Genomic DNA, 133,604 nt, shown 5'->3' with positions numbered 1-133,604 from the left:
CCCTTAACCTTCCAATACCTTAAACAATATGTAATGCTCATGAAACTTACCTTGGATGATGGTTGAACAAGCCTTGAGTGGAGTTTCCCCTTCTAGCACCAAAACCCTATCTCCTCTTTTTTGGGTTTTCTTGAATTAGATGCACTTGGGTTAGGTTTCATACACTTGGGTTCATGGATTTGGTGTTATTGATCATGGATTTCCCTTGAGTTCTCTTGTGGGTGAGTGTTAGAGAAGGTTCTAGAGGTTTCCTTGGCCAAAAATGAAGAAAAAAATAATTTTGGACGAGTTGGGTATATTTAAAGTGGTCCAGAAAATTCTGGACCGACACAACATGCGGCACGCTTTGCGAAATGCAAAGCATGTTATGCGGAACGCATCTTGGGTCGCAAATCTTGCCAGCTGACCAACTCTCACTGGCACACTTTGCGGTGGAACTGCGGAGCCGCATGTCGTACATGCGAGCCGCATGTTGTGTCGCAAAGTGTGTCAGAAAGTGAAATTTCGCCCCAAAACAGTCTGTCGTAGAATGGCCATAACTTTTGATCAGAATATGCTGTGAGGGACCACGACCTATGGTTGGAAATCTCTTTCAATTATATACAACTTTAATGATGTGGTGTTTTTCCCAAATTCCAACTTTATAATAGCGTTTTGGCCCCTTCAAACCAGATCATCCGAAAATGTTTCCTTGACTCGCCCCTTTTGGATGGCCTATGCCCATACTTGGCTTATGGGTCCTTCTTGAAACTTACTTAACACTTCATTACCAATATAAGGGACTTTATAATTCTTCTCCAAAATGTCATTGAGACATCATTAATTCGATACTCGTACATTCCCTTCGTCAGTCAATTCACTGTGCACGAACGAAAAATTTTCGAGGTGTAACATTTTTCCCCCCTTGGGAACATTCGTCCTCGAAATCTATTCGGGATTCTACGAAAATTTCACCAAAGTTTCCCCTGTAATATGGCACTACTAACCTGTCACAACAACCGATAATATCATCGCCTCACAGGGCTACATAACAATGGCAACATATCTATGGCCACACACGACCAAAAACATAAAAATTAAAGTATACGTACCTTATCTCATTGGCGTTTCGTCTTGGATTTATCCTGGGGGTTGGAATAAGTGCGGATACTTAGAATTCATACTCTCTTCCGCTTCCCAAGTCATCTCTTCCCGATTGTTGTTCCGCCACAGGACCTTAACTGAAGCTACCTCTTTGTTTCGAAGCTTTCGCACTTACCTATCTAAGATGGCAATAGGCACCTCTTCATAAGTTAGATTTTCCGTTATTTGCACATCATCTATCAGGACAATCTTCGTGGGATCTCCAACATACTTACGGAGTATCGAAACATGAAAAACTGGATGGACTGATTCAAGCTCCGAAGGTAACTCCAATTCATAGGCTACCTGTCCCACCTTGCGGATGATTTTGTAGGGCCGGATGTATCTAGGGCTTAGTTTCCTTTTCTTACCAAATCTCATCACCCCTTTCATTGGCGACACTTTCAAGAACACCCAATCATTAATTTGAAACTCCAAGTCTCGTCGGCGGTTGTCCGCATAGGACTTTTGGCGACCTTGGGCTGTCAACAACCGATCTCGAATCACCTTGACCTTTTCTATTGCTTGTTGGATCAATTCAGGGCCCACTAATTGTGCTTCTCCTATTTCGAACCATTCGATTGGAGATCTACATTTCCTTCCATATAGCGCTTCATACGGAGCCATTTGTATACTAGAATGGTAGCTATTGTTATATGCGAACTCAATGAGGGGTAAGTGATCATCCCAGCTACCACCAAAATCCAACACACTCGCCCGTAGCATATCTTCTAAGGTTTGAATGGTACGCTCGGCCTGCCCATCAGTCTGCGGATGAAATGTTGTGCTAAATTTCACTTGCGTGCCCAAACCTTCTTGAAAAGACTTCCAGAACTTAGCTGTGAATTGTGCTCCCCTGTTTGTGATAATAGACAATGGAATGCCATGGAGTCGCACAATTTCTTTAAGATATAGCCTTGCATAGTCCTCTGCTGCGTACGTGGTTTTGACTGGGAGAAAATGGTCTGCTTTCGTCAACCTATCCACGATCACCCATATCGAATCATATTTACCACGAGAACGAGGTAGTCCCACAATGAAATCCATGTTGATCACGTCCCATTTCCAGGTAGGTATCTCTATCGCTTGCAATAAGCCTCCCGACTTCTGATGCTCAACTTTTACTTGTTGGCAATTTGGGCATTGTGCTATGAATTCTGCTATATCTCTTTACATGCCATCCCAATAATACATCATTTTGAGATCATGGTATATTTAGTTGAACCCGGGTGAATAGAATACCGGGAACAATGCGCTTCTTCTAAAATTCGTCGGCGTAGACCCGCCACATTCGGCACACATAATCTTCCTCGGTATCTGAGAATCCCATCAATAGAAACTTCAAACGGGGACTTTTCTTTCCCATGCGATGCGTCTCTATAACGACATAACTGAGAGTCTTCATATTGCCGCTCCTTCACTTCCATGTCCAAGGATGAAATTGCGGAATCTTTGATACTAATATCTGCATCGCCTGAATCAATTACACGCACTCCAAGATTAGCTAATCGATGGAGTTCTTGAACCATCTCTTTTCTTTCCGGAGGGACTTCACATAAACTGCCCATTGATCGGCGGCTAAGTGCATCGGCTACTACATTGGCTTTCCCGAGGTGGTACAAAATGTTAACATCGTAATCTTTTAATAATTCTAACCACTGCCTCTGTTGCAGGTTCAACTCCCTTTGCTTGAAAATGTATTGGAGGCTCTTGTGATCCGTATAGATATCAACGTGCACACCGTACAAATAATGTCTCTATATCTTTAAGGCATGAATAACCGCAGCCAATTCGAGATCATGAGTTGAATAATTCTTTTCATGTTTCCGCAATTGTCTCGAAGCATACGCAATAACCTTACCATGCTGCATCAATACACATCCTAATCCGACACCCGAAGCGTCGCAGTACACCACATTGCCATCTGGCCCTTCTGGAAGTGTTAAAACTGGAGCTGAGGTCAACCTGTCTTTCAACTCTTGGAAACTACGCTCACAAGCGTCGTTCCATTGGAATTTAGCTGATTTCTGGGTTAGTTTCGTCAATGGGGCTGAGATAGATGAAAAGCCCTCTACAAATCTTCTATAATATCCGGCCAAACCCAGGAAACTACGAACTTCTGTCGGCGTCGTAGGCCTTGACCAAGTCTTCACAACTTCGATTTTCTGAGTGTCGACTCGGATGCCATCACCTGAAATAACATGGCCCAGAAATATTACCGAATTCAGCCAGAACTCACACTTTGAAAATTTCGCATATAATTCCCGATCTCGAAGAATGCCAAGAACAATTCTCAAATGATCTGCATGTTCCGATTCCGTGCGAGAATACACCAGAATATCATCGATAAATACAATCACAAACAGATCCAAGAGAGGCCTAAATATGTTGTTCATCAAATTCATAAATACAGCCGGAGCATTAGTCAACCCGAATGACATCACTCGGAATATCCGCCTCTCTAACTCTCACTTGATGGTAGCCCGACCTCAAATCTATTTTTGAAAACCACTTGGGGCCTTGCAATTGGTCGAATAGGTCATCAATCCTTGGAAGAGGATATCTATTCTTTATCGTCACCTTGTTCAATTGCCTATAGTCAATACACATTCGTAGAGAGCCGTCTTTATTTCTCACAAACAAGATCGGTGATCCCCACGGTGATGAACTAGGTCTAATGAATCCCTTCTCGAGCAAGTCCTTCAACTGTTCCTTTAGCTCTTTCAATTCTGCCGGAGCCATTCGATAAGGAGAAATAGAAATAGGCTTTGTGTACGGCAACACATCAATAGCGAAATCAATTTCTCTTTCTGGTGGAAGACCTGGAAGTTCATCTGGGAATACGTCTAGAAATTCATTCACCACTGGAACTGATTGAAAAGTTGGTGGTTCTGCCGCGGTGTCATGAACCCGAACTAAATGATAAATATAGCCCTTGGCAATCATCTTCCTCGCCTTGAGGTAGGAAATAAACCTACCCTTTGGCGATGCTGCATTACCCTTCCATTCAAGCACGGGCTCTCCCGGAAATTGGAATCGAACCACCTTTGTCCGGCAATCAACATTTGCATAGCACGAAGCCAACCAATCCATACCCATGATTACATCGAAATCTACCATTTCCAGCTCAATCAAATCGGCTTGGGTCTGACGATCACATATAATAATGACACAATTTCTGTATACTTGTCTTGCTATCACGGGTTCACTAATCGGAGTAAGCACCTCAAAGGGTTTAATTGACTCGGGTTTCACCCCAATACAACCGGCAACATATGGAGTAATATAAGAAAATGTAGAACCCGGATCTATCAACGCATACATATCACGAGAGAATATAGACAATATACCTGTGACTACATCCGGAGAGGACTCGAGATCCTGTCGTCCCGCTAAAGCATATACACGGGGCTGAGTGGCACCTGAAGTAGATGCTGCCCCTCGGCCTCTACCCCGGCCTGCTGTCATCTGAAGAGTCTTCCCTGCGGGGCGTGCTGATGAGGAACCCGTTGCTGAGCCTGTGGGCTGAACCCCACCTCTACCATATCGCGAGGGACAATCTCGCATCAAATGTCCAGTCTGCCCACAAACATAACAACCATCAGTGTCCTGACGACACGACCTTGAATGTAATTTGTGGCACCGACTGCATCATGGAACTGGTGGTCGCCTCTGGCTGTGATCACCCCCAAACTGAGAATCCGACGCTCTCGAACTCTGACCCCGTCCCGATGGAAAAGAACGATCAAATCCCTTATCTGCGAATCGGGGAGGTGCACTAGTCGCTGACTGTCCTGAATGTCGGGAATAAGCCTGCCTCGATCCCCCTCTATAATCGCTGCCTGTGCCCATAGATCTAGCCCTTTTGCTTGGCCTCCTATCACTGTCGCGATCACCCCTTTATTGTTGTTTTCGCCCCTTCAAATTCTGAGCATGATCCTGTATCCGGGAAATGTCCATCCCGTCTTACAAAGAAGCTGTCAAACAATCTCTAAATAAATGTGGTCCCAAACCACTCACGAATCTATGTACCCGATCTCCCATGTCGGCCACCATGGTCGGAGCATATCTAGCCAAGGAATTTAATTGCATGCTATACTCCTGGGCACTCATGTTTTCTTGCCTCAAATTCAGAAATCTATCCGCTCTAGCTCGGCGGACCTCGGGTGGCAAATAGTGACAAATAAAAACATCCATGAACTTTTGCCAAACCGGAGGAGGCGCGTTCTATTGGAATTTAGCTGATTTCTGGGTTAGTTTCGTCAATGGGGCTGAGATAGATGAAAAGCCCTCTACAAATCTTCTATAATATCCGGCCAAACCCAGGAAACTACGAACTTCTGTCGGCGTCGTAGGCCTTGACCAAGTCTTCACAGCTTCGATTTTCTGAGTGTCGACTCGGATGCCATCACCTGAAATAACATGGCCCAGAAATATTACCGAATTCAGCCAGAACTCACACTTTGAAAATTTCGCATATAATTCCCGATCTCGAAGAATGCCAAGAACAATTCTCAAATGATCTGCATGTTCCGATTCCGTGCGAGAATACACCAGAATATCATCGATAAATACAATCACAAACAGATCCAAGAGAGGCCTAAATATGTTGTTCATCAAATTCATAAATACAGCCGGAGCATTAGTCAACCCGAATGACATCACTCGGAATATCCGCCTCTCTAACTCTCACTTGATGGTAGCCCGACCTCAAATCTATTTTTGAAAACCACTTAGGGCCTTGCAATTGGTCGAATAGGTCATCAATCCTTGGAAGAGGATATCTATTCTTTATCGTCACCTTGTTCAATTGCCTATAGTCAATACACATTCGTAGAGAGCCGTCTTTATTTCTCACAAACAAGATCGATGATCCCCACGGTGATGAACTAGGTCTAATGAATCCCTTCTCGAGCAAGTCCTTCAACTGTGCCTTTAGCTCTTTCAATTCTGCCGGAGCCATTCGATAAGGAGAAATAGAAATAGGCTTTGTGTACGGCAACACATCAATAGCGAAATCAATTTCTCTTTCTGGTGGAAGACCTGGAAGTTCATCTGGGAATACGTCTAGAAATTCATTCACCACTGGAACTGATTGAAAAGATGGTGGTTCTGCCGCGGTGTCATGAACCCGAACTAAATGATAAATATAGCCCTTGGCTATCATCTTCCTCGCCTTGAGGTAGGAAATAAACCTACCCTTTGGCGATGCTGCATTACCCTTCCATTCAAGCACGGGCTCTCCCGGAAATTGGAATCGAACCACTTTTGTCCGGCAATCAACATTTGCATAGCACGAAGCCAACCAATCCATACCCATGATTACATCGAAATCTACCATTTCCAGCTCAATCAAATCGGCTTGGGTCTGACGATCACATATAATAATGACACAATTTCTGTATACTTGTCTTGCTATCACGGGTTCACTAATCGGAGTAAGCACCTCAAAGGGTTTAATTGACTCGGGTTTCACCCCAATACAACCGGCAACATATGGAGTAATATAAGAAAATGTAGAACCCGGATCTATCAACGCATACATATCACGAGAGAATATAGACAATATACCTGTGACTACATCCGGAGAGGACTCGAGATCCTGTCGTCCCGCTAAAGCATATACACGGGGCTGAGTGGCACCTGAAGTAGATGCTGCCCCTCGGCCTCTACCCCGGCCTGCTGTCATCTGAAGAGTCTTCCCTGCGGGGCGTGCTGATGAGGAACCCGTTGCTGAGCCTGTGGGCTGAACCCCACCTCTACCATATCGCGAGGTACAATCTCGCATCAAATGTCCAGTCTGCCCACAAACATAACAACCATCAGTGTCCTGACGACACGACCTTGAATGTAATTTGTGGCACCGACTGCATCATGGAACTGGTGGTCGCCTCTGGCTGTGATCACCCCCAAACTGAGAACCCGACGCTCTCGAACTCTGACCCCGTCCCGATGGAAAAGAACGATCAAATCCCTTATCTGCGAATCGGGGAGGTGCACTAGTCGCTGACTGTCCTGAATGTCGGGAATAAGCCTGCCTCGATCCCCCTCTATAATCGCTGCCTGTGCCCATAGATCTAGCCCTTTTGCTTGGCCTCCTATCACTGTCGCGATCACCCCTTTATTGTTGTTTTCGCCCCTTCAAATTCTGAGCATGATCCTGTATCCGGGAAATGTCCATCCCGTCTTACAAAGAAGCTGTCAAACAATCTCTAAATAAATGTGGTCCCAAACCACTCACGAATCTATGTACCCGATCTCCCATGTCGGCCACCATGGTCGGAGCATATCTAGCCAAGGAATTTAATTGCATGCTATACTCCTGGGCACTCATGTTTTCTTGCCTCAAATTCAGAAATCTATCCGCTCTAGCTCGGCGGACCTCGGGTGGCAAATAGTGACAAATAAAAACATCCATGAACTTTTGCCAAACCGGAGGAGGCGCGTTCTCTCCTCTTGATAATACCCAATTATTGTACCATAACACCGCCACATCCCGGAGTCTATAGGATGCCAACTCCACGGATTCGGTTTCGGAGGCATGGACAATCTTCAATGTCCTCAATATTTCATCAATAAAACCTTGGGGGTCTTCCTCCGGCTTTGACCCAAAGAACTCCGGAGGGTTTAGACTCATAAAATCACAGGCCTTAGTACTTGCTCTTCCATATTAGGCGAGGTAGAAGAAGAAGTGGGAGTGGCATGCGAGGAAGTAGCACCCTGAGCCTCGCTATGTCCCAACTCAACTGGAGGTTCTCGGCTGGTGCCTTCACCGGTGGCATTTAATATTGCGCGAATTTGCTTCTTCTTTAGCGGCATCCCTGAAATCATAACACACAATTAGAATAAAGGGGATCTTACATTATGGCTCTATCGCACGATCTCATAGAAAAAAGATGGTCATTTTTCCTAAATGCCCTGTAGCCTCTTGTTTATTGATGTGGCGCGCAACACACCATAAATAAGACTCTACTAGACACGGCTCGTAGACACTTCCTAAGATCGAACTGCTCTGATACCACTTTTGTCACGACCCGACTAGGGGCCGCGACGGGTACCCGGGGCTAACCACCGAGCACCACTCGTATTATTACTTCTTGGGATTATTAACAATCAATTATCCAATTCATGCTCAATTTATAAAAAGAAACCGTTTCATTTAGAACAAAATACTTTTATACACATGAGCTCTTCGGCTAGCAAAACAATTCATATATACATATGCATGCATAAAGACCCTGCCATAAAACCATATGACCCACATCGAGTATCTACGAGCCTCTATGAGATGACATCTACAATTGTACACAAAAGGATCATCATAGGCACCTCCGGGACAATAGAGGGCTTTCAATCAACTAGCAGCCTCTAAGAATCCGGAGCGAGATCTCCTCTTTGTCTACCTGTGGGCATGAACACAGCGTCCAAAGAAAAAAGGACGTCAGTACGAACATTGTACTGAGTATGTAAGGCAGGAATGAAATGAACAACGTAATGGAAAGATCATGAGTCAAGAGACAAGGATATAACCTGCACAAATGTCATAGGCAATTACAATACTTATATCACATTTTACATAATTATAGCACACATGTTAGTACATCCCATACATCATCGCACACATCGTCATATACATTATCGCATCATCATCTGTATCGTCACCCGCGTCCGGGTAACCCTCATATGCCGCCCACTAGTGGTGATCATGCCCGTCCCTCTAGGCTCGGTGTAAACATAGCAGCCCGCATTCGCGGTGACATGCTCGGCCATATAGGCGCGGTGGAAATCATAGCAGCCCGCATTAGCGGTGACATGCCCGGCCATATAGCCGCGGTGGAAATCGTATCATCACAACCTCAATCATACACATTATCATTATACATCTCTTGCCATAGCATCATATTATCATTTCTTAGTATTCCATAGTCGTATTACAAGTTAGTGTCATTGATCATTTTACTATCATAGCATACGTTAAGCTTTAAGGAAACCACACTATGTCGGGGTGACATGAGGTCGTGAACCCCCGATGGTATTATGGACATTTGCGATTATCATGCCTCTCCTTGAAGGAAATAAACCATAAGGCGAGTGTTAACAATAATAACACCATTATCATGCTCATATGTGATTTCATACATAGAAGGACTCATAAGCTTCATCTTATCGGAGGATTGTGGAACTTGAAGGATTCATGCCTTTTTGAAAGAAGAGTTAAGCCTCACATACCTTTCGCGTTTAATCGATATTGCGTTTGCTTATTCTCCTTCAATGTCGCGTCTCTACCTTCAAAAGAGGTGTCATACTAACATTAGTCAATTAGCCATAAGAACGCACTACTATTCTAGAGAAAATTGGGCAGCACTTCCGTTGCTTGTACTACTTTTCCCGTATTTTATATCAACTCCCAACATCTACAACACAACTCACAATATCGCAAGCAACAATCATCATTTATATACTTTAGGCAAAATCCACCATTTCTTTCCAATTTCTTCACATTTATGGTTATAGGTTCGCTATCGTATTTTACACGTATCACACTTACATCATGGTCTACAAGTCATTTATAACGTATTCATACTCACAACACCCTAACATTCATGATTCAATTCAACTATCATCCAAACATGACACTATTCACTCTTGAATGACCCATTTGCTATGCTTCTCTACAAGTCGGGTACCTTAACCTTCCAATACCTTAAACAATATGTAATGCTCATGAAACTTACCTTGGATGATGGTTGAACAAGCCTTGAGTGGAGTTTCCCCTTCTAGCACCAAAACCCTATCTCCTCTCTTTTGGGTTTTCTTGAATTAGATGCACTTGGGTTAGGTTTCATACACTTGGGTTCATGGATTTGGTGTTATTGATCATGGATTTCCCTTGAGTTCTCTTGTGGATGAGTGTTAGAGAAGGTTCTAGAGGTTTTCTTGGCCAAAAATGAAGAAAAAAATGATTTTGGACGAGTTGGGTATATTTAAAGTGGTCCAGAAAATTCTGGACCGACACAACATGCGGCACGCTTTGCGAAACGCAAAGCATGCTATGCGGAACGCATCTTGGGTCGCAAAGCTTGCCAGCTGACCAACTCTCACTGGCACACTTTGCGGTGGAACTGCGGAGCCGCATGTCGTACATGCGAGCCGCATGTTGTGTCGCAAAGTGTGTCAGAAAGTGATATTTCGCCCCAAAACAGTCTGTCGTAGAATGGCCATAACTTTTGATCCCGATATGCTGTGAGGGACCACGACCTATGGTTGGAAATCTATTTCAATTATCTACAACTTTCATTCTGTGGTGTTTTTCCCAAATTCCAACTTTATAATAGCGGTTTGGCCCCTTCAAACCAGATCATCCGAAAATGTTTTCTTAATTCGCCCCTTTTGGATGGCCTATGCCTATACTTGGCTTATGGGTCCTTCTTGAAACTTACTTAACACTTCATTACCAATATAAGGGACTTTATAATTCTTCTCCAAAATGTCATTGAGACATCATTAATTCGATACTCGTACTTTCCCATCGTCAGTCAATTCACTGTGCACGAACGAAAATTTTCCAAGGTGTAACAAACTTATTATGTTCTGCGTTGCCCTTAGTCACGGGCGGCTCCTTCCAAAACCCAGAGAGAAGCTTTGGAAAATTTCCTTATATTTAGCACATGCCATTCATTGCGTATATAAGTATAATAACACCCTGTGCTTCAAAGTTCCCATTTTGGACTGGCGTTAAGTTGATCAACTTTGGGAAAATTTTATAAGCAGGAGATTAGAGCCCTTTTTTACAAACAGAATAACGATATGTCTTTTTCTAAACATAGCAATATATATATATATATATATATATATATATATATATATATATATATATATATATATATATATATATATATATATATTTTTTTATTTTTTTTTTTTTTTTTTTAAAACGTAGCATTATGCATATACATTGTATGAGGGCGCATAGAGTATCAATGTATACAATGCATATACAGTATGTGCGCGCACACAAGAATTGTACCTACAATTTAGGGATATGTCTATCAATGTATATCTGCTATAAAATGTAATATGTAGCTATGTTTTGTAATTCTTTAAAAGTACCTCTATAAAGTGTAATTATAGAGGATGAATAAGTTACATTAAGTAATTATTTTTCCATCAACTAATTTCCATTATTACTATTTTACATTTTTTTAACTACATCTTTCTTTTTATTAGGAGTTTCAATTAATTAATATACGATATAATCATGGTGGAAAGGGATTAGGGGTGTGTTTGTTATGGAGGAAAACATTTTCCAATTTTCTATGTTTGATTTGTCAAAATATTTTGGAAAACATTTTCTCTAGCAAAACAAATTCCTTAAAAATGAGGAAAATGACTTCCCTAATGGAAGTGCGGAAAGCAAATTCCATAAGTGGCATTTCAAGTTTACTGTCCCCTCCGCAGCCACCCAACTTCCCCAATCCCCACCGCTTGACCATCCCACCCACCCGCCCGCCCCCTCCACCCCCGAACCCCCACTCCCCACCCATGCCATCCCCATTTTGTTTTGTTAGATATACAATGATATATATATATTTTTTTTTTGCTTGGTTACGAAACACTAGAAAGCATTTTTCAAGAAAAAATTTCTTGGAAATTATTTTCCCTCGAAAACGTTTTCAATCCATACCAAACACACTCTAGATTTCGATATCTTAATAAGGAAAGTCATTTAAGAGAATATATTATCTCTAATTCCGAAATCACCTCCTTAATTGCTTTTTTTTTCCTTTTGCAAAATAGACAAAGAGAGGTGACCAAGTGGAGTATTATGTAAAACCCTTAAGAACAAGAAGAAAAGATCTCTGAAGAAGAGCCAATTAAGAAGAAAAATGCTCCGTATATTCAGTTTTCAGAAATTGAATTATTTATAATCACTATGATGGTGTTAAGTGACCTTTGATAAATTAGTTTTTTATTATTCAACCTAGAGGAGTGCAGATCGAGTTCGATTCTTGCTGCCTCTAGTAGGCTTAAGAAAAAATGTATGTAAAGAGATAGTTTAAACCCGCATAACATTTTACAGAAAGCATTGTGTCATTTAATTTATAAATACTACTTATCTCACATGATTATTTTAATAAATTAAAGCAAGACGATCTAAGATTTTCCCAACATCTATTATTTCACATATATAGAGAACTACAAGGGAACTGCGACATGCGTAGGTTCCTGATCGCCGGCCATGATGACCATGACTGCCGGAGACATCTCCACCATTGTGTTGGCGGGCGGCGCCACTGGACGTGGTGGTTCCTCCCCCACCTCCTCGGTAGACGAGGAACGACGCCGTTTACACAAGCAGTTACAAGCGATTGTGATGATTGCCATAGCAAAGACTATCAGCATTACCACCACACGTATAAGTAAAAGGTCCATTGTGTTTTTTCTCTCTAGTTCAAACACTGAAAGTTACTATGTACTTCACTCTTACTCCTCTCTCTCTCGCTGCAAATATCGCTACAAGGCAGCCAAGCTAAGTATGGCTATGGCGGACAAGGCAGTCAGTATTCGGACCCGCAAGTTCATGACCAACAGGCTTCTCGCCAGGAAGCAATTCATTATTGATGTACTTCATCCTGGAAGAGCCAACGTCTCAAAGGCTGAGCTGAAGGAGAAGTTGGCTAGGATAAACGAGGTGAAGGACCCAAATGCTTTTTTCTGTTTTCAAGTAGTTCCGCACACACTTTGGAGGTGGGAAATCAACAGGATTTGGTTTGATTTATGATTCTGTTGAAAATGCCAAGAAGTACGAGCCAAAATATAGGCTCATCAGGAATGGGCTTGACACTGAGATAAAGAAGTCTAGGAAACAAATGAAGGAAAGGAAGAACAGGGCCAAGAAGGTTCGCGGTGTAAAGAAGACCAAGGCTGGTGATGCAAAGAAGAAATGAGTTCCTATGCAAACAAAAAAAATCTTATTTTCGGGTTCTTCAAGCGGCCTAGTATTTATCTTTTGGTGTTGTTTGAGCCATTATTTACTGTTGATTCTGTCTGACTTTTGGAACAATTCAGTTTTGTCTTTCCTTAGAAATATTTTATGGAGGTCTTAGAGTACTTGAGATTTCACAAGAGTTACTGTTACTATTGTTCTAGTAGAGCTCTTATCTGCACTAGAAGTTTGTTTTGATCAACTTTTGAAGGGGTAAAGGGTTGGTGTGTAATGAGAGTTTTGGTGAATACAATTACTTGGTATCTGTGTTGATCGGATATAAGTGAAAATTTACACGTATTTTACATAATAGGGATAAATACATGACATGTTTGACATACGATTCTTATCACTTAGTTCGTACTTTTACTTGTCCACAAAATTAAAAATGTATTTTTATTTTTATTGTCCACTTTAGCATATCAAAGAAAGATAAACTTTTTTTTATTGTTTTATCACAGATATTAATTATTCATACATACTTCATTTAGTAATTCTTAAAGGGCGTGCAAAGTCAAAAGTGAACAGAGAGAATAATTACGGCTAATTAATACAAATCTATTTTCCCTTCGGTTCAGAGTAAGTGTCCTCTTAGTCCTTAACATGTCTCTTAAGAAAATACTGGCTCCTAAAATACATATTGCCCTTAATTTAGGACACCCCTAAAAAAAATATTAACTCCTAAAATATATATATATAGCCCTTAATTAAAATTTACAGTAATTATTAACTTGATACATTGAGTCTGTCACTTGGAATGATAGTCAAACTTAGAATGTTTAAAAGGAATAGGTAGGCTTTACAAGTTGCAACTAAGTAAGTAGTATTACTTTAGAAGCTATTTATAGTAAGCCATGGATCGATTACGATTGATCATTCTTTTTTAACTCTCAGGTGCAACATGATGAAGTTCATATATAGCCAATAGGCTTAGTACTATTTTTTATGTACTAAAGTTGTAATCTTTTGGCTCTTCATAATCCTTAAATCAAATCACCAGCGCTTACTTGGAACTTTTCATTTCATTTTTAGTTCCTTAATTTCAACTCCAACTCTTTCCCTGTAGTACTTCATTCCACTTTTATTGATGTTCTTTTATTTAATTAACTTGATCAATTAAGGAGTATCATGACTTGTTCTACTGACTGTGAGCTCGTATTTGGATTTTGGCCTGGTAGATGCTTGGCTTAATATCATTTTATTAATCAATAATTTAAGTACCTTTCTTTCCGATTCGGTTGGTGAGTCAGCCAAACAAGATGTGATAGTGTGATACTATAAGTAGATGCAACCTTGCCTCTGTGTCGTACAGAGAAAGTCCTAATCATCTTGAAAATCCATAAGAGAAACGGACAAACAGGCCTAACTATTATTCTTTCTTCCTAATTTGCAACAACTATTAAAGATTGTCGGGGTCCCTTTGCCGTCAATTCAAATGGAAAACGTACAATAGGCGAGATTAAACTACTTGTGTCTGTGTTTTGTGGGGGGGGGGGGGGGGTGGTTTCTATTTTGGACAAAATGGTATCCCCTTTCAATTTTACTAGATTTGTTTGACTAGATACAGAGTTTAATTATTATTTTTTTAAAATTAGAGATCTAAAAAAATCTTAGATATTTGTGTGATTATAAATTAAAGAATTAAAAAGTTATGCAATTTTTTATTAATGAAAAGTGATATTTTTTGTGATAAACTAAAAAAAATGTGTCATATAAATTGAGATGGAGAAAATACTCCATATCATTTTTAGTTTTGCGTTCTTCTGTATTTTAAAATAAAAAATTGCATGGTTGCACTCTGCCCTGTTGCTTGGGAGCTAATCTCTTTAGTTAAGTCTAAATACACTGTCCGTGGAGGATAATAGAAATTGAAGGAAAATATCTGTTTGCTATTAAAGTTTCCCTTTTCTTCTTGATTAAATGTCCGAGAAGATAAACTTAAATTATATGAGAGGAAATATATTTAATATTTTGTGGTTTGCAACTCAATGTTGAGGAAATACCTCGTGACCTGCTACTCAAGATGATATAACTAATTTCAGTTTCAATATAATAATAAGACAATAAATTTGGGATTTGATAGTTTAGGTGGAATTACTTTACTTGTAGTTGTTTCCATCACACGAAAATTTATTGATCCAATACTTTGTTATTTTAAAATTTAATATATAAAGCATATCTTATATACATATGTGTTTTCTATTTGTTTTTACAAAATTTAATAATTATTCTAGTTATTTGATACAGTTATACATTTATATAAACTTATAAACTCATTTTGGAAAAACTATAGAAACAATTAGTATGAAATGAAGGATAAAATTACTTAATAAGGTAACTTCTAAAAAAAACAATTCTGAGCTGCACATGGAACTCAGGCACTCAGCATCGTTTTAATTTGCATTTCATGGCCTTCGTGTGTGGACAACACTGTGAAATATGTAAATAGATCGCTATTTCGCATGATTGCTTTCTATGTGCATGTGCTAAATAATGAGACTTCTATTTTTGCTTGCTTTCTCTTTCCAGGTGCCAAAGCTCTTTTTCCTTAAATGTTTGAGGTTGAGCTTTCGATGTGCATTGTACTAAATAATGAGACTTCTATTTTTGTTTGCCTGCTCTTTCCAGATGACAAAGCCCTTTTTCCTTAAAGGTTTGAGGTTGATCTTTTTTTTTTTTTTTTTTTTAACTTTGTGGTTGTTATTCTTCTGTTATCCAAACTTTGGCTGCAAAAAGAACCTGTCATCCCATGTTATTGAAAAGTTAGGCTGAAGACACATATCAAAGTTAGAAAAAAAAAAAAAACACAAACCAACAGCAGTAAATATTATGACAGAGCAACACATGTGATCATCGAGACAATGTCAAAGGCTGAATAAGTTGGGAACAACCCAATGATTTCATGATGTATGCTAAGTACTTACTACAAATGCCGCATTTTTTTATTATTATTATAAAATTTAAATACACGTCTTAAGATGCACATTAAGATTTCCAAATATGAATACACATTTAAATATTAAAATATTATATTAAGATAAAAATATTAAATTAACCTAAAATATTTTAGAAACTTATATGACGATTGGTGTGGTGATGGCTATGAATGGTGGAGAATGGGATGAACGATCAATGTTGAATGCAACTTATGAATTTCGTTTTCCTTATTATTATTTTTTTCTAAAAAAGCCCTTTCTCATATTTTTTTTGTGGATTTTATTCATTTGTATGGAATGCTGCCTGCGTGTTCTTTTTTGGTCAAATAATGGAACCACATCAGTTTTTACATTTTCTTAAATTAAAAATTGCATGAATGTAGTATAAGTAGAAGTTGAAGAAAAATATCTCTTTGCCTATATATTTCCCCTTTCCTTCTAGATAAATATATACATCAAAAAAATTATCTTTTTCCTGTTTCAATTTGATATAAAATTTTGCAAAAATATTTTGATATTCATGAAACATGGACATAGTTTTAGAAGTTACAATATTTCATTAAATATAATACTCTATCTGATAGCAAATCAAGTTAATACATCAGAAAAAAGAAAATTTAACTAAAGAGTAAAAATATACGGTGAGATTAAAATGCGCTGCAGAATTCAGAATGCTCTAATACATAAAAAGCATTTAGAAAATAGTATTTACTAAACAATATTGCGTTTGAATTCTTGACCAGCAAATGACTCCGTTCATTCTGTTTGAGATAACATACTCCATTCATTATGTTTGAAATTACCAAAACCAGTAATCATGTATGTATTAAAAATAGAATACTAAAGTCGTAACTTACAGAAATTGAAATGGAACTAATAAAACATAAAGGCAAAAAGAGGTGATTTTTCCATATCTTTAAGTCTCGGTGGATAAAGTCATCTGGTATGGGCTGGTAAGAGGAATAAATACATGACATGTGTGTATATACACTTTTATCACTTAAGATGATTAAATAATGCATATTCTTACTATATTAAATTATTAACTACTATAATAAATTGAGTTTGTTTGGCATAAAATTCCAGTGCAGAGAAGTAATTAATTACCTAAGAGATGCTACACTTTGTAAAATAGATCCAGGTGTAGTAACGGATCATTAAAAAAGCAATCCTAACCTATTCATTAAAAAAAGCAATCCTAACCTATTCATTAAAAAAAAAAAAATCAAGTATGAGCTGCACATAAAATTGGTAAAAGGAAACAGGGGCTGCATATAAAACTGAACATTTTGTTTTTCTTTTGCATTTTGTAGACTTCCATGTGGAACAGAAGTGTGAGTTAAGAAGTGCTCTTCACAACATGCTTGTTTTTTAAAAGAATTACATTGAGGTTGTTGATCCTTTATCATCCAACTTTGGCTGCAAAAGATAATAGTTCTTCCTACATTTTGAAAAAGTTAGGAGGTGAAAACATATGGGAAAGTTAGAAAAAAAAAAAAAAAGACACAAACTAGAGCCAATCAAAGAAAACGTCAGAGAAGTTAGGTGATTAGCAGTTCACGTACAAACATATTATTAAGTTGTCGAAATTTTTCTAGCCAGAAAGGAAACACATCACTTGGTTCCAATATAAGTTTGACATTCAAAGTTAAAGATTTACTCTCAAAGTGAAAAGCAAAAAGAATCCCCTGTGTGTGAGCATGTATGCATCAAATTATTCTTGAAAATTTTGTCATTCAAAACATGTCATGTAAGATATTAGAATCAATGAATTACTAAATATAAAATGTTTATTTTGAACAGACCAAAAAAAAAAAAAAGTACGATGTCACACCCCATTTTAACCGCGGAGATTAAAATTAAAAGTATGACGTATTGGAGATTCCTGTTATTTTGTTTGTTATTAAGGAGTCGCCACCTAATTATTTATGGTGAATTAGGACACCTAAAGTTTATTAAAACTACGTTTAAAGTTAACTTTGTTTAAGGTCTGCGAAACTTAAGATTCTGGGTAAGGGTTCAATTAGTCTAAAGGGAAGGTATTAGGCATCCTTTAAGACCCATTAACAATGGTTAACCGACCGAACTAAAATTTAATTAGGGTAAGTGTAAATGTAATGTTTTTGAAAAAAAATAATTTTGTAAATATGACAAAAATGATAAATAGCCATGTAAGAATGTTATTTAGAATAAGACTTGAAAGAAAAATAATAATATGTATAAGGAGTATCTCTAATGTTATTTTGTAAACGTGGCTTATAAACGTCGTCAAAGTGTTTAAATGGAAGTGTAATAATGTTGTTTAAAATAGGATGTATATAGAAAAAATGAATGTATGTATTATTCTTGGAAAAGGATTCATTATTATTAGAGATAGTCATTTATTGACTTTAAATAGAATTACCATGAAACTAAAAATAAAGTTTTATAAAATGATATTAAGTTTAAAGTAAATGGATGGTCTTTAGTAGGACACTTATTATAAACCATAGCCAGGCAAATATGAATTTGGAAGGCCAAATTTATGATGTGGTAAACTAATCACTTATTCGATTCCATATGTCTAAATGTCGCGTTTTATGTCAGAGGAAGTACTCTATTACCATATAGAGTGAAACCTTAAAGGGAAACTTAGCCTTAAATTATAGTAACTTAAATCTTAATAATTAGTCCTACAAATGTAAATAAAAGGTCAGGCACGCCAAACATATAAACAAGCGTCATCAACAAATACGTTAGCCAAAATAAACTCCTGACACAAAGATTGGATTATTTCGTAATTTCTTTTTGAGCGATGTAAGACTTGAAATGATTCGAGGACGCATAGCTCCATGTAATAGCGGCGTCGTTGAGTCTCAAAGTTGGACTCTTCGGCTCCGATGTTCATGCAATAAAGTAAGAACAAAATGAAGAGATTAGTAACGGGATAAAATCATTAACAGGCATGGGAATGAAACAAATAAAGCTGAAAATCGCATGAAAGTAATGTTAGATATAGGCTGAGAATTAGGTGTAGTTTCCTCACCATATCTTGGGTCAAAAGAATTTTAAATTAAGAAGTGAATCTAAAAAAAGAAACTTTCTGTTGATACTTTCTGTTTTCAAAAAAAAAAAAATTAAGTTTAGCAGCGACAGGCGCAGGAAGGGGAGGCAACATGCAGTTGAATCTTAGTTAGACAAAGTAGTTCAGCATTTCTATCTTTTAAGTATAGTAGAGAAACAAAACACAAAGTCACAGATGGGAGAAACAGCAACCCAATGTTATTGGAGAGATAACGAACACGGACTCAATAAAACAATCCATAGAGTAATAGAATTAGAACAATTTCCAACGGTTTAGGTGATGTGAGACAAAAGGAAAAGGTATGTATTCCCAAGAGTTCAAATTTCCGGATTAAGATAGCATGCAATGTACAACACGATATCAATATCTGGTCCATGAGAGTTGTATCTCATTCAAGCCACAGAGGAACAGATGAGAAAAACTCTCATGGTTGCTACATTAACTAGAGTGACATTCAGATATGATATCACAACAAGAAAAGCATGGGACAGTGGCAAATATGGCAAATGAAACATCTGACACACTCTGTAGCAAACAGAAAAAATGTCAAAGCATTATTGACCTATTCAAACACAATTGCATGCTTAAAATTTTGTACATAAATCATGATAAAGCTCAGCCAGTGCACAAAAGTTTTAGAATTTGAGTAAGATTAACATGCTCTGGTATCAAACTAATCATGAAAACAGCATAGAGATACAAAAACACACTCTGAGCTACAGACTTAAGTATAGATAAAGTATGTTCACACTCGGGTTCAACTGCAAGTCAAGAGAAAGAATGTAATGTTTCCCTTAAGAGAAAGAGAGAGCCTTCAGAATGAACCATATCTCTACATATCTATTCATCAAACCCCTACCCTTCCCAGAATTTTCATGCATTCTTACAGGCCTAAAGGATATATTTCAAGAGACAGGAGATAATGCATAGAAGGAGACAGGGAAGGTATGATAAAAATAATAACAAATAGAGGAGGTTCAAGAGGGGATCAAGGCATGTTAACTCAGTATTAAGAAACTCCCAAACAATTACCATGTTTACTAGGCATAACACAAACTTGAACAGCCATGTTGAAGTCCTAAAATGCTACTTCAAGTTCATTTTTTACAGGTGAGACTCTTTATAGTCGATAAAAAAAACATATTGAACACCTTTTTCTGAATTTAAAACTCTCATGAGCTCATTAATAAGGCAGACAATTGTATACTTATAAATCATGATCAGATATTCTTCTAAAACATGCCAATGATGAGATTAGGCAAATAAGACTGAACATGGACAAACTGCGTAACAGAATATTTTTGTTGTCGAATTCTGCATATGACATCTAAACCCCAAACGAAGCCTGAATATAGCCACATTAAGCTATTAACACATAACAGAGACCATTAGGGCTAATATAGGTATTGACATATTTATTTCATGATTCCTCTTTTTTTTAAAAAAAAAAACAAAACTCACGGATATGACTAGTATCGTGGTCTAAGATACGTTTATCTTCATATAAGCATACTAATCAAACTAGAAATAGAATTAAATCTATACATGATTGCTAATGGAAATGAGCATAAAACACAGATTTGAGATCAAATTAAACCAATAAACAACATTGACATGTCATATAATCATTTCATCGTATTTACCCGAACAAGTTATATTCATGACAGGATATATTGCTTGAATAAATAGAGTGAAAGAGAGATGGCGCCGACCTGTTTTGGGTACAGTGAAATGGGGTCGTCGAGGCCTCGAATCTACTCTCGTGTTGACAGATTCGAAACTTTCATCACGAATTCACATTCCAACCGAATCCTTTTTTTTAATTTGAGGAGTTCCAGACCAGATAAAAAAAATCAAAATTTTATAAAAAGAAAAATACTCGTTCCCTGTTCCGAACAGATCTGAAACCCACACAAAATAGTTCAAAGAAAAATCTCTGTCTCGGCTAGAGTCTTCCAAAGCAGAGCAAAGATGTCAAACGATTTTAAATTTTTAGAGTGATAATCCAACGACCAAAATCTGTCCCCCCCAAGAAGAAACACTCCCTTACCCTTTTATAGGATTGTGATTGGATTTTTTTAAATGGAAGAGGAGCGTATGATAGAGGAAACGGGGAACAGGCATGGTGGAGTGTCAGGAAAGATGGCAGAGGCGTGGGTGTGGGGAGAACGTGGGGGTATGGGAGAGAGTGAGATGGCAGAGATGAAGGTGGGGAGAACGTGGGGGTATGGGAGAGAGTGGAACGAGAGAGAGAGCTGAAGAAGATGAGGGGAAAAGGAGAGAAGGAGGCGGAAGAAGATAGGAGAAAAGGGTTAGGGGATTAGGGTTAAGATAGGGGAGTTGGGCCGGACCGGGTCGCGGGTAATGAATAGGATTGGGCTGGTCCGTTTGGGCTGGCCTATTAATTTAAATGTGGGTTGAAAGTATGGGCTGAGTATTAAAGATGTGGCCTAATTATTTGGGTATGAAAATGATATTGTATTTGTATTTTGGGCCATTAATTTGGCTAAAAAATGTTGGTCCTTCCTCCGCTATTTTAATTATTTTTGGGCTTCTAATTTAATAATTGGTATAATATATATTATGTAAAGACAATAAATAATTAATATGTAGCAAAGTAAATATTTCGCAAAGTGTTGTCTTGTAATTAATTTAATGATTCCAAACCCGAAAATGAAACGATGACGAACATTTAAAATTTGTGATAAAGTAATGCTCGTAATGTTTAAAAATAAGAGTAGTGAAAATAATAGTAGTGAAAATAAAGTATTTAGTTCGTCAGTAAATTTAGAAACCCGGGTAAATGAAATAGGAGAGGGACAAAATTGGGTGTCAACATACGACACACAAATTGAATTAAAGGAATTAGTGTTTTGTTCATTATTTTTTTAAACAAGTAAATTTATTTGATTTAAAAAAAAAACTTGAATAATATAAGTCCAAATTCACACAAAAAGTTATACACTATCCTTCACGTGCATTATAAAAAGAAGAAGAGATATTGACATAAATAATCATTCACCAAAAAAATAACCCGCAAATGTAAATTTTTAAAAAATAAGAAAAATATACATAAAATATACAGTGTTTACACATTGTACATTTTTTTTTATTTGACTAGTGAATATAATTATTCTTTGGGCAATTGGCGGAATATTTGACTTTCTGACGCATAAACCTACGAAGAAGTTAAAATATTTCAAAATGTAATTTTTTGACGAATTAACCCTAGTGGTGGCCTAGCTCATAAGTGCACAGGAGGAACAAGTTGAAAAGAGAATATTTACTACAAATGATGGGACTGGGTTAAAAATTTTGGAGGTTAGAAATTGATGGGTTCCTACCATAATAATTACTTACTCATTGTCCCTTTTTTATGCGATTCACTTACGTTCAATATCTATATAGTACTGATATAGTCTAAAAGATAAATTATAAAGAGTATTAAAAGTTTAAACCAAAGGAGGAAGAAATAAATAAAGAAAAAATTGGAAGATTGTTTTTGCCAATCCCCTTATATATAGGCCATTTGGTTTGGCTGTGACAACCAGTGAGTAATACTTTAGTCCCCAAAATATTCAGATCACACAGAGGTGTAGTTTTGATTAAGGTATGCAGGTCATTGTCTCTTTCTAAAATTTCTAGTATTTTTACTACTGCATCAGTTTGTCATGCATTTCCTAATATATCTTATATGTATCAATCAGGTCACTGTCTCGCACTATGGATATCATCAGCATTCAGGAAGTCCCACAACAACGACAATTGATCATGAAGGAAGTTCCTCAGCAAACTTTACCAGAGGCTACTATTGTAGAAATGGAGTCCGGTAGCATGCATGTCCGCACATCCGAAAAGGTTTGCTTATGTCATCAAACCTTTTTCATCATATAATAATATTTTACACACCTCTTCAAGTCCTCTAATTTATACATAGCGTCTGCGGATGTCCCAACTAAATCACTGAACGTTTTGGCAATACAAATGGACACGAAGGAAAGAGAGGTGTTTTTTCATTTTATCTCTGTTGATGATTTGTTTTGTTCTACTCGAACTACAAAAATAGTTGAGGAAAATATATCCATGAATTTATATGAAGATAAAAGAGACATTAAAGCATATATGCGAAGTTTCCAGGAACAATACATAATCCCACCCAGTACTATAAAAATGTTATAGGTGAGTTAAAATAATTTTCTTTGTTATAATGTTGTTTATTAATTTAGCATGCTTTTAATCTGACAAGTTTGAACTGCTTTTATTGTTGTTTATCTATTTTACTTAAGTGGCTATTCTGCTTTAATATTAATAATGACACTCTTTTCTTTTTATTTGAAGCCAGTATGATCTTTCTCTTATAAAATTACAGGTACTAATTTTATATTTTTTTAATCTGAATGACATTTGATATTATATATCTGCTGAGGCAGGTGAGGCAGGTGTTTGATCTTTTTTTTTTTTTTTTTTTTATGCTCAAGAGTGTTTGATCCTTCAACTTCTTTGGTCCGTGGCTTGGGAGCAACAAAGACTATAATAAATTCAACGTTATCACTTTATTTAGCAATAATGAGAAGAATTTTGAGAAAGATGGGTTCATAGAGATACAAATTACTACTATGACTTTCTCAATTGTACGACAACAACTAAGTTTGATTACCTTACATTAACCAAATTCATTTGAATCAAGATTTCTGTGATTTCCTCTAAATTATCTTTTGTAAGTTTGACTGCTTTAAACATAAGATATATTGTATATAATATTCATTTTATATACTCAAACATATAATTAAATATTATTCACACGGCTTTATAAAACAATTACTTATTAATGGTTGCGCATGTGCCCAGAGAATAGTTCTATTAAAGTTTTCATCCTTTAGATAGTAGTTTAATAAGCATGATAATGCCATTCTAGATATTTGCTTTTTCCAATACTCGATCAAGAAATTATGTTTATTTTCATCCTAACGTGAAATATTTATATGTGTGCTTTTAATTTATCAGGCATCCAAGTGGTGGGTGTTATATGTACAAATGGCTATTCAAAGCATGACACTACTATATGGAGAACTTGGAACAGCATTCCATAGCCTGGGGGTGGTGTACGGAGATATGGGAACCTCACCCATCTACGTTTACTCAGCCACATTCTCTGAAGGAATTAAACACGAGGACGATATAATTGGGGTCCTCTCCATCATTTTCTACACCATCACCCTAATAGCTCTCATCAAATATATCTTCATCGTTCTCCGAGCCACTTACAATGGAGAAGGTCATTAATCCTCCATCTCATCTTTTATCACAAATCCCCGCTTACCTGTAGCTATGAAGTACATCATATTGAATATGAAGTTTTTTCCGTAGTTGTTGTTAGGTGTTAATCATGGTTCTAAAGTATGTTGTTAAAATTTCATAGCTGCATATGTGTTACTTTGTAGTGCAAGGTAATTGAACTTATAGTTCTATGTACCGAAGCAGATAAACCAAATTACTAAATAGCTCACTTCACTACCTGAATTATTTTTCTATCAAAACTAACTATAATTTTTTGTTTTACAGGAGGTACATTTGCGTTGTATTCTTTGATATGTCGACATGCAAATGTGGGCTTAATTCTAAGTCAAGGAGCAGAAGACGGAGACTTGTCGACTTGCAGCCAGGAGTTGCCAAATGATGCCAATCGTCTGGCTTTAAGACTCAAATATAAGCTCGAAAACAGCAAAACTTGGAAGTTGTTTCTTCTCCTTGCCGCGATGCTCGGTACTTCCATGGTCATTGCGGACAGTGTTCTCACTCCCTGCATTTCAGGCATGGTTCTTTTACCATATTTGATCTGCAGCAAATTAAATTAAATTTCATTATTATCTAAACTAGAAAAAGATGCATGCAGTATTGTCTGCTGTGGGAGGTCTAAAAAAAGCAAGTTCAGCCGTGACAGAAGGTAATTTGCAAGTTGTTCTATTAAAAAATACAAAATCAGTGAATTAACATGCATATTATCTCACTTGGTTGTTAATAATTTTTACTTTTTTTGAGATGCAGAGGGGGTAGTTTGGATAGCAATTGCTATTTTAGTACTTCTCTTCATGGTGCAAAGACTAGGAACAGACAAAGTTGGAATAATCTTTGCGCCAATAATTTGTCTTTGGTTTTCACTGATTGGTAGTATTGGCATCTATAACTTGGTTAAGTACGATGCAAAAGTTGTGAAAGCCGTTAACCCGATATATCTTAGACTATTTCAAGAGAAACAAGAAGAATGCTTGGATTTCTCTTGGCGGTACAGTTCTCTCAATAACAGGTAACCATTCTTTGTTAGGAGCCCTTCAAATTTACTACTCTTAATTAAAGAGGAAATGAAAGCAGAGAGGAAAAAAAAAGTACTGGCTTTTGCTCCAACTTTTAATATTTAATGATCAATTGCAGGAACTGAGGCGCTATTTGCAGATGTCGGCCATTTCACTATTCGATCTATAAAAATAAGCATGTGTTGTGTAACATATCCAGCTCTAATTGTAGCGTATGCTGGACAAGCCTCTTTTCTAAGGAAGAATAGTCAGTTTGTCGCTGATGCATTTTTCAAGTCCATACCACGTAAGCACATAATTGACATACGAATTCAACTTCTATAACAAGACAATACCAATGAATTTATACATTAATTATCTTATCACCTATAAGTAACCATCCGTAAATAATGAGATTATTGATGTTGTGTGTGGTGGTTTGTGGTGGCAAAAGTTATTAACATTTAATGCTTTCTTTTCCTAGATGTTGTATATTGGCCAACTTTTGTGGTGGCGGTTTTAGCCTCAGTAATAGCGAGTCAAGCTATGATTTCTGGGACGTTTTCGATAATTCAACAGTCCCTCCCGTGGGGATGCTTCCCTCGTGTTCAAATTGTTCATACATCGAACAAGCACCGAGGACAAGTCTACATCCCGGAAGTCAATTATCTTCTTATGTTAGCCTGCATCGCCATTACTCTTGGATTCAGGACTACTGAAAGGATTGGGGACGCTTATGGTATAACCTCTTTTTGCATTGTAACTATTTTTTAAAAAAAAATCTTATGAGTAAGTTAGATTAATTGTCTTGTTCTTCAATTACAGGAATAGCTGTTGTGCTTGTGATGAGCTTGACATCACTATTCATTGTATTAGTTATGGTTCTGATCTGGGAAACTCACATCCTCATCGTGATGGCCTATTGTCTGGTTATTGGTGGGGTTGAGTTTATCTATTTCAGCTCCGTGCTATATAAGTTTAATCAAGGGGGATATATGCAGCTTGTTTTTGCCTTGTTCCTTATGTCAATTATGTACATATGGAATTATGTGTACAGGAAGATATACAACTTTGAGCTAGACCAGAGTATCTCAGTCAATAATGTGGAAGAAACAATGACTCGGGTAAATTGTCATCGCTTACCAGGACTTGCTATCTTCCATTCAGATATTGTCCACGGTATTCCACCTATTTTCAAGCACTACCTAACAAATGTGCCTGCCGTGCATTCTGTACTTCTGTTTGTGTCCTTCAAGTCACTTCCTATGAGTGAATCTCCAACGGGAAAAAGATTCATTTTCAGTCGAGCGCATCCAGCTGACTTGTATGTTTTCCACTGTGTGGTGACATACGGATAATGATATTCGCAACAGCCAAGAGCCATTTGAAAGCTCACTACTTGAGAGGCTCAGGGAGTTCATAAGTGAACAACAGGAGGAAGAATCAGTAAAAGATAGAGAACTTGAAGTGCTAGATAGAGCCCTGCAAAACGCGGTGGTTCATCTTGAAGGGGTCCGCGATGTGATAGCCAAAGAGGAATCTAGTATGGTCAAGAAAGTTGTAATAAATTATTGTTATAACTTTTTAAATAGGAACAAGAGGCAGAGGAATAAGGTGTTTGATGTCCCTCACAAGCACATGTTAAACATAGGAATGACATATGAACTTTAGCTCATGCTCTAAAGTTCATATGATGTACAGGGAAGAATCTTTCTTTAGAGTTTGTAAAATCAAGTTTATGTGAGACTAGATAAAATCGTTATTTGAAGCCTAAATCTATGCTAACATCTCATCAGAACCAGCACAATACAAAAAAAATTGTGATCAACATTAGACTACTTGTGCACCAATCATTTGAAAAGGAAGATGTGATAATAACATGAGCTTTGATAATTTGGAAAATCTTAGCCCTTTTTTGTTACCTAAAAACCAAGAGCAACAGAAATTGAATAGACCACATAAATCCTGATGGTTCTTTGAAATGATATACCCCTGATGATGATATAGTGAGCAGAAGGAACCTCATATAATCTCTAAGCCATCTGTGTACTGCAATATGTCATGAGGTTCCCTTCAGACTTTGGCCCCCCATCTATGTCAAAGTAACAGTGATCATCAATTCATCATATATGGATTTTACAGTTGTAGTGTTGCATGCTGTGAAGAGGAAGCCTTTGTCCTTGAGAACATATTGCTGCTTAGTACCCCGAAGTTTTGAAATAGTTGTAAGGTATTCCCTTTCTTCCTAATAAAGTACCTCCACAGTTAATTTCTTGATCCCATAGATCAACAAACGATCTCCTCTTTATCAAACTGTGAATATAACAGCTGAGCTAAGAACCCATTGTACTGCATGATCTTTCCCTGACCTGTGTCATCAGTCAAATCACCTCCCTTACCCAGCCTATGAAGAGGCAAAGCTCACTTCAGACCAGCATGTTGACAATGATATAACATTTTGGCAACCTTACTAAGTGAACTTCCGTGTGAGCTTTGGTCCATTGAGAGTAAAATGTGTTCCTCGTCAAAATCAAAAGCACTTGCATCTAATTTATCACAAAACCTTGGCCCATGCTTAGACTTCTTGTAGTGGCTTCCCAATTGTTTAAAGATATTCTGTTAACCAAACACGCAATAACCATCATTTTATTCAACTTCTCTTTCTCCCATTACATTGTAGGAAGAAAAAGAGTTCCTCACAGGCTGTGATTCTTCCGCAAGCAGCTTAACAATCATTTATCTTTGGTGTTCCTCCAATAGTCCCTGCATCATTGAATATATGTATTACACAATTTCTTGAAGTAGCATGTACAATTATTACTACAAGAATCTGCAAATTCATAATCCAATAATCAACCTCCAATCCATGCAAAAGTTGCATTGCAAGTATCCACTGGACATATTTTGCAACTAGTGAATATGTCCGCGCTTAACGCGGTTGAGTAGAAAATTACTCATATTGTTAATTAATCTATGTAATGAAGAAACTTTAATTAAAAAAAAACAATCTTTGATACGACTTCTCATGACACAAAATGGTGAGCAACGCCGCTTTTTTTTTTTTCTTGGCAACATAACTGATCATTAATCACACAAGCAATCTAATCGAAAAAATATACTCCCTCTGTTTCAATTTATGTGAACCAATTTCCTTATTAGTCTGCGTAAAAAAAATGACCTCTTTTTATATTTGGAAAGAATTTACTTTTATGCAATGATTTATAGTCACACGATATATATATATATATATATGACTAATTTTACACCACCAGTTTAAAAGTCTTCTCTACTTTCTTAAACTCTGTGCCCAGTCAAATGGGTTCACATAAATTGAAACGAAGTAAGTACTAATTTGTATATTCATGGTCTTGTGATAGAACATGTAAAAGCACAACTTTCTAGCGATTGAAAACTATAAACAGTAAAGCTACCTTAATTCTTGTAATGAGAATCGAAGTTATATTTAACCTCTTAACTCTCCCACTTTCATAGACAAATAAAGTTATAAAGGATAGTGAGAAAAGAGAAGATCGTACAAATAAAGATCCAATAATGTTCATATTTAGCAAGTGAATCCGCACATTCCATGGCAAAGTGAAGATATTTGTATTTGTATGCTAATTTGAAAGTGCGAGGGTTGGTTGGGGTAGGGGGAGGATGGAATTGTAACTTTTTCGATTGGCTAGTCAACTAGGTAGACCAGTAGTTGACTATAAACTCAGTGAATGCTAAAGTAAAATGCAGAAGGTAAATGACACCAAATATTTAATATCGGTTAAGATTCAATGTCAATCCTAATCCAGCCCCCTTGGGCTGCAAGAGTGTTCTGTGCAGTTTTTTTGTGAAAGATTTGATATAATAGTTGTTTGAATGGAGCTCATATGTCTACACTCAAAACACTCGTAATCTTTTGATACAATGCCTCACAAACTATACTTATCTCTTCTTTCTTTTTGTTTACACTATAGATCGCTCAGAAATACAATGTTTATGAAAAATAAAGCAGAGAACTTGAGAGAATGAGACAAAGATATATTTCCTTCGTCTGGTAGAATCTCGTTAAATAGCTGGTAGCTTGATGTCGTTTTTGGCTCTTGAAATCAGAGAAGCAGCCCAAGAGATTTGATCCTCGGAAATAGGAATATTGAGGATCCTATATTCCAACAATAAAGTTAGAGCTGTTGGAGCAGATTCTTTGTTCCATTAAATCTGCTTTGAGTAGCAATTCATGTTCCTTCAAAGGAAGGAAAATCTCCTAGACTCGCGCTTGATTTGGGAGCTTTAAGCTTGATGTAAATCGTCATAATTGTAGTTATCTTAAATATGATTTGATCTTGTACTATTCTCCTTGATAGCTTGTCTTCCCTTATTAGCCACAATCACCTTCAATTATGGCTTGATTGAATTCTTCCTTGTTAAGATTTGATTGCAGTTGTCATAAATAATAGATGACTTTATGATTCCCTTAATATCTTTGCTTCCCTTATTTGATTTTATTTCCATACCTACACAAGTAAAACTATCATCATTAAAACATGACACTAACATAATCAAATTTCTTAAATTGTCTACATATTATATGTGAAGTATTAAGTAAGCAAAAATGAATAAGGGAATAATGGAAAATATAACCCTATAAAATTCTAAAAGTTTTTATAGGTAGATAGCAAATATAACCCTATAAAAATAGGGGGAGTATATCACGAAAAAGCTATTATTACGAAAAGTGTCACGATCCCAAACCGATGAGTCCTGACGAGCGTCTTACCTTTAGCAACCAAACACCCCTAAATACGTATCTGAACCATACTGAACGTCAAGGACCCATAAATGGCATAAACTGATCTCATAAAAGGGAAACATCAAAACTCTATACAGTTTGCAAATATACACAACATGCAGAAGAACAGTGCAAGATAGTTAGGCTGCTACATATATTGTACACAAAAGAATAGAAGCCGACAAGGCTACATCACCTGACGGTCTATAGACCTCTATTGGAATAAAAACTATAGAAAGGACGGGACAGGTGTTACACCCCGCACTTTCAGAGAATGAGCATGCCACGTACATCACCATAGTAATGGACTATCGGAGACGTTCCATGAATTTTTGGAAGGTAAAAGCCATGAGAAGTACGTAACAACGAAGTAAAGGATGAATTACGATCTCGTAAGTCGTAACCGGAAAGGACAATCTTGAAACACAAGAACATGACCATTATGAAGTATAATAAATGATAAATATCATGTAGGGGAGTTGGAGAAAATTCCAGGACCAAGAAAATCAACCAAAATATATGAACATTGGCTCGTGCTTAGCATGAGTACTCTATGTACGTGCATAAATAAATTTGCACGAAAACTTCAAGATAATTAATATTAATATAAAAATAAAGAAGCTAAAATAATGCAGAACATATACCTTAAAATATAACTTATATAAATAATATCAAATGATTTTGAAATTTAGAGAAAAATAGATCAAATATTTTATTTATTTATTCGTTGGATAAGTAATAGTGAACAAAAGACTCCTTATCAACCTGGTTCATATTTGATGTTTGTTCCACTTTCCTATTTCATGTTTTCTTCTTTATCAGCGTCTTAGCTTTCCATAATGCATGCCCTTGCTAGGAAATGTTCTTTTTCATGTGAATGGTAACTCTCTTCTTGGTGAATAGTGTGTCATACTCAGCATATATGCAGCAATTTTATGTATACTAGACTTTATGTACGTACGTGCATAAATAAAAAGATGCACGTACTTTGCACGAAAACTTCAAAATAATTAATATAAAACTAAAGAAGGTAAAATAATGCACAACATATACCTTAAAATATAACTTATATAAATAATATCAAATGATTTTGAAATTTAGAGGAAAATAGACCAATTATTTTATTTTTAGTATAGTGGATAAGTAATATTGAACAGAAGGAGCACTTATCAACCTGGTTCATATAATTTATGTTTGTTCCACTTTACTATTTCATGCTTTCTTCTTTATTGGCATCTTAGCTTTCCATAATGCATGGCTTTGCTAGGCAATGTTCTTTTTCATGTGAATGGTAACTCTCTTCTTGGTGAATAGTTTGTCATATGCAACCCAGCTTATACATAGCAATTTTATGTATACTAGATTTTATGTGTTAGGAATTTGAATCCCAAATCCAACCTTTGTAAGCAGGTTCCCAGGAAAGATTGGAGGGTCACAGCTGGACCACTTAAATACCAACCTCCTTAAACAGAACCTACTTACGCCGTGAGTAAGCGAACAATAAATAGCACACACAGATTTATAGTGGTTGACCCTCAATGTGAGAGCTACGTCCACGTTTCTGCTGCAGATCTTATTAAAGAAGAAATATTACAAGTGTTTACAACACTCAACCTCACAACCCCAATCCCAATTTCGCTCAAGAATTTTTTACTAAAAATTCTCTCAAAAAACTTTATCTTACTTAGGCTTTTCACTAAGAGTATTTCTCTTAGATTTTTTCTGTCTTTGTGATGTGTTGTCTTCTTCAATTTTTGGTGTGTCTAGCAAATGAGAAAGCTTCCCTATTTATAGGTATGAGATGAACCTATTGATGTCATTAGTGACTCAAGCAAGCACTTGACAATTTTTCAAAGACAAGGAAGATGTTTTCTTCCTCAAAACAAGGGAACTGTTTTCTTCCTCAAAACAAGGGAAGTGTTTTGTTCTCTAAAATAAGAGAGGTATTTTCTTCCTCAAAATAAGGGGATGGACCCAACAAATCTCCCACTTGAAGACTAATTTTAATTTGTCTTCACACTTTGATCGATGCAGCAGCTCTTTTCTAGTTTCATACTTCGTGCAGGCCAACTGAGGCTGAGCATAGCTTTAGTTTGTCTATCGTCACTGCCTTTGTCAGCATGTCTGCTGGATTCTGACTCCCTGCGATCTTCTCAAGCACTAGCGCTCCATCTTCCAAAGCTAATCTAATGAAATGGTACCAGAGTTGTATGTGCTTCGTTCGAGCATGGTAGACCAGGTTCTTTGCCAAATGAATGGCACTTTGGCTATCACAATATAGCACACTTCCCTTGTGGTCCTGATCCAATTCTCGCAGAAAAGATTGTAGCCACATCATTTCCTTTGTGGCCTCCGTCACAGCAACGTACTCAGCCTCACAACTAGAGAGATCTACTATCTTTTGCAACTTGGAAACCCAAGAGATTGCAGTACCTCTGAAGGTGTAAACATACCCGGATGTGCTCTTTCTGCTATTAACATCACCACCGTTATCAGCATCAGCATACCCTTGCAATTCTATTTTTTATTTTCGAAAATACAGAGCTGAACTCGAGCTGTTTTTCAGATATCTGAATATCCACTTCACATCCTCCCAGTGTTGCTTTCCCGGATTGCTCATAAATCGGCTGACAACTCCCACTACATGTGCAATGTCTGGCCTTATACATATCATTGCATACATAAGACTGCTGATTGCAGATGCATAAGGTATCTTGTCCATCTGCTTCTTCTCATCCTCGGTTGTCGGCGACTGATCCTTTGACAACCGAAAGTGTCCGGCCAAGGGAGTGCTGACTGGCTTGGCATCATGCATGTTGAACCTTTTGATAAATTTCCTCACATATTATTCTTGTGAGAGTTTGATGCCCTCCTTGCTTCGGTCGATTCTCATCCCAAGGATTTGCTTTGCAGCTCCTAAATCTTTCATTACGAACTCTTCCGATAACCCTTTTTTTAACCGATCAATCTCCTATAGGTTTGCTCCTACGATTAGCACGTCGTCGACATAGAGTAGCAGTATCATGTACGAGTCTTCAAATTTCTTGAAGTAACAGCAGTGATCTGCCTCGCACCTTGAAAAATCAGCTTTCTTCATAAAGCTGTCAAACTTTAAATACCACTGTCTTGGAGCCTGTTTTAGTCCGTACAGACTCTTTTGAAGTTTGCAAACCAGATTATCTTTTCCTTTGACTTTGAATCCCTCCGGCTGTCGCATGTAGATTTCCTCGTCTAGATCACCGTGAAGAAATACAGTTTTCACGTCCATCTGTTGCAAATGTAGATTTTCCTTTGCTACCAGTCCAAGAACAGTTCTGATAGTCACCATCTTGACTACGGGAGAGAAGATCTCCGTATAGTTGATGCCTTCTTTCTGTTGAAATCCCTTTGCAACTAGCCTTGCTTTATAACGCTTGCTTCCATTGGGTTCTTCCTTTATCCGATAAACTCATTTGTTTTGCAATTCCCTTTTATCCTTTGGCAACTCGGCTAACTCCCATGTATGATTTACCAATAGTAAATCCATCTCATCTTTCATTGCCAGCTCCCACTTGGTCGATTCATCGACTTGCATTGCTTCTTCATAACATTCCGACTCCCCTCTATCAGTGAGTAGAATGTAGTTGAGGGATAAAGAGTACCTGTGAATCGGCTTCCTGATCCTGGATGATCTACGCAGTTCTGTGATTGGCGTCTGCTTATTTGTTTCAGAATCGGCACTTTCATCAGCATCTTCTCGGATTGTTTGTTCCTCTACCTCGGTTGTACCTGGCTGCGGCTCAGGTGTCGGGAAGTCCCTCATATCGACTATTTCCGATTCCTAGTCCTGACATTCTGAATTTTTTTGCAACTTGTCTTTGTACAGTACCTCTTCGTTGAAGACAACATTCCTGCTTCGGATGATCTTCCGATTTTGTTCATCCCAAAATCGGTAACCAAGCTCGGTGTCACCATAGCCAATAAAGTAACGCTTCTTTGATTTTGTATCAAGCTTGCTTCTAGCCGTATCATCATTATGAACATATGATAAGCAGCTGAACACTTTCAGAAATGAAAGATTTACCTTCTTGCCACTCCAGACTTCTTCTGGAATTCTGAAATCCAAGGGAACTGACAGTCCTCAGTTAATTAAGAAGGTCGCGGTATTGACTGCATCTGCCCAGAATGTCTTAGGTAGTCCAGAGTGTATTCTCATACTCCGAGCACACTCATTCAATGTTCGGTTCATTCTTTCGGCTATTCCATTTTGTTGCGGTATTCCAGGATTAGTCTTCATCATCTTGATCCCATTATCGGCATCGTACCGTTTGAAATCACCATCAATGTATTCTCCGCCGTTGTCGGACCTCAAACATTTCAACTTGAGGTTTGTTTCATTCTCAACCATGGCTTTCCATCTTTTGAATACATTAAACACATCGGATTTATTTTTCATAAAGTAAACCCACACCTTCCTGGCATATCATTGAGTCCCGAAGACAACCGGAGACATCACATGGCTACACAGCCTCACCCGCATAAGCCAAACGGCTACATCATAGCATCAAGTCCCCGAAAACAACCGGAGACGTAGCATCAAGTCCCCGAAAACAACCGGAGACGTAGCATCAAGTCCCCGAAGACAACCGGAGACATATCATCAAGTCCCCGAAGACAACCGGAGACATCGCATGGCTACACGGCCTCACCTGCATAAGCCGAACGGCTATACACTTATTTTACTCCTTACTTCATTCCTTTATTTCATCATCTACCTTATCACTTTAATGAATTTACCTTAAAATTCGCAGATATCATTTATCATCGAGTCCCGGAAGACAGCCGGAGACCTTATCACTATCGTTTTCAAATGCAACTAGAGATATTATCACATCCTCAGCATACGCGTCACGCATTCATTCAAGTCCCTGAAGACAACCAGAGACAACATTAGCCACACGGCTACATTTTCATTCCCACACTCATATTTACTATCATTTTACACTCTTTATAATTTCAACTTTATTACTAATTTTGACATGAATTTCAGTTTTGGCAGAAAGTACAACCCGCAGAGACGCAACACAACGTGGAACTTTATCTTACGCAGTGAACTGGGGCAAATTTGCTAAAGAGGAATACCAAACTCACAAGCAAAGGTCACGAATCTACTCTCGAACTCAATTCCGCCTATGTCCACAAACACGTGATACGTAGGTTAAAATTCTCTTTCACATCCTCCGCTAAAACTCTACTAAATCTACTCTTCTCACAACCTCATATTCCTTTCTACACCCAGTGTCTCCATAACTCGACACTGGGGCATCTTTGAAGAATTTACATCGTGCCCATTAGAATCCTACTCAAAGGTGTGTTGCGCGCCACATTTATAATTAGGAGGCTATAAGCATGTGTTCCATTCTTGAACGTTCTCGTCACCTGTCTACAACCTCTGCAACATTGTGAATCCACAAAAAACTTTCGAACTACACATGGCCTGATTCTCGTGCAGCCCGAGATATATAGGCAACTCGAAACTGAGATTCGGCCATAATTTTCCATAATTCCTTCGGCCCTCATAATATTTTCCATCAATTTTCCTAAATCATACTTTCTTACAAACTCATACTCGTCGGTCCAAACAAAATTGGCTACTACGTCAACTTCTTCGCCCGAAGATTCTTACATCACCTCCGGTCGAAGAGGGGCATCTGTTGACACCCAATTTTGTCCCTCCTTTATTTAATTCTCTTCATTCAGACGTCTAAATTTATTGACGAGCTAGATACTTTATTTTCACTGCTATTTATATTCGCTACTTTTATTTTTAACATTACAAGTATTAATTTATCACAAATTTTAAATGTTCATCGTCATTTCACTTTCGGGTTGGGAATCGTTAAATTAATTACAAGACAACACTTTGTAAATCCTTACTTTCTATATACTGTTGACACCTAATTTTGTCCCGCATCTCCTCCGAAGTACCTATTTATACTTCTGGTATTTCGAGAAATTAAAAAATATGCATTTAAGTTTTACTATAATTATTAGTCTTTTATTCTTCTGCAGTTTATTATTATCATTATTATTATTATTGTTATTATTATTATTATTCTTAAATTATCATTTATTACTAATTGTCATTTATTATTATCATTCTTGTTATTTCCATTATTATTATTATTATTATTATTATTATTATTATTATTATTATTATTATTATTAATTACTAGTCATTATTATCAGCGTTATTTTTGTTATCAATTATTTATCATCATTATCATCGTTATTTTATTATTAATTATTATCATTGTTTTATCAATAATTGTTATTTATTATTATTATTATCATCATTTGTTATTTTTTATTATTATTATCATTATTATTTTATTATTACCAGTATTATTGTTATTAATTTATTATCATTTTGTTATTATCAATAATTGTTATTTATTATTATTATTGTTAATTATTATCATCTTTATTATTATTATTAATTATTCTTATTGTGATTTTGTTATTAGTTATCCATATTTGTTAGCCACTATTATTATTATATCTATTATTATTTTTTATCACCATTATCATCAGCATTATCATTATTGTTATCATTATTAGCAGTATTATTACCGCTATTTATTTGTTGCTATTATTTAGTATTGTTGAAACTTGCATTTCTCAACGTTTCTACCAGCTTCCGCATACACATCGCATTTATTTCACACATTTAAATGACAGCGTTTGTTTGTTATTAAATGTTTATTGCACGGTCATTGCAACATCATATAATTTTATTATCCGGATCTTTTATAATTACATATTTCCGTATTAGGTGATATTCTGGCACCCTTAGTACATCGTTAATCGGAATGGGTCTCTTATCCAAATTTAAAAGCCGAACTATTTCTTGCACTCGGTCCGTATTTTGACTTACCGGACCCCAAATCAAAGTCCGATTAACTCCTAATATTTTTGGACTAGACCATATTTTCTATCTCAATTTTTTTAGACCAGTCCATGTTTTAATTCTAGTCCATTCTTTCAATACTCAGTCCAAAATTTGACCCAGTCCACAAATGGACTGGGTCCAGCCCATTTTCGCCCAAAATAAGGGAAACCCTTTCCCTCTTTTCATTTTCCTCCATACCCACGCCGCACCCCTTTCTTCCTCTTTCTCTTCTTCTCCTCCTTTCCCGCCTCTCTCCGCCGCTCCTCTCTCTCCCCCTTTTCCTCCTTCTTCTCCGCCTCCCCACTCACGCCTGTCCCCCGCTCCCGTCTCTCTCATACGCTCCTATCCTTACTTTAATACAAACAAAAAGCCCTATAAATTTGGGGGGATTCAGTGTTTTTTGAAGAAAAAAATGGGACGGTTTCCTTGAGAGGAGTTTTGAAAATTCCAAACCTTATTTCTGTTCGCTCTTTTATTTTTTCGAAGTCAAGCATATAAAAATTTCGGGGGATTTTCTCAGGTTTTGGGAGGATACACAAGTTTTCCTGTCCTCAAGTCTTAAGCTTCGTTTCTACTTTAGTCTTGTTTTTATTTTAAAATCAGGAAGAAAAAAACCTTCTGTTAAAATTATAAGATTTGGGACTGAACATCGTTTTAAAAAAGGGATTATGAGGATTTGAGGGGATTTTCGGTATTTTGGGGGATTTATCAGATTTTGAGGAAGGGGATTCAGCGTCATCGTTTCGAATTCAAGAGCATGAAAATTCAGAGGTCTTTTGGTAGTCATTGCTAGAATCTGAAGACCATTTTGAAGTAACCAACTTATTTTCTAAAGAAAGAGTGTACTATTTCTGTTTCTATTGGGATTTTGACTTGTTGGTTCGTTTCAATCTGAGGTTCGAATCGCTCGTCGTACTTGGGTCTATTCATAACGAGAGAGTAGATTCGACGACCTCGGCGCCCTGTTCACTGTACCCAAAACAGGTCAGAAATACTCCTTCTCTCTCTGCCTTTAATTTTGTTATATACAGACTTATGTAGCTAAGTTAGTTTAATTTAGAGCGATTATGATTTAGCATGGTGATTAAGTATTTTGCGAAGTATGTTTCGTTAGTCCAGTTTGCCGAGATATCGGAACTGTATCATATAGTTAATTTGCCTTAATAGGATTGTATGTGCTAGAGTAGTTGGTTACTAAGCATGTTGATTATTGCCGGATGGATAATGTTTTCTACCTTATTTGATAGTTGAACATGTTCGGCATATTTAGATTGGCTCAAACTACTGGGTCTTATATGATCATTTCATCCTGTAAGCATGAATATGTGTTAGTTAGCCCAGCGCGTCTTTGTTCGAGTTGATTATGCGTATTGTTTGAATCTCCTCTGTTTAAAGTCCAACAAGGATCAATACCATGTTTTATCTATAATATATGAGGATGTCTACGATATCAGTGTGTAAAAATAACAACAGCCTTCTAGTCCTTCCCTTTTGTTTATCTTTCCCGCTTCTGTTGTAAAATCATAACGCTTAGTTCATTTTCAAGAACTTGTCGTTATAGTTTTTTTTAAAAAAATATATAGTTGATGTATATGTTTGTCCCTAGTTTCCTTGCTGTTCTTAAATGCCAAATACATATGTTAGCAACTTATGATTCTTTGAGTAGCATCCATAAACCAGGTATTCGACAATGTCAATAACTCTCCCTTTACTGTATTTCATCCCAAATAAATGTAGCAGTCTCCTGTTTGGATCACAGTAGGTTACATTTCAATTGCATCCCCTTTGAACTCTTTATTCTTAAAACTATGATTGAGTCCACACTTGAGAATTGATTCCTGTTTAATGCAATCATCTGTAACTTAATGATGAATATGAAATTGGTTTATTTAGTGTTAGTTCAACTAGAGGAACAAGCTCAGAGTTAGCAAAACTGTCTTGTCAAGTTCAGAAATTTAGAACATGTCTTTACTTTACTAAATTGGTTTCTCATTTAGTAGATGAGTTTAAAATTTGAGAAGTAGCTTGTTCAGTCGTTTATAACTGTGCTTTGATCCTTTTGTCTCAGACCTGTAGAGATCACCCTCATCTGAGGATCATCTTATAAAACAAGAAAGAAATTGTGTTTTAAAGGATTAAAAGTGACAAGTTTAATTTATGCAATTTATTTGTGTAAATAATGTCGCTTGAGTTTCTTTTACTGCACCACAGACTAAGCATATAGTTGTTTCATGTGTGTTAAGGGGACTGCACTGGTCCAACTGCGGTTATGCAATAGAATTGTTATGAACAGGCAAGTTGTTTCAATTAGGGTCATTGCAAAATTTATAAGTTAGAATGATATTATCCTTCTAGGACAGTCTAGGTAAAGCATATTATTCTTCCCTTGCGAGAAGCGTGTTGCTGCATTAAGTTTTATTAAACTTGGTTAATAATTTTCTTTTTGTTTCAATAGTATATAAGGTAGATGTTTCTCAGTGGGTTTAGTCCAATAACAATAGATGATTAATCAAGAAGCTTAGCAGATAACAAAAGGTGGTCTGTTTGGAATTGATGGAAAATTTGTCTGTTTCACTATTTGGTCATTAAAGAATCAGAATATTGTGTTAGCCTCACTATGGATTTCACTTCAACTGTTGCTTGACAATAACAACCCTCTCTGCTTAGTGCTACTCACGTAATGTTGTTGTCAACATGAATAGTGGTACATCCTAAAGACTAATGAAACTAGAATAACATTGTGGTCTTGTTCACTTTTATTTGTTTCTTTATGAATTTTGACAAGCAGATTTCCTTCTAATGGTTTTCTTATTTTCTTTTTTTCATTCTTTGCATGAACGTCGGAGCCGAAGAGTTCTACTTTGGGACTCAACGACACCGCAGGACCTGAGCGCGTATCCGCTACTTCACTCATATATCTCACCCTCTCGAATCACACATCCAAACCGAGAACGAACGAGAGGGGCACAACAAAACAGTAGACGTCCCATTAATAGCTTTCAATATCCTTCTTCTTATGCATTGTTGGTGTGGTTTTTCTTTGTCTATTTGGATGATTGTTTGACCATGATGTTAGGCATTGTGATGAGATTATTTTACTTAGAGCTTGACCCTATAAGAATTAGTCTCAAATGATTAGTTCAGAAAGCAATAACCGAAATGTTTTAATCATAATATTAGCCGTCATTAAGTAAATACAAAGTAAAAAGATGGATTTTATTCTAAGTAAGCTTCAACTTAAAATTTGAAAAAAAAAATGATTTTTTTTACCCATTGTTACATCACGTCATTTTAAAAAATGAAGGGAGATTTGCTTATGTATGATATCATCTTTCTTTCCTAAACAAAGTTCTACGTTATTCATGCTTATTCAAGTGACTAGTCCTATTTTTAGAGGTTTTTTTCAAAATACTTAGCTTTTTTATTGCAAGCGGTCCGCTGCACTTATGCTCATTGCTCAGTTGGCAATATTTTTAGAAGTGAATACAACATCACAAGTTTTACGTTAATCATTGCGTAGTGGTTTCAACGTCTCGTTTTAAAAAATAAATGATCGGAATATAATCAGTAGACATTTATATATTTTAACAACTCTTTAGCACATTTGCACTTAGCCTAATTAAATTTAAAGTCCGGTCGGTTAACCATTGTTAATGGGTCTTAAAGGATGCCTAATACCTTCCCTTTAGATTAATTTGAACCCTTACCTAGAATCTTAAGTTTCACAGACCTTAAACAGAGTTCACTTTAGAAAATAACTTTAATAAACTTTAGGTGTCCTAATTCACCCTAAATAATTAGGTGGCGACTCCTTAAAAACAAACAAAACAGGAATCTCCAATATGTCGTACTTCTAATTTTAACCCGGGTTAAAAAAGGGGTGTGACACCTGGTTGAATCATCAATGAAGGTCACGTAGTAGTGTGATCCTCCAAGAGAGGGGACAGTGGTAGGTCCCCACACGTCTGTGTGCACCAATTCCAGCTTCTCGACCTTCAACTCCTTGCCTGCATTTGAGAAGCTTACTCACTTTTGTTTTTCGAGAATGCAACTCTCACACGTATGAAGGTCCATCGTCTTCAACTCCAAAATTAAGCCATTTGTGACCAACAGCTTCATCCCCTTCTGGCTGATATGCCCCAACCGACAATGCCACAAATCTGTCTTCTTTGTGTTGTCAACCACAGCAACAGTATCACGACAGCTAGTCGTCATGTAGAGAGTGCCAATCTTTTTCCTCGGCCAACTACCATAGCACCTTTCGCCACCTTCCAAGACCCATTACCAAAGTTGAGATCATATCCCTCATCATCAAGCTGACCTACTGAGATCAGGTTTCGTATTAGCTTTGGAACATGTCTAACTTTTGTAATCTTCCACGAGGATCCATTTGTCATCTTCAAATTAATGTCTCCCGTGCCAACAACGTCTAGCGGCTCTCCATCGGCTAAATAAATTTTGCCGAGATTTCCAGCCACGTAGTTTGTCATTATATCATGATGTGGGGTGGTATGAAAGGACGCTCCTGAGTCAAGCACCCAAGAGTCTATCGGGCTGTCAACCGATAGAAACAACGCATCGCCACTGCTTTCTGTAGCAGAGTTGATTCCAGCCCCTTTGTTGTCCTCCTTCTTTGGCGCCCTGCAATTCTTCTTCAGGTGACCTGGTTTTCCACAGTTCCAACACTCAAGTGTTCGTCCTGGCCTAGATTGACCCCTGCCATTCCTTGACATCGATTTGCCCCTATTTCGGTTATAGTTTATGTCATAATTTCTGCTTCTGTTTTCAACATTAAAAGCAGAACTCGTCGATGCCTCTCCAGAATCTGTCATGCGTACCTCCTCAGCAAGGATACGATCCCTAACATCGTTGAACTTTAGTTTTTTTTACTGCCGACAGAATTACTAACCGCTGCTCTCATTGGCTCCCAGCTATTTGGTAGGGATGCTGATAAGTTGGTATTTTACCAATTTATCTCTTCTTTAATCTTATATTTTTGCTATATTGCTTGATAAAATTGTGCATTTAATATCCTTTACATCTATTTTACAGGTTTTATTTGATTTAAAAGTGATCGGAAGAAACCAAGTGAAAATTAAGTCAAAAAGAGGCCAAATGGGACAGTTTTGCAAAAAACGGGCCAGATCTGCAATTCCGAAATTCAGTGGGTATTTGTCATTCTTTCAACTTGAAAGAATTAGGTTACTATAAGATGATAACTTGGGAGAAAACATAGCAATCTTTGGCAGCTCAACACAAGTTCTTGGAGGCTAGGGTTTCACACCAACACATTGGAGGAGAAGATTGGAAGCACTTTAATGAGATATTCTTAATCCTTTCTTCAATTTCTTGTTTTGTATTGAATATTTATGTGTGTAGTATTTCATTTCAATACTTGAACCTTGTTTATGGAAGTATATATTGTTTAAGTTTGGATTGAATCTCTTGTTTTGCTTATGTGTTGAATGATTTTATTCATAATGAAGTGAGTTATTGTTTCTTTAATTAATCTCATTTTGAATGTTTTTTAAGGGAGTAGCTAACCCTAAGACTTGCCCATTTATTTCGATTTAAACTTGGAAGAGGTAAACTCGGGATTGGGAAAGATTAATTAACAAGAATTTGGAACGTTAACCCTCATCTAATGAAAATCGACCTAGGGATAGGTGATATCACTTGTAGCCATATTCGGGTGTTCTTAATGCTCCTAATTGCTTTAGGGATATTCAATTAGGTAGTCTAGTTAGTCTTCGGAAGAAGCTAATTTAGAGTCATTATCCGAGGCTACGTAATATAAACTCACCATTGTTTGTAAATCATGAAATACATTGGATCGTTACTAAAGAATAGTTTCCCTTGTATCCATGCTTGTGGCCATTGATCATTTTACTTGCTTTCTAGGTTAGTTTACATTTTTGCATTAGTTATAACTTTCTCAAAAAAAAACCAAAATATTATCAAGTGTTTGGCTTAGTGTAGAAAGTGAAAATTCCTACTTTTCCTAATCGCCTACATATTGTTCTCTGTGGGATTCGACCTCGATTCATAGTTGGGTAAATTATATTTGCATACGATCGTGCTCATTCTAATTAATAGGGTGAATTTGGACGTTATCAAAAATGGCGCCGTTGCCGGGGAACAATTTGGCGTATTTGGGTTAGTTTGGGATTTAAGCTAACTTGCTTTGGTCCAAACTTTCTTTGCTTTACATTATAAATAAAAAATAAAAAAACTGATCAGTTTTTCCAAAACTGCAAAACTGTCCAGTTTTTGCTTCTGCAGAAACTGTCCAGTTCTGAAAAAAACTGTCCTGTTTTTGCTTCTGCAAAACTGTCCAGTTTCTAAAAAAACTGTCCAGATTTTGCTTCTGCAAAACTGTCCAGTTTCTGAAAAAAAAACTGTCCAGTTTTTGCTTTTGCTAAAAAAAAAAATGGCATCATATAATGAAAATTGGTTGGATGGTAGTTGTCAATATTTTGATGACTCATGTCCATATTGTAGAGGACCTCACTTTTGGCAAGATTGTGAAAATGCTCCCGGGAGAGAGATGTGTGCACCGTCTCAATCCTATGATGAGAGTATTTGTAATATATGTGATGGTCAAGGTGGACATTGGGGTGATTGTCCCAATTATTTTGTTTCCCCTCCCCCAAGTTGTTCTAACAAAAATGCTAGTTGTGTTTTTGAGTTTGATAGGGACAATAACATAGCAAGTGAAGAACAAAGTGCCGGATATGAAGGTGTCATGGAATTGCTCCAAGCATACTTTGACCGAGAAAGGGAGGAGGAACAAGAACTCGTCGGGCAATCCATTTTGGAAATGAACAAATCACTTGAAGATGAAAAATTTTCAATTTCCATGGATGTGCCTATTCCTCAAAGTGAAGTAGTGGAAGAAAAGATTTCAAAATTACAAGATGAACCCGAAAATTCTTGTGACCACAACAAGAGTTGTGAAATTGAAGAAGTGGTTCAACTTGAAGAAAATGAGTCAATCCATAAAGAAGAAATCTACAATACTCGGAATGAGAAAATTGAGGAAATGTTGAATGGCATTATGGCGAGAAATGAAAAATATGGGAAGATTGTGGCCAAATGGTGGGAAGCAGTTCAATGTGGAGATGATGAAACTATCCAAAACATGGATTTCACCATGCTAGAATTTTTACAAGCTTTGGACGATTCTCACCATGAAGAAAAATTTGACAAAGTGGATATTATGAGCCAAGATTGGCTAATGAATCAAGCTCAACAACTTGAACTCTATGAGGATCACCGTGATGGATTTTCACGGATGATAGAAGAATTTCTAAAAATGCATGTTGAGCAAAGTCAAGAAGTGGAGTTACTTGAAATTGTTATCCAAAAATTGGAGGCCGAATTGAATGCAAAGATTGAGGCATGTGACGCTCAATATCAAAAGGCCATGGATAGTAGTTTTAAGTTGGTTTCCAATGAACAAGTGGTCACTATTGATTTTCAAGAGCTAATGATAAATTACCAACCAACAAATCCAAAAATAGTGAATGATGCCGAGATTGAAGAAATGATACTAGAGTTGCATAAAAAGTTCATGAAATCATTTTTGAAGACTCTAGTTCATTTATGGGTAAGGATGTCAAAATTCATGCAAATTTGAAATTTGAGCGCGTTGGACCACATTCGAACCATTTTTCAACATTGTGCTTGGTTGATGATATGGAAGTTGAACCAAACAAGCCAATGGAGAATTTTGGATATGAAGAAGAAAGCGTTTTTATTTTGAAGTTTTCTATGCCAAGAAGACAAAATGGCATTCCTCACTCAAAGGCCAAAAAGTGCAAAATGCGACATCCGAGAGTTGGCCTCTTTGCTTTCCTACCACCGCCTCATGAGCATCACCGGAATCTTGATTCAAAGTTGGGGCGCAAATTCATATCTTCCAAATGGAGGGAAAAGTGGTAAAAGGTAACCGTCGTGCCGCGACGTTAACTTAAGCGCTTGGTGGGAGGCAACCCATCGTTTTAAAAATTTTAAATTATTTTTGAAATTTGATTTTTTAGAATATTTTTGTTTATGGTTTTTGACTAATCTGCAAAGTTTCAGAATTTTTGGAGTTGTTTTGAGCAGGTCGAGTTTTCGGACAGCCCCAAACCAGTAGCTGCTGAAAATTGCCGAAACTGTCCAGTTCTGAAAAAACTGTCCAGTTCTGAAAAACAGTCCAGTTTTTGCTTCTGCAAAACTGTCCAGTTTTTGCTTGTGCAGTGAGGACACTGCAATGTTTTTAGTTGGGGGTGGCATGTGGTAGCACGTTATATTTTGGTTATGCTTGATTGTGTGCCCTTGTCGGGCTTATTTTGTGACTGTTGGTGTGGCTGTGGATAAACGTTACAAATGGAACTTGCTCAAATTTTTAAAAATTTCGTTCTTTTTACATGTTGTGGATTAGTCACTTTTGTTATTTTATTTCCGTTCTTAGTTAGGTAGTTTAGGAGTAAAAATGGTGTTGGGATGTGATTTTTTACCCCTTGGCTAATTTTTGGCTTGCTTGGTACCAATTTATTTAAACCTTAACATATGAACTCTTGATTTTTGAAAAAGAAAAATGATTGAAGTAAGGTTTCTTGTTGTGACTTTTAGATTTAATTTTTGGCTTTTACTTTCACTAATTAGTCTCTTTAGGCTATGAGTGACTTTTTGAGTTCATTTGTTTCAATTGGTTCTTGGATACATATTCTACTTGAGTTTTCATGTGCCATGTGTGATGAGGTTTATTTGTGAGTTCTTTTGCATTATTTGTGGTCTAGAACTTGCCCGGAATGAGTTTCAAGGCGAAATCCTAGACTACACTTGGTTTGAAAAATGATGTTAGGCCTTCCTTGAACCGCTTTTGTGCCTTAAATATCTTACCCTTGCATATTTTCCCTAATCTACCCCTTTTGAGCCTTTAACCTTTTCTTTGGCAACCATATTACAAGCTTTAACCTTTTGTCCTTCGTTGATCCATCTTTTGGTACCCTACCTCCTTAAGTGCGTTGAAAGTGCAAACATAAGCGAAAAGCCTAAGTTTGGGGGTGATGATTGGAAAAAGTTGTTATGTGGGAGTTACTTAAAAAAAAAATTGAACTGTTAAATGGTTGCCGTCGTTCAGTGTTACGGACCGTAACGTGTGTTACGGACCGTAACACCCATCGTAACATCATTAAATTTCCAAGTAAACTTTCTGGAAATTTGGATGACGTTACGGTGAGGTGTTACGGACCGTAACGTGTGTTACGGACCGTAACACCCATCGTAACACCATTGATTTCCATGTAAACTTTCTGGAAATTTGGGTGGTGTTACGGTGATGTGTTACGGACCGTAACACGTGTGACGGTCTGTCGAATGAGTTACGGTTCCTGTGCTATAAATGAATAACTTGAGTTACGGTTGGAGATACGGCCCGTAACACGATCGACGGTCCGTCGACGGTGTTACGGTGCAATGAAAAAAAAAAACTAGTGTGTGAATAATGGGAAGACTAAGTGGTGAAATGAAAAATGAAGAAAGGGGTGGAAAAATTTCAAAGGAAGTGTGCTTTGATTGTTGAAAATTGTAGTGCTTAGGGAGGTTTTTGAGTCACTATTTCCAAATTATATTCCTACCTTAACCAAAAGCCTACATTACAACCCTTTAAGTCCTAATTGATTTTGAACCAAGTGTGTCTATATTAGTGGAGAAATACATGAAGGGCAAGCTTATGGTACTACTTGTGCAATTGAACATCTTTGTGAGAGAAGAGAGTTAATTCTTTCTATTTAATATCCCATTTGTGTTTTGAATTACATTTTCTAAGTGTGGGATTCTCTCTTGAGTGTGAGGGCACATGAGAATTTAAGTTGTGAAATTGTTCCATTTTTCAATTGAGAGGAATGAACAAAAGAAAGTTGTTTTGTGATAAGGAGGCAAATTTTGAAACTTTATTGTCATGACTTGATTGCTACTTTGATTAACTTGGTGTTTGAGCACTTGAAAAGAAAATGAAGTTTTTAAGAAGAAAGTGGTGATTCATATGTTTTGAATTAATTGTTGGTACCAATCAAAGTCATGTTTTTGTGCTTAAAGTAGACTTCTTAACTTGGTATGATGTTGATGCACTATTGAGTCAATTCCTTAGAAAGAGATTTTATGTTTTGAATTGCTTGAGGCAAGCAATAGTTTAAGTTTGGGGGTTTGATAAGTTGGTATTTTACCAATTTATCTCTTCTTTAATCTTATATTTTTGCTATATTTGCTTGATAAAATTGTCCATTTAATATCCTTTACATTTATTTTACAGGTTTTATTTGATTTAAAAGTGACCGGAAGAAACCAAGTGAAAATTAAGTCAAAAAGAGGCCAAATGGGACAGTTTTGCAAAAAACGGGCCAGATCTGCAATTCCGAAATTCAGTGGGTATTTGTCATTCTTTCAACTTGAAAGAATTAGGTTACTATAAGATGATAACTTGGGAGAAAACATAGCAATCTTTGGCAGCTCAACACAAGTTCTTGGAGGCTAGGGTTTCACACCAACACATTGGAGGAGAAGATTGGAAGCACTTTAATGAGATATTCTTAATCCTTTCTTCAATTTCTTGTTTTGTATTGAATATTTATGTGTGTAGTATTTCATTTCAATACTTGAACCTTGTTTATGGAAGTATATATTGTTTAAGTTTGGATTGAATCTCTTGTTTTGCTTATGTGTTGAATGATTTTATTCATAATGAAGTGAGTTATTGTTTCTTTAATTAATCTCATTTTGAATGTTTTTTAAGGGAGTAGCTAACCCTAAGACTTGCCCATTTATTTCGATTTAAACTTGGAAGAGGTAAACTCGGGATTGGGAAAGATTAATTAACAAGAATTTGGGACGTTAACCCTCATCTAATGAAAATCGACCTAGGGATAGGTGATATCACTTGTAGCCATATTCGGGTGTTCTTAATGCTCCTAATTGCTTTAGGGATATTCAATTAGGTAGTCTAGTTAGTCTTCGGAAGAAGCTAATTTAGAGTCATTATCCGAGGCTAAGTAATATAAACTCACCATTGTTTGTAAATCATGAAATACATTGGATCGTTACTAAAGAATAGTTTCCCTTGTATCCATGCTTGTGGCCATTGATCATTTTACTTGCTTTCTAGGTTAGTTTACATTTTTGCATTAGCTATAACTTTCTCCAAAAAAAACCAAAATATTATCAAGTGTTTGGCTTAGTGTAGAAAGTGAAAATTCCTACTTTTCCTAATCGCCTACATATTGTTCTCTGTGGGATTCAACCCCGACTCATAGTTGGGTAAATTATATTTGCATACGACCGTGCTCATTCTAATTAATAGGGTGAATTTGGACGTTATCAGATGCCAACAAAATTAGAGCTTGCACTTCATCATCGAAATTAATTTTTACCGATGACAATTGATTTACAATGGTATTGAATTCATTTACGTGTGTAGCAACATGAGCATTTTCCATCATCTTTAGATGAAATAGTTTCTACATGAGAAATACTTTATTATTTGTCGAAAGTTTCTCATACATGTCAGACAATACCTTCATCATATCTGCGGTGGTCTTCTCCTTTGTCACGTTGTGAGCAACGTTCTTTGACAGCGTCAGCCGAATGTCTTCCAGAACTTATCTGTCTAGGAGATCCCAATCTGCTTGCTTCATCTCCTCTGGTTTCGGACTCAGAGGTTCATGAAGCTTTCTGCCATATAAATAATCTTCAATTTGCATTCTCCAGAATACAAAATCTGTACCATCGAATTTACCGATGTTGTGCGTCGTACCATCTTCGCCTCCCATCGTTTCTAAATCACAACACAACCTGTTGCTCTGATACCAGTTGTTAGGAATTTGAATCCCAAATCCGACCTTTATAAGCAGGTTCCCAGGAAAGATTGGAGGGTCACAGTTGGACCACTTGAATACCAACCTCCTTAGACAGAACCTACTTACGCCGTAATGTAAGCGAAGAATAAATAGCACACACAGATTTATAGTGATTCACCCTCAATGTGAGAGCTACGTCCACGTTGCTGCTGCAGATATTAGTAAACAAAGAAATATTACAAGTGTTTACAACACTCCACCTCACAACCCCAATCCCAATTTCGCTCAAGAATATTTTACTAAAAATTCTCTCAAAAATCTTCTCTTACTTAGGCTTTTCACTAAGAGTATTTCTCTTAGATTTTTTCTCTCTTTGGAATGTGTTATCTTCTTCAATTTTTTGTGTGTCTAGCAAATGAGAAAGCTTCCATATTTATAGGTATGAGATTAACCAATTAATGTCATTAGTGACTCAAGCAAGCACTTGACAATTTTCCAAAGACAAGGAAGATGTTTTTTTCCTCAAAACAAGAGAAGTGTTTTCTTCCTCAAAACAAGGGAAGTGTTTTCTTCCCTAAAATAAGGGAGGTGTTTTCTTCCTCAAAATAAGGGGATGGACCCAACATTATGCACATACGTACATAAATAAAAAGATGCACGTGCTTTGCACAAAAATTTCAAGATGATTAATATAAATCTAAAGAAGGTAAAATAATGCAGGACATATACCTTAAAATATAACTTATATAAATAATATCAATTGATTTTGAAATTAAGAGGAAAATAGACCAAATATTTTTTTATAAAGAATAAAGATGGTTGATACCCTACATGGAATTAAATGAACCTCACAATTCGAAAAAATAATTAAATTACACAAATAAAAGAAAAGATAAAAAAACTACATTCCTAAAAGTATATTGATGATAAAACAGGCTCAAAAGTGTGAGTTAATATCTTCTAATTCGAGAACCAAACATCTACTCCCTCAGTCCCATATTGTTGTCAACATTACTATAAATATTCTTTCCCAAAATACTTGTTAATTTACAAAATCAAAATAGAATTAATTAAGTTTTTCTACTTTGCCCTTTACATTAATGTTTTTTAAAGTAACCAATATTAATTAGAGTGCAACTAATTGGAGAGAGATAAGGAGAATGCACTAAAAATACACTTTTATTTATGAGTTATTAAAGGGCGTATAAAGGGGAAAGGGGACAAGTGATATAGGATGGAGGGAGTAACAAATAGTACTCAGCATAGGAATTTAATTTTTTATTGTTTCATTGGATGGGTGAATGATCGAAATTATATCTCAATGTATATGTTTTTGTTTCTCATCTAGTGTCCCGTACTAGTTTTCCTATATTGGGGGGAAAGACACTCCCTACTAAAGGTGACTCCGTGCCTAAGGGATTTCGAACCCGACACCTCTTGATTAAGGATGAAATAATACAAGTCACTACACCACAACCTTTGTTGGTGAAACACCTACTATTTTAAACTACTTTACAAGTGCATCTGGTAGTTTTATTAGCTTTCCATAATGCCCTTGCTATGAATTGTTATTTTTCATGTGAATGACAATTTTCTTCTTGATGAATAGCTTCCCATATCTCCCCTGCTACTCAGCTTATATATAGCAATTGTAACTAAGATTCAGTCTAAAACAATTTGCGGTCAATCATTAATGGCGGAGACTGAATTTTTACCAAGGGACTCAACTATGAAGAAGTAACATGCAATGATTACATGATGATAAACGGGGGGGAGTAGGGCAGTGGCAATGGGAAAGACTAATCTTAACCTACTAAATTTTAACTCATCTTGTCAGGCCCCCGATTAACATTTCTTTCTATTTTTGCCTTGCTCCATCGTACTTTTCTTAAAATTTCTTGGCTTTTTTTTTTTTTTATCTTCACTTGTAGCGCTTTACTTTATTTTTTATTTTTCTTTGTTTTGAATTAGTGCTCCTTCAAATCAATAATATCTTTGAAAAACGGGAAAGAGACTAATATGATGCATGAATGAGAAAGAGGAACTTGAAGAATATTGGGGAAGTGTCTAACAACAAGCACATAGTTTTGTTCGGCTAGTCACCTCATAGCCTTGGGTGGGTAGCTTTGAACACGGATGGGGCTCTTCGAGAGAATTTTGATGGGAACTGCAGGCGGTGTATTTCATGATTCTGATAGCAGGTGGTGAAGGATTTTCACTCAAAATTGGAGTTTGCATATTTAAAGCTGAGCTATGAGGAGTCCTCACTGACTTCAGGAAGCCTGGGATAGGGGTTGGCGCGCAGTTGCCTTGCAAATTGATCATGCTAGTGTAGTTCAAGTGTTGCAGGCTGGAAGAACTGTGCCTCGTCAGAATGGTGATATTGTCAACTGTTCGTCGCCTCTTGGCTAGGAACTGGGTAGTCTCTGTTGCCCCATATTTACAGGAAGGCTAATTCGGTTGCTGATGGGTTAGCCAATTTGACTTTTAGTTAAGAGTCTCGCTTTGAAAGACATTCACACGTGCCTTCTAATATTTCTTCGCGTGCTGCAGGAGATGCTGTTGGGATCTCATTGCTTCGCCTAGTTTCGGGCCAGTTTCTTGTTGTTTTAGTTCTCTTTAAAAAGAAAAAAAGAAAGAGGAACAATTTAGTTAGAATCTAAATGTAATCCCTAATTTTTTGAAAAAGGTAAAGAATATACGAATAAAACTGATAGTATTTTGTTTTAATATGCTACATTAATTACATAATCTGCCACTATGGAAATAATCCAAAAATAATGGTATTAGTCTACTTCGACTATTACTAATATCTACTTCCACTATACCGACTTCTACCATCTACTATCTACTATCTACTACTACTAGATGGCCCGAGCCCGTGCTCGAATGTTGTTATATAAAAGTGGTTTGACTTTTGCAAGGTACTTCCTTATTCATTTTGTAAGAGTTTAACTAAAAAAAAAAGAACCAATACCATCAAGTTAAATATTACTCATAAGATAATATGCTTCATATTATGCGGAACAAAGTTATATTATTACATTACCAAGCTTGCTAGAAAGAGAAAAAAGGCAACTACAGACTTAATTATGTTATAACTCCACATTCAAAGCACTATATTCTTTCTGAATAATTTAACAAGAATTTTCTTCAACACATACTAAAACTAAGCTGGAGATTTTGTTACAGGAAAGTGCAGATTCTTTAACTTTTTGTTGGTGGAATATCATTCTCAAAGAATATGATAATCCGCTTCTGAGTAAATTATAGTAACTGTATAGGAGCTTTTCTCACTTCACATTCAAAGTTTATCAAACATATAATAAGGAGGCAATCAAATCTTATCGTATAGAAATTGAGAAGGCAATATAGAAAATCTCCTTGTAAAGCACATACAGTTGCTATCCTTAAAGTATTCATAGTTTATCCTATGCTACATTATCAAGAATCAATACTGCATTTAGTAGCTAACAATACTTCACTCAGGAAAGAGTCATTGCTACAATCTCAGTCAGAATTCAAACTCTATTGGAGAAAATAATGAATAGAATGTGATTGTATTCCACAAGATGTGTTACTTTTAGAATGACAGACCTTGAAACAATCACTTCCATCTTCCCATGCTCAAGTGCAACATGGCAGGCCTTACTTTCCTTCTCCTTTTCAAATTGAATGGAAATTCCCCTAAGTTAGGCTTTCACGTTCAAAGACCGAAGCGAATTCCATAAAACATTAATACGACATCAACAAACTTCACAATGTCAATTCCAATGAAAATACAAATAAGTCGCACCTTCAGCCATCCATTTTCCGCATAACAGGATAAGGTGAAGTTATATCAGTAAATTACATCTGTGCATACCGACACTCATTTTTTGATTTTAAGACAAAACAAATGTGCATTATACATTTTTTCAGCCATCTACAGAGTAAGATTACCCGATAATGCTAAATAACCAATCCCCTTGCAGTAGTCTGTTACTATAATTCAATAGTTCTTTTAACAGTTTCCATCTCTTACCTCCATGCTGCATCGTCAAAATCTTCTTCCATAAACACCTTAAGCGTATATAATCTGTTGAAAGGAAATTGCACATAGAATTGTGCATGTTTCTAATCACTTTGTGATTATCATGTAGCTTTGATCATACTCAAATCTTTTTCAATAAGTGATAGTCAATTAATCAACGTTAGCAGAAATGTTATACACACCAATAAGATTATGTCAAATGGTCGTATATTAAGTACAGCTTCACGACAGAGAGGAGAAAACTACAGCTGTCTAATGCAGATATGCGATGTCATCAAATGATAAATTCCATGAATTTCCCAGTAAATTTTGGTAATGAATGAGAAGGTAAAGGCAAGTGCAGATAAAGAACCACTCAACACATCTATTGTCTGTAAACAAAATTACATCAGGTAGCTTTTCTGCTTTATTCCTCCTTTGTCTTGGAGAGGGAGATATACCTACAGTCTGTGGATTGGAATTCGAGATTCTTTTGATCAGTTTCTTTGCATTAGAGGAAAACCACAGTGGACATGTAAGTTCAGCTTAATGTATCTGCAATCAAATCAATTCCTCATTCTTAGACTTTTTGCCAATAATATTCACTTATCTCAACATTCTCTGTCAAGGGAAATACTCCTATATAATACAGATGGCATTTTGGAATGACCAGCAATAAATGAGGACACCTTCTTATCTAATGCCATGGGTGTGACTCTTCAAAAGGCAGATAACCAGAACGATTCCCATCATATATTGCTAAAAAAAATTACAAACTATAAAGCAAGAAAAAAAAACTGAAATTTAAGAAAAGATTACCACTTTTATCATAGGAATTTGAGAGTGAGATTGGTTTTTAACCTTTAGAAAGGTCCTCAAATAGCAGAGAAAAGCCATGAAGCCGCTGGTATAGGGGTTTGTCAATGCCGACTGCCAGGAATTGAGTTTTGCTTGCGAGAAAGTTCCTTTACACTTTCTTTCTAATAGGAAAACCAGGGAGAGAAAGCAACCTGAGAAAGGGGAAAGATGCGACGGAACATTATGAAGGAAAGGATGCCTCTAGAATCATGTCAGGCAAGCAATGAAGGACTTTTTATGATATCAGTAATCTAAGTTCCCATAGATAGATTGAAAAAAAGACATAAAGATAGGAGGAAAATATCGCTTTGAAACTCTTCGATACAAAGACTGATAGATTAACCTTTGAAAGTCTGAAGAGTAACAGATAAGAGCAAAAGAGAGAAACAAAAAGAAAACAATGAAAGCCAACGAAAGGTAAAGGTTGACAAGTTCTAGTACTACATGAAAAGTAACTACTTGATTCTACTATATGTATTAACACAGAACTGAAGACATAGTAAAATCATAGACGGTTAAGCATATCAACCTCTTGCACGTGATAATTAAAAGCAAAAGCTAGATAAACATTATACTCTTAAACTGAATCTTTCCACTACCCCAACTGCAAGAAAACTCTTAATCAATCCACATAAACTTTCATAATTTAATTTAAAAAAAATAAAAGGGGTACTTTCACTCTTCAAGAACTGATTCCCCAATATCTGAGTTGTCAAACATATTTATTTAACATTAGGTGGAGCCACATAGAATTACAATAAGAAATACTTATCAAGTAAAATTAAAAAAAGGATTGAACGCAAACTGGATTTTTTTTTCTTCCAAGAATGGAACTTTCCCAACATTTTGAGCTTCCAAACAATCTTGTTTCACATTAATCGACCTATATATAGTAATAGAAACAAATAGTCACCAAAATAAAGCTAAGAATAAAAAAAGGAAAATTATAATAGAAACAGTGAAATGAATAGCGAAGCTAATCGAGGGAAGGGCACATACTGTTGTTTTTTTTTTTTCTTCCAGAATTGTGGTGAGAAAAGCCATGTGTGCTGAGCAAAATCACTTTTACCAGCGAGCGAAATGACGGTTCTGCCCTTGGTCGTAGAAAACGCAGTCAACAAAAGCTCTATATTTTCATTATAATCCTGCTTAGAGTAATGGTTTCATGGGAACAACATCAAAACTAAGATTCTACTTTATATATTATAAAGATAAATCAAATTTCTCCGACATCAAATTAGAAAACCTAGAAAGTAAAAACACACCTAAAGAGAAAGTAAAAACACACCTAAAGAGAAATATAAAGTAACCTTGAGTTATCTTCACACAGATAAAGTAATATGATATAACAGAAGTGTTCTGAAAAAGTAATATTTTTTTTTTCACCGATTGAGCGAATAAGTTCTACTTTCAACTACCTCAATATTTTCAGTCATTCAATAAAGTCACTAACTAAATCTCCAAGTACTGAGACCAAAGTAGTACTTCTGATCTAATATGATCTAAAACATAGAATTTGTATTTTTGGTTCAAAAAGGACAAACTCAATTTGTTGTATCTATTGTTCTTTATTTGTTTTAAGAACAATTTCTGCTAGTTTGTTACCTTATAGAACATTCTTGTCTATTTCCTTGCGTTAAATCTTTATAGCTGTTGTTCTTTTCCTCATTGCATTCCAATGTATCCTCCAAGCGTACACCGCAAGGAAGGGGTGTTGATCCATCATCCCCTATCCATCGATCTGCACATGTAACAAAGCAGGATACATTTGTTTTAGTCTTAGCAGTGAAATGATAAGTTCTTCCACCATACTACCATCGTATCGAACATAACAAATTATAACCAGAAGTTCAACCACAAGAGTATTGTATAATGTCTACAAGATTTCTATCAAATGATTACAACCTACATATCAAGATAACATACCTTGAGAATAAATAGTGTAATGGAAATGTTATTTTCTAATGCAATCACCTTAACATTATCATCATGCTGGGTAAAAAAATTCCGGAATCAGAATCGAGCAAGATCTTCACTCAATTTCCTCGTTATCGTCGAGTCAACACAAGACTCATTTCAAATAAACATGATTCCTTCTGACCACATGTAGTTGACAAGAGCATCTGTCCATGTTTTACTATCAGGCTCAACCTTATAATCCATATTAGTTAAGTCAGCAACGAATTAGTCATATAAGAGGATTAGTTTGAATTGCTTAAATACATTATCCCCAATCTTTTTATTTAATGTGTATCAAATTAACGGTCAGTACTCATGTATCTACGTTTCTTCTGAAGTCTGAAAAGTAGTCCATTACTTAGCTGATTCATGCAGTTAGTTTTCGGAAATGTAAAAAGTATTGATCAACCTTTCCTTCATTTTGGCCCCCTGTTGTGCTCCATGCTTCCAAGATCACAACCATAACTGAACACATAATCGCTACAACTTCAGATTGTTCATTCGAGTCAGTGTTTTTTCTTTCACTTTGAAGTAGAAGAATAAGCTTGAAAAGCTTTTGAAAAACGATTCCAATGTAACCCTACAGTGTTCTATCAAGAAACTTCTATCTATTTAATAACGGTTAAATAAATGTTATAATCTCATTAACAGGACTCCAGGACCAAAAAATAGACCTCCATTAACAGTGATTTCATTCACAGCAGATTAGAGGATTTCCCATACACGAAGATGATTATCAAAAAGATATTCCCAAACTTGAACCACCATATTTTCTGCTCTATTGATCCGGTTTATTAAAACTACATCAAACAGTATCCGCCTACAGAATCATAAATGGCATGGACTTGTAGCACTATAAATGAAAAACAGTATAGTACCTGTAGTTTATGTTGCTCAAGTATAATAATGATTCTATCACTATAATGATGACTAACACTCATTTATTCAACCAAAGGAGGACACTATTACATTGTACGTATATGAGTATGAGAATTTTAAGTGGGGAAATGAACAAAAGGGAAACAATGTTAACCTGAACTGGTTCTCCAAATATGAACTTTTCATTTCAGATCATCTTCTTCCTGTATTAACAGCTGCATGTCCAACTGTGACAGAAAAACAGTAAATCAAGGCTGGAGTAAGTCAGCATGTTGGCCTTGCATCCTCCAACTCAGTACATTGAGGTATTCAGAAAGGCAGTTAATCTTGAAATCAAAGATCAAAAAAAGCCTAAACATGCATTAATATACCATCAAGTAGTAAATGCAAAATCCAACATTTGCTTTATTTCACAAAAATCAGCACCTCACATCCTGCACACAAAACACAGATAATAAAAAATTACTATTTTTCTCAAATAGTCAGCTGCATATCTTTTATTCTTATTCTCTTGTTAAGCTTATGTTCATTTGGTTTTTCCGACTTTTTCCATTTAATCTTCCCTAATTACTGTATGCTATTCGATGCACCAAAACACAGTAGTATGCCATTTAGCATAGAAAAGAACATGTAGCTGTAACTAACCGCAAAGAAAAGAGCATGCGACTGTAATTGACTTTTAACTTTCAGAAGATAATGAATTTCCAAGGCTACTCATAAAACTTTCTTTCTCAAGTTGAGTTAAAGAATCCAACAAAATAAGATAGAGGAAAGGAAATAAAGTTAAAGATGAGAAAAGACAATATAAATTTATTTCACAACAAACAGTATCTAACAATGACCTATAACTCTGAGGTACTCAAAAAGCTCCAGCAACAAACTTAACTTCCGAGACCCTTTCAACAGCATCATCAATTTAGTCAGAATATTCTGAAATTCCAAAAAGTGTCTCAAATAATCGAGAAATAACTGATACCTAAAAGGAACAATCACCAGCAAAATTATAATAGCCAGTCCATTTAAAAAATTGTAATGCCAGTAAGAGTGTAATCAGTCATACGAATGTGTCTTGCTTATTGCGTATGTGAAGACTGTTGAAGAAACTTTGAAGCACACCCCTATTCTACTTTTTGAAGCATGAAAGAACTACAAGACGGACAATCTTCGATTAATTTTTAAAGTTCTCAGCATAGGACGTCAACGCACTTTTATTAACTCTCAATGCAATTCTAATATGCAAATTTCGGCCAATAACTTTACCAGTTTAAAAAAAAAAATGCAAATGTCAGCCAAGCATGTAAAAGTAAAAGGTTCATATCCTCATCTACTCTATATACTATGTTTCTTATTGTTTTTCACTTTGTATGAAGAACAATTACAACTACACATAGATCTATTATCTAACATACACATCTCCTGAACATGGAGCCATAAATCATACTTAATATCAGAAGAACAAGAGATACCCGAACGATTGACTTGTATGCAAACTATACGACAATCAAGAATCAATATTAAAAAGTTGCAAACAAAATTAAACATAACTAAGACGAAGACATGCATCAGAAGAAAAAGAACACCAGTTGAGGCATATAGCCAAGAAATTATCACTAAGGACAATTACAATAAGCTCAAGATATTATACCTACTCTCATTACATCTGAATCTAATCTATGCTGGTGCAGAAGATTCTGTCAATTGTCAATATTCATGTCTGAGCTTCAATCTTTTAATTGTATGTCCATCTCTGAAATCAAAGTTTAATCAAGTTATGAAAAGCCCAATTTCAAAGGAAAAATCGCAAAATTCTTCATAAAACTACAAAATTAAAATAAATCACCACATCCAACACTTCATTGATGCAAAAGAGGTAATATCATACGAACCAAGAACAATGAGAAAAGGAAGAGAGTTCAATTAAATTCTTAAAACCCCAATTTCAAAGTGACGACCTCAAAATCCTTCATAAAACTATAAAATTAAAGGGTAGGCCAACAAATCAAAACCAAACCGATCCATCTACCAGATATTAATCATCAAACTATCTCTGTAATAATCATTCGGATATTGATCAAACGCCCCACAAGATATATCAACAAAATAACTCAAAGAAGTGTCAGTAATAGACAACACCAGCAAAAAAGATGGAGAAAGATGAAAAACATCACTAATTTAAGTGATAGCCAGTCAACTGGAAGGGGAAAAAAAAAAAAAAAAACGAAAATTTCTTATAGACATTTATTTAATCTATCCTAAAATACCCAATTTGAAATTCCAGGTCAAAACCTCAAAATCCAAATAAGCACAATCAGAGGTCCAATCTATAGCGAAAACTCAGATTATAAAACTATAGGTTACCTTGAATAGAGCAAAAACCAAGCTTGAAAGTAGCCGGCTGGTTTCTTCGAGTTTCCAGAAATCTAACTTGATTAAACTAATTTTTGGGGAGAACATAGCACGATAATGAAAAGGGATAAAGAAATGAGCTCTTATCAAACTATTTCTTGGAATTGATCAAAACTTTTTCCATCCAAACTTGTTCTTTGATAGAAATCGCAAAAAGAACACGCCAAATTAAAGGAGGAATCTACAGAAAATTGAACTCATCGGAAAGGCAAACAAAACCAGTACAAAACTGATCGGATGAAGGAAGGCAAAAGGGAGAAGATTGCAGAACATGGTAGAATTGTAATGAATATGTGCTTGATTTTAATTATCGGATGAAGGAAAGCAAAAGGGAGAAGATTGCAGAACATGGTAGAATTGTAATGAATATGTGCTTGATTTTAATTAATAATTGGACCAGCGCGAAATTATAGTTTTACCCTTCGTCGTCCGAGGAACCTTCACTTATTAATAGTAGATAGAAATAAGTGGGGATAAGCAAGCACATCTGGCTCTGGGTCAACATGCTTGCCGACCAGAGGGTAAATATGGAATTTTATGAAAATTACGCATTTCTATTATGTACATAGCTGCAGAGAAAGTTGAACTGTTGCCTCAGTTGACAGAAAAACCAGCAACCTTTTGATTTATGCCTAGATGCATCCCTATTTTTAGGCAGCTTTTTGCACCTAGTCCTTCATTTTACCTCATCATCGGCGTTAGTGCTTTTTAGTAAATGCCTCCAAGTTTGAGGGCTTTTGAATGTCAGCAAAAGGTCATGACGTCAGAAGCACCGCCAATCAATGCAATATACTCCCTTGAGCATGGGTGGGAGGCAAAAAAATTAAAATTATTGTCCTTTGATGCCACCATTTCAAATTTTGACCCCATTAACAAAAGGGAGAAGGACACAAATGGCCGCTAGGTAGAGGTGGGTATAAACACAGTAAATCAAAAATCGAAAAATCGGATCGAACAGAATTAATTCGGTTTTTCAATTTCAATTTTTCGATATTTTGGTTCGGTTTCATTTTTTTTAATAACAATTTTGATGTTCGGTTCCGGTTCACCAATTCTTCAATTTTTTGGTTAAATCAAAAATTTACTAAACAATTTTTACAACTCTCAGATCACTCAGGCCACTCCACTCACTTAGGCCCAAATTAATATATGCAAGCCCATCCCTAACATACTTTGCGAAGGTACAGGTTACATTTGTTTAATTCTTATCAAAGTCATAAACACAAATACCATTCTGCCTATAATATGGATATACTTGAACTTATGCTTCTGACTAGCTCTTTCTTTTTCCTCAAATGATATTATCTCCTTTTTCATTTTTTTTTTAAATGGTGCGTTCTGTGTTGGTTTTATAATGAATTTCTTGTTTTGCTTCTTTTTTTAAGGCTGGCCTACTGTTCAGAATAAGAATTGAACGTCTACCTAATCTAGTACTTTGTCCAAAGTTTTACAAGGATAGCCCATTTCAAACTAAGATATAAACATTGGATTGAATTGAACTTGTTATGATATATACATCCTGCAAGCACTATTCCTTTATGCTTTGGCTGAAAAAACTGTTGATTGGTACATTCCTAGCACATTTATCGTGCTACCTATTTAATTAAAATATCTCATTTTTAATTAAAAAGAAAGTTCATTTTACAAGCAGAAAAGCTAATTAGAAAAATCAAAACCGAACCGAACTTCAAAAAACCTAACCAAACCAAATTAATTCGGTGCGATTTTCGGTGTCCACTTTCAAAAAACCGAACCGAAGAACCAAACGCCACCCTACCGCTAGGCCCAAAATAAACCCACGCCTGACTCAAGTTTTCTCAAACCCAAAAAGTAAACCTTAAACAATTTTCATGCAGGGGCCAAAAGATTTATAAAGTTGCCTCTAAAGGCTGGCCTGCCCAACAGCCCAGCCCAAACACTTTTTTGAAAAGAAAAAAAAAATTCAGACCTATTGTGGCGACTAAAGGTCGCCACTAAAGGCCTGCTACAAAAGAAATATCAGGATATTTAGTGGCAACTAAAAACGTCGTCACTAAAGGTTAAATAGCCCAAAACATGTATAATATATGTATATTTAGTAAGAAATATTCCAAAAAACTCTGAGGCGATTTTTGTATATAATATGTATCATTTGTGTATAAAAATATGTATCAATACCTATATGTAATGTATAGAAACTGTATAAAATATGAATCACTAAGATATGTATCATTTTTGTATATAATATGTATCATTTGTGTATATAATGTGTATTATAGAATAGAAAATTGCATCATTTTTTTTTATATAATATGTATCATTTTTGTATAGAATTTTATATATATATATATATATATAATTCTAGCATGTGTATATAAAATGTATCAGTCTTGTATAAATAGTGTATCATAAGTATAAAAAATGTATCATAGAAACTGTATCATTGTGGTATATAATATGTATCACTATTGTATATGTAAAAAAGAAAAATCATATCATTATTGTATAATAAATGTATAATTAACATATAATCTATGTATAATTAATTCCAGCATATGTATATAAACTGTGTCATTTTTGTATATAAAGTGTATATGTGTATAAATTGTATCATTCTTGTATATAAAGTGTATATATAATTCCAGCATATGTATATAAAATGTATCATTTTTTTATATACTACTAAATATACACATATTATACATATTTCAGTATATTTCTTACTAAATACACACACATTATACATGTTTTGTGATATTTAACCTTTATGATGACTTTTTTAATTGCCACTAAGAAGCATAATTTTTCTTAGCAGGCTTTTAGTGGCGACTTTATGTCGCCACAAAAAGTCTGGTTCTTTTTTATTTTTTTAAAGCCATTGGGTTGCTGGGCTGGCCAGCGCTTGGCAAAGGAATGTAAACATATCAGATTGGGACACCGGTGCATTGATAGATATTTTGGGCCGACTGATTATTTTTTGACATTATTTTGGCCCGAACGAACTCCTGAAGTTATTAGGCCCAAATATTCGGTTAAAACCAACGGAGTCCGTCAATTTTGTAAAAAAAAAAAAAAAACGACGGACTCCCTTTTAAAAAAAAAATAAAAATAAAGAATGAAATATAGGAATTGGAATAGAACCTGGGTATCTTCCTTGGCATTAAAGGGCTTTACCACTAGACCACTAATATTCTTTGCTCATATACTTACATTGATTTAATTTATACTGTTTTTTCGCTCTAAAAATTGATGGAGTCGGTCGATTTTTTTATAATTCTTTTTAGAAAAAATCCAACGGACTCCATCGGTTTATTTTAGAAAATAAAAAAAAAAATAACTGATGCAGTCCGTAGATTTTTTTTCCAGTTTTTTAGTAGTGTTTGAGAAGAATGGTTATAGAAATTATGTGTCTGAGTTTGTCTTTTCGAATTTCAGAGATTCGAGAGCGACATTAGTGCCGGAATGCTTTTGTTTCTTTTTAACAAGAGGAACTCGGGGAAAAAGAAGCGAGGAGAGAGAGAGAGACAGGTTTGAAGAATGGTTTAACTTTAATCTGACAGAGGTTTATGAATTTGTACGCTGTTTGTATAAAAAATAGATGAAAAAATTTGATAAGATTTTAAATAATTAAAGGACTAAAACTGGTAAGTATATAGTTAAAGAATCATTTTAGACCCACTCCATAAACGAGGAGTATTTATGACCTTTTCTCTTACTTTGAGTCATTAGACGGTACTTTTCCCTTAAGAAAAACTTTGCAAATAGGTTCGCAACCAAAGCTAGGGAGAAAAATCATGACAAATTGTCAGATTCTAAATTTATCCCGTCGTAAAAAACATCAAGATTTATAGACAAATTCTGACGGATTGTTAGAAGTCCAGCAACAAATTCTGAAAATTTTCAAACTAGTGCGAAACATGTTTATCCCAAATCCTGACGAATCATCGGGATTTGTGATCAAGTTCTAATGAATCGCCGGGGATTGATAATATTAGCTCAATTACATACTCAATTTCAACCATAAATAAATAAATAACGAGTCTTCAATTTTCTACAACATATTGAAGGAGGAGGAGAAGAAAAGGAAGAATGGAGAAGATTTTGGCAGAATGCGATTCTTGCACAAATTCGGATAAATAAATGTATATCGGTCGCGATCCTGTAAAAAACAGTCAAACGCTTCGAGAAACGGCAGCAGTTGACTTGTTATTTTTTCTACTATTCGAGTGAAATATTATTATTATAGAGGTCTAACTGTAATTGTCTATTATATGAACATTGGCCCGTGCTTAGCGTGAATACTCTACTACCTAAGAGAGGATAAGCAGGCATCTCAGGTGTTTTGATAAAATTCTTCTTTTAGCTTTATTGTGTTTTCCCTCTGTTCAAAGCTTCAGCTACACTTTAAATTCTGGCTAGGCTTATGCACAGTCCTAATATTGCCCTTTATGAAGTGGCTGCTTGAGATTGTATCTAATTGTGTGCTTCATTTTATTTGCGCTTTCTGTTCTACTTTTTCTTGACCATTTACCTTTGTTTCGTTGTTTGATTTGTATAGGTATTTCTTGGATAGTGATGAAAACCATCTCACCTTACATGAATGGATTTTCAAAGGAGATAGCTTCATAATAGACGCGTATGAGAGAGGAACTGTGTTCATAGTACAACTGAGTTTTCTGATTGGCTAATTCATGTTTACAGGAATGAGTATATCTCACTTTTATGGTAAATCTGAACCTTCGGCTTATAGGTAAAACATTAGTTATCAATTGTGATGTGATAGTATAATTTATATAGCACTTGTATTCATATTTAATGAAGTTTGAAAGCTAAATTATGTTCTTTGTTGTTCTTCACCCAACCCTTTGGTAGATGTTTATTGTTTTTCTTCGCTTCTGTGCTTGAAATATGACTTCTGAAAATTGGTCATTCCTTCCAATATTTCGCAAGTTTCTCTACATCATTTGTGCTCAACTTTCTTTTCTGTTTTCAGATTATTTATTTCTAAAAGAGCCTTCATCCACTTGTGCTTCTACTTTGATTTGTATTTGAAGTTTTTACAAGAAAGAGTAGTACCGCAAAGCTTTGGGCCATTTTACATGCTTAACAATTTACGGACAGAAAAATTTTGATACTCTTCGCAGCTGAAACATACGATTGAGGAATGACGATGATGGATGCCTAGGCGATTGTGAAGGAACTGAGGGTGACGTATCGCGAGTGGGAAGATGAAGGGAGAATGGCGGAATTGAAAGCTCTGTTGAAGATTGTTGAGCTTCACGAGAAGGATATCATCAATCTCTGAATACCAACTGCAGAGGATAAACGGTAGTTTTTCAATCTGTGTTCCAAAGCTTCTTTTGCTCTGTAATTGAAATAGAACAGTGATTGGCAAGATCGAACATGAGTCATATAGCTTGTATTATGGTAGTTACTGTTCTTTATTTTTGTTAATTAGAATAACAAAATACATACTTTGAAGTGGAACTTTATGTATATTTGTATAGACTTTTTACATGCACAAATCATCCTTGTTAGAGATTTGATGTGAAGCTTTTCGAATTTCTTGATAAGAAGAAATAGCGTCAACTTGCCGCCCAAGAAAGGACATCAGTACTCAGCAGAAACAGTCTCTACAACCAAGCTTAGGATTTATATAAACAGCTATCACTAGATAAAAAGGAGTCTTCAACTTCGCTGCTTGATTGCATGGAATAAGTTTCATGCTTCAAATCTGGATCAATTTACGTCTCACACTCAAGAGTAGTCTCATGTTGTTTGAGGATTGCTTTCGCAATTATGTCTGCACTAATTGCGCAGCGGATAGCCTTTTGCATAATCATAGTTCTGTGAATTAGAGAATTGCGGTATAACTCATGCTATTGGGTTATTAAGCTATTGGGTTATTGATTACCTTAAGTTCTATATATTAATTATCTTAAAGCAAAAAACAAACTAAGAGACGTTGACATCTTCAGTTGTTGGGATCTGGTCCTTCAGTTTGTGGTTAGTTTTGTTTTGAACACTTGGAGAATCTCGTGATGGCCGCACTTTAAAGTGATTATAGGTTTTCCAAGTGATGCTTAATGTGTTGTAACATGTTGTACATATATTGGGGAGCATGTGGGATGAGATAGAGACCACTCATCCTACGTTTGACTTAAAGCACGGCCGCAGCAGCTCTGTTGTACTTGTGTGCAGTGAGCAGTGCAGCTTTACAGCTGTTACTGTTGACTTTACGATGTACAGAGAGAACACATAGTAGACCGGGTCCCTCTCTGGTTCTTCCAACTGTTGGACAAATCATCAAACTATAGAATGTAACACAACTTATCACCTATTAACAAGTAAAATAGTACCTTTCTACTTCTGTAGCTTGCTGAAGGGGGTTTTAAGTTTATCTTCCTTCAAGAAAACTGATTCACATGGCTACACATTCTGTTACAAGTAGATCTAAGTAAATGAGTTTGGCAGTATATTATGCAGCAAAACCCCATATATGTGATTTTTGAAGTGTATGAAACTGAAGGTATATGCAATTTTGGTACCATATCTCTGATCATTTGGATACCAGTTTTTAGCCGGAAGTGTGCCACACCTACAGATAAGTGAATGAGTGATGGACGAGTTAGCACAGTAATCCAATCCCCTTGGCAAATCTGCTATCATTTAAACATGGCCTTAAAGTGATATGGTAATTCACATTCTCAAGTTTGAATATTAGGTAAAATGTTGAATGTAATACAACCCAGAAAATACAAATTTTATGCAGACCGTTTTCATTTTGCGGCATATCCCATCTGTTCCTCATTGTATGCCTCTTGCAATTAGAAATAGTAAACAGTAAACAACTATTATGTTTGAATTTCGAAAGATATTACTAATAGAATTAAAGAAATGAGATAATGATACTCGTACATATACAACCTGCAGGACTAATGGCTTATGAGGAAAAGAACAAGCATCCCTGCTCAACAAATAGAGCTGCTGAAATGAAGCTTAGGCGACATGAAATGTATAAACTGATATCTGTTGAAAAAAAGGAAGCGCTACTACTACAACGACGAATGAAAAGACAAGAGGTGAAAATAAATGCTTTTTTTGAGGCTGCAGCTTCTTCCGTGCCAGCTCAATGTGCGCCTTACTTTCAAGCCTGCTGCCTTGCATCTCAACAACTAAACTTCCATCCAGGGGACTTTGCTTCTGTTTCTGCAACAGGTCATACCTTTAAACTTTTCTTGATTCCTACGTATGATTATAATTAAATGACACTAAATGTGTGTTCTACCACACGTGTTAGCCAATAAATCTCAGCCTGTGGCTTTGCCTCTTGCCTCTGACAAGCAAAAGAGTGTAACACCTTCGTTCTGTGTGTATGATGTCGATAAGTACCGCAGCTAAAATACTGCATTTTTTCTTTTATGATACAATTACTAGATCAAACTAACTTACTAACTTTTGACATTAGGCTCGACATAAGGTGCGTCTAACTCAAAATGTGATATGAGTTGAAGGATTATTGAAAACAAAGGTTCGCACTAATCCTTTATTGTATATTGTGATATTGTTATGTACTACTTGTAACTTCATTCTAATGATATATTTAAAACCTGCAGATCACAGACAACGCAGAACAGGCTGTGTAAACATAGCTGACCTGCAATTGGGCTACATGCCTCTGAAGATTGTCCCTAATTGTAAATTTTGCGGTGCAAAAAAGGTTTGAATATGAGTTACCTGGATTTTCTTGCGGCAAGGGTTCAATCAAGTTAGTTTCTGATCTGGTAACTGCTGAACTACACAATCTATATGTAGGCTGCACTGAAGAATCTGAACATTTTCGCACATACAGGACACAGTGTTATCAAAGGCGCGCTTTAAGCGCGCTTAAGCCCTGAAGCGAGGCTGAAAAAATGTTGAGCGCTTCGCCTCGCTTTATGTGCGCTTCAGTGTCGTCATCAAGGCTCTAAAACATACTTTTCCTTGCCAATGAGCCTCTCTTGAGGAGGCGACACTAGATGATTGATATTTCACTTTATCTTAATATTTTTACAATTTCTTTGTCCATATATTTGTTATTCATGCTTATTATTATTAATCTTGGACTAAACATATATATATTTGTATTTTTGCACCATTGCGCTTTTTTTCATTAAAGCCCACGCTTTATATGCGCTTCGCAGTGGAAGTCTCATTCATTTCACTATATCCAATGGGTTGGTTGTCCTGAGTTGGGTTGATTGGTTGCTGGTAAACACAATTTTCAGGCCATCACAGATGATTGGGTTCTAGAAGAGGACTTTGGCAATGAACAAACTGAGAACTTCTCTACCAATATAGCTGACGTGTTTTGGGTTCTAGCATGGTTGTTCTTTTCGTTGTAAAGGATCATAGTGTAATCTTGGTTCTGAACCTTTGTTGAATTAATAATACAAAAAAAGATTTTGTAACCATGTTCATTGTGACCTCGGTCAATGTCTAAAGATTTTGGTTGTCTGTGATTTGCAATTGGCAATGCAGGAGGAGCACAGGTGGAATTAAAAAAATCTGAGGACTATGCAAAAGTTTAGATCACAAAATGGTGGAGGCATGAATGTCATAGTAGACCGACATAATCATTTAGCACGAGACGCATTCAAGGTGAAATGTTTTATCAAATTTCTCTTTGATGTCTTTTTAGTCTTTCCAATGATTGTATCACTAATTGTTTATATTCCCTTTTGACATCCTAAATTGTTAAAGTGAAGTCAACCAGTCAGCTCTATGTCCATACACTTGGCCTCCTATGTGATTTCGTTTCTCTCCCATTTAGACTGTTCTATGGTTCCCACAGTGCAATGGAGGGAATGTATATACAAGAACTGAAATTTTAGTTGATTCCTTTGTTTTATTCATCCTCATCTATGGCTTCTCACCTTTAGACATGTTATTTTTATTTGAAGTCTGCAATTATTAGAGCTTGAAGTAGATTGAGACTTTTGCAGGAAGGTTACTATCTTCATGTAAGATCTCTTTCTTTCGGAATTTGCCATACTGTATTACTGTTCTTGTATGTATGATGAATTAGTTTTGGAAAGTTAACAATTAGTCATGGCTTGTTCATACTGGTATTGTCAGGTTGCCAAATATTAGTATATTGGGATACATGCCTCTGAAGATTGTCCCTAATTGTAAATTTTGCGGTGCAAAAAAGGTTTGAATATGAGTTACCTGGATTTTCTTGCGGCAAGGGTTCAATCAAGTTAGTTTCTGATCTGGTAACTGCTGAACTACACAATCTATATATAGGCTGCACTGAAGAATCTGAACATTTTCGCACATACAGGACATATAATAATCTGTTTGCATTTACATCGGTTGCTGTGAATTACGATAAAGAATTGGCAAAAAGGAACCATGGTATTTATACTTTTAGAGTTCAAGGTCAGATGTATCATTTTATAAATGACTTTCCTGTTTGGATTGGCTTATTTTATGTGCTTTTAAGCCAAAATAGTTTTTAATTACTTTTGTAGTGTTTGGGTAAAATAAAAAAAATGCTTTTAGGCACTTATTTTTAAGCCAAAATGACAAAGATAAGTCAAAAGTCTTCTAACGTATGGCTTTTGGCTGATAGGTTAAAAGCCATAAGTCAATCCAAACGGGCTCTTACTCCCTCCTGATCAAATAGCAAGAAGCCTACAGCTATACTTACGATTATACGGCTACAAAATTATTTACGTAACAAAAATAGTAACAACTGCTCCACAGCTATATTGTATCCCTTCCTGTGCACCAATTTACAGCTTAATAACTAACTATTTTGTTTAAACAGATTGGAGAACAAAAGCTGAGCGCGACAATGCTCACCCAGATGGTGTCGCATGTATAGCTGCATTTTGCTAAGCCACACTAATCATTTTACCAGTAATGCTTGATAGAAGCTTTGGCGCTTGATAAAAGCTTCCAGACCCCACGTTGTGGGGTTCCACTAGGTATGTTGTTGTTGTTGTTGTAAGCTAGAACGGTGCCACAACATTGGGCCTGTGCTATAATTTTATAAGGGACATTACAATGTAAAAATAAGAAGGAAAATTATATGCTTGGGTCTTATAGGAAAATTATATGCTTGGGTCTTACTTTTATCAGTTCTGGAAAGTAAAGTGGCCTTGATCGGTACAATGTTGAGAGGGCAGAATTGTCCTTTTGGGGTGGTCTTTAAATTTTGCCCCTCATTTTTGTGATCTTTAAATTTTGCCCTTCTCCTGAGGTATTTGCCCACCTTTTCAAGTAAATGACAAAATTTAAAGATCATAAACATAAGGGGTAAAATTTAAAGACAAAAAATATGAGGGGTAAAACTTAAAGACTACCCCAAAAGAAGGGCAATCCGTGCAAAAAAAGGATGTTGAGAAGGAAATCGTGGGCCTCAATGGATACCAGTCCTGGGAAAGAAATTGTGGGCCTTCATTGAGTTTTTACAATATCAATATGCATGAAAACTGAGAGGAAAACTGAAGCTAAAAATAGAGAAAAAAACGATACTGACAAATCGAACCGTGACGTTCGTGAAAATTTGAAACCCATTGACAATTGAGCTAACGTTCCCATATGTGTTAGGAGTTCATTATGCGTATATATACGTGTAATTTAAATCTAACATTATATATACAATATAATTCTCCCGCCCTTTAGCTCCGCCCCTTTCAACCATATAAATTCTTATCATTTTTCTCCGTTTAAACTCATCTCAGATGTAATTATATCAAACAAAAATAAAAGAAAAAAATAAGTGAAAAATGTATGTATGTATATATATATATATGTGTGTGTGTGTGTATATATATATAATTTACTTTTCTGAACGTTGAACACTTAACACTGCATATAAATATGGTGAAGAAATTTGTTTTCATAAGAACAGTATTGACAGGAGAAAAGATAAAATTAGAATGAAATTAATGATAGACATAGTATAGTATTAAGAGTACTTGTAAATAAATGAATTTTGAACTTTATTCAATCCCAAAAGCTAGTCCTGATGGGAGACTACTCATACCTTAAATGACAGATGGGGGACTCTTAACGGTACTCAAATAAGTTAAAATACAAACTTAAAACAATATAAGGATGAAATAGTAACAAACGAAATGTAGTTTTCTAAATGTTAACATATGATATTTTGCTGAGAAACATGGTGAATTAAATTATTTTTACGTACTAAAAGCTACAACTTCACTTTAATTTGAAGAAAGTTATCCGCCAATAACATATATCATAAAAATGCCAGTAAAATTAGAAAAAAAGAATTGTTTTTTGGCATTTGTTTGAAAGGCCAAATAAAATTCAAAGGTGTAGAAAGTCAGAATAGTTATTTCCTTTTACTTTTCTGCTATTTGGAAGGATGTATTTCCCACTAAGATTGTTGAACAACTAATTTGACTAATGTCACAGGGTAAAATGGAAAGTCTCCACAACCGTCAATTCAGATAGAGTTTATTTTGGCACTTTTCATATTTAATCAGATGGCCCCTGGTGGCCGATTTTCCTTTTAAGCGAATTCAGATAGAAAGCTTTTACTTGGTTTTTTTTTTTGACGACTTACATAAATAGCTACATTTTATTGGCTTCTAACTAGATATAACTATAAAATGCAAAATTACCAAGCGTAGCTACTTTTTTTTAAAAACGCGTGTATTTCTATTTTTTTGAAATATAGAGAAATACAGTGAACAGTAAACACGCTCCAGTGAAATCAGGAGCTATTTATGGAATAGATTTTTTGAAATACAGTGAAATACAGGGAAATACAAAATCGGGTTGAGTAAAAATAGGCTATATTTTTGGAACAAATTCTTCTTTTTCTTTTTAAATGGTAAGTTAAATTAAATCAACCATATTTCACGCATTCCATAACATCTCACGAATCTCTCTCAACTTTTATCACAATCAAAACATTTTGAATTCAAAACCCATTAAAGATCTGAAAACTTCCAAATATAGAAAAATATACGCTAGAATGCAATGAAATATGATTGATTGTTTAAAATATAAACTTGTAGTATGCGTATATATAATGGAATATAATGAAATATATCATAAATTATTTCATAAATTAGAAATACAAAATGCAAAATTACATTGAGATACAGTGAAATACAAAAATCGTGAAAACAACGTGGAGCAAAAATAGGCTCTACACACAAAAAAGAAGAAGATAAATACAGTGAAATAATACACTGAAATATACTGAAACATTTTATCAAACACTTGGTGGGCGTGAAGCTCCACAACTCTCATCAATGGTGTTTCTACAACTTCCACACTAATCACAGATTCACCAAAAATCCAAGAAGAAGAAAAAGTTAACAACTTTGAGAACAATTCTTCTTTTTCATCAAATTCTTCTACTTCCTCTGCTTCTTTTGGCTCAATGAAAATCAAGAAGAAAACAAATGATCATGTTAAAGAAAATGGAGAATAAAATAGTTTTGGTACTGCTTGGAATCAGCAAACTGTGATGGGGCATTCAGTTCGTCAAAGAATAAAAGTGAATTTGGAATGGAAGTAGATCTCACAGATCGTCCCACAAAGTTTGCTGATAAACCATTGGCTGGAGATCCTCCACCACTTTTGGTACTACTTGGAATCAGCAAACTAATGGAAGGAAAAGCTTGGAATTTTGGTACTGCTTGGAATCAGCAAACTGTGATAGGGGGAGGAGAGGGAACAAAGAGAGAGAAAGAGAAGGGTGAGGGAGAAATAGATTTGAGAAGTGAGAGAAAACCAATTTAAAAGAGGAATTTGTGAAATACAGGACACTAGTTATGATGTGTAATTTAAGAAAATATTTTAGTTATGAACAATAAATAAAATAAAAGGTAGTTACTATTTATAAATAGGTCTTAGAAGTAGCTATGATAAGTATTTTTTTTTCTTTTCATCTTTCTTTTTTCAAAGTGGTGGTATAATTAGGCAGCCCATCAGTTTTTTGGTGGGCTCACAGAACACCGGTCGGTTATCCTTCCACTGTACAAGCGTCATTTGCACTTTTGTCCCTATTTTGTGCTGATCTTTAATTTTTGTCTTAAAATCGAACTAATGTAAAGTTATGCATCATAATATCCACAAGTTATGCCAACGACCTTAAAGAACTTATGCCTCTTCAATTTTGAAGGGAAAAATTAGAAATCGGACCATTTGAAGGGAAATCCGTGCAATTATGACTTCACAGACCCGGAGCTATTCGTTGCTCTGTGCAACCAGCTTCACGCTGTCTGCGGAGTAGCCCACACTTTCGTTTGGACCACATGTCCCAACTTCATGGTTGAATAAGGGAGGCCATACATTAGCCCATGAACGCCCAACCATCAGAAACAACCCAACATTCTGGGTCATTTGCACTTTTGACCCTATTCTGTGATCGTCTTTAAATTTTAACATCAAAGGGACTGCTCTTTAATATTCTCCCTTCAAAATCGAACTTATGCCTAAAGGGATATAATTTACGCACCATAATATTCACGAGTTATGCCCGCGTTGTTAAAGAACTTATGCCCCACTAGGCATATATTCACTTTTGAAGGGAAAAAAATTAAAGACCAGCCCATTTGAAGGGAAAAATTCACAAACCCATTTGAAGGACAAATTGTGCAATTACTTGCAACATTCCACCGCCTACACTTGGGTTACAAGCCCTCGCGAGATGGCTCGGCCTTACACTTTGCATGGAGTTGATCTTTTTTGGTCAAATGGTATATATTCAACATCACTTTTGCGTTGTAAAATTGAATTCATGGTTGCAATCTGCCCAGGGGTACAACCGTACTTTCAATACTAAAACTTAAGAATTATTGCATATGAATACTTGGCTATAAATAGTACTATACATCTCTTCTATCCAAACTGCACTTCTCTTTTTTATATTCTTATTTCTTTAACAAGAAAAAAAGCAAACAATACCAAGGCCACTATGCTAGACATGGAATCCGCCTTAAGTTTGGGCGGATAATTGATCCGCTCAATCGATTTTGACTCATCCAATTAAGCACATTATAAAAATTTAGTTGATATGTAGTCCAAATTAACAGTCCAAAATCTGAAATATTGAAGAGATAATACAATACTTCGTCTGCTCTTTGAAATTTAAGATATGATAATTGTATTTTTTGGATAGAATATATATACAGTCAAACCTCTCTATAACAGCACGGTTTGGTCCAAAAATTTTCAGCTATTATAGAGAATAGTTGTTATACACCTATAACAGCATTGACATTTAAATAACTTCGTTATTATAGGCAAAAAAGATGCATAAAATCTAATTTTCATTTTTAATCGTCAAATTCTAAGCTTAATCACATTTTATATAATGAAGGAAAATTGTTTAATGATGAAAATACATATATTCGTATGATATTTTTTTTCATAATTAGAGTATTAAATGATCAAACATTTAGTTCAAATCTCTACACTTATTATTGGTAATCATGGATATTCTATTTTTATAAAGATGGTTAATTATTATATTACCAAAAAAAGAAGCTAGCTATTATCTGGGGGATAATTTTACAAAGAGAGTACTGTTATAAGGTTGGTTGTTGCTGTTATAAGTGAAATGTTGTTATAGAGAAGTAAAATATAACATAAAAATCGGTTCCGAAAAATCTTGGCTGTCATAGAGAAGTGTTATTATATGCGGGTGCCGTTATAGAGAGGTCTGACTGTATTAGTAGACCCAAAAGTTAAACAGCAAGACTTAAAGGATCTATCAAATGAAATTTCTTGTGTTATTCCATAAAACATTTGCACCTTAATTGCATCTTCACAAGTATTGAAAGACTAATGTTAAACGAGCAACGAATTGCGATTGCACAAGTCGTGAATAATCCTTAAATTAATTTAATCAACAATATAAAACAAAGACAATAGGAAAAAAACACTTAAGAAAAAATTGCACATCGTGCAATCAACCTGTTGGGTATTCTAATATCTCACGAGCAATAAATTGCTCAAAAAAAGTAAGTAATAACCTCTGAAAAGATTAACTATATTTAATGCAAAGACCCAAAAATATAAAAAAAATAATAAAAAAAGAGTGCAAAAGTAAATCTCTCACGTAGTAGTAAAACTAGCAATAAATGTCCAGCAATGCACGGGCAAAACATGTCTACTCACTTTAATTAGTTAGTCTTTAAGGTTTCTATTTTGAAAATAACTTTTAAAAACATTCTAGTTGTTATTATATATAGCTATATATAAAAAATGTATTTTATGTACCATCACTTTAGTTATAATAAAAAATGGAGTTTAAAAATTTAAAACATATGATGGAATTAAGTCTTTGAGACGGAAAGAATCGAACTTTTTTCTCATTGTCATGACAATGAAAGTTGTTCATCGATGTGAAAAAGAAAATTAGTAAGACTATGAGGGAAAATTAACATTTTGATTCTAGATTTTTTCTTTTAAATTCGTTAATATCTCATATGTATACCTACATGTTGATATCCATATCAATTAATGCATATATTGAGTTTTTCAAAATCAAAACTAATAAATTGTTTTTATTAAATTACTTAAAAAATATATTATAATTTTTTATATTAACAATTATAGATAAAAAGAATTTTTACAAAAAAATCAAAATTAGAAAGATATATATATATATATATATATATATTATATCGTAAATCACCAAAATTTTAATTCCAAAATTAAAATATAAATTATACATTTTATAAATGTAAAGAAACAATAATCACAAAATGCAAAGGAGAGTAAAATAAGTAAAGTATTGATAAAGAAGGAAAATGGGATAAAAGTCACTCCCTCCGTTCACTTTTACTTGTCCACGTTAACATATCAAGAGAAAGAAATTTCTTCTTATTTTACCTTTCACATTAATTACTCATTTTCAAATTATTTTATGAGGCTATTGAGACTATACACCAATAAATACGAATATTATTATAAAATATATACTTCATTTATTAATTCTTAAAGAACGTGAAAAGTCAAAAGTGGACAAGTAAAAGTGCACTGAGGGAATAAATATGTGTCGAAGAATTAAAATTAAAGTCCATACATGTATACATAAGAAGAGATAAATATTCAGTATTATGACATATGTTCAGTTTTTAGTAATGTGGCCAAGTAATATGAGACGGAGAGGGTAAGATGGGATTTAATTAATTTTATCTTGGTTTTGTAAATGAACAAGTAATTTGGACATATATTTTTAGTAATATTGAGTACTTCATTTATTAATTCTTAAAGAACGTGAAAAGTCAAAAGTGCACGGAGTAAATAAATATATGTCGGAGAATTAAAATTGAAGTGCATACGTGTATACATGATAAGAGAATAAATATTCAGTACTCTGATATTTGTCCATGTGGGATAAGAAAGTAGTTTAGTAATGTGGCCAAGTAATATGGGATGGAGGGAGTACTTCATTTATTAATTCTTAAATAACTTGAAAAGTCAAAAGTTAACAAGTAAAAGTGTACGGAAGAAATAAATGTGTAGGAGAATTGAAATTGAAGTGCATGCGTGTATACATGATAAGAGAATAAATATTCAGTACTATGTATGTCCACGTGGGATAAAAAAGTTATTTAGTAATGTGGCCAAGTAATATGGGACGGAGGAAGTACTTCATTTTTCTATTAGTTAGTTAAACTGTACAATTTATATAGCTTGTGGTACAGATTTTATTGCTATGTTAGTCCCCTCTTCACACACAGACACACACACACACATATATATATATATATATATATATATATAATAAAAATAAAAATAAATAGAATAGAAATTTGTGTAGGAGAATTAAAATTGAACTGTATACGTCTATATATGAGAAGAGAATAAATATTCAGCAAGAACGGAAAAAGTCAAAAGTGAACAAGTAAAAGTGCATGGATGAAATAAATGTGTCGGAGAATCAAAATTGAAGTGCATACGTCTATATATGAGAAGAGAATAAATATTAAGTACTATGACATATGTCCACGTTGAATACAAAAAATAGTTGAGTAAAACGTACAAGTTATATAGCTTATAGTACAAGCATTAATTGCATGTACAAGTTGTAAAGCTTTTGGTATAAGTTGGTGAAGCTGTGTTAGTCCTCCATTCACACTTATATATAATAGAAATATCCTGCATATGGGCCAACTGTTAGTCACATGAGAAACAACAAAGACAATTTGGGTAGTAATCATTGCAATGATTAATCCAAGGGTTGGGGTGAAAAGGGCAAAAAGAAACAAGTGAAAGAGAAAGGGGTGGTGCGCGTTAAAGATGGGTACCTACATTGAATGAATTGAAGCAACGATAATAGCATATTTTTGAATTATGGCGTTTGGTAAGCAGTGATAGTCATATTTGGTTGAATACAGAATTTTGTACCTCCTTGTTTCTTATGGCTATACTTGGTACTTCAGTGCAGAAAGTTGGCACTTCACCGAACTACATCCAAATCATTCACCCAATGAAAACCATTCAAAAAAAAAAAAAAAAACTGCACTAGATAATACTACATAGTTTAACATGGTCTCTCTATATTTCACATCGAAATTACTTGGCATGAATCTAAATATATTTTAGATTGAACCTCATTTTTCTATGATTGTAGTTCAATCTTTCAAAGCACCGCCTTGTAAAGGCAGACGCCAAGTTATATGGCAATTCGAAAAGTCCAGCTAAGTAGAGTTAGGATGTCACATGAGCTACCTTACCTAACAAAAACCTCCTCTTTTTCATCATAATAATTTGGTGCTTTACCGTATTCAATGGATTCCACTATTAGGTGTATGCATTTTTCTTCGAGTATTCAAGATTCTCTATTTTGGGAGCATATATGAGACATGGGTTCACGTTTCAACAAATATAAGTCCAAATTCACACAAACAATTATACACTATCCTTCACATGCATTATTAAAAGAAGAAGAGATATTGACATAAATAATCATTCACCAAAAAATAGCCTGCAAATGTAAATTTTTAAAAAATAAGAAAAATATACATAAAATATACAATGTTTACACATTGTACATTTTTTTTATTTGACTAGTGAATATAATTATTTTTCTTTGGCCAATTGGCGGAATATTTGACTTTCTGACGCATAAACCTACGAAGAAGTTAAAATATTTCAAAATGTAATTTTTTGACGAATTAACCCTAGTGGTGGCCTAGCTCATAAGTGCACAGGAGGAACAAGTTGAAAAGAGAATATTTACTACAAATGATGGGACTAGGTTAAAAATTTTGGAGGTTAGAAATTGACGGGTTCCTACCATAATAATTACTTACTCATTGTCCCTTTTTTATGCGATTCACTTACGTTCAATATATATATATATAGTACTGATATAGTCTAAAAGATAAATAATAAAGAGTATTAAAAGTTTAAACCAAAGGAGGAAGAAATAAATAAAGAAAAAATTGGAAGATTTTTTTTGCCAATCCCCTTATATATAGGCCATTTGGTTTGGCTGTGACAACCAGTGAGTAATACTTTAGTCCCCCAAATATTCAGATCTCACAGAGGTGTAGTTTTGATTAAGGTATGCAGGTCATTGTCTCTTTCTAAAATTCCTAGTATTTTTACTACTGCATCAGTTTGTCATGCATTTCCTAATATATCTTATATGTATCAGGTCACTGTCTCGCACTATGGATATCATCAGCATCAATTGTATGATATCCATAGTGCGAGACAGTGACCTGATACATATAAGATATATTAGGAAATGCATGACAAACTGATGTAGTAGTAAAAATACTAGGAATTTTAGAAATAGAAAATGACCTGCATACCTTAATCAAGAATAATTTGATACATACATGCTCACACACAGGGGATTCTTTTTGCTTTTCACTTTGAGAGTAAATCTTTAACTTTGAATGCCAAACTTATATTGGAACCAAGTGATCTGATTTCCTTTCTGGATAGCAAATTCTCGACAACTTAATAATATGTTTGTACGTGAACTGCTAATCACCTAACTTCTCTGACGTTTTCTTTGATAACCATGTGGCTCTAGTTTGTGTCTTTTTTTTTTTTTTCTAACTTTGCCATATATCTTCACCCCCTAACGTTTTCAAAATGTAGGAAGAACTATTATCTTTTGCAGCCAAAGTTGGATGATAAAGGATCAACAACCTCAATGTAATTCTTTCAAAAAAAAAAACAAGCATATTGTGAAGAGCACTTAACTCACACTTCTGTTCCACATAGAAGTCTAGAAACTGCAAAAGAAAAAAAAAAATGTTCAGTTTTATGTGCAGTCCCCGTTTCCTTTCATCAGTTTTATGTGCAGCTCATAATTGATTTTTTTAATGAATAGGTTAGGATTGTTTTTTATTGTAATCAGCTTTGTCTGAGCCGGTTTTCATGCACCTGGATCTATTTTACAAAGTGTACCATCTCTTAGGTAATTAATTATTTCTGTGCATAGGAATTTTATGCCAAACAAACTCAATTTATTATAGTAGTTAATAATATGGTATAGTAAGAATATGCATTATTTAATCATCTAAAGTGATAAAAGTGTATATACAAACACATGTCATGTATTTATTCCTCTCACCAGCACGTACCAAGTGACTCTATCCACCGAGACTTAAAGATATGGAAAAATCACCTCTTTTTGCCTTTATTTTTTATTAGTTCCATTTCAATTTCTTTAAGTTACGACTTTACTATTCTATTTTTAATACGTATATGATTACTGGTTTTGGTAATTTCAAACATAATGAATGGAGTATATTATCTCAAACATAATGAATGGAGTCATTTGCTTGGTCAAGAATTCAAACGCAATATTGTTTAGTAAATACTATTTTCTAAATGCTTGTTATGTATTAGAGCATTCAGAATTCTGCAGCGCATTTTAATCTCACCATATATTTTTACTCTTCAGTTAAATTTTATTTTTTCTGATGTATTAACTTGATTTGCTATCAGATAGAGTAATATATTTAATGCAATATTGTAACTTCTAAAACTATGTTCTTGTTTCATGAATATCAAAATATTTTTGCAAATTTTTATATCAAATTGAAACAGGAAAAAGATAATTTTTTTGGTGTATATATTTATCTAGAAGGAAAGGGGAAATATATAGGCAAGAGATATTTTTCTTCAACTTCTACTTATACTACATTCATGCAATTTTTAATTTAAGAAAATGTAAAAACTGATGTGGTTCCATTATTCCAAAAAAGAACACGCAGGCAGCATTCCATACAAATGAATAAAATCCACATCCTTAGTGGAGTCTTGATTCACAAACGTGAAATCTATTTCCCTTTTTTTTTTTTTTTTTTTGTATGGGGATTTGTGGGCCTATAGTTTCTGTCTTTTATTACCCCACATTATTCAAACATTTTAATCTACAATAACTCGAGTTGTGTTTCATTAATATATTCAAATTGTGTTTTTTATATACAAAATTAGGATGTTATTACAGGGGTTTGTTCATTTTTAACCTTTTCTAAATGATCACACTGTTTACGAAAAATTTTATGTACGCCCTTGGTAAGTGTTGTGTGCGTATATTTCTCGGGAAGCTATTCAATAACAACCTAAAATTTTCTGCATTTCCTTGACGCAGATTGGAACAAGATAAGAATTTTAATTACTTTTGGGTTCGATGTGTCAAGTGTGCACGTATAATTAAGTACGTTTCAATAATGTTCGTGGTGCAAAAGCTAGTATAATAGATGAGTTTCCTCACCAAAATGAGGAAGAAAAGTACAATAATAATAGTTTGGTGGTAGTAGTAGGTCCGTTTCTTTTAATTGATTCTTTCTTTTGAGAGGACGAGAAAAAAGTAACGAAATACTTTGGGTGTTTGGTATGGAGTTTTCAAGAAAAATAGTCTTTAGTTGGTTTTGAAAAATATATATATTTTTTTAAAAAAATTCTTAAAAAAAAAGAAGAAGAGAGAAATGGCTTCTTTAGAAAAAAGAAAAAAAATAAGGGAAACGAAATTCATAAGTTGCATTCAACATTGATTGTTCATTCCTCATCTTCCAACATATTCTATCCTAAGCTCATCCCTATGGTCACCACACCCTTAACCCACCTCTCATTCGTAATATTTGCCTAAATTATATATAAATGCTTTCAGAGTAACAAAGTTTTAATATCGCTAAATTGGTTGTCTAAGAATTTCTATAAAGATGACCGGTAGGCATCACCATTTTATCTGCTTTTCGCGTTAATTATAGTCATCGTTGCCCACCTCTATCAACTACCACAACCTATAACCACCTTGTTGACGGTCACAACCACTTTCACAGTATGTCGTCATCACCACAAGCCACTATCCCCAACCATCAATCACATAATTACCGACAATTAGCACCACTATATATCGCTAATTATTGTTATCATTCACCACCACCAGCTGTTATTATCATCCACCATAATTATCAAACACCACAACCAGCTACATTGACGACCATCAACAATTAACGTTAATCACTACTGACAGCCACCATCACCACTAGATGTTACTATCGAGAACTACCACTATCAGCCAGCATCATCCCAATCGACATTCACAGCAACCATCCATAGCCATCACCACACCAATCGTCATATAAGTTTCTAAAATATTTTAGGTTAATTTAGTATTTAGGTCTTAATATAATATTTTAATATTTAAATGTGTATTCATATTTGGAAATCTTAATGCGCATCTTAAGATGTGTATTTAAATTTACACATTTTTATAATAATAAAAAAATGCGGCATTAGTAGTAAGTACTTAGCAGCACATCATGAAATCATTGGGTTATTCCCAATTTATTCAGCCTTTGACATTGTCTTGATGATCTCATGTTGCTCTGTCATAATATTTTTTTTTTTTTTTAAATAAGCCATCACCATTAGGCTGTGGACCTATGGTGTGGGGGGGTTTGGCTTGACCCCTACCATGTTAATTTAAGTAATTAGATAACAATGATTAGAGGGGGACATGGAACCTTACCTCTAATCTACAAAAGAAGATTGAAAGCCAATCTTAAGGAAAGAGGCAGCCTATATAAATCTCTTTCCGTAATATAAACGGGTTATTAACTAACAAAGAAATTAGATTTCTCAAATCTTCTTCTAAAAGTAGGTAATTGCCATTGATCCAGTTGAGCCAGTCCCTTTGCCTCGCCAGGTAAACTATCGTGAGAGTAATATACGGACCTGGTTCTACTTGATGAAGCAAGTTTAGCTAAGTAGTCCGCCACAGAATTTGCTTCTCTGAAACAGTGCAGGAATTCAATATTAATGCCCTCCACATTCTTTAGGATCTTGTTGATTATGTGCTTGAGCTTCAAGTTTCCCAAATTCTGTTTTGTGAGCATGTTGGTAATGATTAGCGAGTCAAGTTCCATTTGGATATCATTTATGCCATTAATTTTGCACCAGGAGCTTCCAAACTCAACAGCCAAGGCTTCCGCATGGTTACTGCTTTCACCTTCTATTGGGATAGAGAATGCCATGACCATCTTTCCGTGTTCATCTCGAATAATCCCTCCAATTCCAGCTCTTTTAGTAGTACTGCAGAAGCTGCCATCGGTGTTAGCTTTAAACTTGCCAGCTGCGGCTTTTTCCAGCAGATTGGGGTATATTTTTGCACTGGCTTAATTCTTTCCGCTGTCGCACAGGTACTGATCCAGTTGCCACCGAAGTCAATGCTTGGGACAACATCGTTTAGTGCAGTTTTGATGTTCCATACAGTCTGATTTTCCATTCTATATAATGAGAATTGTTTTTGCTCTCCAAACCTGCAAGAACTCCAATTTTTCCAAATTTCCCAGCATATCATAATAGGAGCAATTATATATATAAATTTGTGTACCTTGTTGTTGGCTGTTTGGTTCCACCATTGATGCAGCAGGCCATTAATAGGAATATGTTGATGATTAATGCCCAAAGGGGCTCCAATAAATCGCCAAATATGATCAGCTGCTTGTCCCTCCACAAATACATGTTGAATGGAATCATTTTCAGGAATAGTACAACATATACAATTAGGGAAGCCTTGTTTTCCAAATTTAGCCAATGCTTCATTGAAAGGAAGCTTCTTATGAATCAATCTCCAAGTAAGAAAGGATATTTTAAACGGGATAGAACTATGCCAGATGTTATTTAAAAAAGGCATCTTAGTTCTATATCTTCTTGATAGGTGCCACGCTGAAGTGTTTGAAAAGCAGCCATTCTCTGTTTTATCCCATATAACATAATCGTCACTGTCTTCTTGACCAGTGTCAATTGTGCTAATGTGAAGAGCAATATCTCCAGGCAACATATTATACAATTTAGTCATGTTCCATCTATGGTTTATCAGGAAGTGTTTGACCATGACTTTGTTGCCACCACCAGTCCTGTAATCAGAGAAGTAGTCAGCTAACGGACCAAAACCCAGCCAATTATCCCACCAAAAATTGCATTCTCCTTTATTGATTTTCCAGGTTATACATTTTTCAGCCTTATCTCTAGCTAACAAAATACTCTTCCATGCTTGTGAGTTCCCAGGGACCCATTTTTTTTCCACTGGATGTTTCCTTTTGCAATATTTAGCTACTAAGAAATCAGCCCATATGGATTTGGTGGTCCTAAATCTCCACCATCTTTTTATTGCCAAAGTATATGAGATTTCTTGCATCCCTCTAATTCCTATCCCATCCTCATCTTTAGGAAAACACATATTACTCCAAGAGCTCCAGTGATATCTCCTTTTACCTTTTGAGGCCCCCCAGAAGAAGTTGTTCATATGTTGTTCAATGATCTCCAGAGTCTTCTTAGGAGGATCTATGGCACTTAAGGTGTAGGTAGGAAGAGCTTGAATAACACTTTTAATCAGCACCTGTCTTCCCCCATGGGACAACATGTTACCTTGCCATCCATTGATTCTTTTGATGATTTTGGCCACCATGTTATCAAAATAACAGATTTTTTTTTCCAATAAAAATGGGGCATCCCAAGTAAGTAAATGGGAAATCCTTATTCATAAAACCAGTACAATTTCTGATCCGATTAATCCTATACGCACAAGTTTTGGGACTGGTCAAGAAGAAGCTTTTCTCGGCATTTACTAATTGTCCATAGGCCCTTTCATATCTCTTGATTTGTTTCATCACCAGGTTGATGGATTTAGAGTTACCACTACTAAAAATCACTATGTCGTCAGCATAGGCAAGATGAGTGATTTGAGGGCCATTAGAGCTCATAGAGAAGAGGATGAAGTTCTGATTATCAGTCAGACTATTGAGGGACCGAGATAGAAATTCAGCAGCGATAACAAAGAGGGAAGGGGATATTGGGTCACCCTGTTTCAGACCATGTGAAGACTTGAAGAATCCATGTCTTACACCATTAAGAATAATAGAATACCAAACATTGGAAATGCTTCTGTTAATGAGATTGATCCAAGTAGAGTTGAATCCAAATTTGAGAAGGACTTTAAACAAAAAAGGCCACGCCAGTCTGTCATAGGCCTTGGCCATATCTAATTTAATCACCACATTTCCTCCTTTGTTATCTTTAGAAATTTGGTGGATTACCTCTTGAGTTAACATCACATTATCTGTGATGAGTCTTCCAGAGATAAAACCACTTTGATCTTCTGAGATGAGTTTAGGAAGGAGGGGATTTAATCTGTTGGCCAGGATCTTTGACAAAATCTTGTTCGAATAGTTGCTGAGGCTAATAGGCCTAAATTCAGAGAAGTTAGAGGGGGACTCTACTTTGGGAATCAGAGTTAAACACGTATGAGAGTAGAACCTGGTAAGATTTTTGCCGTTGAAGAATTCGCTAACAAAGTTCACAACATCCTCTTCTATGATGTTCCAGCAAGCTTGGTAGAAATGCCCATTAAAACCATCAGTGCCTGCGCTGCTATCTTTGTTCATGCCAAACACCGCAGCTTTTATCTCATTCTTATCAGGCATTCTTGTGAGATTCTCATTATCCTCATTGGTTATTATCCTGGGAATATGCTCCATGGTATTATGATGCTTTAGATTGAGGCTGAGATTGAACTGCTTACCAAAATGTTTGACCGCATTTTTAGCAATTTTTTCTTTGCCTTGAATCCATTTACCTCGGTGGTTCTTGATTCTAAGAATTTCAAGTTTCCTTCTTCTGAATCTCAAGACACTATGAAAATATTTAGTGTTTTTGTCACCATCTTTGAACCAGCTAAGCTTAGCATTTTGTGTTAGAAGAGAATCCTGCAAACTAAGCCACCTGACATATTCAGCATAACCTTTGTTGAGATCTTCTCTAGAGTGATCGGAGTTATTCATAATGTCCTGATTTTCGAGCAGTTCCATTCTAGTTTCCCAACTCTTAACCTTTTCGTGAAAATCTCCAATATTGTGTCTGGACCAGTGGCTAAGCACTCTACCCAGTCTTTTCAGCTTAACTTGAAGAATCCACATTGCATTTCCTCTAACCTGTTCATTCCAGGACTTCTCTACCAATTGACGAAAATCAGGTTGATCGATCCAAAAGTTTAAAAACTTGAAATATTTGATGTTACAGTGCTGGTCTTCATTGAATTTGAACAGAAGTGGCCTATGATCCGATCCTGTTCTTGCAAGATGCCTCACCATGTTGTTTTGAATTTTTTTTGCCCATTCATCATTAATGAGGATCCTATCAAGCCTTTTCCATATCCTCTTGGTCAGCCTCCTATTGTTACACCAGGTAAATTTGGGACCATTTATCCCAACTATCGGAAATGGCTCATTTATGCCACTCGTCAATAGTTTGGCTCATTTATGTCATCGAACTATAGGAAACGACTCCTTTATGTCATTGAACTATGGGAAATGGCTCATTTATGCCACTCATCAATAGTTTGACTCATTTATGCCATCGCCCATTATGAAAATGACTCATCCATGCTATTTTTCATTAACGCCGGTTTTATAATACCAGAGCGTTTCGAATCCGTTCTCGAGTTCAAAGGGTTCGACGTTTGAGCTTTAGATCGGTGACCTAAAAGCCACATTTCATCCTTTAGTTTTCTTTTTTTAGCCTTAATCTGTTTTGGTTGATATCGAGTGTTAGTTCAGCTTTGTTCTTTGGCCTGTTGTTGAAATTTTCTGTTAATCGGGATTAACATATACGAATGCTTAATTGATAGTAAAGCAGTAATTTAGTTATGTCGCCTATGCTTGCTATTAATGATTAGTTTGTAAGCTTGTTTGGTCTTTCATATGATTTTGCATTAAGTTCCATGTCAAGTTTCATGTAAAACTCACGTTTCCAGACCATTTCAGCACTTCCCTTTTAGGATTAAAGAAAGATTTTAAAACAGTAGTATTGAATCTGATTGGAAATATGCTATCCCTGTTTCTTTCTGAAAATCTGCACTAGTTTACATATCGCATTGGCTCCATTTCTTACCTAAAAAAAAATAATTAGAAACTTGCCATTCTCTTCAAGATGAAGTTTCGTTTAGATTTGATACATGTTTAGACACTTTAATTTGTTTCTATCTATTGAAAGCATGCCTTATGATTTAAAAAGTTGAATTTGGTTTTTTGTGTATCTACATGCCTAAAGGGCTAAATTCAGCATATTTCGAGTATTTAGATAAAGCATTTGTTGCAACATTGTGACGCTGTTATATTTGATATTTAGTTTAGTCCCCTTTGCTGGCTTGATTGTTTAGTACGTTCTAAGTTGGGATCACTAAAAATGATTTTTATAAGTATTGCCTTACCTTCAGTTATTCCCTCCGATAGAAGCTGATATGAACCATGAATAAATTACTTTGCTGGTTAAAGAGTTGGTAGAGCTTACCTCTTCCCTTTAGGGGATCTAGATTGTCGCCTATCTAATTTGTTTGAAGTAACTGTGTAGTGAAGTTGCATGTTTAGGAGGATAACACGAATCACCCTTGTGGCAATTGATTGAATCTGCCCCCATGTTTGATTTGCCTGATGTGAGACCAATAATTTGTGTATCTATGAGTTGGCTGCCCACATCAGCGTGTGAGGCTTGCCTTTTCCTTAAGCTTCGTGTTGCTGCATTAAGTTTTATTAATCATGGTTAATAATTTTTCTCTTTGTCCAATAATGCATAAAGTAGATGTCTCTCAGTGGGTTTAGTCCAATAACAATAGAGGATTAAGCAAGAAACTTAGCTGATAACAAAGGTGGTATGTTGGAATTGACGGAAAATTTGTCTGTTTCACTATTTGGCCACTAAAGAATAAGAATATTGTTTTAGCCTTTGCTGTGGATTTCACTTCAGCTGTTGCTGCTCCAGCGAGTAGCATCAATGGAAATGATGCATTTTCATTCTTAAAAAAAGGGCTGCTGAAAACACTGCTTTATATTAACATGGCTGCCGCAAATTGGCAGCAAGTGTTTACTATATTGGGCTGGATTGACTCTTTGTTTTTGATACCTATTTGAGGAAAGATTGCTGTTTGTGGTTGCTGTTCTGTCTACTATTACCTTGTGTTGCTTCTCTGTAACTATTTTCTTTTATTGTTTGCATGTACACCGGAGCCGAAGAGTCTCAAAATGAGACTCGACGATATCACCGCTAGGCGAAGACCAGCATTTCCTCCTCATTCTCTTTCCATCTACTTCTCTCGACCTCTCCAACTACATCCGACAAAAATTCGAAAGAGGGGCGAGGGAAGTGATGAATATTCTGTTACATTTCACTATAAGTATTTTACTTTGTGTTGGAATGCTATTTTTGTTCAGGTGTTTAGAAAAGTCTATAGTTGATCCATAATTTCTCATTTGGATATATTAGCATTTCTTGAACAAAGATAGGATTTGACATTTTAGATATGCGAACCTAGCAACCTTAAGTTCGACTATATCCTATTTTCCATCTATTAACTTCATTATAGCTTTGGTCATTTACTAACTGTAACCCTTTTCTTTAAACTGACTTCTTATTTGAAATTAATATGGCCATACGCTTTTTTTTTTACTTTGAATCAAGTTACCAAACTGATTTGAACTTGTGCAAGATATTTTCAAGTCTGAGAATGATTTTAAATAGAATGATGTCTCTTTAATGCGAAAGCGTTCCGGGAAGCTTCTTTATATCCGTTCGAATATTTTCATCTTTTAGAAATTAAGTATTCTTTTCCCTAGTTACCGATTTAATATGAATCTTCCATAACTATCCACTTTAATTTTCATACTACTGTATTACATATACTTTAAAGGGCTAGTTCAGCACCACATTTTATAACGCCAATTGGATTTATACATAGAGTTAGTCATTGCTTTTCACTTTTAAATACTAATCTCCTCTCCTCATCTATAACTAATCAATTATTTTATACATCATCACTTATATTCTACGAGTCCTATTTTAAATGACATTATTATATATCTATAACCTTAGCTACACTTACAAGATATTTTCTTAAATATTTAAAATATTACATCTATAGTGTTAGCCTAATTAAATTTTAGTCCGGTCGGTTAACCATTATTAATGGAATTTAGAGGATGCCTAATACCTTTCTTCTAAGTTAATTGAACCCTTACCTAGAATATTTCGGTTTCGTAGACTTTTAAAATAAAATCAACTTTAGATAAATACTTTAAATAACCTTAGGTGTCCTAATTCACCATAATTAATTATGTGGCGACTCCCTCACTTTAATTAACCCCGGAATTATCGGGATGTTGTAAACTATTTTGACTTCGGTTAAAATAGGGTATAACAACAGGTTGACGACTCAGCTATTTAGAAGTGCACGTATCAGCTATTGGTGAGCCCCAGATTCCTTCGAGGCGTTGTCAGCTATCCAGTTATTTCAGTTTTTAGACAGTTCTATTATTCAGTATTCTTAGAGGCTTCATAGACACAGTCCAGACAGTAAGATGTTTGTTATGTTAGCCTTGTTGGCAGCTATACTTAGTTGTTCAGTTGTTTTGGTTTAGCCATGTTGGCTACTTTAAGATATTTTCAAATTGTCTAAGTATTTCCGCATTATGATATTTTAGTCAGACTTCCAGTTAATCAGCATGTGTTAGTTTTATGTTATCAGTTATGTTTAGGTAGCACATGTTGATTCAGTCAGTCAGTTGGTTCGCTCGGTCACATGCAGTTAGGCACCGGGTGCAGTGTTATGTCTAGGTCCAAGTTCGAGGTGTGACAACCAATGCCTTTGAAGGACAATCGTGCAAATGACCGAAGGACAATCTTGTAAATGACCCGTTATATGTCAGCCAATTTTTAGATGGGCTTAATTGAACAACTCAAAATAGGCTGAGTCAATAAATATGCGGGTTGAACAGATCATATTTTCATATACTAATTTTACCACCCCTAAATCGCTAATTATTAGGATATGAGAAACAATCACGTTTTTGCACTTAGTATATTGTGCCGTTACTAGATTTTCGAACACACCCTTAGGCCTCATTTGTTTTCATTAAGATTAAGGCGTCTGAATCTGAATGCACATCTGAATGATTAAGATGTAGTCTCTAGGTCTGAACACTGAATGATTAAGATTGTTTGGTTTTCAACATCTGAATATGCATAATATATTTATTCAAATATAATAAATATAAAATTAAAATTAAAAAGTAACTAAATATTAGAAAATAAATACAAATTTAACAAAATAAAATATTATTTGATAAAAAAAAAAGAAACATTTATGTTCACTAGTAATGGTGGAGATGTTTTGTAGTCGTGGTGGGTGGTAAGTGGGGGTGGATGGTTGGGGTGAGTGGTATGGGGATGTGAGGTAGTGGAGGTAGGGTTGGTGGTGGGAGGTGGGGAGTGGGGGTGGGTTTGGTGGTGGGGTTGGGCTTGGTGGTGGAGTGGGGAGTGGGGGTAGGTGGTGTGGGGTGGGATTGGTGGTGGGGAGTGGGGGGTTAGAGTGGAGGGTGTGGTTGAGGTGGAGGGGTGGGGTTGGAGTGGAGGATGGGTGGTGGGGTGGGGTTGAGGTAGAGGGGTGGGGTTGGGGGCGAAGCTAGTGGTAAAATATTTCCATACAAAAATACCTCTTAATGATATTAAGACTTGATTCAAGATCTTAATGATTAAGACATATTCAGACCCAATAAGTGCTTAGATTTTATTGCAAACAAATGCACTTAATGGCATAAGCTCTAAACCATTCAGATTCAGACCTCCAATAAGTACAAACAAATGAGGCCTTAATCGAGATGATTAGGACTTCTTTGTCAGGATCTATTGTATGACACAGAAGTAAGGTTGCATCATCTTGTTTGGCGGACTCGCCTATCGAATTGGAAAGAAAGGTACTTAAATTATAGATTAATAAAATGATCTTATGTCAAGCATCTACCAGGCCAAATGTGAGCTCAGACTCAGTAGAACAAGTCATGATACTCCTTAATTGGTCAAGCCAATAAAAATAAAAGGACATCAATAAAAGTGGGATGAAGTACTAAGGCGAAAGAATTGGAGTTGAAAGGAACTAAAAATGAAATGAAAAGTTCCAAGTAAGCGCTGGTGATTTGATTGAAAGATTATCAAGAGCCAAAAAATTACAACTTGTGTGCATAAAAAATACTAATCCTATGGGCTATAAACTAATGAACTTCGTCATGTTGCACCTCAGAATAAAAAAAGAATGATCAATCATAATCGGTCTGTGGCTTACTATAAATAACTTCTAAAAGTAGTAGTTGTAAAGCATACCTATTCCATTTAGTACTTCAGGTGCTTATGTTGCGTACAATGTTAATCCCCTAGTGGATCAATTCCAACGAGCCTTTCAAACTAGTATTTACTATGGAGGCGGTCATTATAGTTGCGATCATATTCTCCGTTTTTGTGATGCCCATTTTGGTCATTTTTTGCGCGATATGTCGCGGATGCCAGCTGGATAAGGATAAAAGACGTGACGTGGAAATAGCTAATGGGGCCTGCGGATTACGAGACGGGAATATGGTTGTTTTGGCAGGCGCCGGAGGAGCTTCCATCGTTGGTGGTGCTGCGGCAGCGACAGTGGTTAGTAGCGGTGATAGGGACAAGGGTGGTGGCGGTTGTGGAGCAGCAACTGGAACCAGCACTACTACAGATGCTGGTACTTACCAAAATTGTTGCTGCGGTGGCCGTGGCCGTGGCGATGATGGTGGCTGTGGTTGTGGCGGTTGTGGTGGATGTGGAGATTAATTAATTTGAATTGATTTATAATTTTGAAAGACCACCCAAACGTGAATTAATGTATATTATTGGCTTTCTCCTCCTTTCTTGTTTTTCCCCTTTTAGGAGTTGGGGGAGTAAAAATAGTGTTTGTTGGTCACTTTCTGATGCTATTTTTTAAAAAAGTAGTTAACCAAAATTTACGTGTGAAACTGTATTGTAGTGTCGTTCGAAGTTACACTTGTGAAGAAATTTTATAGCATTAGCAATTTTGTAATTTTATGGCTTAAAAATAATTGCTTATGAATTTAACCGTGTGGAAGGTGTTGGACGATGAAGAATTGAAAATTGTGGACATATAAAATGGTTGAACCATAGTGAGCTACTTACAAACACATACTGTTTGGCGCATATATGTTTATCCTCCTTGAACGAGAAAATAAATCTCTGAAGGCTAAAGGCGCTACATTTCCAAATAGAGTAGAACTTAAAAGAAAAAGGAAAAAAAGTACTAACCATCAAAATAAATCAATGTTGTTACAAAGAGATAAAATTTAGATGAGGAAAGAATGAATTGTCCAACTCTACTGCCAAAGTAATAATGTTGTAATCCAACTGATTTAACTTATATCTACTTACGAAAAGAGTCATATTTTTTATGAGATAAGTGTGCCGTAGAAGATTACTTTCTAATTTCAGATTACAAAATTCACTTATTATGAACAATCGCTTCTAATAACCTTATAATTAGCCTTATTGTCTAAAATTTAAATTCTAATACAAATAGTTATGCAATAGAGATTGTACAGTAGTTGTAACTACATCCCATGAACTATTCACTTGTTTGCATAATGCTTGATGTTAGTCAATCTCCACTTCCATTACTGGTCAACCTGGTATATATGAACCAATCCCCTAATTCATTATCAACATTGTCAAAAAAAAAAAAAAAAAAAAACAAAACAATAATAACTGGTATATATGCTTTTGTGCGTTGGAGATCAAGTTTAGCACGATCCAAATAGTCCTACGTCCAAGGGGTATTTGCAAAAATGACAACTTTTAAAACTGTTCTTTATAACATGGTCACAAGTTTCATATATGATCATCATATTCTAAAGAATACGGGTGGGCATCAATTGGTTTGATTCGATTTTTTAAAAGTTTAGTTCTGTTTTTCGGTTTGTCAATATTGATAACTGAAACCGAACTGTAACAATTTTCATTTGGTTCGGTTTTCTTCGTATTCGCTTCATCTTTGTCGGTTTTGAAAAGAGTATGCAGATAATAAAGAAATACTGGTATTGTCACTCCCACGTGAATTGTATATACTGGACAGGTGATGCATTTTTTTTAATCACAAACAAAACAAAATCCTTGAAAAAAAAAAAAAAAACACATAAGTTCCTCAAAATGATTTTATGAATAAATCTTCATCACAAGGTCTACCAGTTGATAATGCTTAACAGACTACAGAACACTCTACATTGCTCACTTCTGTTCCTTTTCAGCTTCAGCTGCCCTCTTCTGCCTGACTCCGACATGTCGGGCATTTGTAAGCTCAATTTCGCAGCTTGTCATAGGCATTGAATGATTTCATCTCATCTGTGACCTTCACAAGTTCAACAGCTGGTCGCTCCCTAGTAATGGGCATGTACGAACCTTGGACATGGGTGGCAGTAGCAACTTCCTCTGCACTAACATCACCAGCTTTGACCTTCTTGGAACGCCTTGGGAGGATAACTAGCTTAGCCTTGTAACTCTCGAGCCTCTGGACATTAGTTTGGAAACCTTCCAAGGATCTGATCTGGCGGCGATGATCAACAACAACGCCACGGTTGGTGCTAGTTTTTTGGGAATACCAGCTGCCTTCAGTTCTTCAAGAGAAAATCCCCTGCCAGCACTGACTTTCATGTTGTATTTAAGTGTTTGTCCACGAACAATAGGTCGAAGGGATCCAGCGGTTGGCCTAGGGAAGATCTTCACAACCTTCTGCTGCCTAGCATTACGCCTCCTTTTTTCCAGCAGGTTGGTTGGACCATGTCCTTACATAGTTCTGCCAATGCTTCTTGAACTGCCCATTCGGAATAACATTGTTGTGCTTCATGTATTACCTGGGATTGGGGCTAGTGTTCTGGAGCCAATGGAATAACAAGGCCGGGCAGACAATGCATACATAGGTAGATATTACATTACCGAAAATTACATACAATTGAGGGGAGCTAAACCTGAACTCTTGATACAGTGAAAGATTGATCTTTCTCCATCTTCATACAATATGTTACATGATATATACTTTTTGTTTATGGGAGAGATCTCCTATTTACACGTTGACATTGTACAACATGACTATTTATGTTACTATATAATTAACTTACAAAATCTAAAGAAAGATATGAAGTTACAGCTTCAGAATTGTGATTTCAATAACTATTCATAAAGGATAAATTCACAAGATTCTTCCCTTTCCTGATAATGCTCCTCCAGTGATAGCTCAATAACTTTGAGATTTTTTTTTTCCGAAATAAAAAACCAACACTAAGAGTGGAACAGTCCATGTCTCAATCAATCCAATCCTCTTCCTTTATGCTCTAAAGTTCATACGTCATTCCTACTTTTAGCATGTGCTCATAGGGGATACATAAAACCTTGTTGCTTTGCCTTATGTTCATCTTCAAGAAGTGTAAGTATAATTTATTATCACTTTCTTGGCTATACCAGACCCCTCTCTTCCAATCACCTCATGTTTTCCTACCAAATGAACTACCACATGTTGATAGGCTCTGTCCGGCATTTCAAGTTCTCTTTCTACTAATGATTCTTACTCTTTTTGTTCCCGTATGAACTCCTTGAGCATCTCCACTAGTGATCCTCCAAATGGCTCTTGTTTGTTACGCATATCATATGTCACCACACATTGAAAAAACTCACAAATCAGGGGGTTGTGCTTGATTGAAGATGAATCTTTTTCGTGTTGGAACTTCGCTAATAGAAAGTGACTTGAAGGGCACAAACAAAAGGATAGAGTGCAAGGCAGGCATATTTGTTAGATAGTGCTTAGATAGTGCTTGAAGATTGGTGGAATACCATCGACCTAATATGAATATAAGATAGCAAATTCTGGTAGGCGATAGGAATTCGTCCTAGCCACTATTTCTTCCACATTGTTGAGAGAATTACCCTGGTCTAGCTCAAAGTAATGGCTCTTTGTACACATAAATTCAAACTTACATAACAGACATAAGGAACACGCCAAATCAAGTTTCATATAACCCCCTTGATTGAACTTTTATAGCACGAAGCTAAAGTAGATTAAACTCGGTCACACCAATGACTAGATAATAGGCCATCACAATAAGAACGTGACTTTCTCGGATCAGAATTACGGCTAATACAAGGAACAGTGACATTAAAGTCATCAGAAGCAAACTGTTATTTCTGTAATTAAAGGGCCAAAAAATTGATTTAATTTAAATATCAAATTTTTTCTTCAAGAAAAATAGTTAGAATGCAAGAAATGGTTGTACCATAAACATCGTTGATCTTTCTGGTAGTCCTGAATCCAAGAGTGACAACAACACAAGCCAACATAAGAAGGGGATTGATTTCACGATTGTACACTTATCCTCTGTGCTTGTTCGATGTATGAACAATTTTAACATGGGAAAAGCATCCCTATTGGAGGGATTGCTAAATTATAGAGAAACTCCAAGAACCATTGCTTGACTAACAATGATGGAGGCTAAACTCCACCACAAACGTTGGACAATATAGAGCGTGTCTGCTTGTGATGCTCCTGTATGACCAAGCAGATACCATATATTGACCAACATTTGTGGTAGCAGTTTTAACCTCCAAAATTACTAGTCAAGCAATGATCTCTGGGAAATTCTCAATAATTCAACAATTCTCTCCCGTAGGGATGCTTTCTTCGTGCTAAGATTGCTTATACATTAAACAAGCACCGATGACAAGTGTACATCGGAGAAATCAATTACCTTCTTATGTTGGCCAGCGTTGCTATCACTTTTGGATTCAGGACTACCAAAAAGATCGGCTACTCTTATGGTACAACCTTTGTTGCATTATGACTATTTTTCCTCAAGAAAAAACTGATGTTTAAATTAAATAAATATTTTTGTCCTTAAATTCATGAAGAGCAGTTGTGCTTGTGATGACGGTAATTCATTATTCCTTGTAATAGTCGTGGTTCTGATCTGGGAAATTTACATTCTTAGTGTGACAACCTATTGTGTTGTTATTGGCGTGATTGAGTTTATCTACTTCAACTCCGTGCTATACAAGTCAATCAAGGGGGATATATGCAACTTGTTTTTGTCATGTTCCTTATGTCGATTATTTATGTCTGGAATTACGTGTATAGAAAGACATATTACTTTGAGCTAGACCGGAGTATTTCTCTCAACGGTGTGGAAGAAACATTGGCTAGGACAAATTCTCATCACCTACCAGGACTTGTTATCTTCTATTCAGAATATGGTCCATAGTAGTCCACCGATCTTCAAGCACTACCTAACAAATGTGCCCGCTGTGCATTTTGTCCTTCTGTTTATGTCCTTCAAGTCACTTCCTATTAGCGAATTTCCAACAAAAAAAAGATTCATCCTCAATCGAGCGCAACCAGCTGATTTGTATGTTTTTATTGGGTAGTGACATATGGATATAACAATATCCGCAACAAACAAGAGCCATTTGAGGCATTACTAGTGGAGAGGCTCAAGGAATTCATAGTGAACAAGAGGAAGAAGAATCAGTAGCAGAAAGAGAACTTGAAGTGCTGGACAGAGTCCAGCAAAACGCGATGGTTCATTTGGTAGGGGTGCACGACGTGATAGTAATAGAGGGATCTGGTATAGCCAAGAAAGTTGTAATAAATTATGCTTACAACTTTTTAAAGAGGAACATAAGGCAAAGCAATAAGGTTTTTGATATTCCTCCCAAGCACATGCTAAAAATAGGAATGACATCAGAACTTTAAAGCATATAGGCAGAGGATTTGATCTTGTCTTATCTATTTGAGTGGATTTACTCAGACATGGACTATTCTACTCCTAGTGATGAGATGAAGTTTTGTTCATGGATTGTTCTGGAAATGGTATTGAAGATGTGACTAATTTTCTGTTCATATGTTGAAGTTTAGATGCTTTTTAACTTAGCTTCTTGGTGCAGATTAACTGATATGTATGATAAGGATTCAAATTTATTAGCTCTCTGCAGGTAAGACCATTGTTGTAATGGTTTTTATTTCAAAAAGAAAACTTCTCAAAGTTATAAGACTATCATTAGAGGAGCATTATCAGGGAAGGGAAGAATCTTATGAATCTATGCTTTATGAATAGTTATTTGGATCATAATTATGTAAGTTGTAACATCATATCATTCTTTAGAGTTTGTAAGTTAATTGTATAGTAAAAGAAACAGTGATGCTGCACAATATCAATTCAAGAGAGAAATGAAGTAGAAGAGGAATGTGTAGAAAACATGTATGTTAAAATTGAGGATCTTGTAACTCATAAGACTACCAAGCCAATTTACTAGTGATTGTGGAGGTTCATAACCCGATGCAAGTCGATCAAGGAAGCAAAATTCCTACTACATGAACTTTGGGTCTCCAATCTGCAAAAGTTGAACCATATAAAGTATGGTTTGTGATTTCTTAAAACAAGAATGCATCTAATAAGGCTTGTGAAATACAGAAATCTTGAAGAATAATTGTATAGCAGTAGTAAGAGTTAACTATCTAACTAATTTCCTGAAGCTAACTAACTACTGAACTGTTAGTTACTTAATAGAATTAACAGTACAAAGACCAAAATACCTATTTAGTCTAATCTAGTCTTTAAAAAGATATCTTTCCAAGACCTCTAATTAGCAGTACATTGTCAAAGTTACCGTTTGACAACTATGCTTCAAACAAAATGACACAGAGTTCAATAACTTTTCTCCTCCTTAAATACAATAAAATGTTACTTTTACATATCTGAAAGCAAAATATATTAGATAAAAGGTTTAAATGAGTTTGCACATATCTAACTATATTTCATGGGTCAAAAGCCACGTTGAATTGTGAGAAGAGCTTGAAATGAAGGAGGTTTTATAAAAGGGAAAGAGCCAGGTAAATGTCAATTATTTGGGCCCGCAAGGGGGGGGGGGGGGGGGGGCTATGATCTACCATACTTGGAGGGCTCGAAATTGACAAACTGTTTCAAGATTAACGGTACATACTGTCACACCTCTTTTTCAACTCTCCGGTTAAGATGTTTTTAAAGAGTTTTTCCATTTAAAGTGACGGTATTGAAAAATGATTATTTATTTATTCAGAGTCGCCACTTGGAATTGAGTTTTGGTGTTCCAAGACACCTTTTGAATCCCTAATCAAAAGAAAATGACTCTTTATTTTTGGTCTGCGAAAATAAAAATCGGGTAAGTAATTCTGTTGACCGGGAAAGGTATGAGGCACCCCTTGAGTCCCGTGGTTCTACCACAGTTGCTTTTATCGATTTATACTTGGCTAAAATTAATCTTGGCACTACAAAAAAACTACCATTTTGCGGGGGTTAAAAGTGCAAATTGCGAAGGTTTAAAACCCCCACTATTGGCTGTACCGGCTGTTTAGTAAACCCCTACAATTACGTTCGCCACAATTCAAATGCACTCAACTTGCAATGGTTTTTAGGAAAGCCCCGCAACTAATTTGGGTGGTAAATTAGTGGAAAAATAATGTGGAAATGCCTATTAAATAACAAGATATTAGGTAGAAACTACAAGGCAACCTCTGAAAGAATCTACACGTTTATCAATTTCGTAGACTGATAATACACTAATTAACCAAAGCATGATAAAAATGTATTGTTGCAAGAAGTTATGAAACCTTTGACCATAATTGAGAGTTAGAGCTTCAACTTACCTAGTAGAGTACATATAATGGAGAGAGAACATTGTTGTTTGTGTATCTCCTTTAATCTGCAGAAGCATGCAAGAATATGTAAGAATTTTCAGTACATTTCTAATGTAAAAACCATAGGAACAAATTTCTAATATTTACTAACAGAGCACGGCTTGAATGTTGTCTGATTTTGTTCAAGCTATGAAGATAGTCCTATACAAGAATTAATATTAAACTATGAAAATTTCTCTTTAACTGCGAACACACTAAGCAAACATATTTAGCATCACTAATAAAATTAGACTAAAACTAAGCAATGTTACCAAATTGGCTCTGCAGATATTTAAAAACTATATGCACCAAATGAAGAAAGTATGGTTCAACAAGGCATAATGTGGCAGCAGGGTATGTACAAGGGGATTGGCTTAAACCAGCAGGAAAATATACAATACATAGTGGTTACCACTGGTTGAGAGGCAGTTTAGAGAAGCAGCTATGGTGGAGATGGATATGTAATAGAATGAACATACCCAAGCATAGTTGCATTGCTTGGTTAGCAAACCACCACAGGCTACTAACCAAAGGTACACTGTTTAGGCATGGTAGTGCTCCGATAATAAATGCATGATCTGTGGTACCCATGAAGAGACCATTCAACACCTATTCTTTGAATGTCAATACACTGCTGGATGTTTGAACGAGATACTACAATGGTTAGACTTGAGAATTCAGACCAGAGACATGAAGGGGCTGTGGAAAAGAATGGCTAGGCTCATAAAGGGAAGGAGATGCAGAGAGTTTGTGATGGCAGTTCTAACTCTAACTGCCCTGATCTATTTTATCTGGAGGGTGAGGAATGAAGCACTGTGGGAAGGAAGAATAATGATGCCAGGGAAGCTGATTGAAGCTGTTAAGCAGGAGTGTAAGCTAAAAACTCAAGAAAGTTTGCACAGGAGAATAAATGGTCAGGAAAAGATGTGGATAGAAAACTTGTACCACAAAGAACTTAGCATAGATGGAAAAAGGGGAATATATAGAACTGAGTGACAGACAGAGAAGACTTTGAATTATTTCTTTTCTTATGTGTACTGCTATTTGTACCGGGTACTTGATGGAAGCGCAATAAAAATATTTCTTGTTTAACCAAAAAAAAAAAAAAAAAAGAAAGAAAGTATGGTTTGACTTCAATCTATAGATACTTCAGAAAAATACCCACCACCTGAATGCGTATTGAGATTTCCCTTTGATACAGTCAATTCTTAAAGTTCCAGCATTAGAAGTTAAGTACTAACTATATAAGTGTGAGCTACATCAAGGATTCTTAGCTGGCGATTTTTGCTTGTTGTTCCTCTATCTGTAGTGTGTAAAATCTTCTCTGCTATACCTCGCTACTCTAATATATACACTTGGGCTAATTAACAAGTTCAACGTCAAATAATATTTACATTCATGTTAGCGTCACTTCAGAACTCCAGTAAGATGGCAATCAGTAATGCATATAAATCAAGCAAAAAGAAGATCAGAATGAGAGAGACTTAGCTCTCACCAACTTAAATATATCAGGGCACTCAAAATTTGACAGTTAATTCAAAACCATAATAACATATTTTAAGTACTTGAGAACCGTTCATAAGAAATAAGCTAAAACCTCAATGAATGAGCAAAATATTCACATAACAGTATGTTTATACGGTTTCAAGATGACTTAAAATTTACATATTGTATTTGAAGGTCTAATTTACACGACCTAACTAGACTCCCAAAATCAGAAATCTAGTCTTTGAATAACACCTCCAGTCAATCTCCCACGTTGATTGGAATTCTTAATTCAAATTGCCAGTATATATATATATATATATAAGGCAAGAAAGGAAAATAAACATCAAATGATAACTATTCATCTGCTTTACACCATATAAATGCAAGTAAAACCATTATCTACACAAATTCTAAAGACTTAGAGCTCGTTTGGCTTAGCTTAAAAAAAGTGGCTTATAAGTTGGTTTGACCAAAAAACAAATTATAAGCCAAAAAAATAAGTTGGGCCACCCCAACTTATTTTTTTGGACTTATTCTAAACACTTTTTTAGCTTATAAGCTGCTTTGCCAAACACCTAAAAAACAAAAAAAACACCTTATAAGCTGGTTTGACCACTTATAAGCCAATCCAAACGGGCTCTTACACTTGCAGTACTTTTCAACCAGCAGTAAAATGCCTCCTTTAGTACCTCATTAGTTACATTTTTGCCCCAAGCACAAAGATAATACTCCTCGAATGCTTAAAATTGCTTCTTTTGTATCTGCAGCAAAAGGCACCAAACATTTGTTACTAGTACCTAATACAACTTCCTATTAAAATTGTTTAACATTCCAAGTCCAAAAAATCACGAGAAACAAGTGTTACACTTTATTCCGAAATATCATGCAATTAAGTTCTTAGAGGATTATTTTTTACTCAAAAGCTAATGGGGACATGCAATTCAACATCAAAGTAGTTCCTAGCATACTCCCCGAGCTATCAAAAGTTGATGCTTCTCAGTCATGTTGTTTACCAAAATTTTGTTGTCACATAATCTAGAAACATCAAAAGAAATCAATTATTAAGTAGGAGTCCTACTTAAATAAATGCTTCAGAACAAGCTAAATTCCTTGAAAGGGAAAATGATCAAAGTGTGATAAATGAGAAGATTAGAACATGCAAGATGAAAGAAAGACCTTGAAGCAAATAAAACGATATATGTTCGGAGAAATTACTCTGATTGAAGTATATGTGATTGTATGTGTGTCGGAAACTTGCATTAACGTTTTGTAAGAGTGTTGTGTATATGTGATTGTGTGTTTCCGAAACTTGTATTGTAAGAGTGTTGTGTATATGTGATTTTGTGTGTGTCCAAAACTTGTATCCATGAGTGCCTATTTATATTGTTTAAAGTGGAGTATGTGTACAATATGAAAACTGAAACGTGTGTAGTGTGTAGTGTGAAAATATGATAAGTGAGGAGTGTAAAATCTGCAATGAGGGAAATAAGGGATTGGCTGGGGTACATTTTTTCAAAGAGGGAGATTGGGTATTAAATGTTAGGTTTTTTGTTTTTATTTAATAAAAATAAATAAAATATAATGATAAAAAATATCAAATAACCATTTTTAGACCTAATAAAAATTTAAAATATTCAAGTAGGTAGTCCAAAAATTACGAACTCATTTATTAAGACTTGAATTAAAAGAAAACACACACACATATACATAGAGTGTAACACCTTAAATTTGGTAAAAAAATTAGGTGTTCAAACATACTGAGAGGATGGTTACTCGAATCAAGAAAGAGTTACTTGATAGGTTAAATTTACCTTACTTCCACAAGAAAGGCTACAAGAAATTACATAGATGTAGAGAAATCATGCAAATAATACACATCTAATTAGTCTTTTCTGCTGAAAGGCCCAGCATCACTTCACCCTTGCTAGAAGGTGCTTGTGAATTAGGTACTCTTGGGTTGTTATTTTGTTCTTTTGTTTGTCAATTGGTAATATTATAGTGTTACCGAGACAAAAAAGAATCAATGAGAACATGTTGAGGAAATTTCAGGTTCTTGTGAATTAGGTACTCTTGGGTTGTTATTTTGTTCTTTTGTTTGTCAATTGGTAATATTATAGTTTTACCGAGACAAAAAAGAATCAATGAGAACATGTTGAGGAAATTTCAGGTTTAGCCCTTCAAATGCGCTGGTTTTTAATTTCTGTCCTTCAAATGAGCTGGTTTTTTATTTTTCCCCTTTAGCAATTGAATTTATGTCTAGCAGGACATAAGTTCTTTAAAAATTCAGGCATAACTTGTGGAATATTATGATGTGCAAATATAAATTTCTATCACGCAAAAAAATTAACTGTCATGGGGGACGAAATTTAAAGACCATCACAAAAGAGAGGCATAAGTGCCAATGACCCGAAAATGTTATTACTGAGAAAGTTTTAGCGGTACAAATTGGTGGTAAATTAACCCACAAAGACATGAATGGTCCAACACGCTTAGGTTGGGCGGATAATTAAACCGCTCATTATTGGCTCAATCTATTTTGAACCGTCCAATTAAATACATTCAGATATTTAGTTAATAATATACAATTCTTCTTCTATTCTTTGAAATTTAAGATCTGATAATTACATCTTTTGGACAGGATATATATATTTACAGAGCCAAAAATTAAACATCAGTCCTTAAAGGATCCATCCAATGAAATTTCTTGTGTTATTCCATTAACATTTGCATCTTAATTGCATCTTCACAGGTATTGAAAGCCTAATGTTAGACGAGCAACGAACTGCGATTGCACAAGTCATGAATAATCCTTAAATGAATTTAATCAACAATATAAAACAAAGACAGTAGGAAAAAATACTTTATGAAAAAATTGCACATATTTTTGCACCTACGTAACTCAGTGATCCCAATATTTTATGTGGCGTGTTTAAGGCCACAAGATTTAAAGAATATTTTTGGACATAATATGCATATTTAGTTTGTGACGATAGAATTTAAAAATTATCCTTGTTATGTAAAATATTATGTTCAATCACATTAAGAACACCTATAAAATAAAACGGAGGGTTTCTGGTTGTTTTTCAATTTGACAGTATCTTAACTTTTGACCCCAAACTTATATGGGAACAATCAAAAGTGAAATTATTTCCTTTTCTGAATAGGAAGTTCTTTACAAATCAAATCATGTGTTTGTACGTGAATTGATAAAAGTACTTCTTTTAAATGCTTTTGGCCAAATTTATATGCTCTTGAATTGTGTTCTTCAACAAGGAGATAAATTAAAGAAAAGCAACCTCAATTCCTTTTTCTCTTCTTTAAAAAAAAAAAAAAAATCAAGTTCAAACATTTAAGGAAAAGGCAAGCATGGAAAAGAGCACTCAATTCACATTGTTGTCCACATAGAAGTCCAGAAAATGCAAAAACACACGGTAAGTTTTATGTGCGCTTAGAATTGATTTTTATTTTTTTGATTTGTTTTATAATCATTTTATCTGGGCTAGTTTGCGCGTACATCGTATCTACACTAATTTCACGAGGTACTAGTTATCTTATAAATAACTAGTTACATGTATCATGTGTTTATATCAAACCAACTCTACTTACTAGTGAACTTAACAAAAAACAACAACTATATCTCAATCCAAAACAAGTTGGATCGACTTTATGAATATAGTTTAAATATGTATTAATTAAGCATGATTAAGTGATAAGAAGTGTATATTAAACACATATCATATATTTATTCTTTTATATATTTATTCTTTTATGTAAAATTTCGGTGCATATATATTTTCACTTATTTTTAATCAACACGCATACCAAGTAATTCTATTCACCAAAATTCATATTAGGCGCCAAACTTGAATTTAAAGGTTTCCATTTGAATTAACCTATGGTATGGGGGCCAGATCATTTTACTCTATCACAAACTCCTATAGTGTTTTTCAAAATGAGGGAAAGAAAGTTAGACGGCTTTGTTTGTTTCTCTTTATAACTAGACTAGATTTTACGCATTGTTGATGTAAATGTCTACCTACTTGAGAGGGAGCCCATGCCTAAGGTAAATTCCCAAGGACGATTATTCGAAGTTGTAGGGGTGTTGAGTCGGGGGGTGGGGGTGGGGGGACCAAAAAAAAAACATTTCAAAACAATTTTCCGTTGGAGGGGTTGGGGTTAGGGGGGGGGGGGGGGGGGGGGTTTGCGGGAGCTGGTTTTTGGGGATTCTTTTCCCACCAATTTTAGGTAATTAAGGTTTTATTAAGCTGGGCCAAAGTGTACAAAATAAATTTTGAGGGCAAAGTGTTAAAAACAAAGCTTGGGATCAAAGTGTATAAAATAAAACTTGGGAGCATGCTTGAAAATTGATCAAAACCCATTAATCATTGATCTAATTTTTATCACCCCTACTCAATTAAAAAAAAAATATTTCAGAACAATTTTTCGTTGGAGGGGTTGGGGTTTTGGGGGGGGGGGGGGGGATTTGCGGGAGCTGGTTTTTGGGGATTCTTTTCCCACCAATTTTAGGTAATTAAGGTTTTATTAAGTTGGGTCAAAGTGTAAAAAATAAAACTTGAGGGCAAAGTGTTAAAAACAAAGCTTGGGTCAAAGTGTATAAAATAAAACTTGGGAGCATGCTTGAGAATTGATCAAAACCCATTAATCATTGATCTAATTTTTATCACCCCTACTCAATTAAAAAACAAAACATTTCAGAACAATTTTTCGTTGGAGGGGTTGGGGTTTAGGGGGGGGGGGGTTGCGGGAGCTGGTTTTTGGGGACTCTTTTCCCACCAATTTTAGGTAATTAGGGTTTTATTAAGCTGGGCCAAAGTGTAAAAAATAAAACTTGAGGACAAAGTGTTAAAAACATAGCTTGGGGTCAAAGTGTATAAAATAAAACTTGGGAACATGCTTGAAAATAGGTCAAAACCCATTAATCATTGATCTAATTTTTATCACCCCTACTCAATTAAAAAAAAAAACTTAAGTCGCTCAACTCAATTTCAAAACTTTTTTATCACATATAATAATGGAAATTTTACTTGTTATAGCTACTCTTACTACCTATTTAATGTTAATAACTACCTTTTACTAAAATTAATAATAATAGCTAATTAATTTTATAAATTACCCATTCTAGATACAACAGTAACTTCCACTTATCAGTTATCAAATACACCGTAAAGAAAGGTAAACACTATCCCAACTTCCCATATTTGAAACGCACGTAATATACGTTAGTTTCTCTCTCCCTTTCCATTAATTTTAGCCGTTTTTTTCTCCTCAGAATCTATCCATTATCATCAAGCACGATTCCACCACATTTACTTTGCCGAGATTCGTGGGGTGGCTGTGTATTTGTGTAAGTTTTCATTATTTTGTGTATTTTAGTCAACTTAATTCAATATTCTTGACTGTTTTAAAAAATTATAACTTTCAATGATTAGGGTTTCCCAATTTGAGTAGTGAAAAACATCAATTAATGGCGGATGAAAGCACATCTGGTAGGGTTACAAGAGGTATCCCACATACTCTTCAAAATTTAGATTCCCCTTCTTTTGATTTGGGTATTTCTCAGCAACAACATGATGTTGATGCAGCTTCTGCTGAGAAAATTGTTGCTGAAAGGAGATCTAGGAAAATCCATGATCCTTCCAGAATCAGAATTCCTTCAACTGTTAATTTGAAAAAAAAAATGATTTTGATACTGCCACAAAGAGGAGAAAAACATCCAATGTTGCTTATAGTAGAAAAGGGAAGAATGTTGTAGAGACAGATGCCGGAGAACAACAATTAACTATGAACAAGCAGGTATTTTTTCATTTAATATATATATATATATATATATATATATATTGTGAATTAAATTTATATTGTATATGTTGCCCTAATTCGGTTAATGATTAATGTATTTTTGACCGCTTCCGTAAGTATAGTTACATGTATTTATTGATCTGAACATTCCATTAATAGAGGGGATAGCATTCGTATGTATTTTTGTATTGTTTGAATTAGTTTTGTATATGAAGCATATATACAACTATGCCATGGTTTTCGCTAACCATTTTTGGTATCAAAATATAAAACTATTATCATGTATTTTGTAATTCCTCACATTTGTGTATTTTTTCAATGTAATAACAGGTTATGTATGTTTTAAAAAGCAGGCATGTGTATTTGTTCAGATAAAAGGGGTATTTGTTCAAATTTTGTCAGCTAAACATCTTTAATAACTGTGTTTTGTTTCCATGTATTTATTGATCTGAACATTTCATATGGGATAGCATTCATATTTATTTTTGCTGTGTTTTGAAAAAATTTGTATATAAAACATACATACGACTGTGTCATGTATTTCACTAACCATTTTTTGTTTCAAAATATAAAACTATGTATCATGTATTTGCAATTCCTCACATTTGTGTATTTTTTCAATGTAATAACAGGTTATGTATGTTTTAAAAAGCAGGCTTGTGTAAATGTCAGATAAAAGGGGTATTTGTTCAACTTTTGTTAGCTAAACATCTTTAATAACTGTGTTTTTGTTTTCATGTATTTATTGATCTGAACATTTCATATGGGATAGCATTCGTATTTATTTTTGTTGTGTTTTGAAAGAGTTTGTATATAAAAACATACATACAACTGTGTCATGTATTTCACTAACCATTTTTGCTATCAAAAATATCAAACTATGTATCATGTATTTGTAATTCCTCACATTTGTGCAATTTTCAAATTAATAACAGGTTATGTATGTTTTTAAAAAGCAGGCATGTGTATGTGTCAGATAAAAGGTGTATTTGTTCAACTTTTTGTCAGCTAAACATCGTAATGACTGTTTTTTTGCTTGCATGTATTTAATGACTGTGATAGCATTTCGTATGTATATATTTGTATCTCATGTGTTGCCATTATATTCAAACTTTCAGGCCTCCAAATTCATGGTTAAACGTCCCCCCACTCAACCGATACGTTATGCTTCATATATGAACCATAACATTAAAGATGAGTTGAAGGAAAAACTGACAGATAGACAATTCAAGCTATTTTCCAAAACTGTTTTTGGAAAATATATGGAGATGCAAGTTGACACCGACGTGCAGGGTCAGTTATTTAGGTGTTTTATGCTTAGGGAGTTGAAGCGTAGTAATAGCGATGCGTTTGTTATCGATATTAACGGGACGGAATTGACATTCAGTCTTTTTGAATTTGCTTTAATTACTGGTTTGAAGTGTTACGGGGATGAAGTTGTTTTTGACGAGGGTTCTAACAGATTGTTGGATCAATATTTCGGTGGTTCTGGTAATAGTGTTTTAAAGATGACTTTAAATAAGTGCTTTGAAGACAAGGATTGGGGTGTTGGTGATAACGCAGATGAAGATGCTGTAAAGATTGATATCCTGTATTTCATTCATAATTACATACTTTCAAGTGAAAAGAGGAACGTTGTTGTCCCAAGACATCATTTTGACTTGGTGGAGAGTGAACAGTACAATGAACATACTTGGGGTAAGGAAGCATTTGATGATTTGATTAAGAATATTCACCACAAGATGGACAAGCCAAAGCAGTTTTATTGTCTACGGGGGTTCCCTTTTGCTATGCAAGTGTGGATATATGAGTGTTGCTCTAATGTTGACCCTAATTTAATGGTTAAAACCGGAACCCGAATCCCAAGAATGTTTAATTGGAGAACAGTGAACCCAAAACCATCTGTTAACTACTTGATGTTGGCGCATGTTTAGGGACGGTGAGGTAAAATACTTACATTAAATATATGGTTACCAACTAGTTTTTCACACGTGCATATTGCGTTATTTTTGCTACTGTGTATTTGTAAAATACAAATAGATTTTTTTCCAGCAATATAGGTCTGCCCTGAACTGACAGTTCAAAATATTTTATGTGCAGGACACCAGTTGTAAATTCAACAACATTGTTCCGACCATATCAGAGGTTGAGAAGCATGGTCTGCGTGCATATCTGGTCAACAGACGTGCACCACCACCCCAATCACACCAAGAGGAGGAAAATGAATATGCTGATTTTACCACTACACCTCCCCATGTTGCCGCTGCCAAGAAAACTCAAAAGAACGATGCTTCAAAATCTCCACCGCACAAGAAGCCCAGGAAGATGTCAACGGTAGCATTGCATGTTCAGAAGTCACCAACCACTATCCCAAAAAAACCTACAGTTGGACAATCATCTAAAAAATCTGCTTCGGTGGTAGATAAGTCAGTTCAATCAAAGGAAAAAGAAAAAGCTGCTCCAAGTGTCCACCGCGTTCCTGTTGATGATGTATCCACCAGCAAATCAGTTGACCTCACAAGTTTAAGGCAGGAACTTGATCAATTTAAGCAGGAAGTAAGTTTTTCTAATTTTATTTTGATATTCATCAAACTACAAGCAAATGCGGATTTTTATGATGAATTTGCTGTTTTTACCATTTAGGTGCTTGGTGAATTCAAGGTTATTTTTACTGAGCTCAAGGATCTTCGCAAAACTATTGATAAAAATTTCAAAAAAGTTTTGAAACATGTCAAAGGGAAACAAAACTCAGAAAAGGTAAAAACATCAATAAATACATATTCAAACGATTGCATTCAGTGTGAAGTAGGAAGCATATGTTTCTAACAAATACATATTTTTTTAGGATGATGACAGTGAAACTCATGTTCCTTTAAATGATGGCAACATACATCAACAAGCTGATGATTACATGGACCATGATGACGATATTCACACGGAGACTGATACGGGTGATGTGCATGCAACAGAGGTATATATATATATTTTTAATGTATTTATCAATTTTTAATCATTTTTATATGTTATTTTTTAATAAAAGATAATGCAGACATGATGAAAAATTGGGATCTATTGGACTTTAAAATATGATGTATTTGTTATTGATATGAAAAACAATAGTGTCATGTATTTTTTTTTTTTGTGTGTACTATTTTTTGTATGACAGCATGAATGTTCACTGTTTTTCTTATGTTTTTGTTTACTGCTTTTGGACATCATCAACAAATACTTCTATGTATTTATAAATTTAATATTATTTTTTATCTATTAGATTCATTTAATTAATATACTTTTGGCCTGTGTTTTTTATAAGGAGAAGGGTATTGCACCGGATATTCAAGTCGGTATTGGCAATGATAGCGGCGATACGCTGAAAGCTTCAACCGAAGAGATTGCGGAAGGAGGTGATCATTCAGGAGAACCGAAGACTTCGGTTGAACGTCCGGTGGATCCAACAGAGGTATTTTTTTTATTCATTTTTATATCTTATTTAAAAAAAAATATAATTCATGTATGCTGAAAATTTGGGAACTACTGTAGCCTTTATTTTATATAGGTCTTTATCTATTAAATTCATGTATTTTTTTTATAGAATTTTGGCTTGTGTTTTTTTTAAGGAAAAGGTTATTGCACCGTATATTCAAGTTGATATTGGCAATGAGAACGGCAATACGATGGAAGCTTCAACCGAAGAGATTGCAGAAGGAGGTGATCTTTCAGGAGAACCGAAGACTTCGGTTGAACGTTCGGGGAAACATACCATGGAAGAGCAAAAATGTTCTGATGATTCAAATAATTCTGAGGTTCGATAACAACGAATTCTGATTCACCCATTTTTTCGGTTTAAAAATGTATCATACAAGTGATTGAATAATGTTTCTTTTTTGTATTTTTTTTTTAGTAGATGATCGCACAGGTGCTAGCAAATATAGCAGAATCAGAAATGACTAACGAACAACTTCACACAGAAAAAACCGAGGAAAACACCAGCTCAACTGTCTTAGAGGAACCCCAGGCAGCAGTTTGTAACGCTCAGCCGTTGTCTCAGTGGTTGTTGCCTGATGAGTATTTACCAAGCCAAACCCCAGGGAAATAAATCATGTTACATCCATCAGTCACACGAGCTACACGCCCCAGTAAATACAAGTCTTCACCGTTTGTGACAGATTTTGGTATATATCTAATTTTTAATTTACTTGTTTGTTTTTTGAAGACGCAACTGTTAATGATTAAAGACCAAATACACAGGTAGTAGTTCGGGCAAGAATCATGTACATGGGTTTGATAAAAAAATATCCATTCCAGATAGATCCCATTACTGGTCCACTTGATGTACAGATGGTGAATGAATATCGTACTTGGCTCCGAAACGGTCTGCTCGTGAGGCACGATAGCAAGTATGTATTTTTCTCCCAGTTTTACATATAGTGATTCCGCACTAGTTTTTTGTGAATAAGTTGATGTATTTAGTTTTTTTGTTGCCGCAGAAAGAACAACGAAGACCATTACAAAAAACAAATGGCAGTTTTTGACAATGGAGTCAAATACAATTTTGGCATCACAACTGTCAATGATAAGAACTGGTTTTACCTGTTATCGATGGATGGTCAGCTTTGGAATGACGAGGTGATTTTTATCAGCAATGATTTTTAGCTGCTGTGTATTTGTTATGTTCTGAAATCCACATTTTTGCTACTACATAGTTTTTTATGTATTTGACTGTGAACTAATTTATGTATTTTTTAACAATTCCAGCACATTGACGTCATTATCTATTACTTTCGGAAGAAAGGAAAGTACGATAAAAGGAACAATTTCAGCTTTACTACTGTTGACTGCCTATTCAAGCAGAGAATTGATGTGGTCCACCACGCATATCGCAATGTTGAAACACAGACAAATGTCGCAAATGAAGAGCAAGTATTGATTGAGTACGTTAAGGGCCACAGGCTTATTGCCAATGTCCCGTGGCATACCGTTGACAACGTGCTAATACCGGTGAATATACAAGAAGAAAATCATTGGTTATTGGTACTCCTTTCATTCAAGGACAGGTATTTTTATTGATGAATTAAATTTTTATCATTAGTTTTTCATTCATTAATTGGCCGCTGAATTCTTGTTCCTTTTTTTTTTTTTTAAATGTACAGGCGTCTGTATGTTTACAACTCGTATCAATCAGCCGGGCACAACGCAGTTGTTAGGAATGAAATAAAAAAGCTTGCTACACTGCTGCCACATTTCCTACATCTGGCTGGATTCTATGTAAATCAAAAAAGCATAGATTTGGTGAAAGACCCAGCATATGCGGATAAGGGATAGATCGATATACTTGAAGTTGTCTATGTTGATAATCTTCCGCATCAAACTGCTGGTAGCATGTAAGTTGTAGACATACATTTTAAAAAAATATCATAGAGTATCAAATACATGATATATCATATCAATTTATTATTCTTCTAAAATACATAAGTTGTTTGAACTTGAGATACCTTATTTAGAACTTGAAACATGTATTTTCTAATACAAGTTCTTAACTTTTTTTTGTTTTTGTTTTTAGGGACTGTGGTGTTTTTGTGGCAGCGTATGATGAGTATTTGACATCGGGTGAAAGGATTCCAGAGGTCATTGATGCACACATGCAGCGTATGAGATACGGTGCACTCTTATGGGACTACGCTGAAGACAAGGTTGTTGACAATGCAGAGAGTGATAATGAAGTTCCACCAAGACCGATTAGGCCAGCAATTGATTACGACACAGTAGATGCAATTGATGTTTGATAAATACTATTCGTGCATTCGATGTTTTTGGTCCTTTTTTCATTACAGCAAACAATTTGATGCTTTTAGATGTATTTTGACTAATGTTGGATAATTATCATTTAACCAAAGAAATCTCAGTGGTTTTATGTTACATCTGTTTGATGTACTTAGTTCCATATATTGTCAAATAAATCTGAAGTTTGCAAAAAATACAGTAAAATGCGACATCACGAATATGTATGTTTAAATCCCCAGGTTCACAAAATATGTATGTTTTAGATACATTTTAGGTTAATAAACACATCTTGCGTATTTGATATGATTTCAATTAAAAAAAAATCAAATAAACCATCTTCATCAATTTCGGAAACAATACGTATGTTTTTATACCACATATGCTGTGCTACGAGGTTGAATAGACAACACCATTTTCATACCGGAGCATGGTTTGCCTTTTTTTTTTTTTTTTTGTGTTAAAAATATATGAACATCACCGTGTAATTTCAGAAACCAGTATCACAAAAACCATGTATGTTCTATTACAGTTTATACCATTTTTCAGAAGGCCAATAAATACATAATTTTAAGTTGACATTACCAGCACAACTACGATCCTCCAATCCAAAAAAATCCAAAAATAAAAACAACTTTATCATTTTTACAGATATAATATGTATGTTATTTTACCAAGTACGCATTTTTTTTTTATGTTAAAAAAAAACCATACGTATCGTGAAAAAAATTTCAATTAAGGTCACTTTGAATGGGACATTCATTTCATTGCAAAAATATCTATAATACTACGACAAGTGTCAATGGAAGTTTTTGACACAAGTGTTCAAATACTTAAATAACCAATCTATCTTTGGTAAAAAAGTTAAATGGATAGGAACACAAGAAAAATTCACTTCCTCAGAGGCTCAAAACTACATGAACGTCTGTTGTGCCCAACTTGTCCACAAGTACTGCAAGCATGTCTGCCCTTTCCAAATAACAATTCATTTAAAGGCTTATCACGCCTCTTCTTTGGCCTACCAGGCGGTCTCTTGTATCTTGGGGGCAAAACCACATCCTCCAAGATGTGGTTGGGAATGTTCCATTCACGCTCGTCGGGTAGAGGATCCACAGGTACATCATATGTCTTCAACACGGTCGCCGGTTTGAACAAATCAGAGCAATAATCCTCAGCAACCAGATTTTTCTTTTTAATGACAGCCCATGCATGCGGGCAGGGGATTTCATCTAGTTGAAACATACGACAACTGCAAGTTTTGCTATTCAAATTAAGAATGAATCGTCGTCCTCCATCATGTACTGTGTACACGAATTCTGTTGACGGTTCTACCTGAAAAAATAATAATTACATGTATTTGTTATTGAAACATTCAGAATTTTTAAAATAAATGATCAAATAATTAAACAAATACATATCATTTTTAAAAGGTAGTCATATAATTTACACTCACACTAACTGTAAATGGGATTCCAAATACACAAATGTATAATGTGTAGAAACACCAGATTAGTACAAGTACAAGTTTGTCAAATAAATTATAACACGCATTAAAATGAAACATATCGTCATTCGTAAACATAGATACTCGTTGATTGATAGCATTTCCTGAAACTTTTTACCGAGTGTAGTGAATATGTATGTTCCATTTCTCCGGTTATTGTAATTCCATCTCCCAAACATCCTTCTAACTTCTTCGAGAAAGTCATATATAGGCAGTTCTCTTGCTGCTAGAAGATGTCGGTTAATGCACTCTGCTATGTTAGAAGTCATTGTCCACCCTCGGTTAACAGATGCATACAATCTAGCCCACTTTTCTCTACCAGCAGATTCCAAATACTCTGCCAAGCGCATATCTACCTTTTGAACCTTTCCCATTAACTCATCGAAATCATCCTGCGTGTATGCTTTTGCCATGGAATAAAAAACAGGACTCAGCACATCATGACTCTTCTTGTATTTTTTACATACATTACCCCACAAATGCCAAATGCATGCATAATGTGCAAATTCTGGATAAATTCGACAAACAGCCTTGTTTATACTTTCATGCCTATCAGATACGATACACATATTCTCTCTGATTCCATATGATTCTCTGAAACGCTAAAAAAACCACATCCATGATCTGTCATTCTCGGAATCAATCACACCATATGCTAAGGGAAGTATGTTGCCTGGAGATACAGTTAAGAAGAAAAAAAATATAATATAATACATTTTGTATTTGTCCAAAACATATAAAATATATATTGAGGTAATAAATTAATATGTATTTTTGTTGACATATCTGCACCGTCTAATGTGCTTGCCGAGACAAATGTTCCATTGTATGGTGTTTTTAAGTGGCTTCCATCAACCACCACAATTGACCGACAATAATCAAAGCCTTTGATAAATGCATATAGTGCTATAAAAACATACAGAAATTCATTTTCACGGGTTTTACGCATTCTGATATGTGAACCCGGATAAGTCTTATCCAAAATGTATAGATATCCGGGTAGTCTTTTATAAGAATCAGCCGGTTCACCCATTAAATCGTTCATCGCCCTTTCTTTGGCCCGCCAAGCAACCATGTACGACACATCCATTCCGAAATCATTTTTGACGTCCTCCGCAATGTCTTTAGGCGTATATTTCCTCTTATGATTTGATATTTTTGGTTTGACAATCCCACTTATCAACCGACTTGTAGCTTGGCATTGGGAATAAACCTTTTCCTTCAATGGACATGTATGTTTGTCTTGAAACTCCCTAACTCTAAACATTCCTGACTTACCGACACTTGACGCCCTGAATTTCCAATCACACTCTCCTGATACGCACACAAGAGTGTAGCTACAACACAAAAACAAGAGAAATAAATAAATAAATAAATAAAAAACATAATAATGTAAAATGCATCAGTAATGTATTTATTCTTGTTTTATTAATACAAAAGGATAGATGAGTAACTTTACCATATGTAAATAAGTTAATCAAATGCAAATCAGACCAAATACATTATTTATGAATACAAATACATACAAATCAGTATTGATTCTACTTTATAATAAACATACACATGCTGAGAAATACCTCCACTCGTACAAATTAACAAACATACACTGTCACGGTTCAAATACATAACAACGCACAGTTGCAAAATACATAAACAAATGCACATTTAGTACCTTATTGCATTGCTCCTTTCTGTCCGATAGTTGAACCTATTTGTAATTGCATAATTCACCATCACAGATTTTAATGTATCTTTATCCTTGTATACTTGATCGACGACAACTACTTTTTGGTTCTTGTCATCAATAACCATACCCTTGTTGTTTTCGAATAACAAATCAGCCTTTCCACAACTTGATGATGCAAAATCATGGGAACCAACTGTTTGATTGGTGTATCCGATTTGCAAATAGTCACCTTCAACACAACTCTCATCCGATATACATATCTCTATGCTTCTATCAGTTGTAATGATACATAATGGGTACATTGGTAATGCTTTGTTCTCTTTCTTCAGTTCCACATACACCCTAACACCCATGTCATTGTGAATTTCCATTGGAATACAATCACCTTCAACCATGTATTTTATGCTTATGTTTTTCATTTTCGTGTCCAAATTCAATTGTGTTGCAACTGTTTGTAACAATTCCTCATACGTCGAATACTCCTTGAAGGTCACAGCATCTATTTTGTAATTGATGTATTTATTCTCGTCGTTCCAAATACCAGAGTGTCTAATCAACGAGGTTATATTGGCCATTTTATATATAAAAAAAAATCCTTGAATCACTGTGTCAACATAAAACCTGTAATATGTATGCCCTACATAAGTTTCACGTTCAAAATTAAATAATTTATACAAATTAGAATTACTCACTAATAATTTAATATAACATACACATATTGGATTACACTCAATAACCATACCCTTGTTGACAAATACATAGTATAGCATAAACTGATATGAAAAATAGGTGACAAATACATAGTTTATATAGTTCAGATATACATAATTCAGAAATACATAGTTTAGCCAGTTCATAAATACATAGTTTGGATATTATAAAAATATATAGTAAACACGGTTCAGTTAACATTGTACAGAAATACATGGTTTAGATATTGAATTACAGTTCAGAAATACATAGTTTAGATTGAGGAACAACAAAGATATGAACTAGATCTTCGGAAAGTTATTCCTGAACACTTCGAAAAGTTATTGGAATGTGTAAAAGAGAAAACATATTGGAATATAAGATACATATATTTTGACACTTCAGAAATACTTAGTTTTAGCATAAATTACTACTTATACACATGGTAGTTCAGAAAAACATAGTTTAGCTTCTGAAAAATAAAAGATATGAACATGATCCTTTTTTTTTGGATTCCTAACCATTCATGTACATTAACATACTTTCAACCGAAATTTTCAAACACATTATTCATTCATTGACACGCTTACAATGAGATTACCTCATTATTTTCGAATATTAGTGATGAAGACAGAAAAAAAAATCAGAAGAATAAAACAACTCTCACATTAGGATCCAAGAAAAAAATTGAAATCACATATATACAAATTGAATAGACGAAATTTTGTGAAATGAAAAAATGTGTTTTTGCACGAAATACCTGATGATTTGACGTGTTTGTGTTTGTTACTGTAATTTCAGATGTGTTGAAGATTTTAATTTGAAATTTGAATTTTTTTACGTTTTTGATTGTTTAAGAATGAATGGAAGAAGAGATACGTGTAAGGAAAGGGAATATTACAGCTTTTTTTGTGGAAAGGAAGGTAAAAAATATATTGATTTGTCATTTAATATCACCACGTTTAGAGGCTAAAATAAAGGAAGCTGTTCCCTTTTTACCGTATGCTGATGTATTTGCTGACAACAAATACATCCGAAAACATACACAAATCAGCTGATTTTTAGCTATGAATGGTAATATTAAAAAGGATAGTTACAAATGGTAGAAAACTACAATAAGGTAGTCATTTGAGAAATTTTGTCTATAATAATTGTCCCGTGATAGTTGGGCTAAATATAGTATCTAAATGAGCGAAGGGCATCTAATCGAAATTGAAAACAAGTTTGTTGTGGAAAACTAAAGTTACCATAAAGGAGAATTAAGTTACGTAATAGTATATTTCTTTTTAAAAGGTTCCAAAAAGAATGAAATTATTTATATTTAAAATAATTATTTTAAACTTTTTATTTTATCCTTAATGATATGTTATTATAGCTATAGAAAATGTCATGACATATTCAACACGACAAGTATATAATTTTCTCTCAGATTATACTTTTTTTTTTAATTTTCCACCTGTTATTCGGTATCCGCATTAAACTCAACTAAATTCGTAATCATGTCGGAAAAAAATTAACATTTGAGGGCAACTCGCTCCATAACAAATGCGACTCCATCATTTGAAATTGGATAAATCAACTACATAGACACACTTCCGGATATACATAAATCAATTAAAAGCAAGAGTAAACATGCCTAAATATATTTTTCCTCGGTTTCTGTACTTTTTCTTTCCTCATTTTGCAACATCATTGACAAAGGATTCATACATTATTTTGGAAAAAGATTCTTTACCTTTTCTTTTTCTCATTTCGAAACATTATTAATAAAGTATGTCATACCTTATTTAGGAAAAGGTCGCTCACAACATTTTTCATTTTTTATTTTTTAAATGTACTCTACTACATCTGCCACTGTGCATAACAGGTCTTTCTCTGAAATCATTATTGCATCCCACATCATGTTGTCTCTAGAAATTTCTTTTTTTAGTTCTTCTTTTCATACATTAGTTCAAAAAAAGGAGGCATCATTAATAGAAAATAACTTCAAGTGCTGGACAAAGCTTATGAAGATGGGTGATTCATTTGGTTGTATATACGTTATACACCGAGATATATTTGATATACACCAAATATACACCGACAACAGCTACAAGTTGTTAAAAGTAGGAAGGACATGTGATTAGTTATGAAGGAATTTATGTATTATTTTATGTAGGAGTTAGTTATGGGGCAATTCGCAGGAATACCCTTATTTTGGGGTGGTCTTTAAGTTTTGCCCTTCGCTAGAAGCTCTTTGGTTCTGGGTTCGAACCCCCGCTCAGTCAAAAATTTTACAAAGAAAAAAAAATCAAAATGTAGAAGTTTGGTTCGCCAAAATTTCTGCCTTGCGTACCCAACTTATGCCTTGTGAAATTTTTAAAAAATTTTTAACTGAGCGGGGGTTCAAACCCAGAGTCAAGGGACATATAGCGAAGAGCAAAATTTAAAGACCACCTATTTGAAGGGAAAAACTTAAAGACCACCCCAAATGAAGGACAATCCGCACAAAAAATGTTAGTTATGCAGATTTTAGTTATTCATATATTAGTTATTCCATATTCTATCTTGCATAAAATAATACATAGGTTCCTTCATAACTTATACATGTATTAGCTATGCGGATTTTTAAATTGCAAAATAACTTACTGGCGTTACTAAACTTGATGCATACAACATACATGACCTAAACTAGTAATGTACTATTGTTAAATCGTCAATATCTGAAGCCCACTAGCTATATGGACTGGGCAATTCTGCTTCTTTTGGGGTGGTCTTTAAATTTTGCCCCTCATATTTGAAATCTTTAAATTTTGCCCTTCGTTAAATCCCATGGGTTTCAGGTTCGAACCCCCACACAGTCAAAATTTTAAAAAAAATTCGCAAGGCAGAGTTTAAATTTCGCTATGCCCCCATCGGCATACACTTGTGAAGGAATTAGCAAAGTTATGCCGGACCCGGCATACTTATGCCTTATGGGCAGACTTGGCATAAGTATGCCAGTTCCGGCATAACTTTGATAATTTCTTCACAAGTTTATGCCGGATCCGGCATAAAAGTTTGCCCATTAAAAGTATGCCCCCATCGGCATAAACTTGTTCAGGAATTACCAAACTTATGCCGATGGGGGCATACTTATGCCTTATGGGCAAACTTTGCCTTGAAGCATATATATATATATATTTTTTTTTAACTTTTCAAGGTAAACCTTTAGTAATACCTTAACTAAAAGTGTGCCCATAAAACATAACTAAAAGTATGCCCTATAAGGCGTAAGTTTTCCTTAAGGCATAACTAAAAGTTTGCCTTATAAGGCAAAGTTTAAATTTTGAAATTTGCCCATTAAAAGTATGCCCCCATCGGCATAAACTTGTTCAGGAATTACCAAACTTATGCTGATGGGGGCATACTTATGCCTTATGGGCAAACTTTGCCTTGAAGCATATATATATGTATTTTTTTTAACTTTTCAAGGTAAACCTTTAGTAATGCCTTAAATAAAAGTGTGCCCATAAAACATAACTAAAAGTATGCCCCATAAGGCGTAAGTTTTCCTTAAGGCATAACTAAAAGTTTGTCTTACAAGGCAAAGTTTAAATTTTGTATGCCCCCTCCGGCAGACTTTTAGTTATGTTTAACTAAAAGTATTGTTGACACCTAATTTTGGCTCGACGTGCTTAAAATTATCGTTTTGGGGGGCCCTGATTCGTTAAAGAGCACGAAATACAATTTTTACATATTTTGACAATTTATTGTTGATTATCCTTATTTTAGGAAATTTTATTAATTTATTGTCATTTTTTTAAGAATCATTATTTTTCACATGTACAACGTAATACTACCATTTTTGTGCAATTAATAATTGTTTCTAAATTTTATAGCAATACATTTTCATATCTTATACATTAATAATTACATTTTATACTTACACATGTATTAGTACAGTCTGACAGTGCAGAGAAAATCGGAGTAATTAATTTTTAAACGCAGAGTAAAATCTGATCAAGTCAAGGTTTCATCATTTTTTTTAAAAAGGGGATTAAGGTAAGCATTGAGGAGACAAAAGGGTGCAATCTTCTATTCTTTGAACAAAACAGGGGCCATTTTGCATTATAAGAAAAGGGAGGGGGTATTCATCTTCTACATATATTTACACACACAAACACTCAGAACTAAACCCTAAACATTTTCTCCCCTCACTTCTCTCCAACAGCCGCCCACCACCACGAAACCAATCCTTCATCTTCTCTCTTCTCCTTCACCACAAACCACCACATCACCCCCACAGCAGCCAACTACACCACCGTCTTCCTCATCTTTCCCCATTTTTTTTTTCTCCTCCATATCCGTCAAACACTGTCAACACCACCACCGCGAAATCCAACCACCTACCTCACGTCACCGGAAAATAGCCATTGACGGCGAGTAAAGCACTACTCCGCTTATCTTCTTCTCTTCTTGCTCTTTTCGTTGTTTTATTTTTCGATTTCACTAACCCACATCTCCCTCTGTTTCTTCCTTCAGATCAGAACGAAAATGCCATTAGCTTCATTTTATTGTGCTTTAGTTTTCTTCTAGACTGATCTCGTTTATTTTAATTATGTTTTAACTGTTAATATGTTATGTTGTTGTGGTGTATGATTTATGGTTAGATTCGTGTGTTTTTTTTTTTTGCCTTTATGTTATGGTGTCATTCCGTAATGCCATCGAAACGACGCTGCCCCTTTTCCCTTCTTTTGCCGTTGTCACACCCGAAAAGACCAGGCCAAATTATTTTTCGGTAAAATCTATTGTTGCTGCTCCACATTTGATTATTCTGGCTGCTAAGTTCTTTGCTCAAGACTTGCTCTTTGTTGAGAATGTTTGCTCCATTTTGGCCACTGTTTGCTACTGTATAAACTTGCTTTTGCTCTTGCTATTGTGTTGACTCGTTTGGCCTTATTGCTCCTTACTGAGGTCGACTTGCAGCTCGTTCTTATTTATTATTATTATTATTATTATTATTATTATTATTTTGTTTGTTTGTTTTTTTTTGTTTTGAAATGAAAGTGAAGGCTGTCCATCCTCGAGCTCTGGATCGCGAAAAGAGGAGGGTATTGTTCTATGTTGCATTTCTTCCACTTATTTTGGATATCCAATATAATGCAATGAAAGTATGGAACAAAAAATAAAAAAATATGAAGAGTTCAATATTTTGGGGAGGATATTCATGATTGTTTTTTGCAATTAGTTGAAACCAGGTGAAATTAGTTGCTTGTGTAGCTTATTCCAAAAAGGAAAAAAAAACTTGTTATATTGGCAAGAAAAAAATCTTGTGAAATAGTGGGTGATGAAGCCACATTGTTAAATGGGACTCATTCCACAAATCAGACTAAATATCAAATGCTGAGTAGGCTGCCAGACCTTTTAGCCGGGATCACTTGGTCCAAGTTTATTTTTTGCTGTGGTAGATAACATCTGAAACTAGATTTGCATCATTCTTTTTACTATTGCACTTATATGCTTATTTGAACTACTTTACATTAACTCTTTGCCAAGAAATGTTGCTTAAATTGATTTGGACAAATACTACACCCAATTGGCCGATGAAGAAATTTCCGTCGATTTCCAAGGCCTTCCATGTACAAAGACGGATTTTTATTTTTAGTTTATTCATTATTTTTTTAATTCATCCGATAATTATTTATTCTCTTACTAACATTTTTTTATTAAGTCTCATGCAGGTATCCGAAGTTATTTTTTGAAGATGACACTCAAAAGAAGTTCAAATAACTTCTTAGATTCTTTGTTTATATTTATTTTACATTCTTAAATTATGCAAGCATAAAATATAGTGAAACTTTATTTTTTAGGGTGTAGGTTGGTGGTATTTATTTATGATCTACTTAGCCGATTTAAATTTTATGTGTTTTAGACATATTAATATTAGACAGTTATTATTTTTGTAACTAATATTCTTATAGTTATCATGTTTTGCTAGAGTTTTAATTCAATAGCTTAGCACACTTAAGTGAATAAATAGGGTGATTTGCCTCAATATTTAGGCTTTAGAATATACTCTCATAATTAATTGATTAGGCGTACATACTTAGCTAGTTAAATTAGTTAACTCACTTCGAGTGCAAAATAATTTCATGCCCATTTTTTATACCTTTGTCACATACCCAAGCTTCTAAGTTGCACATAACTTTTTTTTTTTTTAAATAATTATTATATCACATATGTATAAAATACGTATTGCATGATTATTTATGTGAATAGTCATATTAGTTATTCTTTAGTCTAAATTTTATTAATTTTTGTAAATAATAATCAAGCCTTTTTACACATCCCTCGTATAGTTAAATTGGTCCAGCCGGGAACCATATTTGTGGATTCTGAAGGATGCCTAACACCTTCCCTTCGGAAAAATTTGAACCCTTACCTAGAATCTCACTTATTTTCGTAGACCATGTTAAGCTGCATATATTAATAATTTATAGGTACCCTAGTATACCTTAAATGCTAGGTGGCGACTCTGTACATAATTAATTATTTCAGAGATTCATAAGTTGTGCTTTGTTTAGCCTTTGGTAAAAATAGGGTGCAACAACATGGCGACTCTGCTGGGGACACTTAGGTTCTAACCATATGGACTCAATTTGTTATTCGAGGTATGTTGTCTTTATTTGAATTTTTCTTTATTTTACTTGCCTGTATTTATTCGTCATGTATATCCTTTGCCTTTGTTCCCTTATTTGTTTACGTACATATCTGCTTTTAATTTCATACACTGTATTATTGCCTTTTTTACTTGCAAGTTTTTTTTACCATACTCATTTTTTACTTTATTGTAAATTATGCATCTTGCTTTTACTGTTTCTCTTTGATTGTTATCTTTTGGTGGTTTTATATTAATATTCATATGTGTTATCGGTTTATATAAAATGGCATGCCGTTCATATTTCCTCCACTTCTGGAAAACTCACACTATCACACGTACACGCGAGGTGTGTTTTGCGCACCCGCGATTTTTTTTTTTCGTAAAATCCAAATTTTAGGAGAGTTGGCGTATGCGCGGGGTGCCCGAGTAACGGGGACCGCGTAGCCTTCTCACTCGAGTAGTCCGCTCGGGAGCCTTGTGTCATAGGAAAACAAACTCTTAGAATTCCTAGGTTACTGTACATTCCATTTTGCAGTTGTTTTTAGCTAGGTTGAATTTTATCCTTTATTTCGAACATTCTTTTCATTTTTCACATACTCTTTATTTGTTACATGTTTTGTTTTTAAATAAATATTGTGTTATTTGCTTTGCACTGCTTTAGCACTTTATCTAATTATTTTTAGCTGACTCGTGTTGAACCCTGCATTTTGTAAAAAAAAAAAAAAATCAATCATGCGTTTTATACCCTATTTGCAAGAACTACGCACACCTGATTCTCTTCTTTGATGAGATACGTAGGCAGCCCTTTTGGGTTCGGTATTCATTATTCATTATTAAAAAAACCACAAAAAAATCATTATTCAAAAAATCACAAAAAAATCCTTTATTTTGAAAAATCACAAAAATATTTTATTCCTTTCTATTTGCAAGAACTACGCACACCTGATTCTCTTTTTTGATGAGATACGTAGGCAACCCTTTTGGGTTCGGTATTCATTATTCATTATTCATAAAAAAAAATCCTTTATTTTGAAAAAATCACAAAAATATTTTATTTCTTTCTATCCTATCTGCAAGAACTACGCACACCTGATTCTCTTCTTTGATGAGATACGTAGGCAGCCCTTTTGTGTTCGGTATTCATTATTCAAAAAAATCACAAAAAAAAAATCCTTTATTTTGAAAAATCACAAAAATATTTTATTTCTTTCCATCCTATCTGAACGAACTACGCGCACCTGATTCTCATCAAAGATGAGATACGTAGGCAACCCTTTTTGGGTTCGGTACCCCTTATTCAAAACTACAAAAAAAAATATATCTTTTAGATTCATATCTTTGACTTGGTTGGTACCAACACAGTTAAGAATGTGCATAGGAGAGGAACAAGTAACAATTAATATGATGGAGAGGTCTGACTTCGTGGTAAATTATAGATTCTTTTGGTACCTCTCATTCACACTTTAAGTCACACTTGAAAAAATTCTCTTACATTCTTGTAAGACAAGAACAAAACCAACCTCATTGTTTCATGTGCATTGTGTGGTGAGCTTTAGATAGCGTTCAATTGCATTGCATTGTGATCTAGAACTTGGCTTGAATGTCTGTTGAGGCGAAATTATGAGTAACACTCTGCATAGAAAAGGATCGTAGTCCTTCTTTGACCCGTTTGAGCCTTTCTAGCCTACCAAATGACATTATCCCTAGCATTCCCTCTTTGAGCCTAAAGCCTTTTCTTTGGCCACCACATCATAAGCCTATACCATTTCTGAGTGCTTACATGCACTATCTCTCTCTTGGCCCAACCTCCCTGAGCGTACTAAAAAAACGTGCAACTGCGGATAGAGATCTGAGCTGAAGCTTGAAAAAAAAAAAGGATTCGACCGTCCCAACAAAACAAAGGCTAAGAATGACCTCCAAAGCAAGAAGGAGCCCACAAAAAAAAAAAAACTCAGTCATTCGGGATCTCGGACATCTAACCCGTTATTTATTTTTATTTTTACACGCAGGCATACAACCTGGAATTACTATCAAGACCTCGGGCGTGCAACCCAGGTCAATTCTCTTAATCCCCACAGAGTTTCGGGCATGCAACCCTAAACTCAAAAAAAAAAAAAAAAAAAAAAAACGGAAAAAAGGACTTTAACTTGCAAAAGAGGTCGCACAAGTACAAAAGAAAGGGACAATAAAATAAAGTGTCAGAGCACACAAATACCAAGCACAGACATAGCGCAACGCTTAGGGAAGCATTAGTCACTCCTTATCCAAATAATATCCTACCCTTTTCCCAAGCCTACATTACAACCCCATAACAAGCCCTACGTGATTCTATGCTAAGGTTTCTCTCATTAGTGGATACTTACATGACGGCCAAGCTTATGGTATCACAATTGCAAGCATTGAACATCTTTCTCAGTTTGAGTGTACTTCTCTAGACGTCCCAAAGTTCAAAAATACTGAATACGTGTGAAAAGGGACTTTCTTTCTGGTGAGGGCACTTGAAACATGAGGGTAGGTATAGTTCAGAGTCTTTGTTTGAAACAAAATGAACCGATCTTGTCGATCCTTAGGTATGTCTGAGGTACCACTTGAAGCTGTAGGAATTATCAATAAGTCGATCTTGGTTTGTTGGACGACAAACAATGGTGATTTCTTATGCACAATACTAATTGTTGGTACCAACTGAAGTCGAGGCATGTTATATCAATCATTATGATTATTTAAAAAAAACAAAAAAAAAAAATTGCTGGATTTTGCTTTCGTGATTTTGTTATTTTTCTTAATTTTTTATTTTTATTTTTTATTGTTGCACAGTAAATATAGTTTAATGTTGTTATGTTGTTACTAACTCTATGAGGTATCCACATCTGGTCTTACCATGAAAGATCCTCGTATTTCTCCGCTGAAGCATGAAATTGGGAGAACATTTTTCGAGTAGCTTAAAAAAAAAAAAAAAAAAAAAAACCGCAAGTGCACATCGCATTTCGCGGGAAGTATGCAAATTTTTGTTTGTTTTCTAAACTGGGACAAAATTTTTGAGGGGGCCCTCAAAAATTCCACCAATGGCGCATTTCGAGAGAAAAGGCACGGGCTCGACCAGCCCCACAGTAGGACACCGAGGGCGTCATAGTCTAAAGTCATCATTCTCATCGCCTAAAGGCACCATTTCATGGCCCAAGGACCTTACCTTCTGCACTGCATTCGCGCCGAAGCAAAGGCGTTATCTTCCAGACCTGCGTTACATTATCACTTTCAAATGCCATGCAGAGGCAACATCATTGTTCGCAAAAGTACCGCATTTTAGGCTTGTCCGCCTTTAATTGGACATTTTAGGCTAGTCCGCCTTTAATTGGACATTTAGGCTCGTCCGCCTTTAATTGGACATTTAGGCTTGTCCGCCTTTACTATAACATTAGGCTTGTCCGCCTTTAATTGGACATTTTAGGCTAGTTCGCCTTTAATAGGACAGTTTAGGCTGGTTCGCCTTCATATGTTACATGGGCCATGCACCGCCCTTTGTAATTTCTGCATAAGGCTGAACACCGCCTTTCATATGATGCATGGGCTGCACACCGCCCTTTGCATCGCTTTCATATGTTACATGGGCCATGCACCGCCCTTTGTAATTTCTGCATAAGGCTGAGCACCGCCTTTCATGTTGCATGGGCTGCGCACCGCCCATTTAAATTTCTGCATAAGGTTGCTCACCGCCTTTCATGTGTTACATGGGCCATGCACCGCCCTTTGTAATTTCTGTATAAGGCTGAGCACCGCCTTTCATATGATGCATGGGCTGCGCACCGCCCTTTGCATCGCTTTCATATGTTACATGGGCCATGCACCGCCCTTTGTAATTTCTGCATAAGGCTGAGCACCGCCTTTCATGTTGTATGGGCTGCGCACCGCCCATTTAAATTTCTGCATAAGGTTGCTCACCGCCTTTCATGTGTTACATGGGCCATGCACCGCCCTTTGTAATTTCTGCATAAGGCTGAGCACCGCCTTTCATATGATGCATGGGCTGTGCACCGCCCTTTGCATCGCTTTCATATGTTACATGGGCCATGCACCGCCCTTTGTAATTTCTGCATAAGGCTGAGCACCGCCTTTCATATGATGCACGGGCTGCGCACCGCCCTTTGCATCGCTTTCATATGTTACATGGGCCATGCACCGCCCTTTGTAATTTCTGCATAAGGCTGAGCACCGCCTTTCATATGATGCACGGGCTGCGCACCGCCCTTCGCATCGCTTTCATATGTTACATGGGCCATGCACCGCCCTTTGTAATTTCTGCATAAGGCTGAGCACCGCCTTTCATATGATGTACGGGCTGCGCACCGCCCTTCGCATCGCTTTCATATGTTACATGGGCCATGCACCGCCTTTTGTAATATCTGCATAAGGCTGAGCACCGCCTTTCATATGATGCATGGGCTGCGCACCGCCCTTTGCATCCCTTTCATATGTTACATGGGCCATGCACCGCCCTTTGTAATTTGCACCACCTTTCATATGATGCACGGGCTGCGCACCGCCCTTCGCATCGCTTTCATATGTTACATGGGCTATGCACCGCCCTTTGTAATTTCTGCATAAGGCTGAGCACCGCCTTTCATATGATGCATGGGCTGCACACCGCCCTTTGCATCCCTTTCATATGTTACATAGGCCATGCACCGCCCTTTGTAATTTGCACCGCCTTTCATATGTTGCACGGGCCGCGCACCGCCCTTTGAAAATTTCTGCATAAGACATCACACCGCATCTGCCTTGTTTTATTATTGTTTTCTTAATGCCCCTGCGTATGCTCGCAGCCGCATTGCACCGCACCTGCATTTCTTTATTGTTTTCAAATGCCCCTGCATATGCTCGCAGCCGCATTGTACTGCACCTGCATTGTTTTATTGTTTTCAAATGCCCCTGCGTATGCTCGCAGACGCATTGCACCGTACCTGCATTTGTTTGTTTTAAATGCCCTGCGTATGCTCGCAGATGCACTGCACATACATTGCATCATTGCTTTGCGAATGCTCGCAAACACTGCACATGCATTGCATTATCATTTTCACATACCTTTCAAACGCATTGCATCATGCCGGCTTAAAAAAAAAAAAAAAAAAAAAAGGGCGTTACATAACACGACTGTTTTTCATCCTACACTTGCTAGGACCATTCTAACAATACTGGGGCAAAATTTTGATTGGACGATCAAAATTTGCCACAACATGTATTAGTTATCACCTTTCGAACTACATTGACCTGATTCTCGTGATTGACGAGATATGTAGGAAGCTCTATGCAGAGTTCGGTCACATCGGGACGAGAATCATTCTTTCCCCAGCAAGTATACAATCCTTCCCTTTTTATCATTTTTTTTTATCGCAACCTTGCCGACGGACTGAGAGTATTGTCAAAGCTCTACCAACGTCTGCCCTCTTTCTCCGTACATATCCTTTTAGCAATTCTTTGTCGAGCCAAAATAGGCTAAATGTCAACGTCTTCGTCCGAAAACTCTTTCATCGTCTCCGGTCGAAGAGGGACAAGTTGTTGACACCTAATTTTGGCTCGACGTGCTTAAAATTATCGTTTTGGGGGGCCCTGATTCGTTAAAGAGCACGAAATACAATTTTTACATATTTTGACAATTTATTGTTGATTATCCTTATTTTAGGAAATTTTATTAATTTATTGTCATTTTTTTAAGAATCATTATTTTTCACATGTACAACGTAATACTACCATTTTTGTGCAATTAATAATTGTTTCTAAATTTTATAGCAATACATTTTCATATCTTATACATTAATAATTACATTTTATACTTACACATGTATTAGTACAGTCTGACAGTGCAGAGAAAATCGGAGTAATTAATTTTTAAACGCAGAGTAAAATCTGATCAAGTCAAGGTTTCATCATTTTTTTTAAAAAGGGGATTAAGGTAAGCATTGAGGAGACAAAAGGGTGCAATCTTCTATTCTTTGAACAAAACAGGGGCCATTTTGCATTATAAGAAAAGGGAGGGGGTATTCATCTTCTACATATATTTACACACACAAACACTCAGAACTAAACCCTAAACATTTTCTCCCCTCACTTCTCTCCAACAGCCGCCCACCACCACGAAACCAATCCTTCATCTTCTCTCTTCTCCTTCACCACAAACCACCACATCACCCCCACAGCAGCCAACTACACCACCGTCTTCCTCATCTTTCCCCATTTTTTTTTCTCCTCCATATCCGTCAAACACTGTCAACACCACCACCGCGAAATCCAACCACCTACCTCACGTCACCGGAAAATAGCCATTGACGGCGAGTAAAGCACTGCTCCGCTTATCTTCTTCTCTTCTTGCTCTTTTCGTTGTTTTATTTTTCGATTTCACTAACCCACATCTCCCTCTGTTTCTTCCTTCAGATCAGAACGAAAATGCCATTAGCTTCATTTTATTGTGCTTTAGTTTTCTTCTAGACTGATCTCGTTTATTTTAATTATGTTTTAACTGTTAATATGTTATGTTGTTGTGGTGTATGATTTATGGTTAGATTCGTGTGTGTTTTTTTTTTTGCCTTTATGTTATGGTGTCATTCCGTAATGCCATCGAAACGACGCTGCCCCTTTTCCCTTCTTTTGCCGTTGTCACACCCGAAAAGACCAGGCCAAATTATTTTCCGGTAAAATCTATTGTTGCTGCTCCACATTTGATTATTCTGGCTGCTAAGTTCTTTGCTCAAGACTTGCTCTTTGTTGAGAATGTTTGCTCCATTTTGGCCACTGTTTGCTACTGTATAAACTTGCTTTTGCTCTTGCTATTGTGTTGACTCGTTTGGCCTTATTGCTCCTTACTGAGGTCGACTTGCAGCTCGTTCTTATTTATTATTATTATTATTATTATTTTGTTTGTTTGTTTTTTTTTGTTTTGAAATGAAAGTGAAGGCTGTCCATCCTCGAGCTCTGGATCGCGAAAAGAGGAGGGTATTGTTCTATGTTGCATTTCTTCCACTTATTTTGGATATCCAATATAATGCAATGAAAGTATGGAACAAAAAATAAAAAAATATGAAGAGTTCAATATTTTGGGGAGGATATTCATGATTGTTTTTTGCAATTAGTTGAAACCAGGTGAAATTAGTTGCTTGTGTAGCTTATTCCAAAAAGGAAAAAAAAACTTGTTATATTGGCAAGAAAAAAATCTTGTGAAATAGTGGGTGATGAAGCCACATTGTTAAATGGGACTCATTCCACAAATCAGACTGAATATCAAATGCTGAGTAGGCTGCCAGACCTTTTAGCCGGGATCACTTGGTCCAAGTTTATTTTTTGCTGTGGTAGATAACATCTGAAACTAGATTTGCATCATTCTTTTTACTATTGCACTTATATGCTTATTTGAACTACTTTACATTAACTCTTTGCCAAGAAATGTTGCTTAAATTGATTTGGACAAATACTACACCCAATTGGCCGATGAAGAAATTTTCGTCGATTTCCAAGGCCTTCCATGTACAAAGACGGATTTTTATTTTTAGTTTATTCATTATTTTTTTAATTCATCCGATAATTATTTATTCTCTTACTAACATTTTTTTATTAAGTCATGCAGGTATCCGAAGTTATTTTTTGAAGATGACACTCAAAAGAAGTTCAAATAGCTTCTTAGATTCTTTGTTTATATTTATTTTACATTCTTAAATTATGGAAGCATAAAATATAGTGAAACTTTATTTTTTAGGGTGTAGGTTGGTGGTATTTATTTATGATCTACTTAGTCGATTTAAATTTTATGTGTTTTAGACATATTAATATTAGACAGTTATTATTTTTGTAACTAATATTCTTATAGTTATCATGTTTTGCTAGAGTTTTAATTCAATAGCTTAGCACACTTAAGTGAATAAATAGGGTGATTTGCCTCAATATTTAGGCTTTAGAATATACTCTCATAATTAATTGATTAGGCGTACATACTTAGCTAGTTAAATTAGTTAACTCACTTCGAGTGCAAAATAATTTCATGCCCATTTTTTATACCTTTGTCACATACCCAAGCTTCTAAGTTGCACATAACTTTTTTTTTTTTAAATAATTATTATATCACATATGTATAAAATATGTATTGCATGATTATTTATGTGAATAGTCATATTAGTTATTCTTTAGTCTAAATTTTATTAATTTTTGTAAATAATAATCAAGCCTTTTTACACATCCCTCGTATAGTTAAATTGGTCCAGCCGGGAACCATTTTTGTGGATTCTGAAGGATGCCTAACACCTTCCCTTCGGAATAATTTGAACCCTTACCTAGAATCTCACTTATTTTCGTAGACCATGTTAAGCTGCATATATTAATAATTTATAGGTACCCTAGTATACCTTAAATGCTAGGTGGCGACTCTGTACATAATTAATTATTTCAGAGCTCCATAAGTTGTGCTTTGTTTAGCCTTTGGTAAAAATAGGGTGCAACAAGTATGCCGGAGGGGGCAGACTTTGCCTTGTGGGGCAGACTTTTAGTTATACCGGATCCGGCATAACTTTAACTTTTTCTTAAAGATTGTATGCTGGATCCGGCATACACTCCCCTAGTCCTGCCTTGCGAAATTATTTTTTTATTTTATGCCTGAGCGGGGATTCGAACCCAGAACTTCATGTATTCGCTCATCTTTCCAAGCAAAGGGCAAAATTTAAAGACCACAAATATGAAGGGCAAAATTTAAAGACCACAAATTTGAGGGGCAAAATTTAAAGACCACACCAAATGAAGGGCACTCCGTGCAAAAAAATGATATGGACTACCCCAAGAAGTTAGGCCCTAAATCAATTTAGAATTAAGCCCAAACTTATAATAAATTTCAAAAGACTACATATATTTCGATGGAACTTCTTTGTTGCCATAATACCAGAGAATATTAACATTAAACTAATTTGTTCAGGGAAAATTAAAGTTGTCATAAAGGAGAATTAAGTTTTATGTAGCACTTTTTTCTTTTTAATAGGTTCCAAATAGAACGAAATCTTCTATATGGAGGAATAGGGGTGGGCGTTCGGTATTCGGTTCGGTATTTTTAAAGTTCGGGTTCGGTAATTCGGTAATCGGTAAATCAAACTTCGGTTCGGTACGGTATTCGATAATATCATATTAAGTCGAGTTCATAAATGCTCCTAATTCCCTGATCAACAGTCACCTCTCAATTAATATCTCCATCAATCATTAAACGTGAAGCTTACAAATTTCTGCCATTCACCCATGCCATGCATATTCAATTGAATCTCAATCGTCACTTATGAAGGATACTGAAGGAGAATCAAAGCTCCAAAGGTATATAAATCTTAGCCATTTTTTAATATATATTTCTGGTAACAGTACAAGTTGAAAAAATGATGCTGAAGAGATGAGATCTAATGTTGGGAAGAAAATAAAAAAAGCAAATTAAATACTTTAATGTCTTTAAAATGAAAAGTTAATTTATAAAATCAGCTAACAGTATGGGAATAATAGAAGCATGAGTGTCCTTCACCCAAATACTCAGTGTTGTCACAGCCTGAGAAGTGAGTAAGTACATATGGAGTAGCAAGTTCTGAGAGAAAGTGACCTGCATTTTTTGCTTCTTTTCGAATATGTCTATTTCGGTATTCGGGAAATACCGAATACCGAACTTTTTTAATATATTACCGAAAACCGAACCGAAAACCGAAATACCGAAACCCTCGGTTCGGTTCGGTAATTCGGTTTTCGGTGTTTTATGCCCAACCCTATGTAGGAACTCTTTAAATGAATTTAATGTTATCAATTACTCTAAATGTTATGATGGGTCAAATGAATAAAATAGGAATATTAAACCAGGTGAAAATTATGAAATTTGAAAACAATAGTAGTAATAATTAATATTTGCGGCGGTTAAAAAATTGCTGTAAAAATAACTCAATGTATTAATAGAGGCAAAAATAAAATAGCTGCGACAAAAATATTAATGAAATTAGAAACATTAATAGAGCAGATTTAATTTGATAAAAGATCACCAAACCGGGAAAAATCCTTCAAACCGCTGTCAACTAAATTTTTTATAAGATTTATAAAATAGTATATCGCAACGATTATAAACCGGTGCCTTAATCGCCGCTAAAATGTTAATGCTGCTGTAACAAACCCAAACTCCTCTCTTTATTAATAAGAACTGGAGCACTGAATTATCATCGAATAGTAATTGTAACACTCAAACTATTGAATTACAATGGAAAATACTGGAGCAACAAGTAACTAATGACAGTGATAAAAATGTGGATGAGAAGTTTAGACTAAAAAAAAAAAAGATACAATAGAAACAAATATTTTCTCAACAATACGCATAACCGCTCTCTAACTCCTCATGCCTTTTTTATAAAACTAGTTGCTAAATGGGCTCGAATTCCAAATAAGCTTTTATGAAAGCCTCGTGACCCTGTTACTTCTTCTTGGCCCAATAGCTGTTAGTGTGGGCTTGGGCTGATTCAACAACCGCCGCTAAATGCCTTTTTTGTTATACGTAGTTATTAATTATGTCTAGTTAAATACCACAATAAAATAAATTGAAATGGACGAAGCAGAAGAAATGAAAAAGAAACGAACAAGAAAATAAATACACACTAATCAAGCAAGCTGATTAATGAAAGATTCAAATAGTTGTCATTGTCATGTAAAGAAAATTCAAGAAATTACACAAAGTCAACGAACTCAAGTTGAGTAAATTAATTCAACTCACATAACATCAGTTTTCCTGAAGAAGTTTCACGTAATTAAGTTTAACGGCCTTCTAAAATCCAAATACAATCGTCCAAAAAAATTTCAAAGTTTTTGTATTATAATGGAAGTGTATGTTATAGCAATTATCATACGGGGATGTGGGATGTGTTCGATATCTAGTCTTTTAAAGTTATTGAATTCTAAATATATAATTGATACATATTTAATTAATATCTTAATACTAATATAAAATTTGACCTAAAATTATATAAATTCGACCAAACTCATTACTGGGAGTCCAGGATACTAGTTCCGCTGCTGCCCACAACTGCTACTTGAGCAGAATAGACCACTGTCACAAACTACCAAGTAGGAGTAATTAGAGGGTTCATGTTTGCGTGACATAGAAAAGTTATTTATTTTGTCATGACAGATTTTTTGATGATAAATTTGATTGAGCAGTTTTATAAGGGAAAAACTCTAAATTGAGTGATTTTGTTATTTCAAAATAAAATTAAATGATATTAATACATAATTACTCATAATTGAGTGCCTCTTAACATATTTTCTCGTGGTAAGAACAACATTCTTTAATAATGTTGCAAAACGTGAAAAAGATGAAGTACAGAACCGAGGAGAACATATTTTAGTTGATTTATATCTATGAGTACATATCCGAATATGTGTGAGTGCTCTCTTCTTTTTTCATTTTATGTGTCCTATAATTTGTTTGGTCAAGTTTTTGAGAAGTTAAAAGTACTTTTGTCACTTTAATTTGTGTAATGATAAGTGATTGAGTACAAAATTTAAAATGTAAAGGAAGATCTTGAGATGTAACTTAAAATAAGCCATAAGTATCCGTGTGCCTATAAATCGTCTCATTAAAGGTAGAATGAGTATTTGGAAAAGTTAAATTTGAAGTATTAAAATAGAAATGTGATTTTTTTTTACGGACTAAAAAGAAAAAAGTATCACAGAATTGAGACTGATGGAGTACTGTTTTAAAGAATTGAGTGTTTGGCTAAACTTTTAGAAAAAAAAAAAAACTTTTGAAAATAGTAGAATTTATATTTAAATCTCTTACGAGGAAGAATAAAAATCTCTTACAAAAATTATAAATAAATATATAAAGAATTACGGAACTAATTTTGCATTGATATTCCTTCCGTCAACAAGACTATTTGATAAAAGAAAAGTGGACGGTGGTGGGGGACTAAAAGAACATTATATTAGGAAAACATTAGGGAAACATTGAATAGACATAAAACCGATTTTTGTTTTTAACATGATTTTTTGAAGGGAGGGAAGGGAGCTTACTTTTGTTTGTTATCTAACACATCAAGCTATCTAATGTTAAATTGAGGCTCCCATTGCAATATTGTTCTCAACTCTTGTTAGAAAGGAAACGAGGGCAGGTAAAGCTGAATTTTGACATTCCAATTTAAGGAGTGATTCATTTAGTGAGTGGGGATGGAAGAAAAGAATTATGTTTAGATTTGGTGTTGGAATAGAGATGGGAGACTAAGCTTTGAAGAAGAGGGACACTGGTTAAAAGAACAACACATGAGTTGCATGCGGGGCAAAGAATTAAAGTTAACAGCCATTCTTTAAAATTCTCATAGATTAAGGGGTTGGTACCAAATTGATCATATTTTTACATATTTTAAGAACTACATCCATCACTGACATACATCAAGGACCAAAATAAAGCAATCCCAATACATTAAGGATCATTTTGATCATTTTCTACAAAGAAATCTGTTTGCTTTTTATATTTTATTTTTCATCACTCTAAAATCCTCCCTTTCAAGTTGGATCTTTCTTTGAGATTCTTTCAGTAGTATTATTTATTGATCTGTTCAATGGGTTTTCACATAGGCTTACAGGATGTTTGGGATCTGTAACGACCCGTTAGGTCGTTTTGAAGATTTTACTCCCTTTTGCCCAAACGACCCTTCTGTTAGCTTCATTTTGGCGCATTTGACTTGGGGGACGGGTGGCGCAATTATCGAAGCAATTTGATTAGTATCGGAGAGGAAAACCTAGGTTTTGAGTTCTTAAGTTTTGGTTTTGGGAAAGTTTTGACTAATAGTTGACTTTTGGGTAAACGTGTCTGAAATCGAATTCTGATAGCTCCGTTAGGTCCGGAATGTGATTTTTGACTTAGTCGAGTA

General features: G+C 35.3%; 4 protein-coding genes, 3 long non-coding RNA genes and 3 pseudogenes across 35 annotated transcripts; 6 read left to right on the top strand and 4 right to left on the bottom strand.

The window, feature by feature from the left end:
* The first annotated feature begins 12,245 nt into the window (after window positions 1–12,245).
* On the top strand, window positions 12,246–13,351 carry LOC132618215 (small ribosomal subunit protein eS24z-like; annotated as a pseudogene).
* A 9,209-nt stretch (window positions 13,352–22,560) lies between these two features.
* Window positions 22,561–24,366, top strand: LOC132617780 (uncharacterized). The gene is made up of 3 exons (XR_009573831.1): window positions 22,561–22,718; window positions 22,816–22,966; window positions 24,113–24,366. It is a non-coding gene; the product is annotated as an uncharacterized LOC132617780 (long non-coding RNA).
* A 167-nt stretch (window positions 24,367–24,533) lies between these two features.
* Window positions 24,534–27,757, top strand: LOC132619397 (potassium transporter 5-like; annotated as a pseudogene).
* A 23,215-nt stretch (window positions 27,758–50,972) lies between these two features.
* On the bottom strand, window positions 50,973–59,824 carry LOC132620438 (uncharacterized). 10 transcript variants are annotated; one of them, XR_009574903.1, is made up of 8 exons: window positions 59,016–59,824; window positions 58,303–58,404; window positions 57,029–57,091; window positions 56,812–56,884; window positions 55,425–55,560; window positions 54,819–54,964; window positions 52,547–53,971; window positions 50,973–51,566 (listed from the first exon to the last, which is right to left on the bottom strand). It is a non-coding gene; the product is annotated as an uncharacterized LOC132620438 (long non-coding RNA). The 10 variants fall into 10 exon arrangements; XR_009574909.1 differs by lacking the exon at window positions 50,973–51,566 and having other exon boundaries at window positions 52,294–53,027; window positions 53,423–53,971; window positions 59,016–59,818; XR_009574907.1 differs by lacking the exon at window positions 50,973–51,566 and adding an exon at window positions 57,500–57,587 and having other exon boundaries at window positions 52,294–53,971; window positions 59,016–59,813.
* Window positions 59,825–62,751: 2,927 nt separating this feature from the next.
* Window positions 62,752–69,166, top strand: LOC132616862 (uncharacterized). 20 transcript variants are annotated; one of them, XR_009573448.1, is made up of 8 exons: window positions 62,752–63,379; window positions 63,601–63,792; window positions 64,187–64,370; window positions 65,976–66,260; window positions 66,343–66,415; window positions 66,511–66,573; window positions 66,659–68,044; window positions 68,160–69,166. It is a non-coding gene; the product is annotated as an uncharacterized LOC132616862 (long non-coding RNA). The 20 variants fall into 20 exon arrangements; XR_009573446.1 differs by having other exon boundaries at window positions 65,976–66,573; window positions 66,659–67,437; window positions 67,563–67,682; window positions 67,985–68,044; XR_009573443.1 differs by having other exon boundaries at window positions 65,976–66,573; window positions 68,160–68,283; window positions 68,368–68,441; window positions 68,857–69,166.
* A 20,638-nt stretch (window positions 69,167–89,804) lies between these two features.
* On the top strand, window positions 89,805–90,188 carry LOC132619395 (uncharacterized). Its single transcript, XM_060334315.1, has one exon. It carries the CDS (start codon window positions 89,805–89,807, stop codon window positions 90,186–90,188), a length of 384 nt encoding a protein of 127 aa, XP_060190298.1.
* A 1,374-nt stretch (window positions 90,189–91,562) lies between these two features.
* On the bottom strand, window positions 91,563–99,974 carry LOC132617727 (large ribosomal subunit protein eL13y-like; annotated as a pseudogene).
* Window positions 97,828–110,204, top strand: LOC132619394 (uncharacterized). Its single transcript, XM_060334314.1, has 12 exons — window positions 97,828–97,987; window positions 104,055–104,284; window positions 105,540–106,349; window positions 106,522–106,977; window positions 107,065–107,178; window positions 107,267–107,392; window positions 107,735–107,881; window positions 108,039–108,224; window positions 108,326–108,486; window positions 108,909–109,047; window positions 109,177–109,475; window positions 109,982–110,204. The coding sequence occupies exons 1-12, from the start codon at window positions 97,828–97,830 to the stop codon at window positions 110,202–110,204; spliced, it is 3,051 nt and encodes a 1,016-aa protein (XP_060190297.1).
* An 886-nt stretch (window positions 110,205–111,090) lies between these two features.
* Window positions 111,091–112,116, bottom strand: LOC132619393 (uncharacterized). Its single transcript, XM_060334313.1, has 2 exons — window positions 111,892–112,116; window positions 111,091–111,531 (listed from the first exon to the last, which is right to left on the bottom strand). Exons 1-2 carry the CDS (start codon window positions 112,114–112,116, stop codon window positions 111,091–111,093), a joined length of 666 nt encoding a protein of 221 aa, XP_060190296.1.
* A 189-nt stretch (window positions 112,117–112,305) lies between these two features.
* LOC132619392 (uncharacterized) lies at window positions 112,306–114,122 on the bottom strand. The gene is made up of 3 exons (XM_060334312.1): window positions 113,376–114,122; window positions 112,496–113,040; window positions 112,306–112,376 (listed from the first exon to the last, which is right to left on the bottom strand). Exons 1-3 carry the CDS (start codon window positions 113,963–113,965, stop codon window positions 112,306–112,308), a joined length of 1,206 nt encoding a protein of 401 aa, XP_060190295.1. The 5' UTR covers window positions 113,966–114,122.
* Window positions 114,123–133,604: the final 19,482 nt, after the last annotated feature.

This window comes from Lycium barbarum, chromosome 11 (assembly GCF_019175385.1).
Source record: "Lycium barbarum isolate Lr01 chromosome 11, ASM1917538v2, whole genome shotgun sequence".
Taxonomy (NCBI): domain Eukaryota; kingdom Viridiplantae; phylum Streptophyta; class Magnoliopsida; order Solanales; family Solanaceae; genus Lycium; species Lycium barbarum.
This window is presented reverse-complemented; position numbering and strand designations above follow the sequence as displayed.

What these genes read in the sequence shown, in the direction of transcription:
- LOC132619395 (XM_060334315.1), top strand. Translation starts at nt 89,805, where the DNA reads ATGGAGGCGGTCATTATAGTTGCGATCATATTCTCCGTTTTTGTGATG.
- LOC132619394 (XM_060334314.1), top strand. Translation starts at nt 97,828, where the DNA reads ATGGCTAGGCTCATAAAGGGAAGGAGATGCAGAGAGTTTGTGATGGCA. An exon ending in GGAAACAAAACTCAGAAAAG is followed by an intron (nt 107,179 to 107,266) that starts GTAAAAACATCA and finishes ATATTTTTTTAG; the next exon opens with GATGATGACAGTGAAACTCA. An exon ending in CAGTGGTTGTTGCCTGATGA is followed by an intron (nt 108,487 to 108,908) that starts GTATTTACCAAG and finishes TTGTTGCCGCAG; the next exon opens with AAAGAACAACGAAGACCATT.
- LOC132619393 (XM_060334313.1), bottom strand. Translation starts at nt 112,116, where the DNA reads ATGGCAAAAGCATACACGCAGGATGATTTCGATGAGTTAATGGGAAAG. An exon ending in TATATGACTTTCTCGAAGAA is followed by an intron (nt 111,532 to 111,891) that starts GTTAGAAGGATG and finishes TTATTTTTTCAG; the next exon opens with GTAGAACCGTCAACAGAATT.
- LOC132619392 (XM_060334312.1), bottom strand. Translation starts at nt 113,965, where the DNA reads ATGGCCAATATAACCTCGTTGATTAGACACTCTGGTATTTGGAACGAC. An exon ending in GAAAGGAGCAATGCAATAAG is followed by an intron (nt 113,041 to 113,375) that starts GTACTAAATGTG and finishes TTTGTGTTGTAG; the next exon opens with CTACACTCTTGTGTGCGTAT. An exon ending in CTCGGCAAGCACATTAGACG is followed by an intron (nt 112,377 to 112,495) that starts GTGCAGATATGT and finishes CTGTATCTCCAG; the next exon opens with GCAACATACTTCCCTTAGCA.